The sequence below is a fragment of the Oenanthe melanoleuca genome, chromosome 2 (assembly GCF_029582105.1).
Source record: "Oenanthe melanoleuca isolate GR-GAL-2019-014 chromosome 2, OMel1.0, whole genome shotgun sequence".
Taxonomy (NCBI): Eukaryota; Metazoa; Chordata; class Aves; order Passeriformes; family Muscicapidae; genus Oenanthe; species Oenanthe melanoleuca.
Window position 1 is genome coordinate 55,746,504 of NC_079335.1, and position 144,179 is coordinate 55,890,682.

Here is a 144,179-nt window from a genome sequence, read left to right on the forward strand (position 1 = left end):
TTCCTTATGAAAAATTGCTAATGCAAATATATTTCACCAACATCTGCTAAACAGTAAGACTTCATAATACTCACATAATAGAGCACATACGTCAGCATGTACATACAAAAATTTAGATGGGCTCAGACAGAAATACACTTTATCAAACATGAACCTCCTAACTTTTCTGTATGCAGTGATTTATATACAGTATTGATTTTATTCTGAGTGAAATATTCTTAGCTATTCCTAAGACAAATGTCATTTGTCTAGTGAATATCTTATGGCAGAAAGAAAAATTTTGTTTTTTGCCTAGATACAGTGATATCCTTGTCTAAACAACATTGTGAGTTTACAAAGATTACAAATGAAAAATAGCCAGAAATTGACAGCTTGAGCACCAGTAAGTATTAACACTCTCCTTGCTAATTGTTGCCATCACAAATTAATGGAAGTCTTTTAAGTCTCCTAACAGTGGTTATGTAACATTCCGTGGTTAAGGGAACTCAGAACATAACAGATGCCATCATTAATATGCAACTACAGATGCTTCCAGTGCACAAGTTTTTGTTATTTGGAAATAGTTCTTTAAAACCCTTAGCTTCTGCTTTTCCATCCAGGTATTTTAAAGTGAACTCTTTGCCTTTTGCCATGAGAGAGAATATTTGCACAGTATTGTAAAGATATGCTAAGTGTCTCTTGTTAGTACAACCAGGATTATTCACAGTTTAGCAGGTTCTATTTTTTTTACTGGGCCTTGTCCCCTTTCCTTTTCCTAGGAAACTTTGAAAACAGACTAAAACTTTGGAAAACCAAGTGATCTGTTACCCCAGCTTAATTTCAGCCTCTTACTTTTTCAAGTGTTAAAACCTAACCTGATCTTCTGAGTTCTGTTTCTTCATTGAACTACTTTTTTCTGCTTCCAAATCATTATGGGTTTCATTTTGAATAAAATCAGCTATTTACTTATGGTGTTGTCTGTGTTGACTATGCACATGAAAAGTCACCCAAAGCAGTACATCTGTCCTCACTTTCTTTCCAGTGCCAATAATTAAGCATGGCATGGGAAGGAGGGACCAACATAAAACTGTATATGAATAAGAGATTATTGTTACAGGTTTTCTTCACTTCTTCCTTTATTTGCATATCTTTTGCCATGTCCCCTCTCTTCATCTCTCTATCTCTTCTTTCTCTGGAAATGGAGACATCTTCAACATTGGTTTGTGATGGACTCCTTCCACTCCTCACCCTGAACTCTTTCCTCTCACTAACCAGGACATCAAGAGTCTAAAACAAGGAAGAGTCTAAAAGTACCTTCATGACAAAGACACACACACCCTCTTTCTCTCTCACAGATCACAGCTTGGTTTCTTCTGTCCCTTTGAATCTCTCAACAGTCTCCAACAGGGAATTGATGTCACTTCTCCTGGCAAAAAAGAGTTGATGTACATCTGCCTTAGGGACTTGGGACTTATGCCTGAGTCACTGATGGGAATGTGACTGAACATCAGTGAATTCGAGAGGACATCTCCAGAAAGAGAACTGCAGAAGAAAAGCTTCCACCTTGCACATAGTCACAGGTTCAGAGTCTCTCAGGTCACCAGAAATGTTCTGGTCTTTTCATCTCTCCTGCCTGGTTTGGTGGAGCCTCCAGGAGTGGTGGCTTGGAAAGCAGATTGGGTTGGTTAAACCCACATTACAGAAATATGTCAGCCACTTCTTTTTTTCACTAAGTGAATCAAATGGTTTTTGTTGAATGATAAAATACACCATTGAGACAGAACCCAGCCTGTCCTGCTGTTTGTGATTGTTTTATTTGAGGTGTGCAGGGCTATTGTTTCTTTTTAATACTCCACACAACCCTTGTGCCACATCTGCCTGTCCTATTACTTCCGTGTTGTCCACAAACCTGGTGAATGTGAATTCATCATTGAGATAATTTACAAGGACACTGAACAGCATCTGACCCAGGAGAAATTCCTGGAAGTCTCTAAATCTGATTTCTGCCAGTGAGTCTTTAAACCACTCACCCTTTGAGCTTGGTAGTTTGGATAAATTTCTCCCCAAACAACAGTTGGTCTGTTTATCAGAGAACCTGACAACTTGTTTATAGGGATATTGTGAGTGACCTGGTCAAAAGTCTTGACAAAACCAAGGCAGATGACATCCACAGCTCTACCCTCATTCACTCAGCAAATTGTTTCATTGTAGAAGGCAATAATGTTGGTCAAGTATGATATATTCTTAATAATTCTGTATTAGCTTCTTCCAGTCACCTTCTTAGCCTTCATGCTGCTGAGATGTTCTTCCCTGAGGACCTGCTCTTTAGTTTTCCCAAGAGCTGAAGTAAAGGTGATTGTCTGCAGTTTCTCCAACCTTTATTTTTTTCCTCAATATTTGTAGCTGGGCAAAAATATTTAGCCTTTTCTGATTACTTGGCCTCTCCTGATGCCATGGCTTTTAAAAAATGATTGATAGGAATTATTTTGTTGACATGTCAGCCAGCATTCTCAGCATCCTTGAATACATTCTGCCTGGTCTCATGAATCTGTCTATATCTACTTTGTATGGGTGGTCCCTGTCTCAGCTCTTCTCTGTCATCAGTAGTTCATTTCCCTTATTTCTGCTGTTTGGTGTTAGAGACATAGGACTGAGGTGAATGAGGCAACTATGTGGGTCCTTGCTGTAGCATTTGTGACTGACTTGCCAGTTCCAATTGTCATTAGCCCTTTATCTTCCTTGTATTTTTACTTTATACTAGCGTTTACAGACTACTTTCATGTTAGTCTTTATATCTCTTACCAGTTTGAGCTGCAACAGAGCTTCTTCTCTCCTCCCTGTGCTGTTGCATGCACACCTGATATTATGTTGTCATTTTGGAGACTAACTTTTGCCATCTCTCTGTCTTTTCTGTCCCTGAAAATCTGTCCAAACCTATTTGTCCTGCAAGACGGACACCTAACTGATCTCTACTCACTATTTCCTGAGCATGTTGAGATCTGCTCCTCCCAAAGTCTTTATTTGGTGCTTGTCTTCCTCACCCTCATGGTCTTAAACTACACAAACTTGAGATGACCGCATTGCCAAAGCTGTCATTTGCATGAAAGTGTCTAAACAAATCTTTGTTACAGCTTTTTACACATCTTTGTATGCAGCTTTTCTGGTAGAGCAACACTCGTACCTAACAAGTATTTACTGGTGTGGAGAGCTAGGCTGAAAGGATGGTGCAGGAGGGAATCTTTCCCAAGGACTTGCAGTCGTACTGATTACCAAGGAGCAGGAACACTTGTGTCTGGGCAATCAGTTTGGGGGATATAAAGGAGTGGGATAGCTGGCCATAGTTATGGATATTTGAGTTGGAGTCTGAGAGTCTGAAGATGTTGGGTGAGGGACAGACAGGGTTAGGTGGCAGTGTAAGGGACAGCATGGGGTTAACCAGCCATGCAGAATGAAGGACTCAGAGCTGTGGAACTCCTTGTAAAACAAGGAATCAGTACTGTGTGAAGCTGCTAAGAGGAGATGGAGTTATCAGAGAGATGCCTATGAGACAAGGAGTCAGAGAAAGACCTTTTAAAAAAAGGCTTGTAGAGCTTGTGAATAAGGGGCTGGTGGGAATGCCAGTTAAAGGGATGATGGTGATACCAGCTCTGTCTGTCTAGACATAACTGTGGCATACTAGGATTAGTTTTGGAAATCTATATCAGTGTATTCCAGAAATCTGCATTGCTTTAGTACTATTGTGCTTCTTTTCCAACAAATATCATGTTGAAGTTGCTGTGAGAACCAGGGCCAGAAGGTGTGAGGTAAGACTATTGTTTATGTATTAAGTGCCCTGGTAGCAAGTGATCCTGCTAACCCAGACCTGTGATGTCAAGGTTCTGAAGCTGAGTGTTGTGGAATCATATCTGATGCATCAAAACAGTCCCCCTCACTTCTGTGTAGTTATCTTGGCTTCCTGAAGGAGTGAGGAGATGGAAAATATAGGAGACCAAGACTAACATTTGAAGAACAAGAGGCATACAATAATCTTGGTCAGTGCTTTTCTACTTTCTCACCTCCATTTGTCCACCTCCTTTACCTGTGCACCTGTAGCAAGCCACACAGTCACCTTCTAACATGCTGCAATAACAAATAAGTACAGCAGGAGTTTCACTTCACTGGTTTCCCAGCAGCACAGCTTTGTTTATTCTGGATTTGAAGGTACCTGTGTAGCAAAAAGTCTATTCTTTATCCATAGCACTCACTCATCTGCATGGCAGTGGCAGAGATTTCCTTATAATACCTCAGCATGTTGAGACAATTTATTTTGCTTTCCATGTGTTTGGGTATTAAGTGCTATTAGTATTTTTAAATACTACATGCTTATTTTTCTTATCCTGAAAGAGGTAAATTTTAGAGACTAATTTTCCTGCTTTACATAAAATTCTGATTTTTTTTAACTATTTCAGTGTTATTCTAAAAACAAACATATAAGTGCTTCTGTATTTTGTGAGGAGGCCTGTGTCTTATGTCTTTTGAATGAAGCAATAATTTTTGGAAAGAGCTAGGTGTCATGTAGGTAGTCAATTTGAGTCTTTGTCTGCACAACCTTTTAAACCTAATTGTAATAGTCTTTTTATGTCTGTCTTTTTTCACTTTGGAACAGATTGGCAATCATAAAGTGTATCTGTACAGGTGAGAAATTATCCATAGAAAGCAAGCTGATAGCACTGGATGTGTCTCACTTGTGACCTAAATCTAGTCATAACTTGCCTCCAGCTTGAAAAGCTTAAGCATTAACCCACTGTGCCATGTAACCATTCTCTACCTCTGGCAAGCTCATGAATGATTCAGTGATTCTCATGGCTTCAGTCCAACATTCTATCTCTGCAGCTGGAGACAGAGTTTTAAAATATTGCAAGCTGAGCATGCTCACAAAAGCTATTGGTCATTAATGCAATGCATTTGTGGTATTTTCTCCACAGTGGCTTTCCCCCAATAATCTCTTAATTTTTAGTTACCAGTTGTTCTGATACTGCTGTATTGGTAAAATGTTCTAAAGGAACTAAGATTACTTCACCTTATTCCAGTATGATTTTGACCTCCACAGAGAAAATACATAGGGACTCTTTAAGCACTAACTACCTATGAATAAATAATTTCCCATTAAAAAATGAGGAGAGAAAAGATTAAATTTACTATCAGAATTGTTTCATGTAACTGATTTAATCTTTTCTGTATGTGATACTATGGAAATACTGGGATCAGTTGGTTAGCTGTGCAGTACAGAAAGTAATTTAGATACTCTATCCATCCAACCAGACCCACCAGTATAAACAGAAAAATTTACTTCAAATCAAATACATGGCCTGAAAAATAACATCTGGTGTTGAAAAGTGTTTCAAACCCACTTTATTGGAAGTAGTCAGTGCTTTCCCAAAGTCAGAGCAATTTCTGTTCATAAAGCTCATAGAGCTGGGATTCTTCCCAGCTGTATCATCCTGTGCCTGCTCATTGCTGTCTTAAAAAGGAAGCAGAGAAAGTGAAGTAATTATGTTGAATGTTATTTAAAAGTAGCCGACACTGCACATGAGGCTATGAAGTTTACTTCTTTCATTTATTTAAAACTCAATTATGCAGATATAAAAGAAAGTGCTTAAGGCTGTTACCTGTTTTCCTCTCATTGATTTCTCAGAGAGAGTGGGTCTAAATTCATTAGAAGCTTATGGAGCTCTTGTTTGAAATCTTCTATGATTATATAGCCCAGAAAATTGGGGCACATTTTATTCTCACAAAAAAAATGGTTGTGCTACACATCAGTTGAAGAGTTTTTCTACTAAAAACAAAGGAATGAAAGTGTCAAAGTTCTGCATTAATTCCCAAAATAATATGAAGTTTCCCCTAGGGAGAAAATTCTGCTGTTCATTTCTAAGTTATATAAAATGCATCAATTTTTGCTGGCCACATGCCTCACTCTGTGTATGTGCCACTCTAGATTTAAGATTATTACCCCACTTTTTTTTCTTTCAGGTCAATGAATAGAGGCCAATGTTCATCTTGGTGTCTACCATCACAGGTTTATAAAACCACCCCTAAAAGTTTATTTTTCTAGATTCTCAAAGCCAGAATTCTACCATGTCAGCCTGAGTTTCAAGGTATAACTAATCTCAGGAAAACTAACATTATTTTCAAAACGAGTATTAGCCACCTTAAATGTCAAGAATAGATTGATGCCTCTAACAAATGTATAGATACTTAGGAACTTATTTTTAGAAGCATCCCAAACTATTGAATAGCTCATTCAATGTCACATGATGCAGAATATCTTGGTCCCAGCTCATCCTAAAATTCTACTTGATTCTGAGAGATGCCAGTGGTCTGATAACCACCACCCACATTACTAGTGCATTTCACCCTTTTCTAGGAGTGCTCTCCACTTCAGACAAGATGAGAGGATTGGAACCCCACAGTGTTTATATTCTGATTAGAAAGAAAAGGAATAGAAATGTTTAATGTTTTTTCTACTGTTTTTCTAGCCAATTAACCTTAGAAACAGAGTCCTTTTCTTCCTGTAGAATAGCTGTATTTGGATATTTTTGTAATACACTAGTTGTTTCCTATAATTCTCCAATGAATAAATTGTTACAAATGCTGTTGTCAGGCCATTCACATTTTCTCAGTATGCAGCAGGTTTTACATACTCAGAATGTTTAATTAATTTTCTGATTAATGGGCTTCTTTTATTATGCTACTGCCATTTGGCAGCTGTTTTGACAAAACTGCCTTCCTCATTACAGAATTTCTACTTGTGAAAGGAAGTCAACCATAGCAAATGGGCTTATTGAATTATCCAGCTCACCAATTATATAGTATAAAATTATTCATCCTGATATAATTTGATCAGGAAAAATCATTTATCTTTAGTAACTGTGTTAAATTAGATATTATTCTGCTGGATAGGTGCAATTTTGCAAGTGTCTGTACTTAGAAACTTTTTTTTTAATTTACTTGAACACTAGGTTATTGCCTATTTTCTGATCTCACTTTACTACTGAAAAGGTTAGTTTCTGACTAATTGCTCCATTGAGCCCAATTCATTCAAAGCTTAAAAAGCAACACTTAGCCATTTTAGAGAGAAATGTCAGATTTATACTTATCATTGGCAATGCAATTTTGAAAGATCTGATAGAAATGTATTTCCATCTGTTAATAAATTCAAAGTCAGTCTTGAAATTTCAACAGTATTTACTTGTGTGCTTTACATGCATTTGGTGCTACTCCAGCAACTCTGCAATGAACATTGGCAATCCAATTTTTACTCTAGTTTTAGTCAATATAACACACTCAAAAATTAACCTCACTTTCTATGCATTTGCATCATTAACCTACATAATCTCTTATAAAGAACTGATGCTTGATGCATGTGAAAGAAATGGGCGAAATGTTTCAAAAAACCCCAAAGTTCTAACAGAATATTGTGGACTACAGTGAACAATTGGTTAAAATAAATATTTATTATTGCTTAACTTGAAAACCATTGTAATTTGTCTTATTCTCCACAATTGCTTTTTCAGTGTAAAACAACCCAGAGATTCTTACTGAACAGGAGAGGTATGGTTTATTTGGGGTACACTCACCTGACTGTCAGTTCAGAGATTCTCCAGATATTTCACTAGAATATGCAAATTTCTCAAAGCATAAATTTTCCTTTATCTGCTCTGTACAGATGGATAAGAAGTGGCATAATGACTCTACCTGTGTGTGTGGACATAGGACTGATGTGTCTTCATTTGGTCTCATTACATTTTTACAGCACTTTTGGTTTTTGTCTTCTGTGACTTCCCAACCTGCACTTCTTTTTGATTCTTCTCTGTTTTCATCTAAGTGCGCTCTGCATCTCCACACTTATCATACTGTGTGTAAGAAGAAGCACTCTGTTATTTGTCAGACCTTACCAATCATTCTCAATGTCTCATTCAACAGAAATTCTCAACAGAGAGGAGTGACAATTATCCCATACCACACCAAGAAGTCTATGCCCATTTACCCTTGGCTTCATTCCTGTTAGTGTCTGATTAATCAAAAGGATGTCAATAAGTGCTGTTAAGTACCTAGGATTGTAATGCTGGGCTTCTACAGTGGTTATTTTATGTGCCTGGACTTTAGCTGGTGCCAGTGTCAGCTGTGTCTTAGATATCCTCGATACATGTAAGTACATAAGTATAACTGAGTTGCTGGAACATACTGGTGATGAGATAATTATCACTCTTGATAGCCTGTACTTGTTTCAGGATCAGATTTTTTCTGTATAAGGATGATCAATAATTTCTGTTAATTGAAAAATGCTCCTGCCTTCATGCTATCACCTTGACATAGGTGGCTGTTTCTGCAGTCTGGTTCCAGTCCAGTGGATCACTCCCTTTTTGAAGCTGTCTGGATTACAGATCTGATTCAAAGTAGGTCAGAATATCCATCATGGCTTTCACTGAAGGTAATTGAGGCTTGTGAGGTTTTGCACCATGTCTTCTTCCATTGCTATCCACAGTAGTTTCTTGTTTGGCGTTTTCATTTATTTGTTGTTTGGTAGGTTGTTTTCTGGGTTTTTTTTCCCATTTTCCACTGACTAGAGGCAGATAGAGCTTATCCTCAATTTTACCAGAGACACCTTTTGGGTCTCATATCCTAATTCAGTGTTGCCCTGAAAAGCTGAAATTAAGATTGATAAGAGTACTGCATTAATCCGTGGCCCTGGATACCTGCTGTTCTCAGAAGTTGTCTTGCAGGACAAACAGTCACATTGGTTTTTCTGGGGATATCAGTGTTTGTTGCTGTCAGTGGCTTTGCAAATTTTGCTGTGGTTCGTACACCCTTGCAGTCCACATTTTCTTGCTGCATTCTCATCCACTGTATTCTCAGGGAAGCAAAAGTTCCTTAGTGTTGCAGGAAACTAAGTAGATAACAAGATGGAAAATGAACAGCTGTCCATCTCAATATTTGTACAAGAGTGGCCCATCTACCTGGGTAGCTCAAAGAGGTGAGGGGAGGGACAGGTAAAGGATTTTGTAGGACCTGAGAACACTGCTGCACTGTACAGAAAATAACAAGACTTTTAGGTAATTGCAATTATTTGGCCATTTATTATCTACATGTGGCATATTATTGATAATGTTTAACTTATTTATAAGAATTTCTATTGTAGGCAAGTCTTAATAACTGGAATATAAAAAATTAGTTTCATCTTTGTAGAGTTAGTCCTTTCTCCCTCAACTTTTTTTTTTCTATCCTGTGTGTCTGTGTACACTTACTCATAGGTAGACCCAGTATATGAAAGTCAAAGAGCAACAAAACAGAAGTTGGTGCCTAGTGAAAACATACTGACAATGAAGTGACCAACAGCTTTGGGTTGTAACAAACCAGTTGTGTCATGGCCATGAGCAGATGCTGCTTTGCTGCCTTGAATCAGGTGATGGTGAGTTCAGTGACTGAGCTTGAGAAAACACATGGGTGCCTTCAAGGTCTCCCATAACTGACATGTACTTTTGACATTTCCATGTTTCCTGAAGGTTATTTGCTCTTTTTCCTGAACACTGTTTTAAAAGTGTTATTCATCAGCATTTGTTAGTCAAGATCCTTGAGAATGACTTAAGTACTGGGCTGAAAGTCAGTGAGTAGATACAGACAGCCCTGGACTCACACTGTTGGTGTGGCCTCTGTCTCACTTGTCCACTTCAGAGAACTTCAGTTTTTGAAGTGGCTGGACAATGCTTTTCTTAATTCATGCTCCCTTTTCTCCTCATCTTCAGTGAGGAAGCTTCTCCTTCTTGCAGTGATTGCATGGCACACCCAGGACAACCAGTGGATCAGGACCAGCCAGCATGGGTTTAGGAAAGGCAGCGTGGTTTTAGGAAATTGCTTGACCAATGTGATCGCCTTTTTTTTTTTTTTTTTTTTTGGTGGGGTGATCTGCTCTGTGGGGAATGGAATGGCTGTAGATGTTGTCTACTGGGACATTAATGAAGCCCCTAACACTGTTTCCCACGACATTCTCCTGGAGGAACTGACTGCTCATGGCTTGGGTGGGCATGGTCTTTCCCGGATAAAAAACACCTGGGCTGTCTGTCCAGGCACAGAATGGTGGTGAATCCTGCCCTGAATCAGCAATAGTGTGGCAAGAGGGACCAGGGCAGTGGTTCCCCCCATTGTTCTTGGCATTGAGGACACAGTTTGAATCCTGTGACCAGTTTTGGGCCCCTCATTACAAGAAACACACTGAGCGCTGGAAGTTGTCCAGAGACAGGCAGTAAAGCTGGTGAGGAGTCTGGAGCATAGGCTTATGAGGAGCAGCTGGGGGTTTTTAGCCTGGGGAAAAGGAGAAGGTTAAAGGAAAGCCTTTTGGAGCTCTACAACCAGCTGAAAAGAGGCCATAGTGAGGTGGGTCATAGTCAGTCTCTTCTCCCAGGTAACAACTGTCAGGATGAGAGAAAATGGCCTTAAGTTACTCCATGGGAGATTTTGATTGAATATTGGGAAAAATTTCTTCACTGAAAGGGTAGTCAAATGCTGGAACAGGCTGCCCAAGGAAGTGGTTGAGTCACCAGCCCTGGAGGTATTTGAAAGACCTGTAGATATGGCATTTTGGGACGTGGTATAATGGCAGACTTGACTGTGCTGGATCAACAGTTTTTCATGATAATCTTAGAGGTCTTTTACAGCTATAATGATTTTATGATTCTATCAGTGTGCTTCAGCCCGTTGGCCGGGTAATTTTTGATTTCTACCTAATTGTTATTTGAAAACCAAACTATGAACAGCTTTTCTTAATGTGTCTAAATAGTTTTGAGGAGTTTTCCCCAGGTGTATTGACTCTCCTCCTGTTGTGCAATGGAAACTGTTTCCATATGAAGCTCGGAGCCTTTCTCTCCATCTCTCACTCTCAGCAAACACAACAAATTTCTTCACAGGTGTTTCCCATGCTAGCATTCTTGACTGTGACTGTAGGAAAACATTATATATTACAAACTTAGGTATAAACCTTGGTGGTCTTTGTTCAGTATAGCCTTCATACTGGGAAGGGAACAGTGAGAAGAAGCCTGGTGTAGCTATACTTCTGAGGAGATACACCTGGTAGCCATACAGAGGTGAGCAGCAGCCTTTGTGGTTTCACAGCTCTACAGTATCAAAATGTAAAGCTCTGTAAATCAGAAGAAAAATGGTAGCTACAGAAATTCTATCCCTTTTTGATATACCCCAGGCTTGACCTCTCTGAATTCACTCCATCATAACTTCCATGATTCAATCTGAGATGGTTCAGGTGTGTCCTGCTGGATGAGAGGGAAGGAGCAGGTCTGTTGTCACCATGTAGAGCTGTTTGAAGGCGCCCTCCATGGTCTGGCTGCTACTGCCTGGCACAATATATGACTTTAAGTGATGCACTTGTTTTCAATCTTCCAGAGCAACAGTTCCAGGTCAAGCTGTACATAACTGCATTGCGTCCACCCACACAAAAGGTTTAAGTGGTGATTGAAACAATATCTCATCTCATTTCTATTTACCAGGTTAAAGGTAGTTTCTCTCTGGAACTGACTCTCATCTATTTGTAGTAGGAAATAAATTTCTTTTAAAAATGAATCAAAAAGACTTACAGGGCTGCCAGCACGGGTCAGTGCAAAATGATTCTATACTACTTAGTTATTGCAGAGTTTTTTTCTGAGCACTTCATCTGAAAAATTTTGAAAACCCCTCAAAATTTACTTTCTCTAGCTAGTTTGTGTAGACCTATTTGATGGAGTGAAAATTATAAAAACTTTCCTCTTTCATCATCAAATATTTCAGTTATGTATTTCAAAATACATTTTTATGGCAATTGAGAATTGAAAGTAGTAATTTAAATGACCATTCTCACTGTAAACTCTTGGATATAAATAGACAAGGCAATGAGATGAGGTAGCAATGAATTTTATTAAATCAGTTAGAATTTCAAACTTCAGATGATGTTACAGGTAACTGTAACAGATAATAGGTAACAGATTGTTACATAACTTAAACTGCCTGCCCCCACAGAATACCACAGAGGTTGAAAATACTTGAACATTGTAGGCTTTTTCCTGTAGGTTTTTTTCCTGCTGTATAGAATTTCAGTGATTTGGCCCAATTCAGCCCTAGCTGTACTAAAGCGGTTTTTTTTCTATTATTTTTTTGGTTATTCCTTAAGTGTAGTTATGACACTGCAAAGTAAATGAAGAAAACTATGAGGTAACTATATGCTTTTATTACTTGCTGAGAGAAGCATAAACCCCCTTTCACCTAAAAGGCATGGAATTTCCTATACTTTTTATTTACTTGTGGAAGTTCACAGAATTATTTTTTTCTGGTATTGAAATCTAATATATACTTAAAGGTTTATATGTTTAAAGATAAGGTTCCTAATACATGTCTGTATCTGAAATCTAACAGACAGAAAGAGAGAAAAGAAGGCTAAATCACATCAGGAAAAAGAGAAACTAATGGGATGAAAACTCCAAACAAACTGCCCAATATGTCCCTAATTATTTTTGTTGCTTTACACACACAAAAAAAAAATTGAAGTGCCAGATACATATTTTTATAATGTATAGTAGTTTGGTTTTGCTGCAATGCAAAAATAATGATTGTCATTATTTTTTTATTTTTTTCTCAGTTTTCCTTTCAGTAAGTGTAATGGCCTGTCATTAGAGCTGTAAGAATTTTTTCATCTGTAACAGAACCTCTAGTTCTCTTAAAGTAATTCAGAGGTATTAGCCAACTCAACTGGAAAAGAGTGGCATCAGAATTCCAGGAAAAACAAAGGTGTTTCTAAGCAATTGACAACTATCTGTAGTATACATGTGTTGATCCTATATCTGTTACATATTTGTTGTGTCAGTAGGACAGATGCCCATGAAAACAGCTACTTATACACTTATCACAGCTTGTGCTCCTTAGCTCAGGACCCCATAAATGCTCAGCAAGGAGAAAGACAAACAATTGGTGAACAAGAGATCTCGGCAAAGCTGCCCAAAATCAAAAGTGAGACAGAGTTATAAATCTATGTAATCTAATTTCTTCTGCTGTGCATTTGGCAACAGCTGCCAAAGGCTACCAGTTGATCCTCTGATGGCATTCATTGTTATGTCTCACTTATGTAGGGCAGGGTGTGGCTGGACCAGCTTGCCCGGTGTGAAGTATCCATTCTGCTTAGACTGAGATGGTCAGGAAATGGAGATGGTCACTTGGAGACTGTCTTTTTCCAGTGACTTGGAGATAGGCAGGAAGCCCAGGTATAACACCCCTACTAGAAATGCAGAGGACAATACCCCTCTGGTTTAAACACAGAAGTCTCACTTTGCACTAAAATCAGATAATTTCACCTGTAACCACTGCTGATTGGAGAGAGATGCAACTTCCACATTGGAGATACCAGCAGTTTAACAGTCTTCTAGGCTGCATTGGTGTTAAAACTTGTGTCAAATCTTTCTGATTACTTTCTAGGAAAATCTAAATTAAACTCACCTGCAGAAATAAAATAACATCTTCAATAACCCTTTTTGTTTTGTTCTGACTGGATTTTGCATACTAAATTTTAGGTGAACATTGTGTAGATAAGAAAGAAAAGTAACTAGTATTTTGAAATCAAAATTTTAATTTTTCTTTTTTCCATCAAATGATTATCAGCTTCATTATTTGTCAGTGGTTCTTCCTTCTTCATTAGGCATATATTCCTTAAAATTAGCATAAAGCAAAAAACAAAATATTAATGCTTAACATCAGATCCTGCTTGGTTATTTATAGTATGCTGAAGACTTTATTAGATGTTTTACTTCTATTAATGTATTCTCCAATGTGGTGGAAACTAAAATTTTTCTTAGAATTTTATAGAAAGCTGACAGCGTTTCCATTGTTTTATGGAAGTGTTTTTTATTTTTTAACAAGTGTATTACAGGGAGCTCTACATGAACATCCAAAGCACAATAGGAATAGGTGCTGCCAAACCAGGCTAAGGAAGGAGATATGATGGAAACAATCATTTTATTAAACAAGGGAGGAAACCTGTTCTGGTCATGTAATATTTTATAGCAGTTTTTATAGCTGCATTAATCTCTATACTTTGAAGGGAGGAACCACATTTTACCCTTTTTAGTCTCAACGTTTTTGCCACAGATTTGGGAGGCAGTGGTATGTTTGTTTCCTGCAGCAGTAATGTCTACTTCATTCTTGAGTCCAACACTGCTGTACTGCTGGTTTAGGTGTACTATGTTAAGCCACACAAAATGGGTAGTCATGGTAAGAAAACCAATACCAAGAAAAAATGGCATTTGTGATTTGGACTTGAAAAAAAAGTATTTTGTTATAGAGCACTATTAAATGGCATATTTGTTTGTTTATTGATTCCAGTGTACTATCATGCAATAGTAACTTTCTTATTTTTGTTAAAATTAATATGATATTATGTGCCTTATGGAATAGATTCATGGCTTTAAATAGATGGTAATATAAAATTTTATAATTTGCTTCCTCCTTATTAAATGTATTTATGATTACACAGTAACTTCCATGAAATATACTAAAACTGAGTGATAGTGTTTCCTATTTTATAGGAGACTTTGCCTTTACTGACATTAGATTAATAAGCTACAAGAAAACTTCAGGTGTCTTAAAGTCACACTCCTATTCAGAATACGTGTAACTACTCTCCAGTAACTACTCATTCATTTTGATTACACTGGCTTTAAAAGGTTCATATGTTCTAAATCTTCAGTAAATGTATATAGCTTTTTTACAGAATGCAGCCAAAGGGGAAATAAATCAGTGTCAGAAATCCCCAATGTTTAATTTCTTACTAATCTCATGGTATATCTCTTCTGGATGGGGGAAAAAAGAAAAAGAATAATTATTTCAGATTTTACCTTTTAAGTTGTAAAATAAAAGCTACCTTGTCCAAAGTTTAAAATCTATCTAACAACATTGAGCAAATGCTAAATGCTGTCAAATAGAGAAGAAAACAATATTCCTATCTTCCCATAGGAAGCAGTAAAAACAACTTGCTGACTAGAGGCCATTTCTATATCTAAAGTTAAACACACATCCAACAGAAAATCAGATGTGTGACATTATTGCACACATCCCCCTGCATATTGACATATAAGTGCATGAAATGTATTTGCACTGCTGAAATATTCATGTGTCTAGTAAAAAATTTACATTTCTGATATCCAAAGCAAAACCTCTTTTATGTCTGCTTGCTTGCTTGTTTTTGATGGATGTTTAGTACTCTCAGAGCTCTTTGGGATGATTCAAACTGTACCCACTGGAGAGCCAGATTCCTGTTTGACTTTACAAGAGGCATTTGGAACAATGAGTTATGATGATCACATGCACTTTTAGCTATGAAGTCACTGCAACAGGGCAAAGCCATCAATCACTTGTGGTACTATGAAGCACAACAAATGTCCCAGAGAAGAACTTATACTTCAGCAGGGCACCTGTCTTGGAGTGTGCTTCCTTCTAAGGATGCTAGTTGGAAGTAACATAAAATCAAGGCATAAGGTCAAGCAGTTTCAATTAATTAGGAATATTTATTATGATTAGAAAGTAACTATGTATTTTTAATTGTATGTATGTCTTTGAGTTAGAATTTGCCTAGACAGAGGGTTGTGTAATCACACTACCTTATTTGCTGTCATTAAGGTCCCCCTCAAAATAGTACTGAGTAAGGATTTTTGTCTCTGGGGAGATTATTTTAAAGCTCCTTTCCTCAGTGACATTTGTACTTCATCTATTATACCTAAGTCCATATTATTAAATGCTTGTTTAATTTGATTAGTACATTAATATTTATTTGAACTAAGTGTGGCAATTAATATGTTATGGAAACCTTTTGGAGTTGCTTGTTGAACAAGTTAGTAGCATCTTGTCAGCAGCTGTCTCTCTGTGTGTGTGGTTATTGGTTTGGGTTTTTAAGGGGGTGTTCATTTGCTTTTTTAAAAAAGGCTTTTAATTAAATAAGCAAAGTACAGTGGTATATGAAAGGAATATTAAAGAAAATTTCTGAAGTGATCTCAATAGAACACTTAATGAGTTTATTTTTGGTTTTGGTAAATAATGGTATGTAAAGCAAGAATTGAGAAAAATACTGTGGCCAGCAACTCCACAAATCAAAGTGTGTGCTGTTCATAAAACCTCAGGAAGCAGAAATCAACTATTACCTTTGGATATTAATATGGACAGTTATTAATGCACCTACTCATGAGCTCAAAATAGCTCTTATCTTATTGGGTTAATAGATAAAAAATAGAGAACAGATGGAATGCTACTGTGATTCTTATTAAAACATTCTTACTACTGAAGAGTAATTTTTCCAGAATTCAACTGAATTTCATGGAAGTCTTGGTCTATATAACACAATTTTTTTGTGTGAGCGACTTGTTTGTTCCTTATATGTGCAGAGTGATTGGATCAGGGATGAAACTGGGCAGGAATGAAGAGAGAGGAACATTCAGCATAAGGACACTGGGTGAACATGACTTCTTTACCCAGGATGCTCAGGACTGCTCAGGAAGTCAGGAGTTGAAGGCTAAGAAAGATACTAATTTACCATAACCTCAACTCTATGTTACTGGGTTAACTATTAAAACTAAAGCTCATGCTTAGAAAAACTTCTTAAAATATGAAATTTATGTAAAGGTAATCTTCAAGAATTTTATGGTGGTACTGAATAGCCTCCTGATGAAGATTTATAGGAGAAGGCAGGTTTGATCTCCTGTTAGTTGACATCCTTCTTTGAAGAAGAATATTTAAATTAATATTATTTAAATTATATAATATTATTTAAAGAAAAATATTTAGTAAAAACACTGAATCCTGTTACTGAATTTTGAAGCATTGTGACAAATTCTAAAACTCTTTCCATCTTGAAAAGAAGCAGATTTTAATATAGCAATTGTTTACATTTTGCTTAGATTTTTAACAGTATTTTTTTCTATATTTTTAGCCTTTGTTCCTAAGAAACCTGGATGAGAATTCAGAGCAGTGTTTCACCCTATAGCCATAGCCACTACCCTCATTTTGCTGAAGGATAATATAATCATTTGGAAAAGAATTGACTTTGACAGCTCAGCTGTCTGTTTATCTAGAGGATGAATTTATTTCTTCTTTCATGTCAGAATGTGAAAGAAATTTTTACCACCTCAGTATTTAGGCATGCTTCTCAATGCCCTCCTGCAGTTCTGATTATTATACTACTGCATTCTGCTTTTCCTATGCAAAGTACTCTGAAGGCACACTTTGTTCTTGAATGCAGTAGGCATCTAGGGAAGAATCACTAACATTTCAGTTAAGAAGTCAGCAGACTTTCATCCTAATCCCTTGAAGTCATTCTTTACTCAAGGCTGGATAAGGTAAAATGTTTATGAAAGACAGATTAAAAAAAATAATTAAAGGGAATCAAGCTATTAATCTACTTTCATTAAGTTTAAATCATCAATAAAACATCATAAATGTTTTCTTTTATCTAACTGATATCCTGATCCCCACCATTCATGAGTTTTGTAGTTTTGAATGCAATCTACCTTAGGAAGTAGCTATTAGAGGAAAATGTTTTACAGTGGAGCAGATAGCTTTAATCTATAATTTCTTTTTGAAGTCCTCCCTCTCTGAAGTATTATTTTCCCACTTTTTTATATGTAGGTAATATTAAAAATAGCTAGAGTAATTAAAATACAAGTTATTTCCCTTTGAAGATGTGTCTCTGTGAAACCAATGTGTTGACATTTGTCCAGATAGTAACACATTTCACAAGAGCAGCACGTCAACTGTAGTATGTTTTTGTGTTAAAATGTTCCATTTTGCTGTACATCCACCTGGGGTATATTGGTGCTCTTGATTTTTAAAAGAAAAAATCCAGATGAGCAAAATGTGCACAGTTACTGTCTTTTTACTGATGTGGTTGTAAATGACCACATGGAGATGAGCGAGGGGTCTTGGGATGACACTTGTCCTCTTCAGCTACTGACCTTAGCACATTCAAAGATGTTTGCAACTGTAAAAGGATAGAGCAAAGCTCCACTGGAGAAAAGAGATGCCCCTGTTTCCTGTTCTTTTCTTTTCTTCAGAGTGTTCTGGGAAATGAGAGCTTGGCTAAGGGCTGTTTTCAAACTGTACCAGACATGGGTTACCTCGTTTAGACAAACACAGGCTTCAGCCACACAGAAAACCTGAGACAAAAAGCAGTGAGGCTGAAGGTGTCTGAAATGGGAGGTGGTAGGGTATAATTGCTGAGTTTGGGGTTGCCTAGAAGTCGTATTAAGAAAGAGTAAATTCAGTCCTTTTTCAATGTTTGAACTGACTTTCATTGTCAAAGCTTTTAGTCCTTTAGGAAATTTTGCTTCATATAATATTTTTGGCTGCATTCAGGGAGAAGAATTAAAGGTGGACTGTACCCAGTCTTGCTTCTAGTTGATTCACTTTAATTTTATTTTCTTTCTGAGGGATTATTTGGCTATTTTTTTTCCTCTCTTTCCAAATGTGAGTGTACACATATGGATGGTGTTCTGCTCTCTCAGTAATCTGTTGATAAAAAAAAACCCCAAAAAACTATGAAGAGAGAGAAACAATTGGAAGACAACATGTGATAATTTAATTTCTTCAGTGAGTTCTAGTAGGTAGAACTTGTAGTGTGACAATCAGTCTTTACTGATTGTTCTCCTTAAGCTGTGTGTCCTACTTGCTTCTTTTGATGGGAAGTTCCAGAAAATTTGGGTGAAAGATGGATTTGGTGCACAAATCAGCTTAATGTATTACATATAGTGGTAGGATAGTTTTATTGACGGCAAACTTTCTAATAATAAAAAATCTGTGCTTATTTAAATAATTAAAGCAGATGTTTTTCATCTTCAGTGTAGCCTATAATGTGAGGTGACACAGGCAGCATATTCTTTCTGAAAATATGTGCTTTTCCTTGTGATTACCAGCTTTTGATATATTTCTAGGTCTCTAATAAGCTGGAGTTATTGAGAGAAGCAAATTCAGAATTGTTATGGTAATAGTCTAAGATTATTTCATTCGTGTTGGTTATGATTATCTCAATATGAGTGGAATCTCATAAAACTACAGAAGAATTCACTTTTGTTAAATTTAGCTGTTATTAAAAAAAAAAAAAAAAAAAGGTGAAAGGACTGAATTTTCTATTCCTTGGAGGAATAATGTTTTATAAGTGAAAATATGGGTATTCTACTTCAGTATTTTTCTACTATCATTTCCTTCACCTCCATCCCCACCCCAATTTGGTCTATATTACAAGACATGAGAAAGGTGTTGCTTTGTTCCTTTACTCATTTTGTAACTATTAACACTGCATGCTTCAGAATTCTAAATCACCCAAAAGAATACTTATAAAAAAGGGTGCTAATCAAAGCATTCGGAAAAAAAAATAGAGAATGTGAAGGAGACATTTAATTTCCTAGAGACAGTTGTTTTTTATGCCATAGTTCAACAAGTTTTGATTATTTTGCTAGTTTTCATTTTGTTTTGGGGGAAAACAATCAGTGTCTGTCCCACTTTTTCTGTATTTGCAGTGCAAGGACAAAGCTTTCCAGAAAGTGAAAAATATGTTTATTGTAGAGTGTTTTCTGAAAATTAAGTCTCCTTAGACATGAAATAAAACAAATATGTGTTTAGTTCAGGCTTCTGAAGCTGAAGTGAGGAAAGTGGGGTAAAACCCCTTCCAAACGGATTTTATTAAGAAGATATTCCACAGAATGTAGCTGGTCTTGCAGGAATGAAGAGAACAGCTGGAGATATTATATCACACAAGGTGAAGCAGTTGATTCTGAAAGCTGTATCTGTTTATCCAATGACTTGATTCTCTTCAAGCTAAGTTACAACTTCGGCCTTAGTCCAGCTTGAAAGCAGGCCATACTTTTATGCCTGGTCTCCAGGAGAGTTGTGATGGCATGGACATCAATAATATTTCAAAATGTTTTTTCCCTTCCTTCCAAGACCAGACTGTAGTGCCAGAGTGTCAGGTAGCACAGTGTGAGCACCTGTCACTGTGTGTTTTTTATGCTTAAAAGAGGCTGGCAAAGTTTTCATACAAGTATTTTTGCCACGGTATCTCTGACAAATCCCTCTGACAGTGCAGGTCTTCACCAGCCCCATTTGAAGTGTGTCAGTGCTGCTTCCGATGGGCAGCAAAGGTGTCTGAGGCTCAGCACAGCCCTGCAGAGTGCCTGCCTACCTTCAGTGGTGCTCTGATGGCTCAGTCACCTATCAGCCCTCTGCCCACTGAGCTGAGAAGCTGTGCTCTTTTTTCAGCTTAGGTAGGACGAGTGCATCTGAAAACATCTTGTTGCCAAGTTTAAAGGAAGGTCGGCACACTCCTTTTCTAGGTCATTAATAGATGGGGTCTTGGAAACACACTGTGCTGCCTCACAAAGACAGGATGTCTGCAGGGAGACTGAGAGGAAATTCATGTAGCAGCTTGCAGAGAAGACTCTGCAGGAAAGAGGCAATTCTTATATCTATTTTCTAACATAGGAGCCAAGGAAGCAAATGGTCTAAGCTTACTATGTGCTGAGTTAAGGGAAGGTTCAGAGTGTGATGATAAAATGCTCTTGAGAAGTTTTCTTGGGAGTTCATGGTGCAGGTTCAAACAGAGAATTTATCCCCACTTTTATGGTGTGGGTTCATACTGCTAACCTTTTGTGTAAATGAGCAAGGAAAGCAAGGGTGAATAATCCTAACAATTAGTAGTGTAAGAGCACGAGACAAAGATGAGAAGAATTCTTCGTCTGCCATCTAATTCATTAGTTGTGTCAATGAGATGCTAATGCTATGACTTTAATAACAAGTATTTCTGTTAGAGGTCGTTCTCAGTGAACTTAGAATTCTCATTTGGATACCCTTCAGACAGAAAGGGTGCAAACACAGAACAAAAAATCTCACTTTCTTATTTTTTTGTGATTATGCTAAGGCATTTGTGTACAGCAGTGACCTTTTCTCAGATCGTTAATACACTTTTTCCTTAATATAGCATGTAATTGTGTCATAGCATGCTCTTCTAGTTTTCTGCCTTTATTTTACCTTTCCATTGCAAACTGGGTTTGGGTATGGTCAAGAAATAGGGGTAAACTGAAGACATAGCAATTGAATAGTGAATCAGGAGACGAAGAAGAAATTCAGATATTTAAGAGGGAAAACTTTCCCACTCATGTCTTGAATCCTACTATTTCAGTTGTCATGGTGTCTCTTTCTTTAAAGCTTCCCCTAGGAATCTTGTAATGATATCTAGAGGATTTCTTTAAACTGAAATTTTGTTCACATTTGAAATGAACTTTGCTCATTAGGCAAGGATAAAATCAGTATCTGCTAATTCTTTTCTTGATTCAATTCAATGTCATAAAGACGTTCCTTTCCAATGAACTAGGTTACTTAAGGTAACAAATTTATAGGCCAGATAGTTTTTAAACTAACTCAGTATGATATTGAGTACATTCAGGTATTTGTACCATGTTCAGCACCAGATTATGAGCCTAGATCCACAATAAAATACTCATGTTTTTTTCCTGATGATTGGGAAGGATTAGACACCTTATTTATACAGCTGCAAAATGATAACTGCTGTTATAACCAGCTGGCTGTCTGACGCAAGCCCTGCCCGGTATCTTCACAGCCTCACTGAGATATCTATTATCTGACATGAACCCCTTCCTGAGGGTTTCTAAGTAATTTTCTTTCCCAGCAATGATAGTGGGAGTTTCAACAATTTGGCCAATATCTCTGTGACTCCTAACACCCACCAAGGGCACAGATGGGTCACATTCAAAGGCTGCCTGTCCAAAATAGATTCAGACTCATAGCTTGTCACTGTGCAGAAGATGGTTTTGCTTAGTAGCTGAGAGAGTAGAGAACAATGCTCTTTTTTTTCCTTTCTCAGTGACCACTTAAACTTGATTCTCCCCACTCTTTCAGATCGGTTTCATGTTCACCTTGCCAGGGCTCTTTAGAAGTCAAATGAGGAATATGTAATTCATGATTTCAAAATAGAAATTGATAGGATTTAGGCTAATGTTACCTGTTACTAGAGTACCTGGGTAGAATTTTGGCTTTCAAAATATAGCTGTTCCTTTCCCCAGTGCTTCCAATTATATCCTGGAATCTTTTCAATAAATTCCTTAAGGGAATTTTGTGAATTTACTTTTTGATGATGCTTACTTGTCTATTGCATGGGCTTGGGACCTTTATTTAAGATGACTAGTAATTGCTTCCAGAAAAAATGTAGTAGATTTGACTATTTTATCATGAATTCTTGTATGTCTTGGTTTGGTTTATTTGGAGCTGCAGCACTCCCTCTGCATTTTCAATAAACAGTAAAATGCTTGATAGAAGTCTGGTCTAAAATAGGAGCAATAAAATTTACCTTTAATTTTAGAAGTAATCATCCTGCTTGTGTCCTACCATTCATTAGGAAAACTGAGTAAGATGTTTAAACTGAGTCTAATCCTGAATTTAAGTTTGCTCAGGAGGCATTAGCTTGATTTGTAGCCTGTCTTCAATGGTAAAATGCATCTTAGATTGTCAGAGTAATGTAGCAGTATCAGGGTTTTTTTTTTCCACCCTTAATCTCAAAGCAAAACAAATCAAAATTAAAACAAAACAATATATGCTTGTAATTCTTTCTTTGTCCCACCTGGAATTCCGCAAATGCCGGTAATGAGTTCCTCTGCAATAGGTGTTAGTGACACCAGTTATGCTAATTACTGAATGGAATTCTAAATAAAAAATGTCGCTAAATCCCTAAAATTATTTTTAATATCTGTAGCATCCTTTAAATATCCATTCTAAACTACAATATTAGTTAGTCCTATAAATTGATACACCAGGAAGATTACCTTAAACATTAGGATTATGTTTAAAGATAAAGGGAAACAACCCCAAACTGACTTAGTCAATGGCATATGAATTAGTTTTCATTACAACTTGATTTATTTTGTGATTAGCAATCCAAAGCTGTCCATGAAAAGAAAAAGGTTTTTATTTCTGCTTTAATATTTTAGATGAGCAAAACCTTGCCCAAAATATGTAGCCACTTTGATGCCAAGGTGCTTCATACTTTTAGTCTGCCATTTTCTATGATTTTTTTATACATCTGTCACTTTTCTTCCTTTTTTCTCCTCATTATTCAAGAGAGTGGGAGGGGAGAGAGGTGGCTGGCTACTTGATCTGATCAGTAGACTTCAATCTGAGAAATCTAGATATCTCATAATTCTAAAGAACAGGAGATACACAATTTCTTCCATCCAGACAGGTATCTTGCATAACATGTTTTAGTTCCCAAGAGGATAAGGTACTTCTGGTACCTCAGAATCTCTGCAATACTATTTTCATTTTGGAAGAACCTTGGAATCTACTGCTGTCAGCACTCACTTTATAGTCCAGTATTTCAATCTGTATTTTGTCTGTGCTCATGCATCATTCCAAGTGACTACAGTGACAATGTAACTGCAACAACAGAGCAGGAGGAGAAAGCACTATAAGCTTAGTCTAATATTCACTGAAGTTGGTCAGAAGCTTCTTACTGACCTCAAAGTGCAGCACTAGGCAAAACAAACTGTCCTCCACTGCAGGGTTAACATTCCATGAAACAAGGCCTTGTATAAACCAATAGATAAAGCACTTCTAATAATACCCACTCTGGTGATGCACATTCATAACAGGCTTCATTCAAAAATTCAGTTTTTATGATTGACCCACCACTGTATATTCATGTGGTCTAGTTGCACTTACTGTAATCTGAAAAACAGAATTTTTATTGTTCAGCACCATATCCATGGCTGCAGTCCTGGTCTTTCTTTTCTATGACTGAAGTATCTGAAAGCCCACTACAGATTTATGACATTCTCACTTCAATTTATTTGCTTAAGAATCCATTGCCACTGCAAAAATATTTTCCAGTTTTCAAATAGTTGAGAGGTGTTACAACTGGTAGGGATGATAATTTATTTTTTATTCTTTTTGATGTGAATTTACTGATGGTTAAATACATATGTAAGGCTTTAAATAACTGCATCCATGAAAATGTGCTTGTTTTGTGCACTGAGTGACGCTGCTAAGTGAAAATATCTTCTCATTATTTTTGGAAAAAGGACTATGCTGGCAATTACGTTTGTGTCAATTTTTCAATTTTGTCTACTTTTGCTGCAAAAGATTGATTTCTCAAGGGACATTAGGGAGATTAATTCATAAAAGGCATGGGCTATGGGTTATATGATATGATTTGCACATGGTATAGAACACAATATAGACAAACTTCAAATAAGTGTAGACACGTGGCAGGAGAGGGCAATGTTTTCACAAGCATTAAACCAGAGGAGACAGCACCACTGTCTCCTTACACTGGCAAAGCCACATTTAACCTGGCAGCAGGAGGAAGGATGGAGCTCTGCTTCCTTGTGTCATATAGAAGTATCAGAACAGAACGAAAAATTAAGACTTTACATGTTTTAATTTCATGGTACATATGCGATTTAACAGATCTGTGAGCTGCAGTTTGCATTTGTGAATGAAGGAATCCTGAGTTGAAAGTTTTATTTGGAAGGATTTTCCTCATGAAGAATTCTAGCTGCCGTTCTCCAAAGGGCTGTACATTCTGTTGGAGTTCCCTGTTTTTTATGCTACTTATTGCCTGCATGTTTACTATTTGTTTTCCCCTCTCAAATCTTTTGTCTTAGAGACCAAATACAGAGGCAAGGACTTAGTACATCCAAGATTACTAAAATAGAGGATAAGGAAAGATAGTGGTTTTAAATTTGTTATAACTTGGTTTTTTTTTTAATAAAAATTCATCTTATTTTGATACCAAATTGTCTAGATTTTGATCTTATTTAACCAAATAGTATAAAGAATATAAAGTAAGAAGGATTAACTATATTATTTTCTTATTCTGCAGTATGACTGCTGACTTCTGCTTGGTCAAATTTTATTCTTATTGTCCAAATAGGGATTTGGAGAGGTATTATTGTGGATGACTTTGATTTATTTCCTGCAAGAACAACAGTGTCTTCTAACTCCCATGTAAAAGAACATTTAGACCCAGTACTGCTTCCAAGAGGAGAAGCAGCTGAAAAGTATCAATTGTAAGAAATTAATGCAGGCTCCTTTTGAAAGGAATGAGTGCTCTCACCATGCTGGTGTATATTGTTGTCTTTAAGATGTTCATGAAGAATTTTTTTTTTTTTTTTTTTTTTTTTTTTAATACTCAGGCAGGACAGAAAAAACACCAAACCAAAAACCAACTTTATTTATTATGCTTCACTTATACAGAACATAGTTATAATTGTACTTTTTTCTGAATATTTACAGATCTCATTCTATACTTCTTTGGATGTTTTTCATGTTCTAGGCACTTTCATTTTGCTGACTATAGACAACTCGTAAACACTTGATAAAATATAGCTTGTGTGGGCAGGATAAAAATATTTGGTGTATATATGAATGTGTAATCACACAGAGAGCACCATATACCAGCCACACAGTACTGTGAGGTGTGTTTAGGATTTTGATTGCCACCTACCATAACAATTTACAATATAACTTAGTTTATACAGAACTGTCAAGGGATGAAGCATGAATGTGCACTGCAAACTAACTTCCCAAGCCTGAAATAAACTCCACTGAAGTGAGTACCAGTAATATTGTCTTTTATTACTGGAACCCAAGTAATTCTGTGATGCTATTCACCCTGATAATTTTGTTCTTAATTGCTTTTGGGGTTTTTTTGCAATCATCCAATAATATTTTGCATAAATTTCTTGAAATAATTAATGAACATTAGCTAATTTCCCTCTGTTCTGGTTTCAGCTGGGATAATTTCCTTCTTGGTAGATGATACAGTGAGGTTGGGATGTAGTAGTAAAACACTATTTCAGTTGTAGTTAAGCAGTGCTTGCTTTAAATCAAGGACTTTCAGTATGTTCTGCCAGTGAGCAGAGGCACAAGAAGCTGAGAGGGAGCATGGCCAGGACAGCTGACCCAAAGTGGCCAAAGGGATATTCCATACTGTGGAACATCATGTCCAGCCTATAGAGTAGGGGAGTCAGCTGTCAGGGCTGATTGCTGCTTGGGGTCAGGCTGGGCATCAGCCAGAGGGTGGAGAGCAGTCCTGCTGCTTATCACTTGATTCTCTTGGGTTTTATTCCTCTCGCCCTTTCTCCTTATCATCACAGTTATTATTATTATTTTATTATTATTATTATTTCTTTTGTTTCAAAACCTAAAATGTTTTCATCTTAACCCACAAATTTTTCTCTTCTTTCTGATTCTCTCTCCCAGCATGGGCATGGAAAAGAGTAAGTGAGAAGCTGTGTGTTACTTAGTTGTCATTTGGGGTAAACCACAGAAACCCTGTAGAACAAATTTTATATTTTTAATACATTTTAATTATTTTTTCTTCCTACAGAAGAGATTAAAACAAAACATATGACTTTCTCAAAGTTTCAATGAAATTATTTTACAATTATCTTACAATAGAGGTGAAAACAAGTTGTTTGTTTCAGCTTAGATCATAAAAATACTGACATGCTTTGTCAAAAATGTGGTAGACAAAGGAAAAAAGGATGAGTGGTACATAATGAAAGCAATATTTTTTATTTATTACTTAGAAATGTCTTGATGACATTTGAGGCATTGCTTGCCTTACCTGGGAGTTCCTCTTTAGGAGCAAACTTGATTTGCTAAGAAATAATATAAACAATCACTTCAGATTTTAGAAAGTTCTAGAATTTAAAAAGAACAAACAACAGTTTCTCACTAATCAAGAACCATTTTGATTACTTTTGGACCATTTTTACTATTATTTTGTCAGGCTTAATAAGCTTGTAAATTGTCAGTTCAAGAAAAACAAAAAGACTCAGATTTTGGGAGTGAGAACCAAATAATCCATAGTGGAGCAAAGCTCTTGTTTAGGAGACTATTATAATTATCAGCATGCACATCAATTCGTTCTACCAAAACCACAATGATTGCACAAAAATAATTACTGATTAACTATTTTTTTGTTTTCATTTTTTGTGTTTGTTTTGTTTAAAGAGTTGAAAACTGTCCATAAAAATCCCTTCCCCATCAGCTGATTCCTATAAAAGCTGTTATTGCCACCTGCAAACTTCTACTGCTAAAGTAACCAGAGTGATTACTCCAGACATCTGCACCAGTTTGGTTTCTCTCTTTTGTAAGACAAGAAATTACAACTGCTATGCCACACTATGCTTCCATAACAAAAGGTGTCAAAACAATGTCCTTACAATCATGTCTATTTGACCTGGCAGGAGGAAAAGGCAAATATGTGGGTTATTAATTAGAGTACCCAGTTCTCTCAGTGTCACACTGGAATATTTTGCATTTCTGTCATTGAAAGTATTACTAGAATAGATGATAAAGCAGGAAATATGTTACAGGTAGATGGCATACAGGTTTATCTAGCTTGCAACTGATAATTTCCCTTTTTTTGCAGCATGGAGATGAGTACTAACCTAAAACCTGTGAAACTACACTGAGCCACCATTTGGCTAGATTCTTTTAAGTCAAACAAAAATTGTTTTTGCACAATCATTTTTCAATTAGTATTTTTTCTATCAAGTAATAGCAATAATGTCGGTGGGAGGACATTTCAAATTCTAGTTCAAATATAATTGTAAAATTATGAATGGTTAAAATTATTTTTTAAATCTATGTATCTCTAATAATTTAATTAGAATAAATGATTTTCCTCTGGTATTTTCTCCTATTCTCAAAGTGACTTTGATTTACATATAGGTCAGAATGGTCAGATACATTTAAGGGTAAATTAAGACATAGAATTTTGCTTTTGCTTTTAGATATATTTGTAAAATATGCAGATTAGTCTACTCTGTTTTTACTGGCTGTTTTATATTCTACATTAAGCTCTGGTAACGCTACAGAAAAAAAAATCTTGGGAAATGTTATGCAGAATTTTATGGAAATATTTGACTTCAGAATTGAGCAAGAGTTTTTAGAACTCCTTGCCTTATGTGAGATGCCATTTAGGTCAGCAACTGAATCTTTTCACATGACTAAAAATTATTCTGAATTGAAAGGGGTCCTCTAATCAGATCTTACCTAATGCTCATAATTCCTGTGATAACTCAGTGTTAAGAGGAATCTTTTGTCAAGCCATTCATATTCACTAGGTCTGATTACTAAAAGTAAGTCAGAAGAAACTCTAGAAGATACTGGATTTACATTTATATATGCCCAGTATCTGAAGAGAAGTCAGGCTCTGTTATACCACATTAATGTGGATGATTCACAGTAGCTGTCATGAAGCTTTGATTGAAATCAGACATTAAGTAGATATCTGGAAAGAAATAAGACTTTAGATTAGGGATATCTTTTTAATTTAAAGAAATATTTATTCAAACTGCAGAATATATACAGCTATGTTACAGAAATTCTAGATCCATTGCAGAAATTATAGAAATTCCAGTGTCCTAAGGTAGCATGGTGAGAAGATTTTAAAAAAATGGTTGGGTTGACATTTTGTTGTTGTAATTAACGGCACTCCTGAACAATTATGTCTATTTAAAAATCTCCCAATTAGAAATCTATCAATTGCTAGAGCTGTTGTTTATATGAATTACAGATTTTCCTTTTTTACAAACACTCTCTATATTTATTTTTCCATTCTTCTTTGCCTGTAACCTTTATTTTAATTTTATTTTTGTTCTTGGACTTTTTCTTCTCTAAGAAATCCCAAGATTTAAACATTTATCTTTTCTTGAAATTTGGATGAAAGAACTGAATGTTGAAACTCTTTGCTGAAAAAAGATCACAGAGTCACAGAATAAGCTGAGGTGTAAGGGACCCAAAAGGATCATTGAGTCCAACTCCTGGCCCTGCCCAGGATACACAGGAGTCACACCATGCTCCTGAGAGCATTGTCCAGATGATCCTTGAACTCTGTCAAATACCCTGTTGTGACACTCAGCTATCATCTGACTTTTCCAAATTACATCTTTTTTTTTTGTTCTCAGATGTTCTTGTCTTCCACAGCAGGTGATCCAGTTCCTTTCTCCTTCACTGTATGAAGTCATATCCTTCCTGTGATGCACTTTTGTCTCTCCTTTTGGCTAAAGTGTGATGATGGTCTAAGAGGAAGAAAATGTTCTGAAATTATATGGTATTTAAGTTTTCAGATGGTTCTTTCCAATTGAAATACAAAGTTTCTCAACACTGTTTGTTTGGGGGTTTTTGCTTGTTTGGTTGCTTTCTTTCCTAATGGAAAAAGAGAGTATTTTTCCTAATAGCCATTTAAAATATTACTCTTTCTCTCCCTCCACTTTTCTTACAAGAGAAAAAAGTGTAATATTTTATATAATGTCTGAAAATTTTTGATTAGTGAGTATGATATGCCAAAATATAAAATATTTGTTCTCATCACTCATATAAATAATTATATTATTTATATATATATATATAAGAATTCTGCAATACTTACTTATGTGGATAATTCTACTGGTTTTTAAGCATTAATAATGGGATTTTATGAATAGGAAAAAAAACTCTGAAGAACTGATTTGTTTTTTTTTTAACTAATATGACAGGTAATCCTGAAAAGATATTTGTAGTCAGCAAATTTAAGCCTGTGGAGTGTATCACAAGCAGTGGAACCATTTTAGCAGTGCCAAGCACTTGAAGAGGGAAGAAAGATATATTTTTCATTAAGACAAAGTGACTCTTACACAGTTTGAATTTTCTCAAAATGGCAGAGAGCCCAAATCAAATATTTTTTCATTTGATATCTAGCTAGATTTGAGACTCTTTGCTGAGAATGTTTTTAGTTCCATTTAAACCAGATGTTAAAAGCCACTACAGATACAAGTATATCAATTAAAACAGTTATAAATAAGAAAAACATTATTATAATAATATTTTAAGATGTATATTTTAAATTAGTTGGAAACCTGTGTGGAAAAACATATATGATGATATTCCAGCATCTCTTAAGTGTTTGTTTTTTGTCCATTGTTTGTCTGTAACAGTGGACCTGATGGATATAGCTTTTCCACTCTTGCTAAAACTGCTCTTCAGTAGAACTCAAAAATTAATGAAAGTTTTAAGGGCTTTAGCACAGCTCCATCTCCTTTGTGTAAGAGGTGAAGCTCAGTTTGCAACGTGTGGTGCTTTACAATATTCAATTCTTTCTCTTAACCTTACTGTTTTCCAGATGTCCCATGCCTTTAAAATCCCATAAAGACAAGTAGAATTTTTGTGTTTTGCTCTCTCTGAAGGCCTGAAGTATTTAATAGAATCACAAATTATGCTGAGTTGGAAGGGTCCCATCAGGATTATTGACTCCAGCTCCTGGCACTATGTAGGACACACAGAATCACATAAAACTATGCTGTATTTACTGGGGGAAGAGAAAAATGATAGGCAATTGTATCTCTTACAAATTATGCTAATAAAGCAAACAAGCTTGATTTATAGCAAATAATGAGTCTTGTACAACAGAAGAGTGGAAACAACATTCCCTTGCAGCTCTGTGGGCACTACTCAGACTGGTGTCATATTTCATGTTTTCTTTCTCAGTTTATATTTCCAACTTCCAGGAAGGATTTTCATCCCGGAGCAAGGCTTGAGTATTAAACATTCTCATTCAAAAAGCAATTTATGTGGGGTCATAATCTTTCCCAGGCTTAGCCTATATTTCTGGTATGTGTTTTGTAGAGATTTGCTTGAGCTGAGTATGAACCCTAAATCAAATGTACTTGAAGAGTGATAACAAACAGCACAACCCCAGAGATGCACTGCTTGTTGCAGTTTTCTCTCTCCTCAGGAGGACCACTATGTCTTTCATTATGAACCCAGTATAGACTGTATAGTGTAAACACTGCACATGAAAGTGCAAATAAAAAACTATCAATCTCTAGAAACTCTGTTTCAGCTGTCACCAATTTTTGACTGCTTGTGCCTTGGATTTTTTCATCATTGAAACAAAAATTTTGTTGTTATTAACATATTCTACTAGAAGTACTACTGAGGACTTAGGACAATGGCTTTCCTAGAAACCTGCTGTAGGTCTCTTTATTTCTTTCATTGAAACAACTACTGTGGGCAAATTCTGTTTCATCCCAAAGTCTATGGTGGGAACTATGTTTCCGCCTTTTTTAGTACAAGACTAAATGCTGAGATGATAAATTCCATGTAAGAACAAAAATCTGAGAGCGCTCTATGTATACTTAATTTTCATTTCTGTGTCCTTTCCAGTCTTGAATATGGATTTGGGGAATCCCATAGCACATGGTTCTCCTTTCAGTACTTCTGATATCCTCAAGTAGAATAGATTTTCAAAAACAGTGGGAGAAATACAGCTAGAGAAAGTATTTCTCTCTGCTTTTCTCTCTCAAAAGTAATTAAGTCACTTGTACATCTCTGTTTCTGCCTTTTTTCAACTGTCAGCTTGTTCATAGGAAACAATTTCCTGAATTATTTTTAGTGTATAATTTTGCAAGTAAGAGAGGCAATTCCATTTGTTTGCAGGATAATGAAAAATGTCTATATAACACCAAAACAGACTTGGTCTCCAGAATATAAATTTTTAATGTTTCGACTTTTAAAACTTTTTCATTTTTGTTTTCCTTTTTACCTTTAAAAGAAATGTTTTTAATTCTTTAGTTCAAAAATTGAAAATAACTTCACAGAAGGAAATTTACTATACCATACAGTAAATTATGACATTTCACTTTGTTTTTTCTTTATCCAGGAAGGGGATCCATAAATAATAAAGGAATGAAAGCAGCTCACACACATCCTCCCCTCCCCCCTCTCTATCCACAGTTTAATAATCCAAAGGTTAGCTGCCTAAATATTTAATCACCTATAGCTTCTACAGAATAAATAGAAACATGTTCTTTTACAAAAAAGGAACATTGTCTAACTTAGGCATGTGACCAGGAATGATGTAACTCTCTCTGTTGGCTGTGGAAAACCTGGGACATCCTTTTGGACAGGACAATGCATGACAGCCCAAAGGAGTTGTGCCCTGGACATAAAATGGTGAAATGGCATTTTTACTTAAACCAGACTCCTGTGGAGAAACAGCCTGTGTTCAGTGTCATAATATACTCCTCTGAGACCTGGTTGAACATGAAAATGCTGTGTTCAACCAAAATTTTGGAGTAGGCTCTTCACTGGGGCTGTGAAAGCACGGTTTTTCTCAGCTGTCCCTTTCATAGAAAGATTCATAATGCTAATTAATAAAAAAGCATCTCTCAGTGCTGTAGAAAATTTACTAGATGCTATTCAAATCTCTAAGTAATAGAGGATGATGACTCAGATACCAGGTTTTGGAAATGTATTTTGCTGAAAAAGCAGCACTACATGTTTCTCTCTACTTGAATTTCTTTAATGTGTAGCTTAGAGAAAAGGCAAAATACAGGACTTTGAACAGCTATTTTCTGGAAGATTATTTTTAGGTGCTCTTTAAAAAGTTTTTTTATCAAATCGATCTTCTGTCGCATCATAAAAAAAAGATGCTTTGTAGGCTAGAGGGTCTAATTTTTGCCAAAGCCTGAAAATAAAACATGGCTATGTTCTAACAGTATCACACCATCTCCTAATCTCATCTTGGAAAATCTGGGCAATATCTTGGTCTTGCATGGAAAAAAAAAACCATCATCAAGTTTAGGAGGTCATGTAATTTGAAGTTAAAAAATTTTAAATAACAGGCAGTCATATTAAGAAGCCTGTATCTCAGTTTGGGACACAACTACAAGAGCAAATAAACCTCAGGGTTTCAGAGCACAAAAGCTATTTTGCACTAATTCCCTGTGTGGACAAGTGTTCAGAAGTGAGAGTTAGCCATTACACTCAGCTGTCTCAGAGGAAGCCCAGTGCAGTCAGGAGAAACATGCTGGAGCTGCAGGAAGATGGTGAATTCTCCATGGGGATATGTTACTCTGTGAATACATCTACAAACCCCTCATTCACAGAAACTGTGAAGGTAAATTATCAGAGCAGGTCCTTACTGACTCTGTAGTCCTCCATATTCAGTATTTTTACTGGTTTTGAACAAAAAGTGACATGACACTGATGTGAATTCTTGAAATCTAGTTCCTTCAACAAGAAAAGGCACCAAAATTTGTCCAAGGTAAGGCTTCCAGAAAGCTGCAACGGGAAAAAGTCTTCTTTTTTTTCATTCATATTTCTGGAAATAGTCCACAATTTTAAGGGTTTTTTTTCCACACTTTTAAAAAAAGATTTCTCAGGCAGACACTGAATCTGAAATACAGTTAAATGGTTTGAATTAGGTGGAAATGAAAAAATTGATTCTAATAGTGGGAAATGTGTCTCAATTCCAATGAAAAATGAGGCCATTTGCATTAATGAAGACATGAAGGTGTATAAGGAGGTGGACAACACCCAATCAGATCTAGTATTTTATCTTTCTAACTTTAGAAATGTATAACTTAGAATTATGTCATCACCTTCTCCTGTTGATTCAGGCTTAATTTCAGGACTGGTGCCATTAACATAATATGATAGCAGCTCTATAAGGGACTATCTGTAAAGGCAAATACAGGTGCTAATGGAGGTTCCTAATAACCTAGTATGGTTTTATTGGAGTTTCAAGCAAAGGATAAAACTCCCAAACTATTTGCTAATGTGATAGATAGACTTGACTGAAATCAACTCAATCTCATGTAAAACTGGTGATAGCATTTTAGAAATAATGTAATTTATGCAGTTTCACAGACCTTTTTTCAGTTAAGCAACTGTCTGTACTACTAGAAAAACAGATCCTATTTGCATCTGGATTTTTAAACGAGTATTAAGTTACATGCACTAGGAACTTCTATAAATTCTTCCATCCAGGAAATAAATGTGAGATACTGAATTTTTGGGCTCATTAGAGCTAAGCAACTAATTTAAAAATTATAAAATCACTGCTAAACTGGGAATTATTATAAACTCAGTGATGTTTTATGAGAAGAAAAGGGCTGAGAAATGCAAAGCATAATGAAAACACATATATTTGTGGGCCATTAATAGCTTCACAAAACAAAGACAATAGTTTAAATTTAGTTGAATGGTGGAAGGACTAGGGTAACTACAAGGAAAAAGGTAAAAGAGGAAAGGTGAAAGTCTGATGCAGAAAGGTAAAATGGAAGATGAGAGGGAGAGGGAGAGGATATTACCTCAGAAAAATTCATGTTCTCTAATGCTGTGTAGCCCAGTGGTGATATTTTGCATTTTGGTAACTTAGCACAGTATACTTAGCTTAAGTAGAATGTGAACTTGCAAGAAAACTTCAAATTATCTTGTTACTTTTGAAATCAATAAATGTCTGGTTTAAGTAAGCTGTTAAAGAACGAGAAATCAGGCACTAAAATTTCCAGATGCAATAGAAATTATTATAAATTCACCAAGGCTCAATGCAAAAAGCATAAAGCATATCAAATGTATAAAACATGTCCATAAACTCATATAAAATATTTTTAGTATAAAACATGTGAGAACTGTTGGGGCAGAAGTCAGGGCTCCATAAAAAGAAACTTTAAGGTGCTATTTCTTTAAAAAGAAACCCTTAATGCTGGAGTACAGCCAGCGTGACTATTCATACATTAAAATTTAGAATGTCCACTGGTTCAATTTAAGAAACGAGATTTTGTTTCTTTAAATACATTAATAATCTATACTTTATAAAAAATGTCTCTGAAAATTGCCTGTGATCAATTTATATTAATGAAGGATTTTACTGAACTTGGTGATATTACCCATTCGAGTAAATTCAGCTATGAGCACTTTAACAATCAAATCTTAGTTGAAAAGAGTTTAGATGAGAACTTCCACGTTTGAATCTTTATGTTAGAATTGCAGACAGCACTACTTGTAGTGTCAAAAAATACACAGGTACAAGACATGCCTTTTATAAGCAATCTGTCATGTATACTGTGGGGTTTGAATAGGCTTTAAATGGACAGAAATTATGACCAGAGGCTCAGAAGAAGAGACTGTACTGCTGCAGAAGTGAGGTGACTAAAACTTAACACTAGAAGGGGAAAAAATAACGAAAAAGACAGAGCATTAATAAAGAGTAAATGCTAAAAAGAAAAAAAAATAATGACTTTGCTCATTCTTTATTTTCAAAGTAAATCCTTAAAAGCCTAATTTTAAAATAAGTTCTCTCTATTTCTGTCACTGAAGGACTGCATCAGTAAAAACTGGAAGTTTTACCTAGAGAAAAGAAGGGCAAAGGATGATCCAAGGTCTGGAATAGCAGAAGCAATCTTCAAAAATACTGTAAAGGCAGTATTATGCACTCAAGCATCCATTGGGGTTTTAGTTTTTAAATACAGCATTTCAGTTTTACACAATGTTCACTTACTCTGGAAAAAATGCAACACAATACTTTCTGAAGAATACTAGCTTTGACTCTGTTAGGGAAAAATGGTATTTTTTTCATCTTTCTTGCTTCAGTAAAACTTTTACTGGTGACCCAAGCTTTCCTCCCCATTTTCTCATATATGTTTCAGTGTTCTTTTTTAAAGTGTTCATTTTTCTTTCTATTATTCCTTTTCTTCTTGTCCTTTGTACAGATTTCATTTTATTAACATTTGACTGTTCCCAGTGTTCCTGTTCCCCTGATCTTCTGTTATTTTCTTTGGCCATTACAAATGTCTAAAGAAGAGTTCAGCTACAGAGACACTACTAGTGCCCCAAATGTGTATAGGGCAGGAACTAGACAGAGCTTTTGCTTTCTCTTGATCTCTTGTGCACAGAGAAATGTTCTTACTGTTTCACTAAACCCAGAAACTTTCCCTGTTTTGTGAGTATATTTTACTTTTCTGAAGTCTAAAGACTTAAATTTGGTGTTTGCAGAGCTGTGCCAAATTTCAAGCTGAGGAAATAAGTATGTAGGTATGGCCAGAAAAGTATTATAGTGGAAAATCAGCTGTGCTTTAGCTCATTCACAGGAAATGGTCCTGACTTATATCCAGATTAGTTCACTCACATGTTGCAAGCAGGCTTTTCCTGCTTGACCTAATTCAAAATGCTAATTTATGGGGTTACTATGTTGACTGCACCACTGCTGGACACTTTTTTTGTCTATTTTTATCTTTGCCAGATATGCCCTGGTCTAACATAGAGATTTCAAATTTAATAACAGGACTTTGTTAGCTTGAAGTGTTTCTTTCCCACAGAAATAATGTATAAATCTAGGGAGGGAATATCAGGACCCTGACTCTATGTCAGTCTACTCTAATGCTGTTTAAGGGTGCTTGCCTCTTTCTGGTGTGGTAGAAGTTTGTCTTTAAATGGGGAAATGTTGCAAAGTGTCTATTTCTTGTCCTTCAGATGTCACTTGCACCCTTGTCACAGTTGAGTCAATTCTGTCCTTCTTTGTGTCCTGGCCACAGGTTGTGTAGGTTTCCTCAATTTACTGCCTATAATCAGTCCTGTTTGAATAGAAAACATCCACAACTGTTTTGTACCTATCACACTTCATTCAGGCAGAATTCAGTGATAGAGTGCCATATCATTCCTTTATAAAATAAGAAAAAAAAATATCTGTTATCTCTTAGATAAATGATACCTTAAATTTTATTTCAAGTCTGGTCTTGCTTCCTCATTGTGTTATCAGAACCTTCCTCCTGCCAGGCTGTTCATGATGAAAACTCCTCTGGTGAAAGTAAGGGACATCACTTCACAAAGACCTATATCAGCAAAGGGAGTAGCTGAATTTAAATGATGGTAAGAATCTTTCTTGTAGGTCTTGCTTGACAAACAGGGAAGGTGTCAGCACAGTGGACAAGGAGGATAGTTTGGAGGATGATTTTGCACTGCTTAGGCTGCATCTTGAATACTCTGTCCAGTTCTGGGCTCCCCAGCTTAGGAAGGATATTGAGATGCTCAAATGCATCCACAAGAAGGCAAGGTTGGTGAAGAGTCTGGAGCACAAATCGTATGGGGAGTGGCTGAGGGAGTTGGGGGTGTTTAGCTGGAGAAGAGGCAGCTCAAAGGTGACCTTATCACCCTCTACAACTGCCTAAAAGTTTTATGCCCAAAAAACATAAAAATACTAATAGGGAAGACAGATGAGAGACAAGAAGGAGCATTTTGAAACACAGTAGAGTAAGATAATTCAGACAACCCTCCATTGTGGGTGATACTTGAAGGAGAGAGATGACTTGACTAAAGAGGAGCTCCACTTTTATGTACTAAAGTGGTCTTTTAAATTTCTGTATTTTGTAGAAATGTTTTAGTTACACATTACCTCTCTTTTACCAAAGTAAATGATAAGACTGGGATTGGGGCTTTGGAATTTGCTTGCTTTAAACTCCATTCAAAGCAAGGTAGTAGAAGCAATAGATCCATCATTCAAGTGAGGAAGACCAGCTCACTGCAGTGTGTGGCCCAAGGGAAGCTTGCCAGTCTTCATTGCTGGGATTTGTTTCCTAAACTATAGACAAAAAAGTAAAAACTCCAAAAAGCCATGCTCTTCCATGGAATATTTTTTTCCAAAGCAGAACAATCATTGGTCATGAGCATTTTCCAGTCTCCTTTGTGAAGAGGAAAGAAATACACATACAAGCTGAACATTGCAGAATATTTTTAGGTCTTCCTCATGTTTCAGTGACTTAATTGTATTTCATATAGTAGGAAGCTTTCAGACCCCTTTGCCAGGTGGAGAAGTATTGTAAGATATGGTCATGACTTCTATGAATCAGAAAGGCCAAAGGAATCAGGTTATCATTATGACAGAGAAGAAGAATCATTTGTCACATTCATTTACACATGGAGAGATATGCACAAATGAAAACATAAAAAAAACCCAAAAAAGCATCATGATGCTTGAGAGTTGGTTCTTATGGCTCCCTTTTCCCACTTCAGTCTGAACTCCTGTAGTATTTTTTCAAAGTCACACAAAATTGTGTCAATTTAAGAGCTTTTGGTCTCATTAATACTAGTAATTTCTATAGAATGAACCTTATTGATAAATAAAAAGAAAAAAAAAGGCAAAATTTACAGTGGAATTGTGTTCATATATTTTTAAATAATTTTAAAATATAGCCTCTGTGAATCAGGCTTCTGGCCAAAGACATTTTGTGTTTAATGTCTTACACACAAATTATAGATCCTTAGACTTGTTCAAGTCTAGGCATTTGTAGTGTAGAAATGTCAAACCTGAGTATTTTCTCTAAATTATTCTGAGATAAAATAGGATTTTAAATATTTATTTGACGAAAATCTGCTTCAAATAATTCAAGAAGATGTAATAAGAATTGGGACATGGCAACAGGCCTGAAAAGCAGTTCAGAAGACTTTATAGATAGTAGATATTTTATCCAATGGCTGGTAAAATGGTTTAGTTGTTTTAAGTCAGTGTCTGGAAATTAACCTTTGCATGTTCTTAAAAAAACCTTTTTTCCCAAGCATTTAACTTGGTTTCTAATCTATCAGCACTCTGCTTCCCTGCTTCTTTTTCTGCAGGAGTACTGTGTTTGTCAGGGGGTTGTGTTTACATAAAAAATTAGGACTTACACTTTGTACCCATGAAATTTAATCCTGTGCTGAATCAATCTTAGATGATCAAACCTACAACTTCTGAGGAGATATATAATATATACGACTCTTTCTGTGTAGAATTAGAGGTTTCAGTGTGCAGTTCTGTAATATGAAATGAATCAGGATTTTTTCCTTCTGTCTTGGTCTGGATGACATAGTGCTTCTTAGCTCCAGATTCATTCAAATTCTAAAATCAGAGTAATTGTTCAATTGCTCATATAGCAGAGCACAAAATGGAAAATATTCCATCCTTTTGCTGATGAGTTCTGGATGAATTTGCAAAAGGCATTTGATTTGCACCCAGATATAGTCCTGAATAGTACCTACTGGATTTTGAGACTGATATTGTTACTTACCCACTAGAGAATTTTGATTGTGGTCATTTATACGATGATTTAATAAGGCAAATCTTAGTTCCTTAACTAGTTTACAAAATATTTCTATGCTTATTTTAGGGTTTTACAGATAACTGTTTTTCTATTTGAAAATACAAAAAAACCCCCAAGAAACAAAAGAACCCCACAAACCATTCTTGTCTCCCCCATCCCCACTCCCCTCCCAAAAAAAAAAAAGTCAACAATATTTGTTGAAAATACTTGAAACAGAAATATCTAGAATGCTATCTAGGATATATATTTGCAATGCATCACAAGAGCTGCATTCTCTGTCAGAGGAAACAAACACTGTTGAGTTGTAATTTAATGTTTTCGCTGCCAAAGAGAGCAGGAAGCTTTGAAAACCATGTTTTGTCTTTGTCTCAAATTTATTCTGTCAAAGCATTTAATTTCTTCAAAACTGTCTGCTGGATTCTGTATTAATATTCAAGGGTAGTTTCACAAGAGTTATGGCCTGTCATAAATTCAACAATATTCTACATAATGGCTTCAATATGCCTGTCATAAGCTTATCTTGTCTTGGCAATATCTACAACAATGCAGAAGTCAGCCCTTTTAAATAATTAGATAAATGTGTATTTTTGACAGGAGCTGCTGGTTATAACTTTTAGAACTACTGTGACACATGTTCTCTAATGACTGTCTGCTACACACATATATCTTTGCTCCCCTTTCTATGTTTTCTTTTTTAGTCACATTAAGATGTATTTGTTTTATGTAACATGCTTGCAAAGCTATTTGTTATGTGGTATATGCATTGTATGCTCATAGAGAACTCCAAAAGTCTTCCTGCAGGAATTTATTGCAACATTTCCCTTGACTTCAACAGAAACTGGAGTGGCCTGTTGTTTACTAGGCTTCTGTAGAAGTTATGAGATACAGAAAGGTGTGCTGCTACTCTGAAAGAGCATGTTTAGGTACAAGAACAGTATAGTTGCATCAGCCCGTCATGCTGCCCACAGGGTGAATTGGCTTTCTTTTAAGTTTTACCCCATGTAGACCTCTAATTTATTAGATACTAAGGGATTCTGGTGTCTGGCTGACCTTATCCACAGCCAGCTCAGTTGTCACCATAGAGCACAAAAAGAAGCCAGAAATATTATCAAGTAAACATCCTTATTAGCGTTGCCTAGTGTAATGCATGTATTTGAATCATGCAAGTTAATAACACAGAATTTAATTTTATAAGGTTGAGTTTCACTGCAAATTCATATTCATTTGTCTCATAAATAAGTAGGTAAAATGACTGAATGGTATCACTGTGAAAAGAAAGACTTTTATCCCTTCTTTCTCAATCTAGGACTGGATAGAGGAAATTTACAAATTCCACTGTGGAGAAAAAGTCTAGCAAATTTTTTCAAATACTTAGAAAAGTAGTAAGAGTCTAAAGAGTGTGACACTGCTTTGAACAAACCTACATACATTGTTCTCAGATAAGATAAGATCAGATAAGTTCCAGCCCTTTATGAACAGGTAGATCCATATATTGGAATTTTTTTTTTTTGTGATGTTCATAGTGGCTACTATCTAGATTTTGAAGCTAGGTATATGTCATTTGACTTAAGATGCTAGTCACTTAGTCTCCCTTTAAAATCACAGGGGTTACTTCAAATATATGATTTATGTCATTATGAGGTAGATCTTTGAGAGAGATGCTTAACTTCTTTCCACTGATTTTAAAAGGAAGACTAGGCAATTAATTCATGTATAGCTACTAATGTTGGGAACACTGAAAGTTAGGTGACGTCACTCTAGGAGTCTTTCAGTGTGAATAGTTTCAAAAGAGTAACAGCTTCTGTAGAGTAAAATATATATTATTTTTTCAAACTAATATCATTGTCCTATGTTTTTAAATAAATTTATTCAATGACTTAGACCTATGTCTTATCTTTTGCCTCTCATTTGGTTATTGATTCCAAAGAGCTCTATTTTTTAACAAAAAACTGTAGTTCTATGAACATGGGAAACTGTGTTAAAGTTCTGTCCAGTCTGCCCATTTTTTTCCATAATTAAAGAGAATTCCAGATATTTTTTAACTGTTGCATTCTTTATATGATCTCAAAAGTTTGCAGTTTCAACGAATAACTAAGTAAAACAGTTTCATTGACTTCTAAAAATAAATATTAGATATAACAAAGAATATTTTAATAAACAAAATATTTTAATATTTATGCAGTGTAATACAAGAGGTTAGACAATGGACACCACTGCTATTGAAAACTAGTTATGTAAGAATTTTGTTTTTGTAAAAGGACAGGGAAGAAAATAGTGTATTAAGTACGATTTGGAATCAGAGGACTTATACCAGAATTTAACAGTTCTATAAAGAAGTAGAGAAACTCTGCTAGTGTGCAAAAGCAAATCATATCTGTATAGACAATAAACAAATATATATAATTTAGCTGAATGATTGAAAATGAGCTCTGTTTAAAAACAGAACTGAAGATCTTTAAAAGAAAAATAAAGCTGACTTGGGAGTATGAGACTTTCTCTGTAAGAATGAGAAGATATTGCCAAGAAGGCAACATTTTATTGATTAGTCTCTTTTATGTAGATACAGGGTAAGCATCGTCTTGTTTATGGGTATTCCTGTGCTTATGAAGGTTTGAGAGAGAGGCACATACAATTGGAGGTATACTCTTTGTAGGATATTTCTAAAATAGCCAAAAAATAGTAGAAAAAGAGTGACAAAACATAATGAATGATGTGACAAAAAAACCCCAAGGAGAATATGAAAGGAAATAAAGCAAGATAAGATACACATAGACACTGGAAGATTGAGACTAATAAGGCCAGAAACAAAAGAGATTTCAGTAGAGCATCATCTTTCTGAAACTGTTTGCAATGCTGAATTTTAAGGAAAAGGGAGGTAATTGTTAGAGCCAGCATTACCCTTGTCCAAGAGATCCTCAAACTTTGGAATATTTTTCCTCTTATATCTCACAGTGCACGTCACCCATATATATGATGGGCTTCAGGGCACCAGCTAAGGTAGGCTCTACTTAGATATAATCTATCATGTTTTTACTAGGCCTTGAGTCCCAGCAAAAGACCCTAGGAATTGAGATAAAGATCAGCCACTTTAGTGAATTATTGTACGTAGGGAACATTGGAAGGGATCATCATTATGTTACAGACTATGTTGGAAACTTGGAAATGGAGATATAAAATAATGTAGCTTTTTTGCTCTGCTCTCATGACCCTTCTGTAACTATGGATGGAGATAAAAAAGTCTTTGTTTCCCTCTGAGGAGGGAGTATTTTCTCAGTCTAACATTTGAAAGCAGAAAAGATACCTTTTCTTCAATGTGGAAAAAAGAATATGGCATTTACAGTTCTGCAGATTACAAATTTATTTGGTCTACAGTGTGTCCTTCAGACCTCTATGACTTCTGTGGAAACCATGTAAAAACTAAAAGTCTTTTCATTCTCTTTTGGAGAAAGATTTTATGAGATATTTTCCTTGGTAGCTTCTGCTGGGAGATGGGGGATTGAAGGAAAGGAGTGTTTTCTGCCACTAGATTATGAGTCTCTATAAATGGATCCCAACATTATCCAGTCTTCTGTGTTCTTAAGCTGGAGCCAGACAGCTATTGAAGATTCCATGACCATTACACTCTTGATTAGTAAATCCAGCTTTTTCATTGTTTGCTCTTAGATGTTAAACCTTGTTAGTTAATTTCATTGTGTACATAATCAATTGTGACATTAATAACTCCAAAGAATTTCAATAGACATTGAAAAAAGCCTCTGAATGTGAGGGATATGGACATAAAAAGCTATGCCAAAAATCTATAGATACCTTACTGTCCCTGTACAGAAGCCTTCATGTAAAGTATGTATTTAAAGTTTTTCTTATTTATATACTAAAGCTCTTCTTTATTTATGTAATAAAATTCTTCTTTATTTCCACCTAAACATTTAATTTTATAGGGGACAATGGAGAAAGCAGATTAGTTGGTTGATGAGGAAATCAAATTTCATTTTCTGTAAAGTTTTTCAAAATAAACAATAAGATTTTTTTTTTCCAAGATGTTCATTTTTTAGTGTAACTCTACATTTAGGTTTTAGAAAAGTAATCAAAAGTTTATTATCAGTATGAGCTGACCTTTTCATAACTGAACTGCTTAATCTCCCAGGATGATTTGTCCCTGCACTTTAATTATTTATCCTCAATATTTTGGGACTCTAAGATTGAAATAGAAGATCAATATCTCCCCTGTATATTAAAACTAAAACCCAGAAGTAGTTGATTCCTGGAATACCCTAAAAAGTGTATCCAACATTTTCCAATATAATTACTGTCTTGATCTTTGCCATCTTTCTTAGCCAAATATTCATTAAAACTTAGTCTAGGAAATGATCTCAAGATGCTTGAAATTGGAACTGTACATTCTTAGAAATGACATTTGCTTGTGAGGTTTCTGACATTCAGGATCAAATCAAGCACTCTATGCTGCTGTCAAAGAAGAAATTGTAATGTTTTATCTGAGTATTGTTGCAGTTCCAGCTCTTTTTTTTTTTTTTCTCCTTATCAGGGGGAGATAGACAGAGCACTGGAATCATACAACAGTCCCGTGTCTATATTTATATACACACAGAAAGTCATAAACACATGCAACATATGTTGACAATGGTTAGCAAGACTCCCACTGTTGTTTTTTTTTCTCCCAGTTGAAAACCATGCTTGTTTAATACCTCCTCATGTCTCCTTTTCTAGACCTTTGTTCATCTAGCCTAAGTAATACATCCTGAATTTTACTTTTTTTGCTCCTACAAGAAATTTGCTCCTATCATAACTTCATTATATAGGTGACCTGTAGTGAAAGTAAACTTGATTAATTTCAACTTTCACATCTTTTTTTACTTTGACCTGACTGATTGATTTTTATTCCCTATTTGTACAAATGTTTATCATGAAAGTAAACCATGTGGACCATCAGTAGCCTAGGAATTTCCTCCAGAGTGCTGGATTTAGGGCACAGAGAGAGCTGAAAGGAGGCATGTGCAGGATCACTGAACAATCACAGTATCCTTGCTGCTTTTGCATGTGATGCACCTGATGCCTGCAGAGAAGAGTGAGATGTAGCTTGCATCTATCTGTTCAATAACCCTCTGAGCCAGGGGATCCAGAATCAGCTACACATACATGGTGATTCAGTCACAAAGGAGAAATACATTTCAGACCACTTTCTTTAATGACTTCAACTGAAAAGAGTATCTCCTGTTCAGTTGTGATTTCATGTGTAACATTGCTTTTTTTTGTTGAATTTGAGTCTTCTACAAAACTCTCTCCAAATCAATCAAGTCATTTAAACTATTGCTTCAAGCTCTAATGTGGATATAAATTCTACCAATTTTGTGAACTGAAAAAGGAATGAAAATTCTCTTTTCCTTGGATCAGACTGCTCAGTCACCAGGGTCAGACATAGAGGAGGCTTGGTGAAACCATCAGATACATCATTTGTTCACCTGTGCCTTAGTGTTTAATCCATTTAGTGTCACCTGGAACCTCCTGAGAGTGTTAACATCTGATTATTATGGTTGTTAGAGAAGTTCTTTGCCCAAATTAAGGTGCAAATGAGACCATATGCCGTAGCCAATAATACAGATGTTATTTAAGAGTAAATTTGAGGCAGAGATGGAAAGGAATAGACAAGGCAGGGAGGGGAAGGGAGGGTTGGGTCGAGTGAAAGAAAGAGAAAGAGAGATATGGATTAAGCAGAGAGACAGTCACCACCCCGTGGAGCCAGGAGCATCCTGTTGGTCCTCTTCACCCTGGGCTTCTCGGTGGTGGGTCCCACCAAACACAGAGAACAAGAGACAATTTATATTCTGTACACCCGGGAATGCCAAGCACCTCCCCTGGAGAGGAGAATGGTTTAAATTGTCTTTTGCAACACTCTGGATCTTACAGCACTGTGTATCAGGACAGCTGCTGGCTCTGACGGTCCTTGACATATTTTTCTTCCCCAGCCTTGTTTACTTCTCCTTAGACCTGACATAATTGGACACTAGTGTCACCTTCATCATAATCTCAAGGCAGGTTGCCTAACTCACAGTCCAACTTCCCCAAATCCAGGAGGCATATCCAGGTGTGGTGGGCCCAGGTTGCTGCAGCTTTCTTGTACAGTTACTTGAGGCCAATATACACAGAATTGACAGTTCACCTTTTAAATTAGAACATTGTGTTCTTTTTTCAGATTTCTCATATTCCATTAGATTAATTAATCTTTAATACTTCCCAATAAGGATAACAGAGAAACCCAAATTATGGCAATAATGTTTACATATATGTATACAGACACAAGCACATAAAATACATGGATACATGTATGTGCAATTATGTATATATGCAATTATGTATATATGCAATTAAATAAAGAATAGATTGAAATTAATTAAAGAATAACTTCTGTTTCAAATGGTACTTTTAATGCAAATTTGTTGTTCATATTTATTTACAACTTTAACATAAATTCATAAATTCAACCAACTTTTTAACATTGAATTCCAGCCTTTGGAATGATAGGATTATCTTACTTTCTATTCCAAGTATTCACTGTGATAGTCAAGTTCCATTATGCATATTTTTGCTTGGTGCAGGTGGCAAGATTTTGCCAGCTGGAGTGCAGGGAAGAGAAGGGTGATGTCACAAACTTCCAGTTTCAATGAACGCTGGAGGACTCCCTGCAGGACACAGCTGAGACCCCTCAGCCAAGGAGATGGTATCTCTGGGAAAATGTACTTGGGAAAGGCTAAAAAATTTGCTGCAAAGCAAGAGAGAGAAGACTGAAGTGCTGAGGAGTCAGGAATGAATTGAAGCAGGGAATAAGAGGTGGTATGTTGTAACCCAATACCAGGGGTAGAAGGAATGCTTTAACTCTTTCCAGATCCTTATCTCATTGGCAGGAAAGCCATGGGGGCCTCTTTCCTCCCTGATCTCTCCTGTTACCCTAACTCTGTGTCCACATCCTATTGGCTTCTTTCCAAATCCCCTCCCTGACCTTTTCCCTAGAAAAGTCTGTTAGCTGAGACCCTAACCCTCTTTGTCCCCTGGAGTCATCATGCAATAAACCAGAACCCTGAGAAAGACAAAGAGCCTCTTTTGGATTCCTTCATTTATCTAATGTAGCAAACTCTAGCTCCCTCAGAGTGAAGAGCTAGGAGGGAGTTAGTGTGTTACAGTGGTAGGGGAAGGTATTCTAAATTTTTATCTTTGCTTTTTCCCATCCTACTCTACTTTTAACTGGCCATAAATTAGAACCCCCAAGCCAAGTCTGGTTTGCCTATGATGATATTTGGTAAGTGATATCCCTGTTTTTATTTCAACCCATGAGCTTTTCCATCTTATTTTCTCCCTCTGGCCTGGAAGCCACTACATAGATATCTGGCAGCCCACCAAGGTAAACTCATCACAATATGTTCATCCACTGATTAATAAATGGAAGGGTGGTAAATAAACTCTATATTGAACCAGTAATTTCAGCCGTGCTGACGTCAGTTCCTTCTGATACACCACAAGTTTTTCAACTGAGTGTAGTGGCTACAGAATTGAAGAATATGTTTGTCTCTTTATCAAAGATTTATACATAGTCATGTAGTTGGGGTTTAACCCAAAGTGTCTTTCTTTAAGTCTAATTATTGGCATTTTTTTCTAACATTTTGTATGAATAATACCCAGTAGCTGTTAGAAGTACAAGCAGTTGACAGGATATTCTAGATCTCTAGAGGAAAATGGTAATCCTTAACAAATTAGGATCCTTAAAACAAATCCCTTTTTCTTAATTCTGTGAACATAGTAATTGAAATCCTGTTTTCTGGAATGAATATCTGGAACTATAATATCAAATTGGATCTTCCTTAATAAAAATATTAAAATATAATAATAATAATAGTGATAGTAATAATAATAATAATAATAATAATAATAATAATAATAATAATAATCTAGTATAATGCAGCAACAAAAATATTATGAATGCATGTAGTACAGAATCTTTTGTGTGCCATTTTACAAGCATATAGTGAATTGCATTCTCTACTTCAAAATTAATATTAAATAGAATTGTGTTTTCAGAAACTCGTGATAAACTTGTTTATTAGGTACACATAGAGTAAATATAACAACAAAAAATGAACATTATCCATATTTCTGTCATATTTTCATGAGAAATGCTACAACATGAAGTTTCTCTTGGTGTATCAGGGCCTGGCTTAACATAAAAGCCAAAATAATTAATAGATCCAGTTCACTGATCAGTTAATTGACCAAAAAGAAAGTAAATTAAATCAATCATTTTATAATAATTTATAAGGCATAAGAGCTGAAGAACTAAAGCTTTATTTTCTTTCTATTTATCATTATCTACAAAATCTAGCCAACAATATTCTGTATTATATCATATAACTTTTGTACTCTTAGACTATTTCTATTATTCCTTTCACGTTGAAATGTAATTTCCTCTGAATATTAGACTTCTGTTGATGTTTTTTTGTGATCACTAAGTTGAAAGCCATATGTGTTCAAATTGCAAGTAGTAATAATACTGGTTTGTTTTGAGCAGAGAACAAATAGGTGAAAATTTTATCTATCCTTATTTCTGATATCAGGAAATACTAACATTTATTTCCTATTTGCTCTTTCCCTGTTAGTCATTGCGTTTTATGCTATTTTGTCATGTCTCTTCTGAAGCTTCAGAAACTTTTGTTTATTTAGTCATTACCTGAATAAATGTTTACAGGGTCTGTTAATTCCTTATACTTATGGTGCAACCTGTTTTGTCATTTTTGTTGCCCTTCTCCATCCTCTCTGGCTTCCAAGTTGCATGTTATCTTTTTGCAATAAGGGCAGTGTCTGCACACATCGAAAATATGACTTCATATTACAGTTAAATTTTGTTTCTCCCCTTCCTTTTCTAATACTGTTTTATTGACCTAGATTGAGATCTGTCCTACTGTTTTCATACATCCATTTATTCTTCAGTGGTACAAGACATGATAAAGATCATTGCTGCTTATACAGAATAAGACATTTTTTCTCCTATGTATTCTGGATCTGCATTGAATTCATCTTGCTGATATAATTAGGTCTGACCATTCACCCTCATTATCTCTCTTCTAGGTTTTAGCCAATTAGCAATGAGTTTATACCTTTGCTGCATCTTAGTTTCCTCAAGGATGTCTTTGAAAACATGTGTAGACTCTATTACATTGCTCTTCTCCACAGACTTCTTTATTGGTTTTTTAAATAGGTCCATTAGCTTAGTGGGAAATAAGTTCCCTTAGAAAATCTTGTCTCTCTGAATAAAGCATATTTATTCCCATGCCCAGCAATTCTGTTTTCAATCTGGTCTCTACAGAAGGCCAGTATAGAAATTAGGCTTTTAAATTCTCAGTTCTGTGGATCTTTCCCCATTTTTTTTTTTTTTTTTTTTTTTGTTTAATAGGCACCAGATTGCCCATAATCTAACCTTCTGGATCTGGTACTTGAAAAAACCCAAACATCTCTATGGTGCAGTTAGCAACCCAGAAATGCCACCACTCTCCTTTTGTGAATCCCATGTAATTCTTTATTTTATCAAGTGATCCTTTAATCTTTCTCATGACATATCAAAAAGGGACAGACCACCTGTGGCTGCTGGAAGCTCCTGAAAGTCACCCTTGGTGGATGCAGCTGCAAAGAATACATTTGGTACTGGTGCTGCTGTCTTACATCAGATGCTTCTTCTAAAACTTTATATCACTGAATTTATCACAGCCTTGCCTGTGATGCAGTTGCAGAAAGCTTTCTTATTTGAAAGAATTGTGCAAGTTGTATCTCCATGACTTCCAAGTGTGTTTGCTAAATCCTATTACTAGTTATTTTTACAATTTTTTTTCTAATACCTGCAGTCTTTCTATAGCTGTGGGTGATATCGTCTCTCCACTTGCTTTCCAGCTCCTTCAGTCTTTTCTCTCTGTGGTGGGTTGACCTTGGCTGGACACCAGGTACACACCAAAGCTGCTCTGTTTCTGTCCTCTTCAGATGGGCAGTGGAGACAAAATATGAAAAATGATCAAGAATAGGAGGGATCATCACCAGTTACTGTCACAGTCAAAACAAACTTGGCTCAGAGGAATTAGTTCAATATATTGCCAATCGAAGCAGAGTATGATAATGAGAAAAGACAATGAGAAAATCTTAAAAAAACTTCCCCCACCCCCCTTCTCTTCTAGGACTCAACTTTGCTCCTGATGATCTTCACCTCCTGGCCTTTAGTGGTGTAGGGTGTGAGGAATGTAGGTTCTCATTTTCTCCTCTCCTCTCTGGCTACAATTGTCATTGTGCAGCATTTTCCCCCTTTTTTTAGATACATTATCCCAGAGGTGCATGCCATCATTGATGAGCTTTACCTTGGCCAGCAGTGGGTCTCTCTTGGAATCAGTATTGGCCATGTTGTACATGGAGGAATCTTCTGGCAGCTTCTCACAGAGGCCACCCCTGCAGCCACCATGTCACCAAAACCTTGACATGCATACACAATACACTTATCTCTCTATGTTCTGAAGACACAAATGAAATCTCTTGGTCACCAACTTCTGTTCAAACTTTGCCATGTTTTTGTGCACTGACTGCTTTTCCTATCAACTATCCAATTAATAGAGTTTATTCATCTCTTGTGACTTTCTTTAGTAGATCTGTTTACTGAAAACAGGTTTTAGTCAAATTAACAATGTGAGAAAAAAAAAGATATTTTTTCCTGCAGTCAGAAATGGCAACACTATACAGTGTTTGGGTTCACATGGATGAGAATTAAATAAGGTATAATCCTATGGCAGGCCAGGTGGCTTAGCAGCTGTTCAGAGCATTGTGGAACAGGAAGGCTGGTTTGAAAGCAACCTCATCTATCTTCCTCTCACCCATTCACTTGGCTGAGAAAGCTCAGCCCTGCTGATATTGTGAAGGTGATACAGTTCTGTGGCCTGACCTTGGCTCCTCTGTATGATGAGGGATATAAGTAGAGGAGCTGGGGAAATGACAGCTGCTGAAGGTAAGGGTACCTCCTGCTGATCAGCTGATAAAGTAATATAGAAGTTGCTTGCCTGCTGGTTTTCTTGCTGTGTTTATTTTTCATAGTGACTGTGACACACACATACACACACACACACACACACACAGTGATTTGATCCCAGTGCAATCCAATGACATGTATATATTGGTAGATGCAGACAAACTTGAGATTCCACTGCTCATGCTATGCAGGCAGTTAAAATGAGGAATGGAAAGACCTGAGCTTTTATGCTGTTAGATGCAATATACTTCTGTTATATGTGATCACTTATTTTAAATGGTACAGGTTCTGACCTCTAAATATAACTCTAAAAAACATATGAAGCCTTTCTTATATGTACTTCACTCATTTATGCCTTTAGTTTACAGCCACACAAACAGATCACTTTGGAGTTAAAAATTGCATTGTGCTTGAAGTTCATACCAGACACTGTATCTTAGGTGGCTTTTTGGAAAATAGGAGTCAGTTTATCGAGCAAATGATTGAATTTGTACCTAGAGTATAAAGAAGGAAAGGGGAAGAACTGAGGTTTTTGTAAATACAATACTAGTCCTTCCTGAGACTGACCAAGTTAAGTCAAAAGTAAACTTTGCTGATCTCCTATCTGGAGATGATGATCTCTGTAGCCTTCCTTTCCAGCTTAGAGATAAAAATAGCTGCAATTGAAAGATATAAGCATAACTGTGTTTACTAGGAACATGTGGTGAGTTTGGTTGTTTGTTGCTGCATTCCCATTCTTGCCTGTGAGAAGAAAAACAGCATAACCAGCATGTGCCAGATTCAGTGATTCCAGGTGGGATCTCCAAAGAGCAGAGTAGAGGGTGGGACTCGACCTGCTGGCCACGTTTCTTTTTATGTAACCCAGGATATGACTCTCTTTCTGAGCTGTAAGCATACATTGCCAGCTCATTTCCACTGTTTTGCCCACTAGGATGTCTAAGTCCTTCTCCTCAGTGCTCCTTTCAATCCATTCATGCCCCTGTGACTAGTGATACCTGGGGCTGCCCTGCCTCAGGTTCAGAACCTTTTACCTGGCCTTACATGCACTTCATGAACCACTGGGCTCAGTCCTCAAGCCTGTGAAAGTTCCTCTCTTTCCTCCAGCACCATGAACTGCACCACTCAGTTTGGTATCACCTGCAAACTTGCTTCAGTCCCATTGTCTATGCCACTGATTAGGATATTAAGTAATAATGGTTCCAGTGGTTCCCTGAGAGACAGCACTCGTCACAATTAACCACTTAGCCACTGAGCCACTGATGGTAACTTTTCATACATGTCCATCCAACTTATTCCGTATTCACCTAAAAGTGCATTTATCACACCCAAGTTTTTCCAGTTTAGTGGCAAGAATGTTGTGAGGGATCATATTAAAGCCTTACAGAAGTCCAAGCAGATGAGGTCCGTGGCTCTTTCCTTGCCCACTGATGCAGTCACTCCTTCAGGACACTAGATTAATCAGGCATGATTTCTCCCTGCTGAAGTCATGTTGACTGTCTCTAATCCCCTTTCTATCTTCCTTATGTTTTAACACATCTTCTAAGGTGGTCTGTTCCAAGGTTTTACTGGGTGCAGAAGTGAGGCTGACCAGCAAGTAGTTGCCAGAGTCAGACTGTATCATGGCTATGAATAATAGTATTTCAAACCATATCATCCCACCATGCTGCTGTCTCCTAAATCCAAGGCCTCAGAGCTGACACAAAGTGTGGCAGCCACACACAAAAACACACACACACACACACACACACACACACACACACAAAAACACAAACACACAAACACACAAAAACACACACACACACTAATTATAGATAAATGATACTTAAAGCCTGTGAGTATACATGGGGTAGATTTGCTTCCACAGCAGGAACTTCTTCCTTCTCTCAGCACATTTAGCAGAGGGGGTTTGTCATTAACAAATGATTTATCAGCAAGTCCCATTGCTAAGCTAGCTGATGCTCGGCTTCAACAACTGTTCATTATTTCACAGACAGCAAGTAGAAAACTTTAGAAGTCAGTATAAATAGGTAAGACAGCCGCATCTGCCAGGAGGGGCATAAAGTTCAGCAGATAAATATAACTCAATAGAGTAATTTTGTAAAGATCTTTTATTTAAAAGAAATAATCTCCCTATTATATTTTTAAATGGAAAAGATAAAGCTAATACATTACTGTATATCTCTTTTTGTATAACCTCCGGAGAACTTTTGTTTAAACTTTTTTTGCTGTATTTACTGTTGTAGGGTATCAATTCACTATAGATGTCAACAAATTTAGTCTTTAAACTATGGAATGAGCTAAGTAATATTTCATTTGTTTTCATGAATTGTTGGAATCAAAGAAGGAAAGAAAGCAAAAAGAGAGAAAAATGAAAAGGCTAACCCTTGTAGAAGATCATTTGCTTTACCATTTACTCAGAACCAATCTGATTTATCTGAAAACTTTGCTCCCAGTTATTCTAAAGACATGTTTGTATATTTCCTGTGGCTGGGGAAGAAACAAATCTTTTTTACAAAGTATTAAATTCTTCATGACCTAAATTTAAATGAGACAAGTCTATATCAGTGCAAAACATAGAGACAGCTTCACTGTTGATTCCAGATTGGTTTTGCTTAACCAAATAAAAATGTTCTGATGCAGTACCTACACTAAAATGAGTTATCAAGAAAATGCCTGATCTACCTTGCTCTAATTGAATAGAGACAAAAATTTCCCTAACATTTAAGAATTTTGTCTGCCTAATAGCTTGAATAGTTTTCATATTAGTGCAAAACCTAATTGTGGTCTAACACTCATCTGTAGACATGTAGATGAGTAAGTTGAGCATAGATAATGTATGAACTGTGAGTGAGGAATCTGTGCCATGCAATGGGCTGTGGAGCACATAGGAAAAATTCATGTAATCTGCTATGTCAGAGCATGAAAGAAACAAAGCAAAAAATCTTAATAAAATGCTTTTGGATACTTTGTTTTAAATTATTTATGCTTTTAATCATAATTTATCTGCCATTTTATAAGTAATACTTTTTTTTAGCCTCCCCCCCAGTTGCAATGGCTTCTAAGAAGAAGAAAAATAAATCATTACTAAACACTTCTATATATTGCGTTTTCTTGTTAGTTTTTAGTTTGATATTTCTGAACTTGAAACTATTTTATTGCTTCAAGCTCTGCAACAGAGCAGAACTGTTTATCGCATCACTGTCAGTGTCCTCCAGGCCCCAGGGTTTCATTTTGTAAATTGAGTCTGCCTTACTGTGGTAATTCTCAGAAAGCAAATTAGAATTTATTCTTAATACATGAGGAAAAGAAAATAAAATAAACCTTTACTGTTATGAAGGCATATTAGGTAAATATTTTAATGCAATGCAGCACTGTAGTCAAATTTGATGATACCAATATTTCAAAAATGGAAAGAAATAATGTTTGTTGTTTTTACTTCTGAAAGTTTGCTCTAGACAAATGTTTCATCTCAATATCAAATCATAAGTTGCACTGATGCCTAAGTTGTTATGCTTCAAAAAATTCTCAAAAAATAATAACTCTACTAGAAAGAATTATATAAGAGAAACTCAGTTACTGAATTTTGCTTTTTACACTGAAGCCCCTGTATCCTAAAAGGTGAGTCAAGACAATTGAAAAGATAGATTTAGAATTTTTAGATAACCTCCCAGCAAGCGACAAACTGCGTTAATTATAGGCAAAGACTGAAGAGTTTTAAGGATAAGAACTAACCCAAGATAGGAAATGATATTTGAAAAGAGAATTGGACATACCTTACAGTGGCAGCAATATCAATATTTTGTTCCGAATTGAAGAAAATGAGGGAATATAAAAATCTAGACTGAAGAAGTGTTGTCATTACTGGATAGATTTTGGCAATGCAGTTATATCTCATTGATGATTTTAGTTATAGTAAATCTCATATAATTTCAAGGCCTAAATCCACTGTTTGTTCTACTGAAGTAATTGTAAATCCCTTTTTAGGCTCATCAATTGTTTCATTTTTCCACTCGTCATTTATAATGCATATCCAAAATAAAAATATCAATAAAAATAGTGTTATAGTATATTTTTGACCAAATATTAAATATAGACACAAGGAATAAAACTTATAAGACATCAGTTTCAAAATTCATGCGCGAGGTATGGAAAGGTAATGCCAGAAATTTGTGCTAAGTACCTAAACTGGATCCTACTGTACTTTCTCTCTGATAGGCTCATGGACTATCATAAACTAAGTTATTCCATAAGTTATTCAGCTTATGCTGAATTAACCTGCCTGCTTTATGACATAAGAATCTAAAGGAACTTTATACAGCTCTCTATAGTAATCACCTCATCTCTCATTTTTACATCTGCTCTTTGCAAGTTTGAAATTGTCTCTTACATTATCAATATTTTTTACTCCTGCTGAACAAAGTCACATTTTTTCCCCACTGTATATATCCAGGTAGCATTGAAACTTTTCCTCTTTTTCTCCCCCCATCACTTGCTCATGCACTATTGATGAAATGGATGTAAATTTTTCTTTGCTTTCCACTGCTGTACTGTGAACTGCCCGAGCTTTTCAACAGGTCCATAATATTCTGACCTCCATGATGAAGGTCCATCTCTTCTTTAATCCCTTCAGGCTCAAATGAGTGTCAGAATCACTATAGAAGCCTTTTGTTTGTGTTGATCTTTCACAAATTCTGACACAAGCTTCAGGCATGTCTGTTCCTGTGAAAATTCATCAAAGGTCAGAAGTTTGTTTGTCTCTGATAAGGATCCCTTAGCAAAGAGTTGTTTCATTGTAGCTCTGCCAGCTTCTACTTCTTCACCACAGTCACAAAAATCTGAGTTTCCAGGCAACAGTGACATCAGTAGGCATTAAGAAAATAGTAAATGGTCAGTTGGGACTGATTTGATAAGTAATTATGCAGGCAAAATGAGATACAGACCTCATTTGCAGAAGAAAAAAATTGTCAGAAGTTTAAGGGGCTACTAAAGCAATAGCTTTCCAACATATCTCTTATTGTCAAGATATTTCCAAACACACATTAATAAAGACAGCTGACTGAGACTGAGGTAGTCTTCCAGCTGGTTTAATGGTTCAGTTCATGTTTCTTGATTCTTCCATCATCTTTCCAGAGTAATTTGGCCTGTGCTTGATATTACTTCAGAACCCCTAGAATCTTTTCCTGTGGTTCTCTTGCTATAAATTGCATGGCAAACTTGTTATTATGACATTGTTGACATTAATTAAACAGTCTTAACACCAGAGTAGTCCCCTGTGTTTTCATAAACAGAAGTGTCTTATAAGAAAGACAACAAAGAGTCAGATTAGCAAGGTATTTGGAAATCTAAATGCAGCTAACCCCCCAAATCCCACAGATACCAAAGGAAATTCAGTAACAAAGTATTAGCAAAATTGTCAGTGGCATTTATATGATTTGGCAATTAATCATGCTCAAGATGTATCATTCCAATGTATGGATAAATAATGTTTGTTGCTGTTTGCCTTCCAAAATGAAATGTGTAAAAATGTATAAAATGTGTTTTAGCAACAATATTTTTTCCATCTCAAGATGAAACAGAAATTTCTCTGATAATCCAAAAGATAAATTCACCAGTTACTGAGTCACGTGTGACAGTCTTAACTTGAATGACGTATACATTTTATTATTTTCCTAGTAAATATTTTATTAATTTTTAAGACAACTGAGTAGATAAATGACCCTCTTGTGATATAAAGATGAGAGGCATCTGACTGAGAAAAAAGATTTTAAAAAATTCAGGATTGTATAAACTGATTCACTTGGCTTGCTTGACAGAATTAATACAAAACTGCAGCATCATGAGCAGAAACACTGTGAACTCTGAAAACCATAGAAGGGACCAGCAAAATAATATTAATCAAATCAGTCATGGGGTGTGATATTTATGGAATTGGATAGAGGAGTAACAAAACTGGATGCCTGACACTGAGGTAAGTATAATGATAATTGTCTTTGACTGTAAATAGATTAATGAAAAGGCAAAAAAAAAACAACAGCAGCAAAAACAACAATAAAAATTATGCATATTTTAAGCTGAAGTGAATATTATTTTTCTTCAGGACCATAATATAAAGACCAAATTAAATCAGATAATGAAGTTTGGTACAATATGGTATTACACAAAATACAAGTCTTATCATGACCATCTTTCCTCTTCTTAATCTGTTTTCAATAAGGATAAATTCTTGTCTTCCAGTTAATAGATCTGTATTCTATTTTTTTTCATTATGTTTCTCACAATCTAAGGATGAACGTAGCCTGAAAAAAAATACACTTTCTGATTACTCTTACATTCGATTTTTACCATCTTGTTGAAATAAAATACTTCTTTGCTCAGTGAAAAGCACTAAAATAAATAACTCCAATATTGGAAAGCAAAAGAAAATATTAAAATGAGTAAAGTAAGCAGACTCTTTTAACCTTTTGGATTTAATGTGTACAGAAATTCTTACCAGTTTCATTGCCATCTTTAAGCACTTTGTCTTGAAATACTTTGAAGTATTGACTTAAAAGTCAATAATTTCAGCTATGGATATATGGAAAGTTATGTTTTATCAATAATTAATACCAGCTGAACAATCTGATCATTATTTTCAGACACAAGCAATTTAGAGTTTATTAGTATAAAGCTGGAGGTGTTGTGTTTCCATCTGTCTTCAAATGTAGAACATCTACTTTGATGTTCCTTTTACATTTGACATTGTTTTCAATTTACATATCTTGCAGGGCATCCCAGTAAATCAGCCAGATGACTTACATATCCACATCTAAAGCAATAGCTTGGCTTTTATATTTTAGCCCAAAGTGGTCTTTTATTTCCCTTCACACTGTTTTGGTTTACTGCACTGATTTAAACACTGTCTGTAGTCTAACTAGAGGAGGTAATTTTTCAATATCTTTCATTGTTCCTGATAAACTCAGAAGTGTTGCAAAGGGGTAAATTGTCCTCATCTGGTATTAAAATTATTTTTTCTTTTCAATTGTTAGATCACAGATCCCTTTGTCAGTTATACCTCCACAAATGTTTGAGACTTTGTAAAAACAAAGTCATGTAAAAAAGCTGTAAACCACTCAGTCCTTTGAGATTGTTTTTGCTCTCCTTCAGAAACAGCATTTCCCACAACATTTATAAAGGGCCAAAGTGCCTACTGCTTGCAACAACTGCTTTATCCTAGCAGAAAGAAAAGAACATCTGTTGTGGTAGCTAGCACTAATATATGCCATGTCATCAAGTCCAAAGTATAAAGGCAAGATCTTTCTTTTCTACATCAGAAGAACAAGAAAAAAGCTGGTGATAGTTTACAAGGAATGCCCTAAGTGTATCTGCTTGTGGTAGCTGTCATATTGGCAGTCAAGTAGGTGGATGTGACAGTGTGCCATGTCTAGGCAGTATCTCACTGTAGTGACACCCTGACAGAAAGGCTGGAGGGACATTCATTGCATATTCTCTTATTTAGCTAATCATCTGTAGGAATAAATTATTACTATCCCTATTCTTATTTTATAAATACCTTTAGTATACTTATTCCACATCTATTTACCACTGCTTTGTCCACTTGGCACAAGAAATACACAGTTGTTAATACTTCTTTCAAAAGTTACTACTTCTGTACTTAACACTAAAAAGCCTAGCCCAAAACCAACCAACCAACCAACCAACCAACCAAATGAAATTAAACAAAAAACCTCAATCAACCCCCCCAAAAGGTAGCTCCTGCTGGCACATACCACATGTACACAATATCCAAGTACCCCCAAACTGCAAAACTAGCTATAATAATCAATATATTTTAGAAGTGGTATCATTCATGATCCAAGACTGGCTCAGTAACTGTGAAGTACAAAAGAAAATTTGTCCTAGGAAGGAATTCTCATAAACAAAATGTATCTGCTTACTCTGGACTTTTTATTCTCTAATGAAATAGCGATAGGACTTTTCTCTATTTCCCCCTTATAAATACATTTTTCTAAAGAAGTTTAACAATCCTGGCACTAAATCCTCAGGAGATGGTACTTGTCGAGAATTTTAAGAATGTCTTGCAAATCAGTGTCACTTTTAAGCCAATAAATAGTCCTTTCTTCCTTTCTTTCCTTCTTTCCTTCTTTCCTTCTTTCTCTTTCTTTCTTTTCTCTCTCTCTCTCTTCCTTCCTTCCTTCCTTCCTTCCTTCCTTCCTTCCTTCCTTCCTTCCTTCCTTCCTTCCTTCCTTCCTTCCTTCCTTCCTTCCTTCCTTCCTTCCTTCCTTCCTTCCTTCCTTCCTTCCTCCCTCCCTCCCTCTTTTTCCTCTCTTTTCATCATCTGGCTAGCTAGCTAGCTAACTAGCTATTTAAATTGCTCTAAGAGTTTCTTCAGGCAACTGCTAATTTCTTCTGTGATCCTTTATGAAGAAAAATGAATTTGACAGTTTCTTTTTGATAGTCAGTGTAACCAGAAGAAACTAAAGAGTTTTTAGAGAGACATGAATAGTTTGCTAATAATGTTCTTTATTCAAGATAAGCTGTCTAATAGCTGTCATCATCATTCTATGATTTTAAACCAGCAATTTATTTTGTCTTTCAAATAAGATTAATTTAGTTATATATGTTCTGTTCTGTTCTATGTTATGTTATATTTTATTTTATGTTATATGTCATCCTCCAGACAATTGTTTTCCTGAGTTTCAGTGAACCTGTTCCTTGAAGAAGCTCGAGTATCCTTCTTCTCAGAGAGTGAGGAAAAAAGAAAAGTACAAAGCATCATGCTCTAATAATAATACAGGAGCTCCTCTGAAAATTGAAACAAATTATGCTACATTTGTGGACCATTGACAGATACTTCTCCAATTAGGAATACCTATACTGAATTAATTGTAACACCAGATAGCAAGAGAAAAACCTGAGGATTATAGGTCATAGACAGTTTTCAATAATCCAGTTAATCTATGGAAAACAGATGCATCAATCTAGGCAATGGCAGCCAACCAGCCCAGAGTTCATGCACTGCTCTGAATGTGGGCATTTTATAAAAGAAATTAATCTTCGACTTCATGAAGAATCATGTCTAACCAAAGACATTGAGCTTGAAAAGAAGCCCTAAAACTCTAGGATAGGTAACTTGTGAAAATCTGGATGATCACGATATTTCAGCAGCTGAACTCTTCTGGATGGAACACCCAACACAAGTGATGCAAAGGTGAGATGGGCTGATTGAAGCCAGCCTGGGGTATGACATGAGCAAGAAATTGTCTGTGACTTTTATGTCAGTTTAGGAGGCTAATGGTGAAATCTATTCAATATAAATTTTGTAAAACTGCAAAAGGAGTGCTATCTGAATATGAATTCAGAGGTGGGTAGTGGAACAGCAGTAGAAATAGGTGTTGGGGCTTATCACTCCAATAAATTTCTCTTTACCTAAAATCTAAACTGCTCAATGACTCAATCAATACAATCACTTCCTGAATACATATGATTAAATCAACATTAGTTCAAGCCTGTTACATTTGTACAATGCCTGGTAGGAGAGATACTCGGCTTCTGAGAACATCCACTGAAATTAACAAAAATGAACATACTAAATGTGTTGTGGGTATTAATCATCTCTTCCATATGTGAAAAGCATCTGCTATTTCTTTTACTAAATTTAAATGTTTATATTTCATTATACAGATAAACTAAACAAAATGAAGATTTAAGGAAGTGGATATAATAATTGACATTCAACAACATATCTATTAAATGTATTATCTCAGCTAAAATGCAAATAAAATGCATGTGAATCCTGTTCTAAAAAAAAAAAAAAAAAGTGAAAATGACTGTACAAACCTGAAGATTTTAATAATATTGTCATTTAGTTAACAATGTTAAGTTTTGTATCAGTAGTACTGAATATAAGAAATGTCTTCCTTCATAAGTCTCCCGTCTGTTCTAAGACTGGCAATTACCTTGGACCTTGGAGGTTCTGTCCTTGTTCCAAGGATCCTTGTCATCAAGGGTGCCTGGTTTAGCACTGACATTATCAATTTTTTACATTTAATTTCTTATCTTCACAGAATCTTGAAGGAACTTTTGATAGCGACCTATCAGTATCAGATTCAGTCTTGTGACCATTTATGTTAATATTTGATAATTGTGGAGAAACAAGTAGATTGCAAGGATGGCCTAAAGTGTCAAAATATTCTCCAAAAGAAAGAAAATGAAACTACTTATGCCACAGTAATCATGTTCAAAATTAACTTTGGCTGTTAATCCCTAGAGCTGAAATTGTTACAATATGGAACTGACTTCACCATGAAGTACAGAAAGATGAAGTATCTTGTCTTAAGTTTCCAATAGTTAGGAATAAATATGATAAAGATTATCTAAAATTAACAGAAGAATGAATATTTCACGATTTTCATATGTGCAAAATGCTCTGACTTCTAGGCATAGACCATGTTAACTCAGTAGAGAGCAATAGAAAACAGTCAGACTTGCAGACTCTTACAGTTTAATTGCATTGCATTTCTTGTTTTGGTAGAGGTGTCTTCTCCAACCAAACGTCTCAACTCTCCCTCTGCTTTGGTTTACACCATAGATACTTTAGTTTGCCAAAACTGCTTTCTTTCTCTAACCAGAGCAGAAGACAGGGTGCAGAACCACACTCACAGAGGCCACAAGTAGGCACAGGGCTGGCTGTGCCACCCCTCATCCTGCCTGATCCTGCTAAGTTCAAAGAGTGGATATACTTACAGGAAATAAACATTGTTTTACCATACAAATGTGCTCCCAGAGCATGTCACTGGTTGCTAATGGAGACAAAGTCCTAATTCCCATGAAGACAAGACTAGAATATGTTGTTAGGTGTAACACACTGTAACTCCCTCCTAGGTATTCACTCAGAGGGAGCTACAGTTGTTACATGAGATAAACGAAGCAATCTAAAAGAGGCTCTTTCTTTCTCAGGGTTCTGGTTTATTGCATGATGACTCCAGGGGACAAAGAGGGTTAGGGTCTCAGCTAAAGGACTTTTCTAGGGAAAAGGTCAGGGAGGGATTTGGCTTTGTGCCAATAAGATAGTGACATGAGGTTAGGGTAACAGGAGAGATCAGGGAGGAAAGAGGCCCCCATGGCTTTCCTGCCAATGGGATAGGGACCTGGGAAGGGTAACACATTCCTTATACCTCTAAGTATTGGGTTACAACAGTTAGGCACTCGAAGTAACAACGAGAGGGAAAAAATGGGTGGACCTTATCTGTCCTGTGAGCAGTGAAGAAAAGGTGTCACTACTGCTTAGGAGTTCAGGCAGTCAGAATGCACCTTGGATCAGACAGTCATCCACCTAGGTATGTAAGTAGTTGGAGAAGGGAAAGAAATAAAAAGTCCAAACAGGGGTATTTTATATACTTTCAAGCATGTTTCTAATTAAATATATCACTGCACTATGGCCTACAAAATGTTTAAAGATTTTATTTTAAAGTATTTTTATTTTCATATTGGTCTCTCACCAAAAATTTACAGAACTTAAAGCATGTTCTGATCCTTCCCTCATCTGGTTCAATAATATCTTTTCTGTTGGGAGCAGTCCACCTTGTCCACATTTATGAGATGTCTTAAGTTTCTGATACATAGGAGAATTGAGAAGCTAAGCAGACCATTTGCTAAAATGCAGAAATCTTAGATATTGTCAAGATTTTATATATTCTAGTGATGGGAAAATTAAAGCACTGAATTATCTGTTCATATTTTTAATATGCTTACATTCAAGAAAAACGTTGCATTGTGATACATCTTACAGTAAGAGGAGGCATCAACTTTTGAGGGGAAGATAATCTTGTTAATAAAATATGAGAAAAATTATGTTACATCTAAATCAATTACCTACACAATATATTAACTTCTGCCATAAAACCTTGATAAACAGTAAAGGTAGAAATATCTCCAGTAAAAAGCTTTATCAAAAGCCCTGGGGCTTTTTATGGAAACAAAACCCCAAACTGATTGCATTAAACTTTTGATAAAGAATAAAATACAGTACAAATGCATAAATCACCTTGTTAGTACAAACTGAAGTATAAACTACTGGAATAAACCCCTTCAGGTCTGAATAAATAAGACATTTTCTGAAAGATAGTTTTTATTTTTGACATTTCAAAGCCACAGTAAAGCAGTTATTTCTAAAGAAAATCTCTTAAGATATGAAGGAAGCTACTCCTTACTTAAATGCAAAAAAAATGTTTTTTAAGATCTCTTTTCTTATTGATTTGTTCCTACAGGTGAAAAAATGAATGAATATACACAATCTACTTAATTTGATGGGCATGCTGTTAACACATTGTAACAAAGCTTGCATGTGAAATCGTTGAATTAATTATCTTGCTTTGGAATGAATAGGTTTTCTTTATTTCTTTCTTTCTTTCTCACAGCTATACAGAAACAAATAAATGGTTTTAAAATGGGAGAAAATATGAAATCAAGTATCAGTGTCAACTGGAAAACAAATTTCTTCAAATTATGGCAGAGAAACTAGTTTACAGGGTCAAACCTCAAGTTCCAGGACTCTGACCTGTTTCTGCATTATTAACAACCAAATTATTATTTCTGTGAGAAAGGTGCATTTGTTTTTTTATAGAGTTTGCAGCTGCTCTTAACCATAAATTTCAGGTCCAAACACAACCAATAACTGAATTTTTTTCCTCAAATCCATTCCAGCTGCAAAAGTTAAATGGCATGCTTTCATATGAACATGTACTTATTCTAAGCATATGCACTCTTCCATCCACAGTTCACTTGTTTTATAGAAATTAATGAAATGGGTGAAATCTTCATACTTAGGTTCTGCACTGATAGAAATAATAGACTAGTAACCCCTGTAACATTAGTCATTTCTGTGAGCTAATGATCCCTTTCCTTGGAGGAAATCATCTTTTACAAAGTCTGTCACGCTCTCGAACGATTTCAACTTCAGATTAGGCTGTTAAACACTAATGGATTTATCAATTGCTTTTTTATTTTCCTCTTAATTGCTTCTATAACTCCTCTACTATTCTTTCATCCTGGATATTTCTAATAAGCTATTGAAGGAAGGTGGTAATTTTTAAAACAAATCAGTAAACAGTGAAACAGCAACATTCTCTGTTTCCAAAACAGATGCTTCTATCTCCTGTCGAACTAAGCTGTGTTAGACAGAGCTCAGATATGAAAGAGTGCAACAGTGTTCAGTTCCTTTGGCAGTGGGGTGTTGGTTTGTGCTTCAGTAGTCTGTTATGTGCCCTTTCATGCTTTTCTATTTTCATCCCATTGGGACTTCCTGGTGGGAGATGTGCTCAAATATTAGATACGCTTTCTATATTTGAACGGCTTAGATTTAGTGACACCCTTTAAACCAGGAGATATAGACATTGAGCAGTGTGTGTGTAGAGGGATAATTTCATGGAAAATTACACTTCTTGTAATGCAGTGCTGGATGTCTTTAACAATGGTCATCACAAGTATTCAGGCAAGTCCAAATGGATCTCCAGAGTCTCAGGTTATTAAACTTGTGTCTCCTATTGATTTTGCTGGGATTCTGATGAAAACAAACAAACAAAAAACCTAAAACAACCAACCAAAACAAAATAAGCTACTACACAGCAAAGAAAGCTAACAATCATACAGCTTTTCAGTGATGGGAAAAAAAAAATCTGTGGAAAAACATCCATAGCAGATAATGCATTATTGATAAGAAAAACCAAAAATAATTCTTGTTGTTTTCCTCATCATTAGACAAAATGGAATTCTGAACAACCATAAAGACCAATAGTTGAGTATAAACACTCCAGTATAATAGCTCACATGCTTTTGTGTGAGATATAAAACTGTTGTTTTGGAGAATTTGCATGCAGAGACAGTGAATCAATTCTATTACACTAAGACATCACATTTTTTATTCTTTTGCTGTATACATTGCAGCACGCAGAACAAAAAATAATCTCACTCCCATCTCACAGAATTTCTGAACACAGTTAGAAACGAACACATTAATTGTAGACTTATAAAATTGATATTAATATTTTTTTCTAATATAGATTTTTTTTTTATTGTCACAAGTTGCCATAAATTGCTCATTAAACTTCAAGCATTGCAATGCAATGCTTGCTACCATTTATAGACAAAGCTCTCCAAAGTATAATTAGAGGGAGTATTATGACACAGAACAATGGAGACAATTATTTCTGAAGTTTATTAATGCTAATTAGCATATGGCATCTACGACAGCTGCTGATACTTCATTGCTAAATACTGAGGGACTAATTAGTGTTTCATGTTAATTAGCTTCTTTTGCATGTGCATTGTCCTTAGATGCATATGCACTGTCACCACTGGGCTATTAAAAATCTGGCCTAAGCCTTCTTGCAGTGACAGGATACAGCATTTAGATTTTGAAGACTATACAATATAGCTCTCTAATGTGCCCTTAATAGCCACTAGACAAGTTTTAACAAGGCAAACTCACAAATTTCCATTGCAGTACATCAGAAAATTTATTTCAAATGTAGCTGAATAGTGTATAAATTATTTAAAACTGACAGCTTCTAGCACTTTTATTGATAGAAATAGCAGCCTGAGAGATTAAAGAAAGTCAAATCCAACAAACTAGAGAGGGAAACAGAATTTCACAGGCTTATGCAATGTTATCTTCTATTTAATCTCTTTAATTCTGATTATAAATAAAATCCTTTTTATTTCCTACAGAGAACCCTGGTCTCTGTGTATAATCATGTCTGTCTTAGAGAAGTTTTTTGGAAGTTGAAATGCTATTTACAAAAAACCCCAAAACAATTAAGTCATCTTACCACCAGCTAGCAAGGAGGAAATAAGCTTATCTTTCTTCTTTCTCAACAGATTATTGTTGCTTTACACATGAGGTTGTAATTTAAGACTGTATTTTTTTTCCAGGGCATGTTAGCATTCCAATGAGAATTCCCCATGTCAATCACAAACAACATTTATTTGGTAGTTAATAAAAATTGGCTTTAGTGTAGACATTTTCCTATATAATTAAAGAATATTCATTTCCTTAAACAGTGGAAAAGGGACATAAAAGATTAGATGAGAGATGAGAAAAAAATTAAAGAACAGCCAAGTTTTCTACTAAAGTCTTTTGTTTTCATTGAGGTTGCCCTTCACTGTGAGAGGAAGGGTTTTGGTTGAAAATAGAAAGAGATGTGACAAAGGATAGGGAACCACCATGCACCTTGTTAAAAGAGAAGTCAAAAGAATAAGAAAAGAAACTAAACCAAAACAAACAAAGGGTGATAACACAGCGCTGAAAGGTGAGGAATACGTTAGGGAGATTCTTGGTGACAAGCAGTGGAGAGTTTGAAAATTATGAAGATTGGAACTTATTGTCCTTCTTAGTTTGATTTTGAGATTGGTCTTCTTTCCCACCCAGTTTGTAGATCTAGATAAAAACCTTTGATTTATGAAATAATTTTAACATTTCAGCTACTTTGTCAGATATTGTCAGTGTACTGACAACATTGTAGGCAGAGTCTCCACAGCAGCAGCAAGTACCTTTGTTATGCAGGGACAGTTAATATTAGTTCATTAGACATGAAGGATTTCTTTCAAACAGCTTGTTCTGCCATGATTCATAAAATTTTGGGGCTTAAAATTCTGATTAAGAAAATATATATTATATAGTGGTGATGCCTGTGCTTTGTGTAAAATTCAAAGAGACTTGTAAAATTCTGAGACTTGTTGAATAAACAGGATTTAGAAAAAAAAATAGGAGCCTGCTGATCCATGACTGAAATATCAGTTTCTATTTCAGGTGAATAACCAGGTCTTTGACAAAAAAATGAATTTTTCACTGAAATTCAAAATAAATAAAAAGTAAGTAAAAATAGATTTCAGTGGAATGCTTAGCAAGGATGGATAACTTTACTTACATGATTGAAAAAGCAAAATACCAATAATAAAAAAGAGGCCTTTTCCAATGAAATATAGTTTGAAAATCTAGCAAAAGTAACACAGGGAGTAAATAGGAGTAAATATAGTGGAATGACCAGAACAAAGAGAATGTGGATTGGAAAGATGCAAGAAATGCAGTAGATTCAGCTCTGCAGCTAAATGGTACAGATAGAAAGGACTTAGCATTATTTGTCTCTTCATGTATTCTCATACTAATTCCTGTCAGGAAAATTAGACACTGTAGTAATATAAGAGAAATTATCTGTTAGTCCAAGGCCACAGTGGCATATCTGTTTTCAGCTGTACTCTGGTGTATACAATAGCATGTTGCCATAAACAGTTATAACTATGCTGAAAGCATTAAAGAGATAAGGTTTAGAGGGGTTTACAGGGTAAGTATATCCCCACAGAAAAACTGCAACTAGAAAGATATCTAGCAGACTGCAAAGGATAAAATTCATAACAGTCAGGGAAGTCAATCTCCCAGGGAAGAGGGCCCTGCATATGACATAATTATATCATACTTTAATACTAACCAAAATATGAACTTATTAAGAAAAGACTAGATTAAAATAGAAATATCCTCCATGGAGTGAAGAAAGTCTCAAATGACATTGGAACACAGCTGTGCTATACTGTCCCATTTCAAGTCCTTGAGAAAGTTTTCCTAAATTCATTCTTAGCTGGGAAGGCAGATTGCTCCTTGGTTCATTCATTAACTGGATAAACCCATCAGGAGTGCATTAACTGATTACAGAAGTAGGAAGGTAGTAATATTTCCTTGTGTGTAATCTAAAGACAGTCAAAGGAAAATGTGAATATTTTATTATGGATGCTGTCAGAATCACAGCCTGGTTAATGTTGGAAGGGACCACACTCGGTTGTGCAAAAAAGGTTTCATTCAGAAAGTTCTTGAAGAGTTTTCAACTAGAGAAGTTAATATCCCAGCTCTTCATGAAAAATGAAGAAAATCAGTCCTATATCTCTCTAAAATATCACAGTATAGGGTCTTCTGAATATAGGTCTTCTGCCTATACTCATTGCTTGTGTCCTCTGTTGGTGCCATAAACAGTTATAACTATGCTGAAAGCATTAAAGAGATAAGGTTTAGAGGGGTTTACAGGGTAAGTATATCCCCACAGAAAAACTGCAACTAGGCAGATATCTAGCAGACTGCAAAGGATAAAATTCATAACAGTCAGGGAAGTCAATCTCCCAGGGAAGACATGCAGGCAGGTTTTGCAGCTAGTTTTTCTCAGCATGCTTGTGAGGTTGGGCTTTGAACAAACCTAAGTGATGGTGTTTGTCTTCCTGAGTCACCGAGTGGGATGGAGCCCTGCTTTGCTGGGAAGGGCTGAACACCTCCCTGTACATGGGAAGTGGTGAAAGAATCCCTTGTTTTTCTTTGCTTACATGTGCAGCTTTTGCTTTCCCTATTTAACTATCTTTATATCAACCCATGGGTTCTCTCACTTGTATTTTCCCAGTTCTCTCCCCCATCCCACCATGGTGTTTAGATGGGGCCGAGATGCCAGCTGGGTTTAACCAGGACATTTATAATCTGGACAATACAATAAATAACTGGTGAACAACTGGTACACGAGTTTAAAAACTAATCCACATGGCATTTTTCATCGTTTAAGTTTGAAAGTTATGCCCATCTCTTATTATGCTACATTTATACCTATTTTGTGTGCAAGGTAATATTGCATATAAATCTTCTACAGAATGTAAAAGGGAAATAGTTATGTGCTACCTGATATAAAAAGCAATTTTAAAATAAATTTTTTAGACTTTGAGTAACTTATATTATGGTTTAACATATTTTTCAGGCCATTTTGCCCTAGAAATGAGATATGAAAGTCAAATTAGTACTCAGTCTTTAAATCAGTGCTACATAGTTATAAAACACTATGAAAACATGGCCTAAAGAAGAGCTGAACTAGTAATGGTTTAATTTAATTCAGTGGAACCAGCTGCTGAAATCATATCCTATTCCTAAACTACACTGGCTGCACTTAGAACCAATATTTCAGAGAGTGGGGAACCTGAGAGAGAAGAAAAGATCACCTTGGGATTAAATCCACATGTCATCCTTTAGTGTATCTCATTTTTTTATTTTGCCAATAATCTCAGAGCCATTCTGGATTTAGAAAGCTTTTTATGACTCTGAAATGTCAAAGTAAGAAAACGCTCAATTTTGACACCCCATTTTGCTTTGTTTGTTTGAACACTGTCACCTGGGCTCATGTGTACTGTATGCATTCATTAGAGAAATGACATCAACCTGGAGCAATGAATACACAAAATTAGATTTTGTTGATGTATTTCAGGCAAAGACTGCTGAAGCTGTAGCAACAGCACTTTTGTGGTATATACCCTGGTGATATCATCAACCAACTGGCAGAGCTGTAAAGGGGAATACTCTGAGCTTGAGGATTACAGTTGCTCTTATTATAGTGGAAAACAGAGAGAAGCTTTCAGTTTTGAGGGAAAAAGAACATTGGTGTTTGTGAACTAGACCTGCAGAGTGTCGTATAGACAACTTCCATCTTTGTAGTTAGAAATAACTAGATGATAGAAAAAAATGCATAACCCAAAACCTTAGGGGTGTTAAAATGTCCAAGAAAATACCATTTATAAGAAAAAGGGCTGGTGAAACAAGGTATTTAAAATTCAACTTTAAATTCAAGAATGCATATTCCACACCTATATATTTTGGCTTTTCTTTTAATGGGGAAGAGATTTTTCTTACACAGGTCTGGAAAAAGAATAATTTCATTGAAACGTATACACCAATTTAAAACCTGAGAGCAGAAAAAGAAAACATTATTTTTTAGTAAATAAATCTTACTCTGCTATCTTATTATTTGGTTAAATTCATTGGGTCATGTGTGTAAAGAACACAAAGTGATATCCATATTGAGACTGATAGAAAACTGATAATGAACTGTCAGAGAGTTTTGCTAGCAAACATTTCATAATCATTAACTTACTTTCCCCAGAATTTACTTAGCAGCTTCAACAGGATTGTCCTTTTAAAAAGTAAGCAAGAGAAACAACAAAAAACACTTTTCCTGAAAAAAAACCCAACCAAACCTCCTGCTGTTTTAGGGGAGAAAAGACTTCAAGGAGAAGCCCACAAATACTCAAAGTTTTCCCCGACAAGCAGGCTAGTGTTTCCTTTTGCTGATATTGTTTAGGTTCTATCCTATGTTTGACCAACTGTAAATCAAGAGCAAGGGCTTGAAATATCTCTTGGATTTTTCCTTCATTCCTTGTGTCAATCCTGTCCATCTGAAACTTCTATATTTTTAAATACTGGGAAATACTGGCAAATATTTCCAAAACAACATGTCCCCTTATTCACCTGAAACAAAATTTGCTACTTCTTTTGTGTCTTCATCTTATTCCTTTCTCTTTTTTTCCTAGGCTTTTATATCTACCTATTGTCATCTTTTCCACTTTTCTCTGTTCTCTTTTATTTTCTCATGTTGACTTGGTTGTCCATCTAAAGTTAGAAACAGCCAGCTAGCTGCAGGTTCTGCCAACTCTAGCATAGCAGTCAGAAGACCAATGAAAGCCAAAATTGTGTGAATGAAGATGGAAAGAGAAAGGTCAGGGAATGATAAACTAAAGCAAGCACTAAAAGGATCACAAATTATAAGGGAAGATGAGGACTGCTTTTTATATTAAGTCTCTAACAGAAAACTGAGCATGTTCTTCTGTCTGGGGGGATATCAGTAGGAAGGAGAGGTTTTTAGGGTATTTCTTGTCTCTTTTCCTGCACATACCACTGCATAGTGTTGTAGGTATATTCCTGATTCTCCTTAGGGAAACATAAAAATACCGGACACCAATATCAAAAAAGACTGGTTTATTGCAAATTTTAGCAGCAACTTTACTGAAGTTGTCTGTAACACAAATATAAGTTGTAAATGGAGACTGGCAGGATAATGTCCAGTGCAATCTCAACACTGATATATTAAAAAAAACCCCAAAGACTTAATTTCAGGGTTTTTTTTTTTTTCCTTATGCAGTTTCCAGTCACATTGAAGATAACTTTAAGTAAGGAACTGAAAAATCTATTGGGTAAATTTTAACTATCAAGTAATTGGTGCTCCTTTATCATCCTGATAGTAGTACTCTACTGGAGGGGAAAGGAAAATCTGTAATAGAATATTGGATATATTATATGCTAGAATTATTTGTAGAGCATAGTATATAGTACTGGAAATCCCAATTCATGCTCATCCCAAAAGGCTATTGGACAAATGTTCCTAAATTAGTTTAACTTAATAAGGGAGTTCACATTAGTAACATAGGCAGTGGAGCCAACCCATTTGTGATTCACAGTACAGAAATTCAAATATATAAAAAACAACTTGGATATTGGCTGAAGAATACTGCATTCTCTATATAGAAGTCATGCATTGAATGAAGACTTATTTAACATTTGCAAATATAGAAGTTGTAATTAACTTTAGTGAAGATGGTCTGGGTATGCTTAGTTCATCTGTAATATTATTTATTTAATTTTACTTATTTATTAACATGATGGAGTCTAGAGGGGGGTGGGAAAACATTCCCTGCTCTCAAATACATCTTTTTTCAATAATAAGGGACAGTGAAGACCTGCTATCCAATTATCTTCTTTTTTTTTTTCCCACAAAAGTATCGGTAAATTGGTACTGTCTTGTCCCAAAAGTCAGAGAAGGAAATATATTTTGTCACTCAAGCATTGAAAGAACCCATTTTAAACATTACATTTCATAGTAGTTGAAAATTCTTCATTATAATAACTTATTTTTCTTGTAACTTAGATTGTGTCCTAGAGCTGTAAGTAATGAGTTTCAAATAAACTATATCAACAAAAATTCTGATTACAGAAAGACCTAAATTTGCCAGAAGTGGTAAGTGGTAAAAATGCCTGCAATTGAGCTTGAAAAATGTTTTTTTTGCAAAAAGATAAATGCTTTTTAGATATAAGGATCAACTGAATCATGAAGCACATAAAACACCTATGGAATGCACCATCATTCAGCTCTTCAAGGCCTCTATTTCTCAGGCAGATAGTAGTCCGAATTTTTTTTAATCTACACATTAAAGGCAGTTTTCAATTTTGTCTTCTACCCTTCCCTATTAAAACTTTTGTTTGTTTTTCTTTTTGTTGGTTGTGGTCATTTGGTTTTTTTTTTTTTCCTATCTATTTTATTTTACTTTTACCTCACTTTGAAATAAACAGGGAGAAAATAATAAGGAGGGGTGCACATATTCACTGGACATGGACTCAGAAACTTCTCTATGCAACAGTTAATTACTGCACACTGAAAGTAGAAAACTGTAAAGAGAAGGCTAATTGGCCACTATTAAGAAGTGCAAATGAATAATAAGCAAACCAGTTCTCTGGGGAGAACATGAAATATTTCTTCATCTTTCCAGCAATCACATTCCCTTCTCATTCCTCTTTTCATTGCCTCCACACTGCATCCATCTGAGCTCTCCCCTAAGGACATCTTGCTGCTTTCTAGTGACCAGGATCTGGTGAGTTCACATTCTGAGGCAGGCTCATTACTGAATAGTGTCTTCTTCTTCCCAATTCATAATTGAAAGAATCAATGGTAAATTATTGTATTAAATTGTTCAGAATTTCTTGGTAACTAGTAAAAAAACAAAACCCATCCCAGAGTGGAAGTGTTTTCTTATACCATGGAAAAAATGACCTTAAGATATTTTGGTCAATAGGAAATCAGTGAGCACTGAACTTTCTGTGTTCCAATTTTAAGGTGCTAATTTGAGGAGTACCAGCTATCCTATCAAACGTACAACATAGGATTGTGATTTTTCCTAAATCACTTTCCTTAATCTCAACTTCTTGCAATGAGAGAAGTTAAAACTGTTATCATAGATATACTTAGAACTTTGTATAAGTCAATTCAACAAAAAGGCAACAGTCATATTATTCCAAACTTGGGAATTTCATGTTTGAAAGTAGAAAAAGAGAAAATTCAGACTAAAAACAATAACAAAAATTTTATAGTTTTGGAACGTTTAATGTGCAACAATATTAATGCTTTATTTTGTAGCCTCTAGAATACCTCAAAGAAAAAATAAGTAGAGATATAAGCACTAAGATAGATAAGCATCATATTTATAATACTTTCAGAGGGAGAAAAATGATAAAGACAGCATTGATCTAACAAATGAGCTAGTGATATACCTTAATTTCAAACTGCAGTCATTCATCTACCTTTTGAAAATGAAAATTATTTTGCCATGATGATAACAAACAAAAAGCCAGGCCTTTAGAGAATAAATACAAAAAAAGTAATTAGAAAAGCCATTTGCTTTGTCAAACCATTGAGAAGCTAATGAGGGTGTGTGATGAGAAGCTGAGAGACCTGGGATTGCTCAGCCTGGTAAGTCTCAGGGCAGTAAAAAGTAACACAGCCTGACATTCCACATTGGTGCCTATTGGAAGGAAAGAGGCAGTGCGCACAAATCAAAACACAGAAATTCCACCTGAACACATGAAAACAGTTTTTCACCCTGAGCATGGTCAAACAATAGTGCAGGTTTGTGACTCAGTGATTTCACTTGGGTACTTTTAAAAGCCAAATGTCCATTGGTGAAATGGGATTTACTGATTTCAGAGGAAGTTGGAGAAGAAAGGGGCAGAAGTAGGAGCAATAATTTAAGGAAATACCCCTCCACTGAAAAAAGGAAAATTTTATTTATTTATAATCCAAAAACAGGTTGGCAATTATCACCTGACCAGTTTATCAACTGATCAACTATTCCTGTGTGCTTCATAATCTTCTTACTGCTTATGCTCATTAAAATTATTGGATTTTTATAGATGAGATAATTCTAAGAAGTCTACTTATGTCAACATGTATGTAGTAAATTATGAACCTTCTGATCCTTCTATAGTTTTGTTTCGTGTGGTTAAATTTTTCTATCTCAATTTCCTCTTTATGTAAATTATCAGAATGTTATCATGGGATAATGTTTTCCATATGTGAATTACTGACCAAATAATGTTTATACACCTTAATATCCTTGGAAGTATACATGACTGTTTTGAATACTTACTATTAAGTAGTTTAATAGGTTATTTCTATATCTCACAAAATACAGGAATGTAACTAACTTTGCAATGGCTTTACTCTACCTCAGGAAATTTCAGTTCAGAAATATAAGCTAGAAGCAAAACTTGCCAAACAAGGCACTTAACTTTATTTTCATGAAAAAATCAATAAAGTTTAATGCCTCCACAACAGCAGTAGTAGAACCATATTTGTGTGTTAAGACTGCTTATTAAAATCTTCCACAAAAGCCATCCAGGAAGAAAATTATTTTTATCTAAATGATGCTCCTTTTAAAGTGACTCCATTTTTTTACAATATGTAGTGTAGCAATTGAGAAAAAAAGGTATGTAGTAGTAGGAAAAGCATCCAGATAGCATGATTTTACCAGCACTGGATTCAAACTAGGAATTCCAAGTGCTCAGCACTACTAACAGATTAATATAAAACTAGAAAGGCTGATATAAACCTGGCAGAATTTACACTTCTTAGAAATAACTCAGTGTTTAAGAAAGGCATAACTGATTCAGCAGTACAACATCCCCTCTGTTTGGTTGTATAAAGAATGGTCACCCAGATGCAGAATTGAATCCAGATGTCAGACCCAGGCTGGAAGGCCAGGAATGTCAGGTGGCATGTGGAGATGCTGGTGCCGGTGTGGCACTCACCAGACTGAGGCACTCACCTGTGCAGGGGGCTTGGGCTTCCTCCCAGCCCAGGCTCTGCCATCCCTCTTCAAGGGAAGGATGAATCCCATCTCCACAACCATATGTGCACCCAGGGGGCACCCAAGGTGAGTGCTGAGGGAAGTGGCATTACTCTAAAGTGTGGTTCAGGTGTCGTTGCTTTTTTTTTCTTTGTGGCTTTTCCTTTCTGTTTTTTAGTCTATCCTCTGTAATCTGAACGAGACCCTCTGCTTCTGTGCATTTAGACCACTGAATATGCTTGCTCCTTGAATAAAATAAATCAGAAGGAACATTTTTTATGCTAGTTTATAAGTAAACAGATTTTCTGAGACATTTGGTGCAAAAGCATGGTTTAACTGCTGATGTCCTTTTTGGCATGACCTGTAGTCTGAAGAGAAACTGCACGTAACTGAAATGAGACATCACTGCGTGGGTAGTGTAGTGGAGGAAAATGAAACAGAGATTGATCATGCCTGAGACAGTCCATGAGGATGTAGGTATGAAACTTTAACTCTGTGTAACTGATGTTGTGCAAAAATCTGCAGTATTCCCTAGGGAACCCATTATTTCCATTTTCACCTGTAAATGTTGCCCTATGTGTGCAGCTGTTTACAGTTCCAAGTATGTCATTTGTTTGGGTGTGGGGCAACTAAATTGCTATCAAGTGATTTTTAGTTGAGCTTCCAGTTCAGTTCCTAATAAATAGAATACTTTAATAAAAAAATAAAAAAACCATAGGCTTGATGCTCTGGTTCTGATATTTGATAGATTTCACGGCAAAACATAGTTGCAGAAAAAGATATTACCTTTTAAGACTAGGAATAATTTTCTCTAAAGATTTTTTGTAGGAACAGTGCTGCTTTAATTTCAGATATGTTATGGTGCAGACAGAAAATTGACAAAAGTATTCAAATTCAAATAGAAGACATCCTTCAGACAGTGTGAAGTTACTTTGCTCCCCCTCACCTGTTAAAGTTAGCATTAAGTCTTGCAATCATTAATTATTTTTATAATTTTTTCCCCTTAATCACCTGTTTCCAGAAATAACCATTTTCTGTGTCCTGCTGTATCTAGGAGCCACTTCTTCCTGAATAGTGTTTGAAAAATAAGCACAGTTTCTTCTTACCAGATACTCCCTCTCATGGCCTGTTCAGGACTGCTGTTTTTGGTTTTGTTTAGCCATAACTTTGACCTCATTTTTGGCATCTCACTCATTTTTTAATTTAGATACCATAATATTTTACCTTTTCAGTTTTTTTCAGTTCCTTTGGCAGATAGATATTTTTCCCCAGAGTCAGAATAAGCTACTTGTTTGCATCTTACAGCTACTTGTTTGTACTGTCTTTGGTAAAATCATGGGGCAACAAAACCAGTTTTAGGGTTTTTTTGTTGCTATGATTTATTGTGAAGAGGAAAACAAAATAATATCTTAATGCAATAGCTGTACAGAATTTCACTTGCAAAGCACCCTTTTAAATTTCCCTATGACTAAACAATTCAAATTGAGTTCTTTTGTCTTTGTTTACTTTTTTTTTTTTTTTTTTTTTTTTTTTTTTTTTTTTTTTTTTTTTTTTTTTTTTTTTTTTTTTGTGTCTTTGCCTATTTGAGAGGTCTGTATATTCAGGGAAACATTAAAATCAGTGTACCTGTTGCTGTTATATTATTAAAAGAAATTCTCTGTATATTTCTCAATTACTGAATATTGTACTGAAACACTGAAGGAATAAATACATAGATGCACAATTCACAGTCATGGTGGATGTTTAATGGTATATTAAAGATAATTGTTTGAAAACCAAAAATTACTCATGGTAATAACTCCAGCTTTTCAATTTTTTCGTCTATAGCACTTACTAAAGAGAAAATTACCAACCAAACCCTTAATTCTTGAAACACATTTTTTCTGTATTTGTTGAAATATGGGAAAAGCACAACTATTTTTTAGTCAGAAATGAACACCAGAGCCTGATGAGGGAATACATCTCCATAATGCCTTCTTCTGAAACCACTATCCTTAAACAATGAGGCACTATCATCTTTTCAGACATGCATAATTTGTATTGTGCCTTTTATTTTAAATATTAGAAGGTTTATTATCTCTTCTTTCTAGTGGGTTTGTTTTCTAATGGAATAGAGCAATTGGAGTTTATTTTCATTCTAATGTTGACTATTTTTTTTTCTGGATAGTTACAGAAGACACCAAATGTCACTGCTATCCTTTCTTTACCTAAACATTTTAAAATCCTGCTCCTTGATGCAATCCACTTTCTAAGAAGGCTCCATATTCCTTACTCTCTTGTGCTTTTGCAAATTATTTCTGTCCCTAGGGAAAAAATGTGCTATCAAACTTCTCCAGATACTTTAAATTTAAAAAAATCTAGATGTCTCTACAGTGAATCCACAATAAAATATTTTGCATTTTCGTCTCAGATTTGTGGATTTGATCTTTGCTTTAATATCAGTGTTTAGTGCCTTGGGATGCTTTCAGGCTTGCTTCTAACTAATTAGGTCAGTTTTCACTGACCAAATTTAAAGCTACCTCGCTAGCTTTAAATTCCTTCAATTCTTTAATTACAATTCTTCATTTGAGACTAGTCCTGGGGTGGTTTATTTCTGCATGTATATGAAAATATTACATTCAGTTTTGCACCCTGGAGTGCTTTTGACTGCAACTAATATAACTTATTCTGGGCCTTTAAGACTACAATTGCATTCACATATTAAGGACACACTCACTCACTTTCACAGATGGCAATTGAGAGGAAAAAAACAGTATATGTGTGTCCAAGGATACAAAAAGAAGAACATCTTTAAAAAATCTTTAAAGGATCTTGTCATGCAAAATAGTCCATATTGTGTCTGTAGAAACTTCATTCTGATCTTTCATCATTGCAGACACATCTAAAGCACTGTCTAATCTAGATTAGACAGTAAGAAAGACTATCTAGAAGTTAGTGAAAAACTGGAGCTGTTTGAAGGCACTTGGGAGAGCCTTGTGTCAGACTGTGTGTGTATGTGTGATTAAATCTTTGCTGCAAAGCCTCAGTAAAAGCAGCAATATTGCTACCCTTCCCTTTAACCCCCTGGGAAGGAGCACTTGCTGTGAAAGGAGAAAGATCAAAACATTCAGCAGAGGCTTTATAAGACTGGGGCAGGAACCTGAAAAGGAAAGATAAAAGTTGGAACTGAAAGGTAATGAAAGCATTGAGTATTAAACTACAGCCACAGAGCTTTTTTAAGAACATGTGACTCCCCTTGCAAAATTTCCTCCCCTTCCCTCTCACATAGGAAGATGTAGAGAAAGATAATATTGAAGAGGTGAGAGAAGTGGCCTCAGCAGCCTTTTCTTATGAATCCTGTTATTGCAGATTGGAGGAGAGACAAACAGCAGCGATTTTGTTAACTTTCTTCTCCTTACACACATTCACTACTTGTGCTCTTTTGTACATTACATGTAACTTTAAAGCAAACATATGTCTATAACTGAAGAATAACTATGGCATCACAACTGTGTGGCAACACATGTAGGTAAATAGCTGTGCTGTGAATTGTTCTCTGTATTTATTTATTTATTTATTAATTGATCACTCAAAAATATAGTTTCCACAATTCCTAAGCCCTATTGTTCAAGAAAACTCTTCAAAAATGACAGTGGGATCCTATTCCTCATAATAATAATTTCAATATGTTAACTGAGTTGTCAATACTGACAATTCTTTTCAGATACTCCTTCCCATGGGACTCTTTGGCAGTGCAGATACACAGCTCATGAAAGACCACATGAAATTCATGAAAGAGGGATTCCAGATCAGCCAGCATCCCTTCACAGCCAGTACTCCCAGAAGGGACAGGATAACTTCCCACTGGTGGGTTTTGTGGGGGTTTTGTGATGAGTGAAGTTTTCTGTTGTTGTTGTTGGGTTTTTGGAGGGTTTTTTGTGATAATTTCTAGTACATTAAGCATAGACTGTGATGTATACTTGCAAATGCTACCCAGAGGTGATGTGACAAAACTGAGAAGAGGATGAATTACTTTCTATATGGGTAATATACTTCTTTTTCAACAAAGAGGAATGTATATTATCAGTGAAAATAATGTTTTTTTGGCACCATTTGGCATTTAAGCAGAAATAACTGACTCTTTCATAAAAGTGGGAATTGTTGCATTGATGTTTGCAGCTTGACCATAGCAGAACTGGACAAAAATATTGTTAATTATGTAGAGACAAGAATTAGCCTTCCTTGAGTCCTTTAGCCATCTATTCTTCCATATTTCCTGTGTTTTATAGGTTCTGTCTTTTTTTAAGGTACCTTAATAGGATAAAGTATCCTGAAATAGGTTAATTTATTTTGTATAAAGAAAACAGAGTGGGGAGGGAGCAATGGGCCCATCTAAAACTCAATGCACAGCTGTCCAAATATCGAGATTAGAATCTGCACTGTTGAAAGGACATAGTGCTTCTAATGACTTAATTACCAGAATAATCATAACCCATAGCTTATGAATGGGAGAATGATTTTTTGGTAAGCAGTTGTTTTATCTGTGACATATTTCTATAAATGATTTGGTTTTGTATCTCATAATATTAGATGACTTTGCATAGTTGATTTTAAGATGATGAATATAACTACTGTACATTTTACTAGTGTCATGTTTGTAGTTACAGCTTGGATGAGACAAGTGTCTACTTAATCAGAGAGGCTAAATGCTAGGCAGCTATATGGAAGAGTGAGCTTTGACATTCAGTATTTTGTAACCTGTTAATTAAAAGGGAATGACAAAAGTGAGAGAAGATTAACTGTTATCTTTGATGTTAGGGAAGGAAATAAGACGTACAAAGGCAGAAGCTTATGGTCCTTTTGGGAAGACATAACCAGCTAATTGTGTTTCAGACTTTGTCAACATTAAGAAGAATAACTGATTCATTGCTGTTGATTTTTTGGGGAGTTTTGTGGGGGTTTGGTGGCACAGATTTGGCATGTGTTTTTGTTGTAGGGTTTTGTTTTGTTTTGCATTGCTTTTTAATGGCATAAGCTTTTTGGACAGCATCAACAGCATGATGTTTTTGTTGATGACAAGGAATTGGTTATATCAGATAGCTTTTACCATGACACCACTTTTAAAACATTTTAGATTGTCTTTAGAGCAAGAAGCCTCTTGCAGTATAAAATGTTTTTATCATCCATGTTCAGCTGGGAAATTTACCTAATTCAAATTCTTGTATTCTGTCCTGGGAAAGATTACATTGTGAAATATGCTGCATTACTGAATTAACATCTGGTCTTAAATAGGTTGCGTGGAGCCAAAATGGCTCTTGTGGTCTATAAAAGATGTCAAATACATGTTAAAAAATAAGACCATCCTGACCATGATAAAACCTGTAAAACTTTTATCTTTCCTTAAAAAGTTCACATGGATTGTCTTGAACATACCAACTGTACAAGACTTACATGCTCAGCTTCAAGAAAAAAAAGAGACGTGATGGATGCTATTACATCAGAATCTTTTCATAATTGGTAAGCTCTCACAGAGATGGGAAGGCAAGCACAGTAGGAGAATGTTGAGCTACTCCCTTAATACAAAAGCAGTTTCCTCAATTCTAGCCCTGCAGTTTCTGGTTGGTGTTCTTTTGCTCTTCATAAAGGACATTTCCTTTTTTAAGCTTCCTTGTCAGCCTGATTGTCCCTGCAAGAACCACTTTAAACTGACTATGCCCTCCAAAGCACAGTTTCTGAGAGGAAATTGGAAAACCTGATTGCAGATTACTTTAACTTATATGGTACACATAAGTTATTTTATACTAAGAAACCTGTCTATACATGTTTCTCATTCACTATATATAATTTATTTTTCTAGGAATTAATGTTTTTTTTAATATCTTAAGCATATATTTATAGTAAGTATCAAAGCATCATGTTTTAAAAGTATGCCACTATCTGATTTTGGAAAGCTGGTTCAATACTAAAACACTGAAAGCCACTATTAGCACAAATTTTATTTCTTGTTCACAGTAAGAAGGAAAAAAATCTAATAATCTTGATGACGACACTTTGGAAAGAGTAAATATCTGCCTCAAGAGAGGTGAAAATCAAAGTTTATGAGAATTAAAAATCACATGAACATGCTACAACAATTTTATATCTTACCAATAAACAGCAATGGATAGATATTTAACTCTGGAAAGTTCTAGAGAAATTCTAGATTACAGAAGAAACTTTGTTATCTTTGTTCTCCAAGCAGAATTTTGCACTTGGTGAAATAGGGAGGAAAAGTCTTTTGAAAGGTTTAATATTAATTTGACTATAGTCAAATTTTTTAGACTTGATTACATAGAAGCATTATTTTCTTATATTTTGATATTTGACATATATGTTTATAAGAAGTAGAATGTGAAAAAAACAACATGGGCAAGCAAAACATTACGGAAAATATAGAATACTTTAAATACTTGTGGCAAAAAGAAGACAAAAAAACCATTTTTCAAAAGTCTTATAATCTGAGCTGAAAAACATCCATTTCATATGTGGTGCAAAAGAGAAAGCAAAAAGACAGGACACAGCGCTACAAAATTAATTTTCTGTATTGACTTCCTATGGTTAAATATATGGAAGAGGGATTTAAATTAGGGAGTGGGGGAAATGTTTATTTAACTCTCTGATTGTTTCACAGAAATTTTATTGTTCACTTTCTAGAAGCTCCCTCTTGTCGATGTTGGCTTCATCACTTATTGCAGATATCTGCCTTGAAAGTTATATTAACAATAACAAAATTATTCTGGCTGACCCTTGCTTATATTTTTCACTTTGCTGAACAGTCTCACATCCACCTCCATATATTTCACGTGGAAAAGAGTCCTTTCCACACAGATGTTTACCTTGTGTTCTCTGGTCCCCAAAGACAGATTTACTTCTAATTATTTGTGAGGGAAATGTTAGTGCTTAAACTATGGTTTGAGACTTCTTTTTGTGTGAAGATATTTGATTCTCTATGAGGCTTGATAATGAAAAAAACCCAAAAACTTGTTACGTATTATGAAGATCTGTGTAAAAGTCTGGGAATGAAATAATTAATTCTAGGCTTTACTTCATTCCTATATTTGCAACACTCTCAGTGCTACTTGCACAACTAGCCATGACTCCTAACAGCAATGAAAACCCTTTCCCTTTTAATCAATAAAGGAATATAATATTTGTTTTCAGTTTTCCCATGCACTCAATTACAGTACTCCATAAATATTAGTCTACAGTCTCACCTGGAATTCAGTTCTGAAAAGAACTTTGGCAGAGTATACATCCTCAAATCAAAACTATTTTTTATTATCACAGGTTGCTCAGCTATTTAAATATAATAATGTTTTTTTCCTTCTCAGTTGATAACTATAACATTTTACAGAAGAAAACTTCCTCACAAAAATTGCAAAAAAAATAGTTAATTGATTTTAATCAAGACCAATTTTTATTGTCAAAATTTTGATGCAGTTTTCTGGAAAATTTCCAGAAAGAACCCCAAGTACTCACAAAAATATCAGTAAACAAAAACTCTTAGCTCTTGAATCTAGGAACTCTTTTTGTAACTAATACTATAAAATGTAAAACACCTTCTCCTTTTTCAAGCAAAATAGGTCAGCTTTGATTAAGTTATTTACAGCTGAAAATATGACCAAAACTAGTAGAATGAAATAAAAAATAAGTTCTCTCTAATTTTAGAGATTTAATAAATTTTACTTTATTTGATATTGCTAAGAAAAAGTAACTATTCAAAACTAGCCTATCAGATTTTCTGTCTAATGCATGCTGAGCACATAACTGCCCAGTAAACTCTGATTGAAAGTTTATTATATAAAACTGAGAGTTCTTTTTCATTTCTTAAGTCAAAACGGTAGGACTAAAACCCATAGAAATCAGCCTTTGACTTACAAAGAAAGCAGATGCATTATGTCAGAGTTTGAGAGAAGGATGATTATGGAACCTCATGATGTCATTGTCACTGATTTGCTTTTCAAAGTGCAGCAGTGCTACATCCACAGTACACATCAAAAGAACAAGAGGATGCCTATCACCATATAGGTAGTCTAATAACTGCAATAGATTCCTTCTGTTGTCAGATCTATAATATTGTCTTCAAAAGAAAGTTCAGCACATACTAAATAAAAGAAAATTTTTCATCTTCTTGTATTTTTTTTTTTTTTTCTCCTGGAAAAGATAAATTCAAATCTAAATGCAAATCACATGATATCAAATTAGTATATCAGTCTTTTTTTATGCCATTGGTCTTTTTCCCATGCTTATAATATATGAGGTTTTTTTTACATGTTTCTGCATAAAAATAAAGCAATAATTTCTCACATTCTAATGATTTGAATAATATTTTTGCTTGGTGACACATATACAGCCATACAGTCTATCTGTTGCTCTTTGAAATTATATTTTGTTGCTCTCTGTAAACAAAGATTTATGTTAGTATTGGATGTCCATCGTTCTCTTGTTTTATCAGCTTAGAACCAATGATGAAAGATTTCTTATTGTTATTTGGAGGAACATCATGGAAGACTTGAAAAAGATGACATATATAAAAATGAATGCATTGAAATATTTTAGTAATCAATGTATTACATCTTCTGTCAGAGTGAGGATTGCTATATATTTCCTAAACTGTGTAACAAGCTTTATCAGAGAAATTGCTTCTGGTGTCAATATTTGCTGTACAGAGGTACCTCAGACACAGCTGTTTCAAAATGAGCTTTCTTGGACAGAGATGGCAGATGGGCAAACACCTGCTAATTTTAGCTTTTCAGCTAAAAAGGCAAATCAGTGTCATTTTTGAAATACATTGGTTTAAGCCTAAAGTTTTGGTCAGTAAAAAACCCTTTTTGCCATAACTTTCTTCTACAAAGTTTAAATTATTTTCTTCCCCCCATCTTGTCCATTGCTTTAGTTTCTATGACAGTCTTTTTTAAATCTATTATGACCTATTGTACTAAGTAGAACTAGTACTTATAGTATTTTTTCTAGACATTTTTGGAAACTGCTAATTATTCTTAGAAAATATCCTTGCATTTTAAATTTTACTTTGTTTAAAACCTTTTTCTGAAATGTTAGGAAGAAAAATTCAGTTCATTAAAGTCAAAATTTTTAAGTGATTTTTGTTTTTATATGAGTTTATTTTTTGTATTATTTTTTTATAGGATTGGTACATCACTAAAACCTATGATAAGTGTCTGAATATTTTACCTGGACAATTTAACATTTTTGTTAAGTAATTAAAGTCTACACTGTAATTCCTCTCAGGAAGTTAGTTGAAGATAAATTTAGAAGCACTTAATTTCATTGCACCATGAGGTGTGAAATGCTTCTTTAAATCTGTATTGCTCAGCTGAGGGCTAACTAATGATTTTGATGTATATTTGCATAACTTTTTTTAAGTTATACTAAGAAATGCATTCTTCTCACTTCTATAAACTTGTCTTGAGGAGCATATAATGCTTTGTGAGTTCTTCACCTGCTGTTGAAAGGATGAAATGGATCTTTTACTATATTCAAGCTAGTTCTATACATTTTCTTAACTGAATATGTGAAATATTGGAAATAGTGGAATACATTGGATAAAACATCTGTACAACTATACATGCACCTGCTTTATGTGTATGCATGAACAAGTTCAGTTTCTAGATTCCACAGAGGTAAAGACATGGTCATCTACATGGCTCCATGTCAGAAGGCAGAGATGACTTAAGGTCTTCCAACTGTACCAACTGTATTCTAAACTTTTTCTACATATTTGCCATGAATTTGGTTGTGGTTCTGGGTATAGTCTGTTTCTTTTTCCTTGAAACAGGATAGAAACATTTCAACCAAATATTTTCTGTATACTATTGCAGTACATTTTGCTAAAAAAATTACTTTAATAATAGAATCTGGCCTTGACTATCACATAAAAATGCTGCAGGATTTCGAGAAATATTCAAAATGCTTTTATCAAGTATAATTCAAATCTTATTACTTAGTAACTCAGATGGTTAGCTGTAGAATGACTTGTGAGATTAAAAAACCTAGATTAAGAATGTGTGCAAGGGTGCTGGTTTGGACTGAAATAATTTTTTGCCAGTGTGGCTTGTATGGGGCTGTGTTTTAGATTTTTGCTGAACTCATGGCTGATAATAGAGCTACTTTTCTAATTGCTGAGCAGGGATTGCACAGAGCCAGGGCCTTTTCTGCTTTTTGTACTGCCATGGTGGGAAGGACATTGGGGGTGCATAGGAAGTGGGGATGAGACACATCTGGGATGAGTGACCCAAACTGACCAAAGGGATATTCCAGATGTGGTGTCATGCTTAGTGTATAAAGTGGTGGGGGAGAAGGAGGAAGGATGAATGTTTGGAATGATGGAATTTGTCTTCCTGAGTCACCATTGCAGATGATGAGGTCCTGTTCTTTTAGAGGTGGCTGAATGTTTGCCCACCCATGGGAAGCAATTGATCAATTCCTTTTTGATTTTACTTGCAGGCACAGCTTTTACTTTCCTTATCAAGCTGTCTTTATCTCAGCCCACAAATTTTCCAGCTTTTATGCTTTTATTCTCCCTCACAAAATGCTGGTTGAGGACTGAGCAAACAGTTGTGTTGGGCTTGGTTGCTGGCTGAGGTTAAACCACAAGAGCAAGATATTTTAGAAAGAACAACTTTGATTGTTCTATTGAAAGGGTTTTATATAGAAAATATGCAAACTGAATAGATCACTCTTTGCAACAACTGAATATAGAAAATGGGCAGAAAAAATAGGACAGTATAAACAGATGATAATGCAATATAAACTGCTTGCAAACAGTTTTGAAAAGCTCAGTCTGAATCTGTTCTATTGATGGTGGCAAGCCACACATCTGTAAAAGGAAAGAATTAAATTGTCAAACAATGAACAGCACTATAAGAACAAAGTACTGATAATACACACGAGAGATTTTTTGTTTTGCTAGGATTAGTGTTTTATTATGAAATTCACCATTGAGAGAGAGAAATCCCAGTAGATTTAATTCAGCAGGAAGAAACTTGTCTCGATTGGTGAGGCAAAGAAATGCAAGGAATTACATCTTGAAGCATGGGCTTGTATCACACATATGCACAGAAGAGGGAACAGAACCTTAAACCACTCTCTCCTCAAACAGCTACCCTAAATATTGCAGTCTTTGAGAGGAAACCAGGTTTTCTGTGCTAAATTCTTTTCTTCTGAATAATTTTTTATTGCTCCTTTTCTTCCCATGAAGAGACATTAATGTGAAATAAATAATTATGTGATGTCTTGCATATTTATTAGTTAGATAGATACTGCACACCTACATTTCCTTCAAATTTGATCACACGAGCTGTTAGCTTTGTCTTCAAGCAAAGCTATTTTAAAACATTTCCAGTCCAGACATTTTCTCATTTAGATCAATTTAATTGTCAGTTAATATGTGGTAAGTGTGTAGTCATCCTCCAGTTATTCATGGACAGCTTTATTGGAACTGTTTCAAAATCCTATTTAAAATGTAGTTTATCTTTCATTTATCATTTATGACTGAATTTGTAGCATTCAAAAAAAAAAAAGTATGCTACATTTTCCCTATGGCTTAGCTCTTACAATTGCTGCTTAATTAAGAGCACTGGTATGAATTATATATCTAATATCTTAATAAGATTAGTTTTCAGTTTATTACATGTCTTTTATTTATGAGAATACTCAAGAAAACCTTATATAACACAAAATAGATGATATTAACTGCAAGAAATGCCTGAAGAGAAAGAAGATCCTTATTGGATATAAAAAACAGTGTATAATGTTGTCTTTTGGAAAATTTATACACTCTAGTATTTACCAGTGGACTTAAGAGATTCATGCATTTATTTCCTCAATATGGAACACTTTATCATTCTTTCTTACCAATGAAATGGCTGGTTTAAGATAAGAGAAAGATAATTCTCCTGGGAAAAGTCTTTTAAAAAAAGATTCAGAAATTTTGACATCTTCTCATCTCTGCAACATTCTGTTAGTTTTCAATTTAGTTTTTCAGCACTAATGCCTCTGAGAAAATCAAGGTTTCATTTAAAGAGAGACAGTAATTCTGCTGTGATATCTGCAAATAATTGTGTTTAGAGGTGATAATAGGTTGATACAGGAGCTACTATATTTATAGGACTGTGTGAATAGGGCTACCATATATCCAGTTATCTGCCTTGACATGTGTCCTTTTCTGTCCTGACCTCGTCTTGGGATCTATGGTATGCTACACATGTACAGACCTGTGTATGGATGTTTATTCAAAGTTTGTACTTTCCAGATACACTAACCATATTGCCCTTAGTTTGGCACAGACTGGATTCAAAGTCTGTGGTCTTGTATGCTTGTTTGTGTCCTGTGAGCCTAAGAGGGAAAGACATAAGTTTGGTACATCAGGCAGTACATCAATAATCAATAATTACTAATCCACTCACATTATAACAATTCAAACTTGAAGCATGAGACATGTGAGAATATTGGCAGAAGCCGTTTTTCCCAAGTCTCTTTGAGTGTGTAAGCCATACTTGTCCTGTCCAAAATCTGAAAGTTCAGGATTGCACATCATGATTAAAACATATAAGAGAGAGATAGACAGTATTCAGATTAAAACAAAATGTTGACATATTAGTGAGTGGAGTGGCAGATGTTTGTATAATGCTTGTCTTTCTGGCTAATATTTTCACATCAGGGAGAAGAGTGATCTTTCTGGAATATTCTTTCTTTTGTAAAAATAGGTGGGGAGTCAGGCAAATTGTCAGCATTCCTTCATAGGCAAATAAATATTCTCACATTGAGCTAAACAGAGGAGAGGATATGAAGGTAATTACTTATCAGCAGGTAACCACTAAAACATTTAGGCTCTTCTTTGCCATATAATATAATGTCCTGCAGAGTAGAAAAAAATCATTCAGATTTTCAGTGAAAGGCTTAGCAACCTTCAGCTGAAGCAAGCTGCACAGATTTACTAACTCTTTCAGTTTCAACTTGAAAGGTCAAACAAGTAATGAAACTAATAAACAAGAAAAGCTTACCTACTGAATATTAAAAAGGGCCTTGCTATTCATTCGAGTTCCCTTCCAAAATGATCTTCATGCACTAAGACTTTTCTGTTTTAACAGATTCTAACCTGTAAGAGCAATTTTTTTTTCCTGTGGCCTCAGTTGCTTGGAGATCTTTAGATCCATGAGAGAAATTCGAGCCTAGCCCTACAAAGTGGTTTTAAATTTGAGGTCACGGACTAGGAAAAAAGTAAGAAGACCAAAGGACTTTTGACACAGAAGTTTCTGGTCACAGGAGAACTGATATGAAGGGCTGTCATGAGTTCTCTAGTCCAATCTGTTGCTCAAAGCAGGATCAACTATGAGATAAGACCTTAGTGTTTAGCGTTCAACTTAGCAGATCTTGGAAAGTTCCAAAGATACTGACCACACATTCTCTGGGCCACTTTATCCATTGTTGTGGACAGGTTTCTGTGGGGAAAAGGTTTCTCCTTCTATCCACATGAAACTTTCTTTGTTTAATTTAATCCAATTATCCTTGATCCTCCCCCATTTACTTTTCATACATCTTGTGAAGAGCCTGGCTCCATCTCCTCCATAATCTCTTTGCAGGCATCCACAGGCTGCAGTTATGTGCCTCCAAAGCTGTCCTTTCTCCAGGCTGAACTTTCAGTCTTTCTTCATAGGGCAAGTTCTCCAGTCTCCATCGTCTTTCTGTCATTCTACTGAACTCTGGTTTATGAATGCGTTTCTTGTTTTCGATGCCCCAAACTGAGCAGACTGCAGAAATGGTTTAATAGGTTCTAAATAGAGGGTGATAATAATTCACAATCTGGTGGCCATGCTCCTGTTCATTCAGTATGCAGTGCTGTAGGCTGCATTTGCTGCCAGGTTATACATCTGGCTCAGGCTCAGTTTGCTCTGTACCAGGCACCAAAGCTTTTCCCAAAGAACTGATCCCAGCATGTCCATCCTCAGACTGCGTTATAGTCAAGGTTCCTCTGTCACAAGGACAGCAGTTGTTTCTCTCTGTTGAATTTCATAAGTTTCTCACCAATCCATTTCTCCAATATTCCTCTGGATGTTGTCCCCATCCTTGCATGTGGTACCCTATCCCAAAGCTGGCATCATCTTTAGCGATGAGCTGGAGGAGATTTCAGGTTAAAGACCTAGAACAGCTCATGTCCCTTAACAGATTTCTAGAATACTTCATTTATTACAAAGTCTCCAGGTAAAACATGACCTATTAACCATGAATTTTGAATTCAACTGCCCAGTCAGTTTATTATCTTTCTTTATCTATTACCTGGACTGCACTTTTGAAACAAGAATACTGTGAAAAGCAGTCATGAAATATTTTCATAAATTATACCCACTTATTTCCAAATTATACACACTTTTCCCCAAATCAGAGAGATCAGCCAAGTAGGTCAGATATCATTTATCTCTTATCAATTCCTTCTGATTCACTTTCTTTTCATGTATGAAAATAAATGGGGGGACCAAGTTCACTCTCAGCAAGTTTATGAACGACAGCAAACAGAGTGGCGTGGTGGACACACATGAGGGATGGGGTGCCAGTCAGAGAGACACAGATGGGAACCTCATGAGGCTCAGCAAGGCCAAGTGCAAAGTGCTGCACCTGGACAGTGCAATCCTTGTTTGATGTGAGCTGCAAAGGCGCATTCACAGCCAAGGAAGCCAACAGTATCCTGAGAGGCATCAAAAGAAGTTTGACCAGCAGGTAGAGGGAAATGTTGTGTTAGGAATCCAACTAGAGTATTGTACTTATCTCTGGAGCCCCAGTACAAGAAATGCATTGACCTAGTGCAGTGGATCTGAAGGACACCCACAAAAATTATCAGAGTGATGGAATATCCATACTGTGGTGAAATATACAGAAGAAACCTCTCACAATGAGGGTGATAAAACATTTAAACAGCTTGCCTAGAGAGGTGGTGGCATACCAGGAAACATTCAAGATCAGGAACTCTGAGCAACTTGATCTAATTCAAAATGTCCTCACTCATTACAGGAGGAATTGGACAAGACAATATTTAAAGCTTACTTCCAACCCAAATCTGTGTGTGACTCTATCTCACACTTTTTAAAACATGTGCTACTCTTGCACAAAATATGGTAGAGAGAAATCATATAACAGCCTCTCTTTTCCAGAGAAACTGAATTATATGTCTGTGAAGCAAGAGCTATTTAATTGATTTCAATAACTGTCTAAATGTTGGGCTTTATTCTTTTTTTTACCCAGCAATGCCTCTGCTTTCAGAGCTCTCTGTCCCACATGAAGTCACAATTTCAAACACTGGGATTTCAAGAGTCAAATTGTAGTACAAATGGTTTTCTGAATTCTGCTCTCCTAGAATTTACATGTGACTGAGCTTAAAGCTGATTTTTATTTTTACCATGATAGGTAGAGAACAAAGAAGGATAGAGTGACTGGTTGGAACTGAGCTGAATCTGCCCGATTAAGGTTTTGATATAAGATGATGAAGAAAGTTCATGATCTGCAGAGAAAATAATGTTGCTCTCTGGTCAAAGAATGCAGGTTTATGGGTGCCTTGAAAATTGTCTTTCCTTTCAGCACTGCCTATATTAAGAACAATACCCTTGATTGTTAATTGCTGGCTTGGAGTTTCATTTTCATGGTCAGTGATATCTAAGTGAAAGTCTAGTGTTACTGGATATTGTTTATGAAGGTGAACAAATTTTTACTTTTTGTTAAGTTGCATTTTTCCTTTTACTGGGAGATTTTTACTTCCTGATCTAAATAGCCTTTGAAGGTGAAATTAAATGATGACACAGGCTTACTTTAATTGTCTTCACCTGTCATTAAAGAGTTTAACACCCATATACAGTGTAGTAGTTGCTTTTTAGCAAATGTTCCTACAGCTTCTAAGACAATGGAATACTTGACTTCAGTTAAAGCCATTAGGGCTGCTGTGAAGCATATAATTGCAGCTTTGCACTATCCATAAAATTTAACATCAAAATTAAACAGGCAATAACATTTTCAAAAACACTAATGTAAATAATCTATATGTAAGTTTTAAATAAGGACATTTATATTTGAATTAAAATCAGATCAATAGTACTCATTCACTAGCTACATAAAGCCTTCCATTTGATGTTTGAATTGCATATTGATTTTAATGCAACTTAGATGCAGTCTTTTCAGGATATGGTTTACCATAAACATGATGATCTGATGCAAGCACATAAAACATATTCCTGTAAATAGTATTATACAGTTAGAAAATTCTGGAATACTCTATCTTCCTTATAAATATTTTTTTTTATTTAATTTCTTGATAAATTACCTCTTATGAAAAAAGCACTGAAATATTTCACGTGTGATATCACAGGCAGTGGTATAAGAAAGTTTTTCATAACAACTTATTGTATTTTAATGGAGTGGTTTATTTCTATCTAAAACCCTGTTGTTGATCTTTAATTTTTTGCTGAAAACCTAATGTTGTATTAGACTATTCTATTGTCTATTGTCATTGTTCTCTTTTGTATTTTTCAATTTTGTTATTACAACATTGTTTACACTCAGTTTTTGTTTGTGTTTTGAGATCAGTATTCTGCCCATAGCAGAGTTATGAATATGCACAGGACAATTCTCTAAAACAAAGAAATGTTTCAGGATGAGTGTAATGAGACACTGTACCAGATTGTCCAGAAAAGTTTTGGATGTCCCACTGTTGGAAGGTTCAAGTTCAGCTTGGATGGGGTTCTGAGCAACCTGATCTAGTTTGAAAGATGGCAAAAGGGTTGGACTGAATGATATTTGAAGGTCTCTTTCAACCCAAAGCATTCTGACTTTGTGCTCCTATCTACATGCCCAAGGAGATATGCCCTGGATGTCCATAAATTCCATCAAAGCTCATTGGAGATTTGACCAGGGTCAAAGTGTTCATCTTTATATTTAGTACTATCAAAGTATTCCCCCTGCTGTGTCTTTGCAAGCATACCAGCTCACATTTATTGATTGCCAGAACATTGCATTACAGGTTAAATGTTATCTGAAAATCTTGTCTTATGCTGTACCCAATTAATGAACTTCCACAAGTTATCCCTTCCTCTGGTTATCCCTTCCTTTACAGAGCTGCTCTTCAAAAGCCAGTGGAATATGAAATATTTCATTACTTTACGATATCACTATTTTACACTAAGTTTGGAGCTATTTGAATAACTTTACATTTCCCTTTCTTACCTAATCCCTTGCATTTAAATTTAAAATTGTTTACATTCTTGTAATTAGGAGTAAATTAGAAATCCATAGGACTTAGCAGGAAAAATAGAGGGTGAATTCTCAAGTGATTTTGAACACAACCAAGCAAATCAGCTCAGATCTGCTTTGGACATGATTTTAAACAAACTTTAAAGGCAGGAAAATGTAGAAATGCCATTTTCAGTTTATACACATCATGGTGTTCAAGTTTAATCTGATTTCTTATAATTAATTCAATTTCCAAGATGTCTTGAAGGTAAATTTGTGAGGAAATGAAGGAAGGAAGGAATTATAAGAGAAAATTCTTTCTTTTGAAGTTCTTTTGAACCAATTTTTTGAACCAATTCACTTGAAGACTGAATGCTTTAAAAAAGACAATGTAAAACTGATGATGATAGTATTGGTATTAAAAAATACATTGTAGTAAAGACATGTCTTGAGGACTCTGAAGCCAAAAAACATATTTATTGTGGGAATTCTGGAAAGATGGATGGTTAATGGATAATTGCTGTAAATGAAATGCAACAATTGTACTAGTTATACCTGCATTGAAGAGACATTAAAAAATCTTTTCAGAACACAAAAACCCCTCAACCAACGAAAAAATTCTTCAGAGAATTTGCACCCTCTCTCATTTTCAAGTTTCTATTACTATACTATTATGAGTAGATTGCTACATTACAAATAGAACCTAAATTAATGATTTTCATAACTTTTCTCTAACAATGAAAAAACAAGATCAAAGAAACCACTTAAGACATACATTCAATTTTTCTTTGCATTAGGAAATGTTTCCTCTTTCTGATTAAGCTGAAGACTGTTATAGCAAATATTCCAAAGGAAGTTATGGAAAGGGCTAAGCTTCTCCTCTGCTTTAAACAACTTCAGATGTGTGAAATTCAATTTCATACTGCTGAAATAAAAGAATCTGTGAGGGCAAAGGCCTTAAAAAAATGGGAAAAGGTTTGCTTGACACTTTATGAATTACACTGCAGATACAGAAAAATATACAGCCTCTTTTATAAACTGTGGTTAATCAGGACAAAGGGGCCTCACTTCTTCAATACATAGATTCTCTGATAAGAAACACGAAGTGTAAGTCATATTGCTTATTTTTTCCCCTGGGGCTCTTAGGGTTTTTATTTTGGTTTTTTTGAAGGATTTTTATTGACAGAAAACTCTCACACTAAAGTAATACCTGAAAGTGTTAAGAAGATAATTATTGGTGTCATGTATATGACAAAAAATATACACCATATATTCAAGTATTTATTCCTTTAAATTAAAGGAGCTAGGAAGATTATATTCTTTCACTATAAAAGATGGTAAAAAAAGAAATTCTTCATAAGAAATGTTAGTTTTCTAGTTTTCCTTTAAACTGATCTATGCTTGGAAAATTTTCTCGTCTAGGATCAGATTCTAAATAGAACATGGACTGAAATAATCTTTAAAACTGGGATTTAAGTGATGTCCTGACAAATTTAATCAAGAAAAACAAGATTATTCTCAGACTATAAATATTTTTTTTTGTCCTGCGAAAATGTTGCTAAGGACGCAACTGGAAACATTGCTTAAAACATAGGTAATTCTGTAGATTTATCTGAACAAAGTTATATCAATGGAAAATAGTGCATCAAATGCAAGGGAACACTAGAGCAAAAAGAAAAGTAAATAAGGATGGATCATCAAATTTGCATGTTTAAACACAATATGAAGTCCTGCAAACAAACTTTTAGCAGAAGAAATACCTGCATCTTACCCAACTTGAGTAAACTATAAATTTCTCATTGACTTTAGTATAGATCAAGGATTCATTGAAACCTAACAGGAATTAAAAGGATAGATGCAAAGAAATCCAGATGCCTGTCTTCTCCTTTTGCTATCTTTCCCTAAAACTTAAGGTGATTGAGACCTCCCTCAAAAGACATAGCTAATGAAAGGGAAGTGTGATAATATCCAGCTATTAGCACCTCAGTTTCTGCATGTTATAAGAAATTGTATGCTGATGAGAACTCTATCTGGACTGGCATTGCTTTTTCAGCTGTTGTGGGCTGGGGACCAGAAAGTAAAGCATCTGACACAAGCTGGGCTAGAGCGCTTTTTAAACAATAGCAGAGAAGGCTCATTTGCTCTTTAACTGAAATATTTATGATGGAGAAAAAATAGGGAAAAAAATATTTTAGATTATCTGTGTCTAAATCATGATATTCACATTTCCCACACCTAAGAGTGAGGTTGTAACTTAAGATTTTGTTAACTTTGTTTTTAATTTAGTAAAAGAAGAGTAAGGTGTAGTTAGTTTGGTGAGTTAGCAGCTTTGATGATTAATATAGATAGAAAGATGTGTGGATGATCTACTATTGAGGTGGGAGGGGACTGGATTTTTAATGAGGTATTGAACTTTGTGATGTGAAAAATTGATAACTTAGGCTAGGTTAATAATGTTGCTTTGACACCTAGTTTTGATAAGGTGCTTTATAAGGATAAGTCATTTTGACTTGAAAATCTCTCATGTGTATTTGTAAGGATATGTTAGCCTTAAATCCATTCTCACTCTGTGATCTAAATACAAACTGAGTTGTGCTCAATCAGTAAAACATTGTTCTTTAGGTTTGTTTCTCAACAAATATTTTAACTGACATATTAATGCCCAACATATGTCATGTTTGTCATGAAGGAAACAAAAACATGACAGTACATATTTGTTCTACTGTTCATCATGACTTTGAATTTCAGCAGCAAAGTAGTTGACAGATTTTTCTTTTGGTTTATATACTTTTTATTTAAGTGTCTGTAGGGATGAACTAAAAAACAAGTAAAAAGTAGCTTTGATCAATGACAATTTAAATGGAACCTGATTTTTCAGATATGACTTTATAATGGCATTTTTACTGACAACAAATTACTCTAACAAAGTTAACATCTTGTCATATATATGGCTTTAGTTCTATAAATTTCCACTACTTGCTGAAGAAAACACACTCTTTTTCCTTAGATATGTGCATTAGTCAGGCAAAAAAACCCATATAGAATGGGTAACATAAGTGAGAAAACAACCCAACATTAATGAAAAAATAGTTAACAATAAAATGTACGCAGAATTCACACTATTGACATGTGTACTGAACTTAACTTTTTCACCTTTGCTATCAGATTTTTTTTTTCTTTCTTATAAATAGCCACTAAACTTTTTATGTTCCTCTATTAAAAAACATTTTTAGCTGATTAAATAGTTCTGTAACTTGATCCATGACCCCAGGGGAAAACTGGCTTTAATGTGGAGAATAATGGTCTTAGAAATATAGGTCTGAAACTAGGGTGTGTGTGAGGAAAATATAAATCAAAAAATGAGACATCAGACTTGCTTATTTCTAAAAGAAGAGACTGAAGAGTACAAAAGCATGGCTATGGTTACTAAAACAACCAGAAAGAGAATATACTAACAAACAGTTCTTTTTTTTTTTTCTTAAGTCCATAATTTTTCTGTCTATTATTTCCTCTTCCAATAATTGTCTTCAGGAAGGTGAAGACACAGGGCACTGAATTAACTGATAATTTCTACACATAGTCCCTCCATGTTAACCATAATTTTAGCATTTAAACTCCAGAGTAAGTGCCCATTGCTCTTAACCTATAAGTGCCAGCTATCTTAATTCAACCTTTCTTTATGCATGTGTTTTCAGAAATTCCTTAATCTTCTGCTTTTTTTAAAGTCCTGATGTCTTTATTTTTCTGTTGAAAATGAATGAGATGCACCACATCATGGCAGCAGACTAAAAGAATAGATTGGTAAGCGCTCTCTGGGATGGGGTATAATTTTTGCTCTCTACACTTCAACATTTTGCAAAATCGCCCAATCAGTGAAGTCTGAGTTAACCATGAATGTTACATCATTCCCAGGAGCAGGACTGTCTTCTCTCTTCCTTCATATTTTCTTTGCAGAAAAGGTCTAGGACAATGGTAGACATAGTATTTATTAAAAAAAAAAAAAAAAAATTAAAGTAGATGGGATGTAGATGATGTAGTGTCCTTGAGAAGCAGATAGGATAGTAGAAAGGCAAGAGTGTGAATTGTACAGCTTGGATGATGAAGAAAATGGCAATTCTTAATTACATATGGTAAATATAAAAAAATACTAAAAACTGATAAGCAGTTCCAGCTTCCTCCAGCTGTTTCCTCTACTCTGCCATTTCTACTTCAATGGTATTAAATGGGTGAGAGAAAGGAAAGTTTGATGCTTCTTTTTTGTCTCTTTTCTTCCTTTAACTGATTCTCTGTTCCCTTTGGACAGTGCAATAGGGGTTTTATATTTGCCATATGCCTCATCTCACACAACAGCATCTTGGCTCTTTGGAGTCAGTCTCCACCTGAAGTTTGCCTGGAAAGCTGGAGTTTCATCGTTTGCCCAGATGTTTAGTCTAGTCTATTCTTAAGCAAGAGACTGCCTACTAATTTACTTTGTGGAAATGTAATTTACCTTCTATAACTATGTAAATGTTTTTTTTTTACACTGTGAATGAACTCTGTACAATTGTCTACTAAACAGCTCCTGGCTGTAAAGGGCTAAATTCCTGCCCATAGAGTTTTGGTGACAACAAAACATTCTTCAATTTAAAATGTTGTCTTCTACTAGACCATATAAAAGAAGAGGCTGATTAAAGTCTCAGTGCTGAGGCCATACGTGAAAGTTAATAATTCCTTGGAGGGAATTAAAAGTTAATTTCTTTTACATAATTCCTCTGTTAGGGGTTGTCCTTGTTCTACATGTACACTAAGCTAATTCAAAATAGCATGTTTTAATAGCAATAACTATTTAATGTTCTTTTTTGAATGTTCTTATTGTAGTGTTCTTATTCAGATGGATGTGGCATTTTATATAAAGGGAAGAAAGATGTAAGATAAATTCACATTAGGGCTTCAATAATTTACTAGATATACAACTTAAAAAAAAGTTAAAAAAAGAAAATACTAGGAAGTTGCTACCTAAACAAATGTTAGCATGTTGAGGTCATCTGTCTAAGAAGATAAAAGGAGAATTTCATAGAATGATAAATAATAATTCACCACTATTAGTTAATAGCAATTTGCAGTAGGATCCAAGGATATTGTGCCCTTGGTGAAACTTTATGTAATTATATATTTCCATACTAAAAATATTTAAAAAAAACATCATCAAGTTTCTGCTGCAATGCTATATTCAAAGTTTAAACTGGTAACAACCTGAAACGCTTTCATGACATCAGTATTACTTTCAGAAGTTTTATAAATTTAATGTTTAGGGTCTATACGAGAAAATAACAATGTTTTTATCTCTAGCCCAGTTGAAATGACAAAGTTTAATTCTCTTCCCTGGGCTAGTAAAACATAAATACTGCATAATATATTTTTTGTGCAATAGCTGAACTTGCTTCATTGTGCAGATTACGTTGTTGGTCTTCTCTTAAACAAACAGTTGAACACTTTGGGATTCCTTTTTACAACCAGTGACAAAAATGCTCAGTTTTAAAATCCATACTTCAGAAATCCTAATATAAAAATGTAAGGTGTTTATAAATCCAGGCAAAATTCTGTTGCAGCTTTCTGTGTTTACCAGTGCTGTGTAAAGAATTCTTCATATTCTACTCTTCTGTTGTAGAAGGATAGAAACAAGTCTCTCTGGATAAGTAGAGACAGTAGCTTAGAAAATGTTCTGGAAACTGAACCTTAATTATGAAACAGGTGGCAAAGGAAGTGAATAGTCTGCTAAGCTAATGTCTGGATAAACAGGGGATAGGAGCTGGACTTTCTATTGACATGTAAAGACTTTTTTATTTTTTCTTTTTCTGGTTTCATATTTGTAAACCAGAGATGTGGTAATATTTCCTCATGGAAATTCTTATAAAATAACACCAGGCAGAACTACTGTGATCTCACTGATCTGCAAAACACATACTATGAGATTCTTCTAAATGTCTGCATAAGCTTCAGTAATTTCAGTCAAGCAAATATTCAAAAATATCCAGCCTTGATTTTAAAAATGTCAACTTGGAATAATCCTTTATAAATTTTAGAGTAAATTCTAGTAAGTGTGTCATAAGTATACTAACCTTTATAATTCTCAAATATTTTTTACTTTGACACTGTGTTCTTTAAGCCTGTGTTTCCCTACATAAAATATGCAAAGTAATTCTAGTGTACTCTTTTGTTATCTATATCAAAAATGTGGTAAGATTAAACCTCTATTATTAATTTTTATGCAACCAAAATTGCTAACAAAAGTAAAGAAACTTCTGTGATTTTGTGAGATATATGTGCTGAAAGGATTTTAACCAGGCCCACTAATTGATTTGCAGTTGTAATAATCACTGGGGTTTTTTAAATGCACTTGATGGTTGGTAAATCATGTAGTTCAATGATGGTGTCCGAAAAGCATTGTCTGGGAAGATGGAAGCCCAAGTACTATTGATTTTACCTTTTTCATTATTCAATTTGTTGGGTTTTTTTATTAGTCTTCTCAAATGAAATTAATCTAACAAGTGTAGACATGGCTAAATAGCATTAATTGCATCCTCCTTCAGTTCCTGGCTAAGGATTTGCATAATACTTCTGTCATCTGACTGTTCACAAATATTACTGCTTCCAAAAGAACAGTACTGTGTCATGATTATAGCTTCTGTTTTCTGGGGTTATTTTCCCCTCCCCATTCGTGCTTCTTCAGGATTCTGTTATAAAATTGCCATTAGTGGTTTATGAAAACAGCATTCACAGTTAGCAATGTGGGATATTTTGGAATACATGGCTAAGGGCTTACATTCTTTATCTTCTGCCAATGAGTAGAATCAAAAGATAAGGCAGCGTCTATGCTGGAGTCAAAAAAATGTGTAGAACTCAGAAAGACTGTGCAAAAATGTGCCTCCAGAAACAGAACTTCAGTGGGTCAGTGCAGGAAAACAATGTTTTCAACCACATAGAGGACTAATCTCATCAGAGGAAGAAATAGTGTCTTCATCAATCTTGATTTATTATCAAAACATGATTTTGATTTAATATTAAGGTAAATAAGCTGTTCCTGAAACAATTCACTGTACATCAGTAGACTAATAAAACTTCATTTTTCAAGTAATGATTTATAATTTACTATTGTTAATAGCTGCTGTACTAATTATTAAAATATTTATAACTCAGAAAAGTGTTTCAATTCATTATATTGTGGTACAAATGGGCTATTAGTGCAGGCTTTACTTTTTAAGTCAATTAATTCCAATCTGTTAAAATAGCACTTTTTTTTTAATACACAATGTGTAAGTAAAGGCAGATGTTGCTAGAATTTTGTCAATGAGTCATGCTCTCCCATACCCTCAGGTCCTTAGCAAAAGCATTGGCAATATGGTGTAGTGCAAGGCAATCTGTAATGAGTTAGGATATTGGCTCCATCCCTGCCTCTCAGAAAGTTTCTTCTGCTTGACTGAAAATGAATACCATTAGATTCAAGCCTCAGAATCTTCTTCCAGGCGGTATGGACAGCTGGTACTTGCAGTGATTAAGAATCTTCTGACCTGTGGCTATGACAAGCTGGAAAAATGTCTCTAGTTTGGCTGCTCAGCTTCATTATCTGTGACTGCCTTAAAATGATACTTTATTTATTAACAAGGACAACTCCCTTCAACAGTGCTATCAATCATCCTAGTTTTTCCAGCATATTTAATTCTACACTGCTATTCTCTATAAGTAACTTAAGATAAATTACTTATATTGCAAAGAAAAACTATGCTTTATCATCTCCTTGCTTCAAAGGCATGGGTTAAGTGAAGAGAAAAAAAGGTCTTTGGGAAACAGATCAGGGATATAATCAGAGCAAGAAGAAGCAAAAATAAAAACCAGTGGTCTAATTCTTTCTTAGTGTAAAAGGCTATCTTTATTAAATAAAACACATGGTATGAGCATAGTGACTGACACTGCATAAGTTCCAAAAGATCTAAGCATGTGTTTTGTAGAATTTCAAACATTTAATCCTGCTATGCAGGATTATTCATAAGGGAAGGAACCTATATCTCCAACAGCAGTATTGACAAAAATCTATAAAAATATGTTTTGTGGGACGTCTCTTAGAACACAAAACTTATCTTGCATATTCTCAATATGCTTTGATTTAACTCTTTTAACAATATAAAATTATTATTAACTATGATATGGTACTCGAGTTGTTTTGCCATTTTAACTGAAGTAAACTCAGTTGAAGTTTGTCACATGATGGGTAAATTGAGTGTATCTAATGACAGTGACAAAGACAAGTGACATTGCATGAAAAATGTGCTCAGTTGCTTAGAACTTTGTCAATCACCACCTATATTTAAGTGATTGGATATTTGTCTTAGAGTAATCTTTTTATCATTTGTAGTATCTGCTCTTTCTGGGTAGACTGCAGCAATAGTGAAAGAAAATCTGAGAAAAGATGCCTTTTGTCAATATTATGAGGTTCCAGAAGGTTTCACTGGATAGTGCTAACAGGTACATCCTTTGGGGCATGAAAAAATCCTTTGTGACAGATTTGGTTTGCTGACATCTATGGAAACATCTGGCCATATGGTGCCAGGTTCCACCTTTTGAACAATTCCCCTCTGCATACTTCAGCAGCAGTTTCTTAGTCTCATATTCCCTTAAGACCCTGTCTGCACCTCATGTGCTCCAGTTTCTGACCTGAGCTGGATCCAGCTACCTGAAGAAATACTGTTTCTCTGTTTGGTGGTAAGAACTATTGAATGAGAAAGCCACCAGTGCCGAGTTCAGGGGATGGACAGGTTTATTCATAACTATTATGTGCCACAAACAATGAAAAACTCTTCAACTGAAGATTTTGATAATGAAACATGGTCTCATAAAGCTGTGCTTTTATAGCACAAGGAGTTTGAAAAAGCTTTTGTAATTATTTGGGAAAGAACTCAATGAAATGTAGATTAAGAAGTATGTTTGAGCCTGCAATATGTGGCAAGAAATATTTACTGACTTGGCTGGAAGCAACGGGAATGTGGAGCTGGATGTTATGAAGAAACTGGAAGTCATTTTTCAAGGAAGCAGAAAGTATACCCAACAGTCATTATCTCATCTCTTTTTGCTCTTTGTCCTCATTTCCTCTTGGTCATGTTGCATGTCATACATACATGAGTCCATACTAACTGCTCGCTTATCAAGTAAATTCACTAGTTTCTTCCCAGACATAGGGAGAATACCTTTGTTCTAGGATCTACTCTAACCATTACAAGTCAGAATGATCTTTTGACAAGCTTAGTTTTCCAATGTGACCCATCTTGTTCTGCACCGTAACAGACATCTATATATGCTTAAGTTATGCCTGAAAATATAAAAGGAACATGATAGTAAAAGGAACTCTGGCATCACAGATGCATGGCTATTTCAGGTCCTCTAAATTGAATATCCACAAATATGTTTTAAAATAAGGACCATGATGGCAGCACATTAAGACCAAGAGTATCAGACTGTGTCTGAGCAGCTGATTGCTATGAAAGTTCTAGTCAACCCAAACTGTCCTAAGCCTGAATCAGTCTGCAATGACTGAAATGAACTTTGCTCTGATGTACAGTCCTCATCTATATAGAGTAACAATGAGCTGATGGAGAAAGCAAGGACAAAACCCCTATTTTGGCAAGGAGAAGGAGCAGATAGTATAGAATCTAAAGAGGTTCTCTTACAGAACATGAGGTTTTGTTCTATTATTAGCAGTTATTAATACTGAAATGCTTTACACTCCTTATTTATATCTGTGTATTATATTGCAGGATATTTAAAACCCCACTGGACACAGTCCTGAGCAACCTGCTCTAGCTGACCCTACTTGAACAAGGGAGTTGGATGATGATGTCTAGAGGTCCTTTATGTACTCAAAATTTCTGTGATTCTGTGATTTCTCAATCCATCTTTGCACCCTCTTCTATAGTAGAACTGTGATAACAAGCCTTTTCAAACTCAAAATTGTTGGTTTTGACATTTCTGCAATAATTCAATTTCTTTCATATGTAGTTTATTTTGCAATATGGAATCCATATTCAGTGCAAAGAATACTGCCTTGCTTGTTCAGAAATTTGTTAAAAAATGACAAAAGGCAGAGATGGAAGAGATATAGAAAATCTTACACCTAGACATTTAAATGGTGCTATATGGAGAAGCACTGCCCTTCTGAATGCCATCAAATCCAGTGGTTATGGTGAGGTCATGTTGGTCAGTCTTCTTACAGATCACCAATCCATCTGTCCTCCCTAAGAGTCTGAGGATGGATGTGTTAAAAAATCTGGGGAGTAAAGGAAAAATGCAATCAGATGTTGTTGTTGTGGGGGTTTTTTTGTGAGTTTTTTGTTTGTTTGTTTGCTTTAATTTTTGATAAATAAAATGTCATATAATGTTGCATGGTATAAAAATATATGTCACAATGGGAACTCCAAATTAATAGGTGCATCTGACCTTCTATTCTTTCCTGTATAAAGAAAAAAATTGCTTTTCAAGTGTACTGTAAAAAGCAAGTGATTTGTTCATGACATGGCATAATATCAGTGATAAATACTTTAGAAGCCTACAAAGAAATTAGTTCTGCCTTCAAGGAAGAGTTTGAATAATATTCAGCAAACAAGACATATGACCACACTCTGAATAATGAAGATAAAAATGTTGTGCAGGAACAATACAGAGTATGAAAGGCATCCTGAATGAGACAAGGATGCTCAGAAAATTGTATGAAGATAAAACATTATTAGATATTGTATATGTACAGAGGGGCTGAATTTGGCGAAAATAAATATTATTTGTGGTAGTTTCTGGCTTTTGAGTGCTTGCAGTGTAGAATTCTTAGCATAAACTTGTGAATGTTATGTTTTTAGATTTTAAAAATTGTAAAATTTTGAACACTAGCTGCTGTTAGTGCCCAACATTTAAATTGCAATGTGTCTGACAGTACACATTTGTTCCTTGGGCTGCTCACAGACACTGCTGATTGCCTTCAGGCTAAGGCTTGTAATGAGGTAACCCCAGCAGAGAGGTGCTACCTCACTCACCCACATCCTGGGTTTGAGGACATAGATGGGCATAATCATTACACACATGTCTGCTGACCCACTGATCCCTTTTTGAGAACAGTTGAGCTCCAAAAGAAATTAAAATTGAAACTTTGCAGGTACAGGATTGGGTTCATAGAAATCTTTATCTACTTGTAAAATGGAATTAGTTAGAGAGTCACCATTTCTTCATTCATAGCCATACTGAGATAAAATCACTATAAAAAGCTAATACTTATTTAAACTCTGGCAGCAGAGTGACTTTTTCAATTGCTTACAACCCTCACATTATACTGAAGAGAAGCAGATCTAAGCAGTGTGCCAGAATGAAGAAAGGCAGTTCAAATGGCAAAAAAGTGAATCTGCAGTTACAGTCAATTATTCCAGCATGCTATCTCAGTGGCAATTAAGACTCAAGTATAATGAGCTAGGTGTCAAAACTGGCAATGGCATCCTGGTCCTCATAGACACTCTTTAATCTTTATAATATAACCCTTTCCCATTAGTATTTCATTACAGCTTTTTAGGTTTTCATTTGGGAAAGGCAATGCTCATTTTTGTTTAACAATTTTTCTATTGAATCATGCTCTTCACTGGTTTATCCATGAAAACATGAAATAAGTTATATGGGTCAGAAAAGGGTCCATACAGCACATCATCTGCCTTCATCAAAAACATGTGACAAGGAAATAGAAAAGCAAACACATAGCTGTGCATCTTTAGAAGACTCTTGTACCCACCACCAATTCTGAGCTTCCACAGAGAGTTTCAGGATGGCAGAGGAGGGGAGAAAAGGCTGCTGTGGGTGGGTATAAGAGTCCATGATATAATTTTCCTTCTTAAAAACCTGACCTCACGTGGTGAGTCTGACTTTAAAGGTGACTCTGCTTGAGGAAATCTTTTGGACCAGAGACCTCCTGAGCTCACTTCAAGCCTGAACAGTCCGATAGGCCTGAGAACCTGCAGCAAGAAATTTTATGAGTCTGTAATACTCAGTGAAGACATAAAGTCCTTTTATTTTGAGCCTGACACCTCCTAGCTTTACTTATTTCGTTAAAGGAGAGAGTGAATTGTAATTTGCCATTAAATTTCTGTTTTCTCATTTATTTTATAGACATCTGTGAGATATCTATCTGTTCAGTCATTTCCAAGCTGAAGAATATACTCTGTTTAATCATTCTTCATGTGAAACTTTTCTAGGGATGCAATTGTCCTTTTCCAATTTTGCAATATGCTTTCCTGAGATGGGATAAGTCTGGGACAAATATGCTAGTAGTATTCAAAATGTAATTTTTAAAAAATTTATTAAGTAGAACTGTGATGATTCCTGTATTGTTCCCTTATTTTGATTCCCTCTAATAATCTTGAATATTCTATTTCCTTTTTTGACAAATATGTACATCTGAATGTGGTATTCATTTCACCTTTTAGTCAGCCAGTATTGTTATGATCTTCTGCAGTACTTAACATCTAGTCCTTGTCTTTATTACCCTAAGAAATTTGGTCTCAAACAGGAACATCATAATTTCACTCCCTTTCTCTCACTCTGATCATTTTTCAATATATTACATCTAGTTGATTGCACTACAATCCCTGTGAGTCTCTGCTGATCATTTCAACACTATCTGCATCTGGTCATTCTCTGTTCTTTGTAATCCCTCTTCATAATTTTTTAATTCGTGTGAATATCCTTTTATTTTATCCCAAAGCAGTTTCTTTTCTTTAAAAAAACATTTGATGAGACATTTATGAAAATATTTAAAAGATAAAAAACATTTATTATGCAGTTTTCCTTAACTGTATCACCAGAATCCTATCTGTCTATGGGGTTTTATCCTTAGTGCTATGTTTTTTAAACTGAACTGGGGAAAAAAAAACAAACAGAAAAAACAGGTAGCAAAGCCCAAAGAAACAAAATTACTGTCCTTTTTTTAAGGTTGGATTTGTTATGTGTTTGGCTGGCTAGATACAGCTGAAGAGCACAACTGATAGTTGCAAATGTCAAGATTTTTTTTCTCCTAATTCAAAATTTCCTAAAGCTCATACTAAATGTATTTCCTCCATTATGAATTTTCTGACATTTAGGACTATGACTGCATGTGCTTTATTGCTCATTTTTAAATGTATTGTTAATACAGGGAAATGACAATTATTTGTCATGATCAAAACTTCAATGATTTTCTCTATGCAGAGAATATACCAAGATTTGAAATTTGCTAATTTGATGATGTAACCGTGCATTGTTTGGTTGCATCAGGCTCAGGTGAAATTGACATTATTTTACATTAAAATTGGAAATAGATGTCTGCATAATCAACTTAAATAATAGTATGCTTATCCTCTAATGAATTCTATGACGCTTTAAGAGATTATTTTATTTTATTTCATTTCTAAGCTGCCTTGTGCTTCATCAGGGAAGTTAAGGCACTTGAGCTGCCTCATTTAGTTATTCCTGTTTCGCCCTTCATACACTGTTTTCTCTCCAAATATACCACATTACTGGCATTTGTTTTGGGATATACATAGTATTTGATCAAATACTTCAAATTTGAAACTAAATGTTCTGTTTAAAATATTTTTGTACTGAAATAATTGTTTTTTCAATAACTTAGAATCCATTTTATACTGATATTTGCAATAACTTCATGAAGAACTGTAATATAAAGTTAATATGTATAAAATTATGAGAGGTCTGATTAATACACGGAGATCTAAGCATAGATAAGAAAGGAAATTACAAATCCTATCTAAGGAAATATATGGGGTTTGTATAGCAAGGAGCAGGAAGTACAGGGTGGCCTCTGTGAGGAGAGGGCAGGGCAGCTGTGCATGGTGCACAGCCACTTCCAGCCTTCCAACCCACCCACTGCAGAGCCCAGCTGATCTCCTTGGCCATAGGGGGTGCTTCTGACTCCCAAAAAAATGCTACTGCTCCTATGGACTACAGAAAATTGGTGCTGATGAGTGTCCTAGTTTGAAAGTAAAATGGCAGGAGGTTCCAAGCCAGAACTACAATTTAATAGGGAAATTAAAATAAAGAAAACACTGGCTTAAACTGACAGAGTCAGGATGCAATCTGACAGCCTGTTGGTCAGGGTGGTGGTAGTAGTCCAATTAAATGGTGGCTGCAGTCCTGTTGGAGTGACAGATGTGGTTCTGTTGAAGCAGTGATCCTGTAGATGGGTCTGGTCTTCCTCTGGGAATCCAGTGGTGATTATGGAACCCAGTAGGTAAAGGCTGCCCATGGTGTTACAAATCTCAGATTATATCCAGGTAGGAATGCTTGGTTCCTACCCCTGGGCAGAGCTTCTCACAATGGGATGATGTAGTTTTATGAGTCATGCAGTGAGACTCCATGGGCTACTAGCAGAAGATATCCCCAGAGAGACTTATCAGTGATGTGTCATGGAAGAGATAAAGAACACTGCCCCACCTGGTTTTGACAGTAAAATGGTAGTAGAATATGCCAATGCCTTTGGTTACATCTTACACTGAAACCTAAGACAATGAACGAGTCTGAGTTCATTATTATACAATAAGTTATTTACCTGGTGGCAATAAAAAAAAAAAAAATTATGTCTGAAAAACAAAAATGGCAGCTGGGACCACCATTACGATGACAATGAAGCACTTCTTGTGTACTTGAGGGCTATATCAAATATGATTACTCTTCAAAGGAGTCAGTTTCCTCCCTTTTGGTCTCAACCCTTTCCTATTTCTTGTTCATTTCCAAATTTAGAAACACATCTCAGGACTGCTTGCAACAAATGTAATTAACACCCATTCACAAATGCTTCTGATTGCACTTAGTCAGACCTGTTATTACAAACAGAATTGAGCCAGAGGGTTAATGGTAGCACATAGTGCATATGACATCATATTGCTAAATGTTGATTATACACACAATTGGTAAAAGACACAAAGCACAGAGGATAAGCTATTACAGATGGATGCTATAAAATGCTCTGTAATTAGTCTTGGAAAAAGTAAGTACTGTCCAGTTATGATGATCTTCGTATATTTCACCACCTTCTACCATACTAAGACCTATAAACCTGTGCTGATTTGTGACTTCTATATCAATTCTTAAGAGCTAATGTCTCTCAATGATGGCAGAATACTGTCAGAAAGAAAGCTTAGGATCAGTATGGTAATTCTTCTGCTAGCATATAGCAGCAGAAGGATTATATTTAAAGAGGAATGCAACTTTACACAGAAGAGTACTGTGGTGTCAGAATTAGAGGTAACTAACTGTAGTATCTACCTGTAGGAAGTTATCGTGATATCAAATTAAACAAAATGTTAATACCATGAACAAGTTGAACATAGCCACAGCACAGCTGAGCAGGAATGAAGCACGTGTCCTGATCCACGCTGACAGTGGCTGATATAGTTCTGCCTGGCACTGTGAATAGAAGGCTGGGGTTCAGGCAATTCTGGAACTGATTGCCTGTTTCTTTCCAGCAAGACAGGAGCAGATCAGCCACAGATATTTAAATGAAAGCCATCTATCCATTGGGGAGCCAAACCAAGAAAACTGTATATTGCTGCCTATCAGCTAAATGTAAATCTAATCCTAGGTATGTAAGTGCTATAGGAACTTACTGCTTGGCCCTTTTAGCTGTTGGAAACATGGTTTCTATTCATGGAGTCACTAATATTTGTTTTGCCCATCAGTTTTGTATATTGTGCATATATATATACATCTAATCTATATAACTATATATATATCATGTATTTATCTATATATCTGTACCTATATCTATCTATATAATCTATCTATATCTATATCTATATCATCTATATCTATATCTATATCTATATCTAATCTATATCTATCTATATCTATATCTATCTATATCTATATCTATATCTATATCATCTATATCTATCTATATCTATATCTATATCTATATCTATATCTATATCTATATCTATATCTATATCTATATCTATATCTATATCTATATCTATATCTAATCTATATCTATATCTATATCTATATCTATATCTATATCTATATCTATATCTATCTATATCTATCTATATCATCTATATCTATATCTATATCATCTATATCTATCTATATATATATCTATATAATCTATCTATATCTAATCTATATCTATATCTATATCTATATCTATATCTATATCTATATCTATATCTATATCTATCTATATCTATATCTATATCTATATCTATATCTATATCTATATCTATATCTATATCTATATCATCTATATCTATATCATCTATATCTATATCTATATCTATATCTATATCTATATCTATATCTATATCTATATCTATATCTATCTATATCTATAATCTAGGAACATTTTCAGGGAATTATATTGTAATTGACCACAATAAAATGATGACATTTAACTATTGAGAGCAGGATGAGAGTCTACTTTGTGAGCTTCATCTAACATTTACTCTGTATGAATTACACGCTTACATTTAATAATTCATTTATTCATGAACAACCAGTAGATAAGCCCCTTATTCTGTGTTTCAATTAAAATAAATAAGTGACCATATAATGTGTATCTAGAAAACGGAAGACAAATTATAATTCTTCTGAAAGAAACTTTGAAGGGCAACGGAGATTGCAAACTTGTACTATTGTGTTTAGAGGATGTACTTGTACAAGACCTCTGAAACTGCATACTTTCAGAAATGGATTTAATAGACTCTTTCATTGTTCCAATTTATTAGTGGGCTGACATGGCAAAATGGTATCTCCTCTATAATTTGTGTTCAACTTGGCCAGAATCCCATCGTGCAATTATATAGTAAGAGAAAGCATTCCCTTCTCATTCCCTTCTGATGTTCTGCCTCTTCCAAATATTAGTTTTGAATGTGTGTGGTTAAAGCAGTCTAGACAGGTATGCAAGCTGATTGACTGGGAGAATCTAAATTAGAAGGAGAAGATATGAAAATAATAGGTAGGGTCAGAGAAGTGGACAGAATTTTATAGTGTATAGAGATGGCTATATAAAAATACTATATATCTATAAAGTCCTTTCTGATAATGACTACAATGAGCTACACCAAAACCAATCTCATAAAAATGCTTTCTACCTGCATCTCTTCCAGGAATGTACACATTCTTTTAGACTTTGAGAGATGACATGCAAAGATGACAATTTCAGCAATAGAAATTGAGGTCAGATTGCAAAACTTGAAGTCATGTTTTGCTTGGTTTCTAGCTCCAGCATATTTTTATAACCAAAAGAATAAATCATTAAATAAATATTAAAATTTCACTTACTGTGGTATTTATTCTTTTTGTGAAGATCTGTAAAAGGAGTTGATTATTGCAACTGCGTTTTAGGTGGGAAATATCAACTTAGAGGCATTAAATATCAATGTTTGCCTTCTACTAAGTTAGAAAGGTTCCAGTGGAGTGTTTCAGGGTGTTTGAATATGTGGAGTGCAGAGACCTACAGAAAGTTTTGTGATGCATGACACAAATCACATCCTTTTTTTTTTTTTTTCTTATAAACCCTATAAAAAATAAACCCACTGTCCTCCCATTGAAAAAAAGGGCAGCAAAGCAAAAGAGGTGTGGAAATTCCTGTTTTAAGTGTTCTGTAACAAAAAAAGCCTGTGGTAGAGGGCATGTCAAAATAACTTAGCTGGCCACAGTATTAAGTTGTATTCTACATCTGAGTTGTAGACAAATTACATTATTTGGGACAGGTCTGTCACAGCTGGCAACAGGCAAAGAATGTGACATGGTGAGAGAGATAATCATGACTGCTCAGGATGGAGCTCCCAGTCAGCTACATCTTCGAATGTCTGGTACCCTGGCACAAAGCTCCAGTTAGAGTGTGGGGTGACAGCCTTTCTGAGAGCCATTTAGAGCTTCTGAGCTCTCAGGTGCCCTCAAGACCAGGATTGAGGCTTCTTTCAGGCTTCATGAAGTAGTCTGTTTATTTTTAAATAGAAAAGTTTAAGTAGGAGGAGGGAATCCATTTGTGAATCTTGATATCCTCTGAATCATGCAGCCACTTCATTATAGTCAAGCCTTTTTCCCTACTCTGATTTCTTTGTGTATTGCATTTTCTACTATAAAATATTTTCTTTATAGCCACTCACAGATATAAAAGATGTTTCTGTGGACAAAACCTCTTGTATTTTCTAAAAGCCTTACTGCTCTCTTTCAGCATTAGACATTGTAATCCTTTTTTTCTGCTTCAGAGTGGGTTGATACAGAAATGGAATTGCAAACAGCATTAGAATGTAGATGTGAAAGTTACCCTTTGTTTCCCGAATCAATTGTTGTCTTACCACACAGTCTTCAACTCATTTAACTTCATCAGGCCTCAAATTCAACAGAGATATATAGAAAATACTACACATCTTAAATTGATTTGAAATGTGATAATATCACATCCTCTCTCTCCTAATTTTCTAAATAAAAAAAAAATCTCTCTCCCTCAAAATATTACACTTTATGACATTCAAACTGTCTGTGACAATTCCAGATGCAAGGTCTTCTGAAGCTCTTATTTAAACTTTAGTCACATGTTCTTTGTTCAATACCTTTTTATTTGGTGTATGTTGCATTAAGCAGTGTATTATTTATAAAAATAAATCTGTTGCATTGCCTAGCATAATAAAAATATTAATCCCAAATTTACACATATGATTATCTGTACTCATAAGCCTGGCTAGATCTCAAGGGGGTGAAGGGAGAATCTGCAGTCCTCATTACAATTTCATGAAACAAGTTTTGAAGTGGCTACCTGAGGATATGGTTTATCTTTTTTATTTCCAAGAACCAGTATTATTGAAGGGTGTAGGATTTCATACAATCAAAAACCCTTTATCTTTGAAAATACCTTTAAGATCATCACATCAAACCATTGACCCAACACCACCAAATTTACCACTAAACTGTGTCCCTAAGTGCAACATCTACACACCTTTTTGGATACCTTCAGGGAGGGTAACTCTGTCTGTTCCATAGCCTGAGAGTTCATATAGGAGCTTGGTAAGACTACACAAATTATAGGTAGTATTCTGTCTGTGAGAATGTCTTTAGAGAATGCACCTTCTACAGATGTTCTTTTTCTTGTAATTAAGTTTAAAAATAAAATCTATAAAAGCAGGGTGCTTTTCTCAAAATGGAGTAATATAGAGTCATCCATGAGGTTATTCTACTTTTTAAGGATTGAGAAACATGTAGTATTTAAGCAGAATAAAATTATATGCACATATGGTTAAGTGAATTTATCTAGACATAATAGTGTAGTCTTATTTTGTAACAGTAAATGTGCACATTTAGAGCACAATGATGTCTCCTTTAGTGCAAGGAAGTATTCCAAAAGGGATTCTATTCCCCATTTAAGGCTGCTGCACAGGAGGCAGCCAACACTGCAAATCCAATAATGATATTGAAATTACCCACACAACCCTACTGGCAAGTGATCCAGAAGGTTTTATCACTTATGTTGATTGTGTTCATGCCTTTTATATCCTTTTGTTGGTAAGTCACCATTTAAAGCAGAATTTCCTCAGAATTATGACTTTCATATGTGCATTATGCAATATCTAAACTTGACCTCAAACCTGCCAAACTCTCCTTTGTCAACTAATGTAAGATAATATCTGAACTTTAGATAGCAGAAAAAAGTGCCCTATTTTTAAAAGAAAATTCCCCAAATGACAGAGCAGGATAATATAATTTACAATAGTTAGAAGTAACAGTTCATCCTTCTGCTCTATATATGTACCAGATCTGGTAATCTCTAAATCTCCACTAATCTACCACTGGTGAAGATACAGCCTGATTTTCTTGATCTTACACTATATTAAATTTATTATACATTAGCTATTGCTTTAGAAAGTAAATTTAAAATAGGAAACATATTTTGCATTTGTAGATGAAATATTATTCAAAAGAAAAGTATGTAGGAGTCTAATGTATTCTTAATTAATGCCATATGCATTGCATATGCAATGGTTTCTCATTCCCTCGCTACACTGCTTATATCATACTATTTTTCCCTGTCATTACTTGGCAGAATGGATGTATTTTTTCCCCTGATATTTTACTGGCTTAATTTATTCTGAACTATGTTGGAGCATTGCAACTCAAAAATATATGAAGGAAACATAAACTAAAACCTGTTACTTTAAATATTCAGTATATACAGTCATATAAGTGTGATCATTGTGCCATAACTATGTTTTGTTATACAGTCAGTTTTAAAGAAAGCCTTATAATTTAAAAAAGCCTTAATAGGGATACAAATCTAGACATTTGTTGTATCTTCTACACAGTAGAAAGCCAGGTGTTGTTGCATGTCATGTTGTTAGACTAATTTTTTTCACTTGCTAACTCTGCTAATCTAAAATTTTTAAATAAAGTTCTAATATAATCATGTCACTTCCACAATTCTTATCTAACCCAGCGCTCACTATTAACTGTCATAGAAGAGATGAGTAGATTTTCTCGTCACCTTGGTAAACCCTTTGTAGAAGTATTGTGCACAGTTAGCTGATTTAAAAGGCACCCTTGAGCAATTATGGAAAGGCACAGGATTTATTTAGATATATAAAAGAACGTAGTTTTCAGAAGAGGAAATTTCTTCATGGAACTGTTTGCAACTATGCTATTTGCACTTCCCTTTATTCTCATTTATTTGCATTGCTGTCAGTGGGCTTTTTTCCATTGACACTCTTCGCCTAATTCATGGAGGTGCTTCAGAGCTTGTGCTTAAGAGTTGCAAAAATAAAGTCCTGAATAATGGTGCATATATTTTATGTCTGTTATAAAATTCTAAACTCACAAATGGATCCAATAAGCTCTGCTGGACAGCTTTGGTGTATGTCCAGTACATTTTAATGCTATATTAAAAATCTCATGTCAGAGTTCTTCAGTTATTTTTCTCCTACATTTCTCATTTGAATTGAATTGGAATAATATATTTTCATCCCATTTTCTCATGATCCTGCTTACTTCAGAGCTGAGATAAAGATCTATTTTCTTAAAACTTTTGATAATGTTTTCTGAACATTTTTTTGAAAATATTTACAGCTACTGCCTTTGAAACACATTCCACAGCTGCCAGTTTTATATATGATAAATGGATATTGCAATGTTAAGCACTTACTTAAAAGCTCTAAACCTGTGCTATGGACCAATATACCCTGCTTTCTTTAAAAGCAGCCTGGACTTCCAAGTCTAGAATCTCCAATTTATGATTGTTGTTGTTTCAGGTTGAAGAAAGCTAAAATTTTTAATGTGACCAGAAAAACATGAGGTTATTATAAGTCGTTATAAAACATGAAGTTATTGTAAACATGTCAATGATCACAGGTATATTGTAACTACTGGTGAGAAGAAATTAGAGGAAAATGGAAGAGTGAATCAGAAGAATGACTTGAAGTAAAAATCAGCATATTTCAGATAAATCTTGATCATAAAACAATTGGTGACTTGTCTAGCTGTATGAGAAAATTAAGTTTCTTTTAAAAATTTACCAAGATTAATTGAATCAAAAGTTAAAACCAGCCATCACCTTGTGTTCAGTTTCATTACTTGGCTTTTGTTTGCTTGTTTGTTTTAGGAAAGCCTAAGAACTCCATCTACACATCAGAGGCTAATTTTGATTACATTGCCCATTTATAGAGAAAAATATATTAAAAAATATATAGAAAATATTATTAATTTTCTCTTTATTCTCAAAAGCTCCTGACACGTTTAATTAACAGATATAGCTGTTCCTGTCTCCATTGCTCTGAATGTAAGTCTTTATCTAGTATAATAGGAACCTTAGATATTTATCTGGATAGCAATTGAATTTATTTTTCTTGTCAGTTCTACCCCAGTGTGCAGAGGAATCATGCCTATTCAAATTAACAGAGAAAAGCCATGGTTATACCTCTGTAAAAAACATTTTTGATTATTGCATATACTGGAAAATGATATGCATAGACACATCAATAGCCTTTTGGAGACAGATTTATTTTTGATTTTCATTGGGTTTTAAGATACATAATCATTACTCAGACTGTAAGATCACAGAATTTTCTGTGAATGTACTGTACTTCTCAGATAAAAATCTGATTGTGACTGGGATCACATTATTCCAGATCATGTCAGGCAGAGTTGTTTGGACAGAGCAAAGTGAGCAATTTAAAGCAACTAGGATTTTTCTCTCAGTTTTGGCTGCAACAAAAGATTTGAAAAAATAAAATTCAGTCTATTTCCAAAGAATTATTATCAAATGTATGCTGAAATTTGAAAAAGAGAGATAAAATCTAGATGTGTGTATTTTTCTTAAATGAATCTAAGAATCTTGTTTTTACAAATACTTATGAATAAATTTTTAATTTTTAAAAACCATTTTAAAACAGGGAATTAAAAAAGAAAACGGCATTGAAATTACAAATGCATAATATTATAGAAATATACAGTAATATAAAAATATTTTTCTAGATTCTGGACAGATGAATAAAAGAGACATTAACCTTCTTGAAATAGACACAAAAATTATCCATCTGTAACTGAATGGGAAAGGATTTTCTAAATCCCTGACAATTCAACATTAAACAGAAAAGAGAGATGTTATCCACTTGACTGAAATAAAAGAGAAAAATAAACCCATATACAAAACTGTAAAGAATGTAATGATAGGGCCACATAATAGATATAAATCCCGGGGCAAATATTTTATTTTATTTTTTCCCCAAAACAGATAGTTTAATTAACCAGTGGCATAAATTGCTTCATTAGTTATTTTTGAGAGGTTCATTCTTATTTGTGAAGCGCCATATACAGAACCATTACATAATAAGTAAAGATTTGGTGACATGGGGACATTTCTGAATAAGGTTCTAATGAAAAAAATCTGTTTTGACAAAATATTCTCATTGAAAAATTCCTGAGAAGTAGAATGATCCATTTCTTTGGGGGGAGGAGAAAGATGCCAATATAAAAGGAGGATATGACCAGTAATCAAATGTTGCTATAAATAATGCAGTTGCTCTGTTCTGGTTTGGGCTCAACCAAATTTTCTGAATATTGAATAATTGAATATTGAAAAATCCAACAGCCATGGCACTATCAATTGCCATTTACCATACTCTGTTAATATCAGGACTACACACTTCATGGAAAGCAAAGAGTTTAGAAGGTGGAGGGAATTAGGAAATTGCAACTAAGCCTGGGGATTTAGTAAATTCATGAAAGATACAGAATGGCAAATTTAGGACTGAAGGAGTCAGCACGTGGCCCAAACTAAGAAAATATCTGCACAGGTCTAAAAAAGTTTTTTTTAGTCAGGAAAGAGAAAAGCAGAAGAAAATAAAGCAGAATAGGTGGAAAAAATTAATGTACTAATTATTTTAAAAATCATGTTTCAATTTATAAAAAAGTTGAAATACAAATAATCTCTAAAAATAAAACTTTTTAAAGGTTCTGTTCAAAGAAGACTTTTTACACAACAGTATCTCTGTTGTCAATATATTTAGTCTGTATAATATGGATTATACACCTATGCTGGTGGTTATTATACCAGCACTATGTGACAGATATCATCAGGGTTTGCACAGGTGCTTTGATTTGTCTGCTGACAGGACAGGATCAAAAGACTTCTCCAGTGAAATTGTTTCTGCAACCACGTGATTTCTATTAATTAAATATTTGAACTTAGTGCAAATGACTTGGGAAACTCCTGTATTGATTTATTGGATAAAAAAGAAAATTATTTTTTAAAATAACATGTAAGTATTTTAGAATAAATTTTTATTAAATTCAAACTCTTTCTTTTTAAATTGTCATGAGATGAAGTTTTGCTTTAACATTTTCTCACAGTAATCTAGTATTTAACAACATGCAAACAAAGGTAACTCTCTTAGAAGTATTCTTCAAATAGATGTATATGATAGGAAAATATTTAATTTCAAAACAAAATATTTCCTGTTTGTTACTCTTCCTTTCTAATCTAACGTCAATAAATCCTTCAATGCTTATATGCCTTTGGGAATTATCTGTGGCTCTTACAGATTTTATTACTGGACTTTAGGGAAAAAATGACTTGCAAGATTAGCAGGACTGAAAAAATGAACATCTGTTGGAAAAATAAACAGCTGCCTGTCTGAATTGCATGATGAGTAATCTGTTACTAAACATTTTCCTCACAAGTAGATTTCATTGCAATTAATATAATCTATTTAGTGTTCTTTACTGACTTCGGAATTTTAACTAGATTTAAAACAAAAAACCACAACCCTCCCACAAATCCACACCATCCCTACAAACAAAAGAAAACCCCAAAAAACCCAGGGAAGAGATTTTCACTGTCTGAGTTCTGTATTGCAATCTTTCACTGTAAAAATCAAATGTTTTTTTTTTTCCCTGCTCATTTAGCATTATTGATAGTCAGCTTATTTTCAAAAGTTTCATTTATTCTTCATCTCATTAATGTTGACAGCAATAGGTTTACTTATTTTATGTATGCTTTTCAAACTTCCAGTGCAAGAAAGGATGTTCTTCCCCTTCAGGCTAACAGAATAATGAATGACATTTGAGTGAGACAAAAATTTGTCTTTAGGTGAACTCTGGAGCTATATGTCAACCTCTGAATTCCCAGAGGATAAAAAGTTATTCTTTCATCATTTTTCTGTAGCCTCTGGTGAAGAGGACATCTTGATGTGAACTGGAAGATACTGCAGAATTATTACCTAGTTTTTAAGTTAGAACAGCTTGAAGTTAAGACCAGCACAAAACCACAAATCTACATTAAACTTTTGGCACTCTCTTACTGCTAGTTACCCCCAAATTTCAAGAAGATATGGTGGCCTATTCCTTGCTGCATCTGAATATTGGGCATGCTCGTAATTTGAAGGAAGGAAAGGATGGCAAATGACATTTATCTCTATGAAAGAAAAATCTGTGCACCAATATTTTATGCCAAAGGGATGGCTTGAACGGCACGTTTGACTTAAAATGTTGCTTTGAAGAAAGATGAATACTTTTACAAAGAGATGGTTTACTGTCAGCATCAGATGTGATTGCCAGCCAACACAAGAACATCTGGTGTTATTTCTCATGTTGTGGGAAATCATACCTAGTCTCCAGTCACCGGCTCAGACTAGGTGTCCTTTAGAGTCTGTGTTTTACTTGCTGTCCCCAGAAGAATGGTTTGCACATGGTGGGGCATTTCAAATGTCCCAATGGTCCCTTTCTGATCAGACAACAGACCCATGTCCATGACAATGAAATTAGCACTTAGAGATGCGTGCTTATTGGGCAGATTTTAGTTTCCATTAACAGGTAAAAAGCCAAAGATCCCATAAAGGAGATTATCTGTATGCTCTCGAAAGCAAAGCTGTTGGGATTTATCTCCTAGACAACATATTACAACTGATTTCTTTCTCAGTGATGCTAAAGTAGTATACAAGCTTATCCATGCAGACAGTCCCTTGCTTTGCTATGTTTTGGTATTTATAACATCTATTTCACCCTTTATTGAGAATGGTCTTATAATCTATTATCCAAATAATTTGGTATTATTTTCACAATAAATTTGCATTTTAACTGTAGTAGAACATTCATTTCCATATTTTTATAGTGCTACTTCAAACAAACAAGCAAACAAACAAAAAACCCAAACTCACAAAAATCCCCCAAGAAACATCAAATACAAAAGCCCCAAGGTGTGGTTTTCAGAGCGTTCAAGCATAGCATAGGTTTGATTTAGTGATTGAGTCTTACTGAGATAAGAGGAAATGTATGTCAACAAAAACATTTCATGAGTAGCTATACTGATGGAATACTTTATGGTGCCACTGCTTGCATTACTCTTCTTTTTCTTCACTTTTTATTCATTCTTTTTCGTACCTCTCCCTCTTCTAGAGTATTATTGGTTTTACTTTCATTCCTCTTTTCTATTTCTTTTTAAGATTGCTTTAAATGAGCTGATTACTTTCTCACAGGAATGTGCATAAAAACAATATACCTCGTTGCATTAATATGAAAATTCTGTTATTTTCTCAGACATAGTAACAAAATATTGATTCTGTGTTGCATATTGAGGATATAGAAGAGTATGTGGGACATTGAAAGCCTCTGTTGAGAAGATTTTGTTCAGTTGAGAGATCAACATGATCATCTAAATGTGCTAAAATTTACCATAAGTACTAAAGGAAAACAACAAAATGCTGCAGCACAAAATAGAGAATAGGTGACTGTAGATGATGCTATTTCTGTGCACAGATAAATGCTTCCATTTTGTAAAGAAGGAATTGGCTAGGTCACCTCTAAATGCCCATATATAGAGAGAGTTTGAATGTTGTGAGAAACTTTTGGTAATACTCTGGTTTTCTCTTATAAGGAGAAATGAGGATGGTTCTGCAACTCTAAATCTACATGGAAAGACGGGAAGGAAAAAGAAAAGGTGAAGGAAGCAAGAAGGTTTGGAAATAAGTCTAAAATTTGTAAAAAGTTTTAGAGAATTTGTCTTCACTCCATAAGTCACTTACTATGTTTCCCTCAAGACTGAGCCTTTATATTTAGACCAAATTTTCAAGATGATTGACTGCTTTAGGAATATTGAGGAATTGTTCCCAGCTTTCCCTTTGTTGAAAATGTAGTAGATCAAATTACTCTGAAGAGCATTTTAAGAGAATTTTCAGACATTCTCATTAATAATTACAGTATTTGTAATATTTGACTGACTATCTGTCTGAAGGGTGGAAGAGTTCACTTCTCGATCAACACTATAACATTTCTAAACTATCTATTTTGTTGTGTGCTTTATTCTGTAGGTATTCTTGACTTGTTTATTTTTATTGATTCTTTTGGTAAAAATGAGCTGAACATAAACCTGGGCAAAATTTTTAAGAAAAAGGTCTTTTTGTTTCTAGAATCTCAACAAAACCAAATTGGATACCTTTAGTAATTTTGGTGAATGGATTCCTTAAGCATTTGTCTCTAAAATGTATGCAAAATGTTATATTTTTGCTCACTCCTCGACCAACCTTTTTATGTATTAAAGGAAGAATTCTTACTCTATTTTGATGGAGGAAAGCAAAGTATTTAAATAATGTTTGTCTTTTACATATTTGTCTTTTATTCAGTGTGCAGTTAATGATAACTTCTTTTGTGTAGTGCATAGCACTGCCTAAACTATTTATTTATTTCTGACCTCAAGCAGAATTTGTCATTTGCAGCTGTTTTTTCATGGAAACTTACACTGCATAATTAACAGTTTCACCTCCCTTTAATCATCAAAATGCTATATTATTGGGAACTGTGTGCCTCAACTTTGTCCTCTGTTTATTTGCATTTACTCATCTTGGTGTGAATGCACAAAGCTTCATTCTCAAGAAATTATGAACATAACTTGGTGTAATAAATTGGACAAAAAAAGAGTCACCTCCCTGAAACTGTTCAAATTATTAAGTTAGTAATGCTGAAAATATTCAAGTAGTGTTTCCTAAAGCAAAGTTTAGCACTTTTTTTTTTCCTGCTGAAGAAGGTGGGTGCCCTATGAGCGAGATATAAAAATGCATTCTGTCCAAAATATGAATGTCAGATGGTAAGGCCCTGAGGCTGTCCAGCAACCTGTGTAACTCAGTGGAAGAATTAGCATCTGTTTCTAGTATCATTTCTAAAGCTGAAGAAAGTAAACCTAATGGATTTTGAGAGCGCCGATATAGGAAATTTTGCATTGTTTATGCCCACTGCAAAAAATTTTTACATCACTATCACTTAAATAAGGTACATTATAATATGGAAGAATCAATGGTATGGAAGTATTTCCAAATTACACGAGGATCAGTAATGCCTCATCAAATGTTAACTCCTAAATTTTTACTGTGGGTTTTAGAATATACTCAAATATTAAAAATTAAGGTACAATACTCCATCTTTAGACTCAAAGAGATTATTTCATCTCTTTCTCTTCTTGAGTTATTGAGAACTTTTGCTGAGTTGAATATTTTTATGAAGTACTAATGTGGTCATTTTTCTCATTATTGCATAGTATGTTTACAGGTTGAGTTTAAAAAAATCAGTTTCCTTGGTATTAATTGTACAAAAAATTACATGTTGCGTGACCAAATATTTTAATATAAAACAAAATCTCCTTTCTCCTTTCCAAAATCTCATCTGTTGTAATCAAAGAACAAAGTACAAGATTGTGCAGAAGTAGAAACTCTGATTTTCCTTTATCATAGGAAAAAATAGAAATCCTTGCAGAAATTATCTTTGTTGACAATAAGCAGGGGATATTACTCTGTTTTAAAATGCAGCTAAGCATATTCACCTAATAGGAAATTGTTTTGAAGTGGTTTCTCAATAGTGTCAAATATGGACTTCTATTAAAACTTGCATACTTTTAAATTACTGCCAGGAAGAGATTAAATGAGGTTTATTAGAAAACAAATCCAAGAAAGACTGATCATAAATCTCAAAATTTCAGCAGTTTAATGTCTTGTCCAAGAAACTTGTTCTGAATTTTTAAAACTGTGTTAATTAGTGTTCAGATTTTAACATTTAGTGAATAAAATATTTTAATTAGGGTAGCATTAAAACCTGATAGCAAGGTAATTAGGCAGGTAACTCTCAGGGGCGAAAAGAATTTGGTTTTGTAAACACAGGACAGCAACTTGAATCTAACACTGCGTTTCAAGTCTTGAACTAGAGGTCAGCATAGTTATTTTTTAAACATATTGACAGTATACATGGGCTGTTTCTTATGACACCTTGTTCATATAATGTAGCATGGGCACACAACCATGTTTGTATTCTGATTTTGTCATACTTTGCCTGTGGACAGCCAGTAGGCAAATTCAATATCTTTACATGCTAGCTAATACTGTCCCCTATCCTTATTATCTGTTTTGGAATTCTCAGAACAGGAAGAAGCAGCTCAGATGTTTCTCCTCACAAAGTCGAGATATGCCTATTCCTTATGGAGAATACTCATACTGCTCGTACTACTTACAGCAGATGGAATAGACATTTTACATGATGTCACTATTTTGGTGGAAACAGTATGTCTGTGTAATCTTATTATGAATCTATGAAATTATAACTGAAGGATTTAAAGTTAGTAGATTTCCTGTGTGTCTGAGTTCAGAGGCAATGAGGAATTCTTTCTAAGAATAACTGATTTTTTAATGTAGGTGAATGGATGATAAACACAAACTCCTAATTCTGTTTATCCATCAATACACAATCATTGGATTTTCATTATCATTGGTGAATTTTTTTCCTCCTGTTTTTTTGTTTGTTTTATTTTCTGTTCTTCTAATGCTTGCTTGATAGTGATACATCATAAGTCACTAAAATAAATTATAAGGAATTTGATTTAGAACTAAAAAAAAAAAAATCCAGATTGAATAGAGACAATCATCATTACATCAAACTTGTGATGACTCACCTCAACTTTTAGTCCTCACACTTAACAAGAGTTGACACACCCATAAGAATTTCCATTACTGTAATTTTAAATACTTCTGCTATCTCACAGAATATTTTTCAATACATCCACAACAGTTCTAGAATTAGAGAAAGATGAATTTATAGTATATTTACAATGAAATAAATTAAGCTTCATTAGGGAAGAAATAGGGATATAGCGGAAAAGTGTTCTTTAAAAAAGGAAAATATTTTAATAATGTAATGCCCACCACATTCAAAAACAAATGTCTTATTTCAGTGCAGAGTGAAGGGGCAGGAGTAAAGTTTTTGATAGATCAATTAAAAAAAAATATGTCAAAATGAACTCATAGTATGCAAGAAAAGAACTTCCCAAAATAATTAAAAAAAACTTGAATTAATCAAAATATTTTTTCCCCGAAATTATTTCCCACAGCAAGCTAAATTTGCTTTGGAAGTCCTTTTCCTCATACTCGAGGAAAGTCTAAGATGTATATATTAAGTTTCTGAAATACTTGAGAGATCTTTGAGAGATTTCAAAATAAGTTATCAAAGTTTCCATAGCAGTAGTTAGTAATCTTACATTTATTGGAAAGAGAAAATGAAACCACTGATTCTTAAAAAGAAATACAATTTCTAGTATGTCAAGCACGATCATTACATTTTCCAAAGCATGAAGGGTGACTGGGGATGTTTTGTTTCCAGCAAGTCAGTTGCAAAGCTGGGCTGGTGAGATTAATGAAGTATTCTTTGGGACAGAACTGAGTGTCATAGCTACTATTGTTTTTCCCACTTCATGGAAGGTACATGGCTACAGACAATTGTTTGTCTGAGCTTATATCTAAGTATTGGTGTCCAGAAAAGACATATTAAGACATAAAAGCCTTCCTCTCCTTCCCACTTCCACACAGCCCCCCACCACCTTGCACTCCACAGTTCTGTGCCTCACTTTTGATTTAACACAGCTCTAGAAAAGAAGCCCTTTCATCTTTTCAGGACCTTTTTCCAGGCCAGACTGGTTTGTCTTTGCAGCCCTGTCAGCAAAGCTGTAAAGTCTAGAGGAATGGAAAAGATTTAAGTATAAAATATTTCTGTAAGAATTCTGAAGGTATATTGACTTCAGAACCATATTTCTTAATCCAAGTATGAGGTTTCTATATTTCTTCAATATTTAAATATATTCACTAAGTGATAGTGCAAACTCACTTGAATGCATGATTTCGTTAAATATTGTGGAACATTTATAAGTTTGCTTTGCTCCAATTTAAGTTTTGTGCTAAGAAATCTACCAATCTATCTGCTTGATTTTTTTTCAGTGCTTCTCATTTCTGCTTGAATGCCATGATTGTGTTTATTTCCTGTTTTTTTTCTGGAATAAAATTGGTGTCATTAGATTTTTTTCCCCCATTACTGTCATTTTATCCTATTAAAGAAAAAAAAATCTGATATAAAGATTTCAGATGCTTTAAAGTGTATTTTCTGTATATAAAGTTTTCAGATATTTTAAAATGTATTTTCTCTTCCTTCTTTTGTTTTGTCAGTATCCAATCAGACACAGATCTCATCTTTCACTATTTACCCTTTCCTGAAACCATTTCTTCTGCATTTTCCTTATGTCTCTCTAACGGAGAGGTGGTCTGCATGGAGACCACTCAGGGACAAAGATCTGAGGATAGTCCTCTAATATTTCCTAGTCTTCAAGGACAGGAGCAGTTCCTTGCCAAGGGTGGGAGACAGAACCCATCATTTTCCTTCAGTACAGAATTGACTATTATATAAGGAAAATTGCTTTATTCTAGCTGTCTATTTGTCTGTTGCATTGTTTTCCCATGAGATTTTTTTTTCTTTGCTTTCCTTTAGATATTTAGATAACTTCTGCCATAAAGCAGTTCTAATGAATGCAACACTTTTTCCCCAGGGAAAAAAAATTGACCAAAAGTTTGATTTCTAAATTTAAAATCTCTCCTCTGAACTATTTTTTCACTGAGCCTCCTAGAAAGCATATTTTTATTATGAAACACAGAGAGCACAGGAGAAAACAAAATTAGGACATTGAGGTGAAACGCATTTATAAGAAACAATTCAAAATTTTCCTTCATTTATTTTTAGATTTCTAGGTTCATTTCCAAACGTGACAAAGCTCTGATTTTTTTTGACTATCAAATTTAGATGTGCTAAATTGTACAATTTTAATTTAAATAATCATAAATTGATTACCCTTGCCAAATAACATTTCTTCTATAAGAAAGAAGGAAGTGAATATTTACATTATTTTCCAAGTAATCTTTTGCCATCCTTCAAAGGAATTGTATAGCTAGTGAAGCAATGAGGAGAAGAACAAGGAAGAGAGCTAAAATGTTCTTCACTATCCATATCTAACTTAATCCTTCATAATCATATATACACTATTTTTGCACAGGCTTTCTCACAGTGAAATATTAATTACATTAATATTTTACTAATACTTTGGATAACTTAATTTTAATAGCAATTGAGGAGCACAACACTGCATGAATTACCACTCCAAAATTCAGTTTTGATGTATATTTTTCAATTTATTTTTTTAATTTTAAATTTTGCCCTTTTTTTTTTCTTTTTAAAGGATTATTATAGCAGTATAAGTTTTCTCACAGTATTCCTGAGGCAAATATAATGCTGCCTGTGAGTTTATATTAAGACTGTGTTGTAACAGACTATTTGAATTTTCTGGATATTATTTTCCCATAACCACCTCTGAATATTCATATGCAAAATATACTTATGTGTAGTTCCCAAAGTCAAGTTTCCAGGCTATTGTTTTTCATTAAATATGTAACAGTTATGGATTTCTTCTGTGGATCAATATGAAATTCCATTTATTTCTTCACTAAGTCAAATATCTTTATAAACTGTGCTGCATAAGTCCCTAAGTAAGTTCAGTTCAATATAAAATACTTCTCTGTCCACTTAAGACCTATCAGGGAGAAGTGTGGAACTTGAGTAATACAAAAATAAAATGCCATTTTAAAGCTATTGTTTTTTTCTTTGCTTTTTATTGTTCCTTCAGTTTATGTAAGCTTGAGTTAATGGCATTGGGGAAATTATGAGTTTTCTAGTAGATATGCATTTTCCAGCTTTAGAAATCTAAACTCCTTTGAGGGAACCCATAAAGATTCTAAAATATAGAATGGTAAAGGATGACACAAAACAAACTCAGTGAAAATACTCTATTTTGAATATTAGGATACTTTCTTGTTTTTGCACAGATTTGCCTGTTGCCATGGAGAGAGTGAATGATGAAAAATAATTTTAAAAATACTTTTAAATTTAAGGAATAGGTATACTTGATATCAAGAAGCCAAATCTCTTTAGACTGCAGAAGGCAGAGAGCCAGCGAATTAAAACACTGGGAGCACATCTATAATCTTCCAACAACAAAAGCAAATTCACTCATCACTCTAAAAATGTGGATTTTAAAGACTTGTGTGAATGTCTTGCCTTAAGGATGTGCCATCTTCCTCTCTCAGATGCCACAGACTTCTGTGAATAGCAGTTTTTGAGCTAAAGATCTCTAATTTTCCCCAGTACTTGGCAGCCAGAACTTAACTTGGTTTCTTAACATGCTAATGAATTTTTAGGAAAACAAGATTAGGGCTTCCATATTACTCCCAGATTAAATGAATTTCTAGAGCAACTGCTGTTTTTCAAATGAGAGCTGTCAGATCTGGCTATTTCCTTTGTTAGTGTCTCAACATCTGCAGATGGGCCTCTTTGCCTTCTGTTTAATAAAAAGAAAATAAAATCAAACTTTAATGAATTACTTAGCTCTAATGTGAATTTGTAAAGAGAAATTAGAGCTGCAAAGCTGTTGTAACATGGGTGGCTCCATAAGAGAAGTTTGTGCTAAGGCTAAAATGTGACTACAGGGCAGGAAAGGACGTTTTGGGACCATGTCGAAAATACTCCAAGGTTTATAGCTTTGGGCTCTAAATGTAGTTACATTGAAATATACTTCAAATCATAAAAATTAGATCTTATTTTAGCATTACAAAGCTCTGAGCAGCTTTGAACAACTATCAATCTATTTTATTTTTTTTTCTTTGTGTTTCAGGCAAACCTCAGCTTCCAAGTACAGAATTGTTAATAATTGGTAAAAGAACCCAAATAACCCCAAAAAGCAAACAAAAAACCTTAAACAAAACAACTTATCTATGTTTCATTATATGCTTCTAAAAAATGCAAGAATACAAGATATCAAAAACAGTGAACCAAAAATAATTATTTCCAAGAGAATGTACATTATTCACTTCTAGCAATGAAATGCTGGAAGTCAACACATTTATATTTTTATATCTTCCACAGGCTACAAAATTTTTTGTTCTCATATATTCCTCCCTTTTATCAGTGGACAGTTTTAGAGGTGGAGGAATACAAAACAATAACCCCTACAAAATGTTTTGAACCTGTATTTGGAAGTATCTGTTTTCTTTAGGGTAAGATAACAAGATCAGTTATAGTGATCAGATGGGATATTGAGGATTAGTTTAGATTTCCAAATGAGTTTAAAATACTTAGGAAACAATTTCTTTTGAAATTACTTGTGGCATTTTCTAGCTTTTATCAGTCTTGAGGTTTTTTTTACCAGCTCAAACCAATAATTTTATTTTATCTTAGATTTGTGAATTTTGGTCTCAGATCTACATTTCTGATCATACAGTCTGACTTCCTGCACAATATGGGCTATAAAATGTCATTCATTTATTTCATATCTTTCCATATATTATTTTGGTGGCCACTCAAAACTGCTCATCCTACAGGTAGACAGAATAACCTTGTTGGGTGTTCCCTTGCCTCTTTTAAGACTAAAATCAATTGTGCCATTTAGGTTTGTAAGCATCAGTTACAAAAGGTATATGCAAACTGGATCCAAGGTGAAGTAAGTAAGCTGTTTTTTACTTAAATTTCTGTTGATCTTCTACTTACTGTCTTTTTTGTTCATGACAACAATGTTGTCATAAAGACGATCTATTTGAAGTTATTTACAGTTTTACATGACAGCTGAAGATTGTATTTTCTCTAAATAATGGACCTCATTTGCTTCATTTGCTCAGGTCATAACAGAAAGTTCTTCTTTTCCCCTTTTTTTTTTTTCTTTTTTTTTTTTTTTTACTTCTACTGCATAGCATGAAATGATACAAAACTTTTGTAGGCTATCTGATTACTGCTCAGCAGTGAAATTCTCTACATCTCTGCATAATGATATCCATTTTTTTTCCAGAGTTAAGTAATTGCTACTTTATATAAACTTTTATATGTCTTGAAATATAATAAAAATCTCTGTAGAATACATAAGAAATAAAAATAAAAATAAAAATCAGAATCAGAACAAAGCTATAGCAACTGTGGACATCTGCTGTAAAAGCATGGATTGGAATCATGCTAGAAAAAAAGGAAAGTTAGACAGTCTGGACAGGATTACAATCATATGTTGTGGCAGGTAAAATAAGAGAATAGATTACTGAGAAAACACCAGAAAATGGCCACAGTAGATGAAAATCATGTTTCTGGTTGGAAATAATAATATCCCAGGAGCATAGTTCAAAAAAGTTGAAATATGAAGAAGAGTTCAAAATGCAATTTAGTGAGTTTTATGCAAAATGAAATGAAAATTCCAGAATTGTAGGTTTGTTTTGTTTTTTGTTTGTTTTGTTTCTTTTTGTTTTTGTTTTGTTTTTGTTTTTGTTTTTGTTTTTCCCCAGAGGAAAAAGCAAAAGACTCTGTAAATGTACTGAAGACTGTTTTGTCTTTGATATTTTATACGAAATGTCTCCCACTGGTAGGTAGAAAATGCTAGAGGTCCCTTCTCCATTTTCCTTTCCCCATAATAAGGAAGAGAAAACGTTTTGCTTTTTGAAGAAACTGTCTCCTTTGGGTTACATCTGCAGACAGTGATCTATCTCACCTGAAAAAACCTTCACCCAAAGTGTTCTGACAAGTGTGCTGACAGTTTTCATGGCAGTACTTATGGATCTGTATTGTACTGCATCTTTTCAAATAAGGAATGATTTTATAACAAGCCAAGCCCTAGTAATTAATATTCTTAGTTTCTCTTTCTCGTTTGCTTGTATCAGCCTGTAGTAACTTGTGATAAATGCATTCGTTTCAAGAAAATAATTTGCTTTTCATTGAACAGGAAAGTGATATCCACAGAAATCAGAAATTAAATCAACAGAAAGCTAAGAGACTTTGGAAAGGATGAGAGGCTATTACTTGAGGAAATAATGCATTTCTCATAAGAAAGAAGGTGCATAAAATGAAGTCCAAGTGATTCACTTCAAGTAGTCATCAAAAGGCTTAAAAGCATCACATAAGCATTGTGAAAGTTTGCTAAATAAAGTTTGTTAAAGAGCAGAGATAAAAAATACTAGTATGAAGTGGCTATTCTTGTAACAATTATAGAACAGATAGTGAAAGCTAAGTACACTCACACAGCTGGAAAGGAAGCATGCCTTCACCCTCCAGCATCCTTCTGGTCTCTTCCTTATCTTTCTGTACAATCACACTTTTTCCAAAGATAGTTTTTGCCCTCCTGTGTGCAGAGGGCTTAGAAGGGTGCCATGAATCTGGGAGAAAAAAAACACAGGGAGATTGTGAATGAAAAGAGAATAATTTAGTTGAGCTCCTGGTGATTTTGCTTTCAATATTTTGCTTTGGTATTGATAGACCTTGGGCTATTGTAAAGCTCATCCAAGCTCACCTGAGTGGATACGAGATCTTTAAGTAGGCAATTTATGGATCTTGGGAAGTCTGAAGAAGAGACTGAACTTTGAGATAGACAGGGCTACCTGATTAAAGGCTTTTAAAGGATAAGACATCCCCATAGGACACACCGTGTAATTCTAGTGTGGTTTCTGCTTTTGATGATTGGTTATCAATAGATAATTTTTTTAATGCAACTTTTTGATGATTTTTCTATTTTTAAAATTGTGATCATCTGCCCTGTCATAAAAAATCCACAAATATGTTTCTCGATATTTAGTTATAAAGAAAAGGATTTTTTTTTTCCATGTACGGATAAATCACTCAATTAAAATTTTTCAGTGAGAAAAAATAAAAGTAGGCATTAGCAGTGAGAATTCCCAAACTAGGAGAATTTCCCAAGGGATTTGCAGAAGTATATTATTTGGCCCATTAAAAACCTAGTGAACATCATCTCTCAACCATTCTAGAGTGAAAGTGATCTGCACATCGAAAGGACTTTTATTGTTCAGTCTTTTAATACTTTTATAAAGGCCAAAGACAACTGAAGTTAATGACAATATATAGTACTGAAAAGCTTTTGTCTCTTTAGAGAACTGAAAAAGTATTGAGAACATTTTTACCCTCAGCAGAGTTTATTGATATTTTTATGTCCCGAATGCCTCTGATTTATTCTTTAATTAAAGATATTGCTTTATGAGAATGGGAAAAAATTGATTTTTAATCTAGCAGTTATATCAGCAGAAGGTTATTTAGGAAGAAATCTGTAAAATTCCGTGCCTCGGGTAAAGGGACACCCATTCCAATTGTCATTTATTTATTCAATAAAACAAAATAATAATAATAATAATAATAATAATAATAATAATAATAATAATAATAATAATAATAATAATAATAATAAATATTTTGCAATTTTTTTTTTAAATTTTGTATTGCCACTCCTTTGATGGGGAAAGAGTTTCACAAATATCTGTTTAATCTTATCAATTGTTATGTTTGTCTATTTCAGTTGTAATACCTTTAATCTTTTTTAATTAAAGGGAGAGATTCCTATGTTCACAACAATAATTGGAAATTTTGCTTTTCTCTGGAAGATGCAAAGATAGAATATTCTGATTTTAATACCTTTATGTAGGATAAGATTATCAAAACATAAGCTTTCCTTGAAAGAAAGTGGAAACTAAAATACTATTTGATATGTGTATTTCTGCAAGTAATTATTGAGAAACTATTAATTGTTTGAACAAACTCTGTGCCACTTTTAAAGTTTGACCAAATGCAAACTTTTGATTGATGACAGTTGATAGAGTTGTTCACAAAGAATGTTTCTGACATGATACCTTCTTGATTCTCTTGGCCCTGAAATTGCACCCCCTACAAAGTTAGTTCTAGAACTAGTCCAAGACTATAATTAGCAACAAACTAATGCTGCTGGTTGACCCCATCAAATTTAAAACAGGTTCTGAAGTTCCTCTATATCATATTGAAAAAAAATCCTTACAGTGCAGGTTTTTGTTGTTGGGTTTTTTTGAACAATGGTAAATTTAAACACTTTTAATAGACATTTGTATTGCAGAAAATGATTTGGGTCACCAAGGCTAGCATGGTTTCTTTTTTTCAGAGAATCCCAAATTACTTTCTGAATCAATACAAACTTTATTTTACCCCCCATTTTCCAGGGATCTGGAAAATGTTAGAATTAATTTAAACCTCTTGGAAATACTTATTTGTTGGAATATCTAAACTTCCTTTTTTTCACTTTGAGTACAGTAATGTAAGCACCCACACATATTGCAAAAGCATAAATCTACTATTTATTGGTTTTCTTTGAGTACAATTGGTTCGTATCCATTTGAACAAAAGTAAGGATGCCTTGGAAGAATGCTGCAGTCATGATCTTATTCAGTTGTCAGTGATTCAGGAGCAGCTTGTGATACTTTAGGTCAGAAAATTAAAAAATGGTGACCATATATGACAACTAAATAAAAAAATAGATTACAGTTTGTCAAAATCTTTATTGCATTAGAATGCAATAAGCAAACTGTGCTAGTGACCTTTTTTGTATATGTGAGAAAATACTAATTTTGCTATAAAATTCAGCCTCAAAGTTTGTGAAGTTTTTTCCATGTGACAGTGGGTATATCCTTGAAAGCATAGAATGAAACTGTAATACAGAACTTTTTGCTAATACATTTTTTCAGTATCAAGGCAGAATGTCAATGAAGTGTCTCACAATGGACAAAAAGGTAGTATTATCTCTATTTATTATATTGCAACTATATAATTTAGTATTGGTTGCAATTCTACTGCTGATCTTTAGACTTTCTTCACCACTTAATTCTCAGCTTTTTGAAATTTGATTCTACCAGGCACCTGTACCCACGGACATGGAAAAATTTCAAGACTATGTGTAAGCTTTGAAACATATCATCAAGAAAACAATATATACACAACAGATTCATGTTGTTCATTAATTAGGAAGCAATATGTTTATTGCTTTATTAACAATCTGAGAGGAGGAATTTTCCCCTTGGGAGCAATGATGCTCCTGAAGTTTATCTCTGTAAGGATACTCACACCAATTAGGATGTGAAGTTAGGTTTCTAGCCTGGTTTTCTATGTTTACGAAATTTGTACTTGAGTTCTATTAGTTAACATTTTCCTTGACAAGTAAATAAACAATAAACCACTAAACCACCACCATTAAACCACGGCAATATAGTTTATGATACTGGTTTAGTGGGTCAGAAACTGGGAAGAATTTCTATGGACTGAGGACTACAGATATCAGCATGCTTTTTCCAAGACTGCTCTACTTCCCTTCAAATTCTCTGACTATACAAGAGGTTATGTAGCCATAAAATGTTAAAATGTCTCAGTTCCTGCAGATAAGGATAAAGAGTAGTTTACCTTACTGCCCTAGACAGTAAAAAAAGCTTTTAAAATCACGTTGATGCTCAGAAAAGGTGAGATAGTATTTTCAGCCAGAAATAGGAGGTGTTACTTCTCTTGGGAGGTCTGTGGACAGATGAGTCATGTTCATTCTCAATTATATTATTTGAACACTTGAAAAGAGGATACATAACCTCAGCACATATTGAGCACTGTGTGATAAGCAGCCTTCATTACTTCTTTCTTTTGCTTGTACATGTTTGCACTGTTTGGTTTAACCATCTGAAGTCAACAGGATCTTCATTTAAACAAGCATCTTAGGATCATCTGTGTGAAATTATTAGACAGATATGCAGAGCTTGGAGCTCTCATGTGCTGCATCCAGAGTAGCCAGTGACTCAAAATATTGTCAATGATTAGTCAAAACATTGAATATATCAGTTAATCACTGACTAATTAACTGACATCCATACCAAGCTAAGATCATTATTACACGATGTATAATGTAACTGAAAAGCTGTTCTGATCATTGAAATGGACTTAGTAATAGCAGAGCACTGTTATTTCTGCCCTTTTTGTGGAAAGTGATGACCCCAAAATAACATAAATATACATTTTCTTTGTCAAGCTTGTTATCCTACTTATTTCTTGTAATTGTGTAGATGTTCCATTTTCACAAATTATTATTTCAGGGTCTTCTACATACCACAAGATCTGTTAGGATAGACTGAAGAGTTCTGTATTTCTTCATCTGAAAGAGAGAGAAAATTGTATAATACTTCAATATGATATAGGTAGCCAATTTTGGAAACTTCTGATCTGGTGGTTCTCCTATACTTCTTCTTTTTCTAGCAGAAGTTTGTTTCTGTTTTCCATTTAGTATTCTCAGACCATCTCATTCAGTAAGCTCCCAGTTTCACTAGTTTACAAGGAGTATTTTAAGAAGGATATATGTTTTTTAAGAAAGACCTGTGCAATGTTGGGTGGTAATGCCTAAATTAGACAACTTTAACAGTTTGCCAGGTTGTTATGCCCCCATTTCCAAACGTGGAGTGAAATACACTTTTAAAATAAAGTTTCAATATCACAGCCTGCAGGAGTATAGTTAACATAGTGGCAAAACCATGTGGTAATTTTCAGTGAAAATTAGAGCACTGCTTTTGGCCTAGCTTTGACAAATATAACTGAATTCTAAGATGACAAACCATAAATATCCATCAGCCCTGTTAATGCTATCCTGTGTGGTGGGTTGACCACCACAGCTGCTTGCTAACTTGCCCCTCAGCAAGATGGTGGAGAGAATTGGAAGAGCAAAACCTGAAAATTTTGGATATAGATAAAGAAAGATTAATAAATGAAATAAAGCCCCACATGTAAGTAAAGCAAAACAAGAAATTTATTCATTATTTCTCATCAGAGGCAGTTTTATACCCATACCCACAGGCTTTAGACAAGTTTGAGCCAAGGTCCAGTTGCAGTCTTTGAAATATATCATTAAAAGTCTAGAGACAGATAATTGCCAACAAATTCCTGAAGAACTGATACTTCCACAGAAGCATGTATAAAGGTTACTTGGGAAGACAAACACCATAACCACAAAAACCTCTCCTTCCTGATCCTTTCCCTGAGATTTTTTTGCTGAGCCCAACATCATATGGTATGGAACATCAGGATGTTCCTTTGTCTATTCATATAAGCTGTCCTGGTTGTAAGCCTTCCCAAAACTTTGCGTACTCCCAGCTTCCTCTCTGTAAGGTAGGGTGGGAAAAAGAGAAAATGTTGACGGTAAGTAAGCACTGCTCACCAATATCTGAAATATTGGGGCTTTATCAACACTGGTTTAGTCACTAGACCAGAATACAGCACCACATGGGCTAGTATGAAAACGATCCATCCCAGGCAGATCCAATCCATCCAGTTCTGCCTTTTTTTTTTTCTTCCTTTTCATTTTTTTTGCTAAAAACTCTTTTTTTCCAGTAAAAGGATACTCCACAAAAAGAAACAGAAGAGGAACGGTGTGCTCAGAAAACAGTACAGATTACTCAGGGTGTATAAAGCTAGTTCATGTACTATCAGGCTATGCACTTAGGAAAGGGTCAGAAATGGGTGCTAGTACCAATTGATTAGTAGGAATAGCAACTAGAAATCAGATGAGGAATTAATGTTAAGTCAAAAGGGTGAAGCAGAACTTCCTTAAATACAATTAGAGCAAAATAGGTTAGTGTTTTCATATTTATCTGTCTTTGTTGTGTGCTATATTCTGTAAATACTGTAGATTGTATATTATTTATGCATAGATAATGAAATTGTTATTATCTATTCATATATTTACTGAAATACAAGTTTACTATACTGTATTACTGTGCACTTCTAATCAGTGCAGCAGATTAACCTTGGTAAAAGAAGAATAAATGTATTCTTAAGTAAGAAAAGAAATATCAGTCAGGAAAACCAAATTAAATGAACTTACTTTTATATTTTTTTTCTTTTTCTTTTTTTTTTCCTTAACGAGGACTTATGGCAATAAGGAAGGAGGAACAGAAACTTCCTTAAACTTAAGGTTGAAGCCTTTCTGAAATTGCTAATGTGACTTCCAAGTATTCAGGAACATTAGGCATTAAAAATTGGGTTTTATGTCCTTGGGGAAAGAAATTAATAGACATAAAAGATTCTCTATCTTAATCTATATATTTATAATATGTACATAGTTCTTGTCATTGCTTTAAGCATTAATTAATATTAAACAGCAGTGAAATTACAATTTGCAGAACCAGCCTTTTGAGACTTAAGAAGTCATGAATAAAGCTTAGATCTTCCTTCTCAGAAGCTCTTAGCTACATCTTCGACTGCATATGGTGCTGCAGCTGGGCACTGGCTCAGTGTCTGCCCCTCCAAAGTTCATACCTGATGTTCCTCTTCTCAGTCATCCATCCTCGATCTCTGATTCCAAACCCCCTGACAGCAGCACCAGCAACCTCAGCATTCTGGCCATTTTTTCCCTTCCACATCCCTACTACATTTTCACCCTTTCTCAAAGGTTGTTAAGTTTCAGAAGTAAAGAAAAAAGTATAGGGAAGAGAAAAGGAAAATGGAGAAAGAAAAAAGAGAACAAGGAAAAAAGGAAAAAAAAAGGAAAAAGGAAAAAGGAAAAAGGAAAAAGGAAAAAGGAAAAAGGAAAAAGGAAAAAAAAAAAAAAGGAAAAAGGAAAAGGCAAGTAGCTCTTTGGATAAGCTTTTCACTTTATTGCTTTTCCGTCTCATTAGGATTCTGCTGTTTCCCTTATTCTAGTTCAGATAATTTGAAGGCCTTCCAAATACTAAAAATCATGGCATCTTCATAACAGACAGACTGACATCTACAGCAAGCTGCCTTACCCCTGGCCTGGATAAATGACCGCCAGTCACTGTAGTAGATTCAGCACATAATACAGAGAATGCTGACCTGTGTAACATCACACAAGTATCATCAACCTGATGTGACCCTGACTACATCTGGTAATCGAAGCTGAAAAATGAAAGTGACCCCTTCTGTTTTGCTGTACAGTTTTCCAGTGAATAGGAATCAACCCTATGGTTTATACAAATGATGTAATTTCTGTAGTTTCTTTACACTTGCATTTTCTCTGCAGCTTCAGGTCAGTGCACTTCATTGTGCACATCTCGTTGTGGCAATGGCTCATTGTCCATGAGGTGACCAGTGGTGCCTCTCAGGGGTCAGTACCAGAGCCAGTGCTGTTCAGCACATTTTTTGGCAACATGGGCAGCAAGATTGAGTGCACCCTCATCAGATTTGCTGATGACACCAAGCTGTGTGGTGCAGTCAAGATGCTGGACGTAATGGAGGCCATCCAGAGGGATGTGAACAGGCTTGAGAGGTGTGCAAACTTCATGAAGTTCAACAAATTGAAGGTCCTAAACTTCGGCTGTGGCAATCCCAGGCACACCTGTAATGCTTGGAGGAAAGTGACTGAGTGCAGCCCTGCAGAGCAAGACTTGGGGGTGATGGTTCATTAAAAAGTCACTGTAAGACAGCAGTGTATGCTCACAGCACAGAAAGCCAAGGAAATCCTTGCTTACTTCCAAAGGAGTGAGGCCAGCAGTTCAAAGAGTGGATTCTGGTGTGCTCTGGTGAGACCCCACCTGGAGCACTGGTTACAGCTCTGGTGCCCCCAGCATAAGAAGGACATAGAACTGTTGGAGCAAGGAAGGTCAGGGAAAAGAGAAGCCTACTTTCCATAAAAACCCAGGCTGAGAAAGTTGGGGCTGATCCACCTGGAGAAGAAAATGTTGTGTGGAAACCCCATAGCAACCTTCCCATAACTGAAGTGGGCCAACAGAGATGCCAGAGAGGGACTCTTCATCAGGAATTGTAGTGGGACATCAAAGAGAAATAGGTACAAATTGAAAGAGTGGAAATTTAGGTTAGATATTAGGAAGAAATTATCTACTTTGGTTTTGGTGAGACACTGGAACAGGCTGCCCAGGGAGGTTATGTATATTATGTATGTCCCTGAAAGTGTTCACAGAGACATTGGAAAAAGCCTTGAGCAACCCTTGAGATGTCCCTGCCTGTAACAGGGAGGGATTGGGACTAGATGATATTTGATGTTTAATGTCCATTCCATTCCATTAACATTTTAACCCCTTAACATTCTATGATTTTGTGATTAATTTTCCTCCTGTTGTTTATCACTTTGGGAAGTGCAGTTCACCAACACTGCCAATATATGATTCCCTTTGTAAAGTTATATATATTTTTTTATTAGCATAGTCATTGGTTATACTAGATAAACCATTTGATCTTTAGTCCACCTGTTAACTGCTCAAATTTAAAACACTTAGTTTTACCATATTAATAAACTAATCTAGCCAGTTAGTCAGGGTTCTTTAAAGAGGAGATGTTATTGCTAATGGCATATGCATTGAAATATTTTTGACAGTTTTGAAAGATGATATAGAAATTTATTATATTATTTCATATCCCCACTGAAATATAACACAGGTTTCTGGTGGTTGAGAATCTGCCAAAATAGCCAGGTCCTTAAATTCTAATACCTCAGTAGCTCCAGACTTTGAAAAAAAAAAAAAAAAAAAAAAATAAAAGTGTTTTAACCAGCTCCTCCACTCCTCTAGCAATTTTATTTCAAAAATAAAGAATATTCTCACTCAGTTATATGACATTTGATTTTTTTTACCATGATTTCACTCAAAATTTTGTTTAAATTATTTATATTTATGAGTCCAGAGTGAATTACATTATCAATTTTCATGATTGTGGCATGCTTCTGGAGATGTCAGATCAAAAGAAAACATACATCTTTGCTTATAAAAAGTGTGGCTTCTTTGTAAAGACACTTCTTGCTGTAAGTAAAGAGTAATAAACATTTGTAAAATCAAGTGTTGTTTATGTGAAACTTTGTTCAGAAATGTTTACAGAACTTGATGTATCTAAGTGGGAGACAGACTTGGCCTATCTGATTAATTAACTTTTCTCTTTAGAAAAACAAATTATCAACTACCTATAACTCAATAACCTTAGAAAAATCAAGGTCACAATATTGATACTACCAATGTGTTATGGTCAGTACTCTCTGCCTTCTCTTAAATGTTAAACTGTATCCAAATATTAGACTGTGACAGGACCTGGACTTCTGTCATTTTAAGTAATTGACTATAGAGATAAATTTCCAGTTATTTAACCCTCTCATTATTTTATCTAGATATATTTCTGACTTAGACCTGTTTAAATATTTCTAGATCCATTTTACCAATAGTTATCCTATATATCATATCTATAGACAAAAAGACACAGATAAATGAATATAAATAAATATCTATATATATTTGTATATCTCTATATATGACGTCTACCTTATAAGAAGAAGAATGCTACCTTGTAGTTATCAGATTCAAAGGTGAGGATATGGGTCTGTTCCTTAAGGAAGATATTCCATTGGTATTTATTGGCTCATAATTTCAGAAACACAGTTTTAAAAGAAAATTAGAATATTTGAACTGATCATGAGTCAAAATATTTTGAAAACTGTGCTCTGCTGCTATATGTTATGATGTAGTTTTTTAGTGAGGTGAGTTCTAAGACTTACTGCAAATATCTGAAGGAAATATACCATTGAAATGTAGCTATTAAATGCATTTGAAGTTAACATATACCACCATCTGTCATCATTCATGCATTTCCTCAATTTTATAAATGAAGCATAGTTCTCTACTGCTGCTAACAGCTTCCATTTAGTGGCCGACAAGACAAAGCAGCTACTGGAGATAGAAAAAATGCAGTGAGTGATGTTGTCAGTGCCCCAGAGGTAAATAAATACTGCCTTTTCCATGATCTGACCTTTAGGCTGATTATGGGTATGGTTATCTTTGCCAGAAGCGCACAAGATAGATTAAACCAAGCAGCCTTTTTAATACTGATTAATCCTGATGGAAGTAGGTTTGTTTAGTCCTAGGGAATGCAGCAGCAAATATTGGCCTTATCATCTGAACAATTTTTAAAGTTATCTTTGATGTGAGCTAGGAAGTGCTTGTGGTTTGACTGGTCACAGTGTGAGAAATGCCACTTTTGTTGATATTTTAAATTGGCTCTTGCTTTCATGTTTGTACATAATCCTTGTGATGGAGGTTTAGAATTATATACCCAGAGCACTAAAAAAAGTGTTGGAAGACTCAGATTTTGTTTGTTTGTTTGTTTCTTTCTTTCTTTTTAAAGGACTGGTTGGTGGACTTGCTTGTCTCTAATCAAAGCTCTTCCTTTAATTGAAGATGGGTTGCAAGATGCCTGACAGTTTCACAAAATGCACTAAAACTGATTCTGCACCAAGCACACCTGAACAATGCAGTAAAAAACCTTCCAGCCTTCATCTTCCCATGTCTGTGACTGAATGATGGAATTGCTGAGGTTAGGAAATGATTGAACCGGAGAAGATGCATTACCTCTCAAGCATACGTAAATAAAAAATTTGGGAGACAGCCTAAAGAGGACAAAAGGATCATTTTCATATGAATCCTGTGCTCCCCAAGAGCATGAATGGAATATTACTAAAGGGAAAAAAGCACGGGGGGACAGGAAGAGACAGCTAGTGCTGGTGAAGAAGCACAAAGTCTCAGGAAGGTGAGAAGAGACTAGTCATCTCCAGAAGAGCAGCAGCACAAGCGACACGCGAACTGTGTCAGCAGCAGCTGGGACGTCGGGCTGGGGACAAGACAGGTTTGAATGGCAGGGGATTAGTGTTGTCAGGTGGATGGACAAGAGGATGCAATGACAAGTTGTCTGCCACCCAGGCTGATGGAAGGCAGCATTGTGATGGAATGCAAGCCATATGGCCAAATTGTGTTCTTGTTTTGTCACACATACAGCTCCACTGACAGGTGCCATATGAACGTAATGAAGCAGGGCACTGCTGGCCCCACACACATCCCATCAATGTGATCAGCAGTGCTCCTTGGGATTACACAGCCATGCAGAGTTAGGTGTTCTGTAGTAAAAGCAGTCTTCTTGCCTAGGCTCTTTCTCAGTTCTCCCTCTTCTTGCTGAAATTTTGTGGCAATGTTTTATTGCCACGGAGCTGAATCTTGAATATGTCTGTGCTCTTATTTACCCTTCTACCCTTTCTCTCCCTGGCCTATACTGCCTTGATATTTTCAGTTCTTCATTGAACAATTTTCTCTCCTGCTCTTCTTTTCTCTGATATCTCCTTTAAACATATTTGTTGTCTTTTCAAACACACATATGTTGACTTAGGGAAGGGATCAAATACAGCAGTAAATTTTTCTAAAACTGGCCTGCTGAACCCCCTTCATTTGTCTCCCTATACCTATACTATTAAAATCTTGCTAAATTTGTGGTGTTCTTTTTTAAATTTTATTTAGGAATTGACACTTGCCTGTATCTAAGAAAGTAATAATTTCAGACATAGAAGAGATACTAACAGAGACTGCCTCAAACTCTGAAAGGGATGAGGAAATGGAGATCATTCTGTGATTTATTAATCAATAAATCTGAATACAGTATATGACTGAGTAAGTCTGAAGAAGGTAGTTTTGGACTAAATGAAAGAGAGGAAGCATTTTTAAGTTCTATAGAAGGCAAGAACCCAGTGCTGCCTGTTTATTTTTTCCTGTGCTAGTTAGAAGTGGTGGACTCTGAAGGGAAGTAAATTGGGACAACAACAAGCCAGTAAACAGCTGGTGGCCCAATCAAGACCATCACTGTGAATAAAAATTTTGACAGAAATTATACACAATTCTAAGGGAAAATATTTTTAATTTGAATTCAAGTTTATTAATACTGATTACATGAGTTGGATACATTAATTCAGAATACATAAACTTGTCATGTATGATCACTTGAAACATCTGGAATTTGAAGGAATACACATTTGCACAAATTTTAACCATGGAAAAAACATTGCCAAGAATTATTGACAAAGTAGATTGCTGAATAACAAACAAATACAGAGAAGCTGCAGTCTGTTTTATAAATCATTCATTAGAGAAAAATGCGGCAATATTTTTCTATTGCAAATTGTTTCCTAGAATCCAATTAGAGTGGCTTATGATACTTGATGATGATTTAAAAGGCCAGTTGACAGTGCTCTAGAGGGCAGGCTTTTCATAATCACAGCACCTCATGTCCCAAAAGCTCTAAAACACTCTCTTGTCTATAACTTTCAGAGTTTTCTGTTGAAAATGTGATCCTGTATACAGCTGGACTGTTTTCAACAGACCTACATATTTAAGAAAAACGGGTTATGTTGTTAGAGTACTTTCTTCATAGTGTTGTACAGGTCAGCTGTTGTGTGCAGTTTACATGTAACACAGGTCTCATACCTCATATTATGAAAACTGGGGTGGGGGGAGTGGAATTGTTGGGAATTTATTTTCTCGGGTTTTTGTTTGGTTTTGGTTTTGTTTTGGTTTTTGGTTTGAGGTTTTTTTTTTTTTGGTTTTTTTTTTTTTTTGTGAGTTTAAGTTTTTGTTGTTGTTGTTTTTATGGGTTTTTTGTTTTTTGTTTTTGGTGTTTTGTGGGTTTTTTTTGTCTTTTTTTTTTTTTTTCCTGCATTGCTCTCAGCTGATCCATCCTTGGGCATTCGTCTCAGCTTCCTGGCTACTGAGATGACTTTTTTCCACATTGTTACATTCCTGTCATTTTCAGCCCAGAAGAAAACGAAAAAAAAAATCAGGAGAACTTCAACTTCAGCAAGTAAGCTAAAGAATGACAAATGCCTTATGACAACTAAGATGTTCCTCTTTTAAAGAACACAGCAGCTATACTTCAGGCATGAAGACTTGGCAGGAAATTCATGATTTGGAAACCCACTGAAGGCAGGGTAGTTTTCAGTTTCAAAATAAAACTTCAGAAAAAAATAAATAATTTTTTTATTTGCAAAAATGTTTTTAAAGATTGCTTCATTCTTTGTGTCATCTGCAGCATACAAAAGAAAAGAAAGTATTGTTGTGTTAATTGGTTCTAGGTATCTTATTTTTAAACACAAGGTGAATAAGCTTCTCACTGATACCTATTAAACTGTTCTTTTGAGTCACATTAGCAGTCACATTAACACTGATGGATGTGGAGAGTAGCAGTCTGTATGCTATATGCTACAGCAGAATGTAGCAGCCAGAGGTGATGTGAGACAACAAGAAAGCAAAACATCCTTAAAAGTATATCTTTCAAAATTACAACAGCTTTTCTAGTAGTTGAATTCTGGAAGTAGAGAAATATTTTTTCAAGAATGAATATGGTGGGAAGTATGTATGTGTGTATTTACAAACAGGTTGATTTTGAAGACTCATTGGGTGAAGAATAATATAGTTAACATTTTGATGTGCATGTAATTGTACAAGTGACTTTAAGCTTCATATTATAATAGTGAGAATATGTATGGGACACATTATGGGACCAAAAGTGTTACCTGAACAAAAGTGCAACATTAAAAAAAAAAAGTCCATTCTAAAGAGCTGCATGTTTAAAATTACAAAGCTTTTTGGTTATTCATGTTATGTATATAGAAATTATGTATTTGCAATAATAAAACATTGACATTTATAGAATGAAGGTCATATAGATGGTGTGTATGTACTATACGTTTATAGTCTCAAAACAATCTGTATGTTTTAATGACTGCTTGCTCCAAGTGTATTTTATCTTTACAGAATATTGTAAAGTCTTAAAAGACTGTTTTATCTGAACAAAAAATTTGGAAGAAATAAAAAATGTTAAAAGTCAATTATACAAAAGTTGCTATACTTTTAGTGAATTAGGCTAATTTGTCTGAAATGTTTCTTGGAACAATGCGTATTCCCAGTGAAGCTTAGTGACAAATATTTCAGTATTAAAGGAGATTGAGAAAGCAGATGGGGGAAAAAAGAAACAATACAAAGAAAACTTCGAAGGAAAAAAAAATCAGGAATAAAAATATGAAGAGAAGGACAGCTATCAACCATAAACCATACACACTAATTGTGGTGTATTAGTCATCAATAGTGGTTTGTCAACCCTTAATGCAAAATGACTGAGAAACCTAAATAAAATATATGTTTGTGACTGCCTGAGTTCTTATGGATACTACAAGAAGGACAGTGTGATATTTAACAGGAAATTGGAAACTGCAGGGAGTAAATAAAGATTATTTAAGTTTCCTGGACTCAAAAGAAAATTGGCAGATTTGTGTGACCATGATGGGCTTCAACTAGGTCTGTGGCAGCTTCAGCCAAAGCTCCTCTGTGGCAAGGATGCTTTCAGAAACAGAGAGGAATGGCTGTCAGCATCATCAGCAGTCACCAGCCATGGGATACAGGCAGAGCTGGAGTGAATCTTAATCATTAAACTCAAAAGTCAGGAGACTTCTCTTATGGAGCTGAGAAGAAAAACATTTCTGACTCAGCATCTACCCCACTTGCCTGCTCAACAGGAAAATCAGTCAAACAATATTCCCTCCTCAGGCAGACTGAATAGAAAGTATAAGAAAATATAGAAAGTATATGACAATATAAATTAAAGCAGGTTATAGTCCTCTTTCTATTATTATTATCAGTATAGCCATCATTATTATAACACCACCATCAATTGTTATAATAAAATAGAATATTTGGAGATATATTTCATTTCACATTTCTGGAGGCTGAAATAGTCAAATTAGGCAGGAAGATTGCCTGCTAGGAAACAGGTAATAGGTAACTAAAGCAAAACAATTAAGAGGCAGTAGACAGAAGCAAGCTGACAAAGGTCAGCAGTTTCCAGAAAAGGGAAGAGGAGTAATGTTAATGAAATATTTGCTTCAGAGTACCCATTTTAGAGAATCATCATTCACCTCAGGGAGAGTATTTTTCCTTTGCCATCTCCTTGCAGGCAAATTCTCTGAACAAGTTCATCTATATTATTTACATAATAAAAAGCAAGCAACTAACAGACTGAAAGGGTTTTTGGGAGGACTGTAGAGGAAAAAAAGCTTTACATTTGCATTATTCTAAAACTATTTCAAAATATTGTAAGAATTTTTACTTGTACTTTTTTATCTACTTCATTCTCTACCAGACACTTTTGCTAATTTTGACATCTTAAAACCCAAGACAGTGATCTAATTACTTCATGTATAGTGGACTAAGTTTCCCTGGCTTATTTTAGTCATACGGTCAGCAACGTTGTCCCAATAAAAAAATCTTGTGGAAGTAAGATGGATTTATGTGACATAGGTGTCTCAATACCTTGAAAAGAGAAAATAGAGATTGAGAATCATATCTGTAGGAATAAATTGGCTTCTGCTGCAGCAGAGCTGGTAGGTATTTCCCCTTTATTTCTGACACTCGACTAGACCTTGAAATAAAAAAATAATGAGCACCTTTTCAGTTAAAAGTTTAAACAAAAATTTAAAAAGGAAGTGAGAAATGTTAATGTAAGACTGCTTAGAATAGTCAAACTGAAAAGGAAAGAAGCTTAAAGAGAGAGAAAAGCAGGATACAGGAGGGATTATATTATATCTATATAGACATCATGCATATATTTTCCCTGCTCACCATTATAGAGAAAAAAAAAAATCTTGTGACAGAACAAAGAAGAGGTATTGACAGCAGAAAAATAAGAAAGAAAACCATGTTGAGCGACATGTACAATCCTTCCCAGAATGACACACAGCAGTGGTAATGTGCTTGGGCTCCAGAAATATCATTGAAGCCTGAAAACTACTTGTGATGAAGTTTCAGCCAAAGCACAGCTCCATCAGCCATACTAAGCTACTACCTAGCTAAACTTTATGACTGCCCTCTTGCAAAATATGTAAATGCATGGATCATTCATGTACTGATAAAGCTGTAAATTTTGGCCCCATGATACACTAGATACTGTTGAAAGGACTTACTTGGGGTCTGAAATACTATTGTTCATGGACCAATGTTTGTTTCTGAATAAAGGTTATTGCTTTGCATATACACTCTGAACACAGGCAGAAGGCATTCAGGAGTTAGTAATGGTCACCATCATCTGACTGAGTACTCTTGCATGACTTTTATCAAAATAATTAACTGGCAAGGAATCATTAAACCATGCTCTATGCCTGTCCACAGATATTGCTGCTGTTGATGCCTTCTGTATGTCAAGGGCTTCTGGTTTAGTCCCTTTAATTTCCAAGCTCCTTCCAAGATTCTGTCATATGAGAATAAATATTGATTTTTCCTGTTATTGATTTTACTGTGATCAGTCCACATGTGAGATAGTGTGATGTTGTGGCATTCTGTATACCACAGCTGCTAAATGAGATTTGTAAAAGGATATAATTTGTGAACAGGCCTGAACTTGCTGTCCTTATTAATGTTTATGAACTTACTGAATGATCTCATATGCTTTCTTGCTTTCTAAATATCAGAAAAAGGAACATTTCTGTTCTGAAATACTCACTGATTTTGATCTGATTTTTGCTCAGTAATGTTAATTATTCCACTATCGATACTGCTTGTCATCAGGCTGCCCACAAGTCATGCCTACTACTCACTATTCATCTGATGTTTTTCTTAATTTTTTTATAAATAATCATAGTTTGTTTATAATATGAACTTATTTTTAATAAGCTTAAGGACTGTAAGAAATATCATTCAATTTATAAATATCTGTCTCTAAATTTTTGTTTTCTCAGTGTTCCCTGCTGTCTTTGGCAAAAACTGTAAACTATTCCCAGAGCTGCACTGACATTGGCAATGATGGTAGCATAAAACTCCAACATGGAAATAAAAATAACATGATTCTCCCTGTGTTTTATTTCAGCTGGAAATCAGGGAGATAGTAGCAGGGTAGGAAATCAATGAATGCCAAATGGAGGAAAACAATGGGACTCAGGGGGGAAATATTTTGCAGTTTAATTGTAGACATTAGGACTGAAGAGATTAAAACCATTAGGTACTGAAGAACTGGAATCTGTGGGAGTAAAGGGCAATCAGCAACTCCCTGAGCTATTCACCATTTCTTGTAATAAGACCACAAAACACTGCTGATGCTTTAGGCTGACCTCTTGTGCTCTGGGATAAGGCAGCTCTACCAATACTGCAGAATAAATTGAAGAACTGCAGTTGTGGTGTCAAGATTTCCTAAAGCAATCCCTTATTTTGCAGAGAAATACATTACTAATATATTAGGATTAGGAGTAATATACGCTGAACTTTTCTCTCATTGGTCTTTTTGATATTTTTATTTCAGAAGTGCATTATGTTTCTCCTTTAAACTGTCTGATGCCCAGGAAATTGGATTTATTTACAATCTCCTTGTAACAGAGAAAAAGCTAAAGATGGAAGACAGCCATCATTTTTCTATTAAAAGGATATACAGTATAATCATTAAAAATTTTTACTTTTCCATTTCTTCAAAATTGAATTGAGTTTTAAAATTATAACAAATTTAAGATCAGTTTAGACAACTCTGACCAAAAAAACCCAGAAATTAAAAGAATAAATAAATAAATAAATAAATAAAACACGTTCTACTAAAGTTTTTACTAAAGAGAATATAAAGTATAAATTATGTATCTGTGCTGGCTTGAAAATGTTCACCAGAGATTACTTTAGCTACCCCTCCTAATTTTCTCCCAGGAA